The sequence below is a fragment of the Callorhinchus milii genome, unplaced genomic scaffold (assembly GCF_018977255.1).
Source record: "Callorhinchus milii isolate IMCB2004 unplaced genomic scaffold, IMCB_Cmil_1.0 Scaffold12, whole genome shotgun sequence".
NCBI lineage: Eukaryota > Metazoa > Chordata > Chondrichthyes > Chimaeriformes > Callorhinchidae > Callorhinchus > Callorhinchus milii.
This window is the reverse complement of record NW_024704753.1, coordinates 1,641,966-1,763,861: the sequence shown is the minus strand read 5'-3', so window position 1 is coordinate 1,763,861 and position 121,896 is coordinate 1,641,966. Positions and strand designations below refer to the sequence as shown.

The 121,896-nt window shown below is 48.3% G+C and overlaps 5 protein-coding genes across 5 annotated transcripts; 4 read left to right on the top strand and 1 right to left on the bottom strand.

The window, feature by feature from the left end:
* Positions 1-5,721: 5,721 nt before the first annotated feature.
* On the top strand, positions 5,722-66,051 carry LOC103185067 (FYVE, RhoGEF and PH domain-containing protein 3). Its single transcript, XM_042339681.1, has 19 exons — positions 5,722-5,836; positions 40,108-40,260; positions 41,842-42,025; positions 43,689-44,286; positions 49,064-49,153; positions 50,124-50,260; positions 51,253-51,409; positions 54,189-54,327; positions 55,061-55,119; positions 58,030-58,176; positions 58,770-58,862; positions 59,405-59,484; positions 60,315-60,345; positions 60,456-60,560; positions 62,565-62,627; positions 63,251-63,373; positions 64,024-64,176; positions 65,151-65,291; positions 65,785-66,051. The coding sequence occupies exons 1-19, from the start codon at positions 5,722-5,724 to the stop codon at positions 65,995-65,997; spliced, it is 2,781 nt and encodes a 926-aa protein (XP_042195615.1). The 3' UTR covers positions 65,998-66,051.
* Positions 66,052-73,957: 7,906 nt separating this feature from the next.
* Positions 73,958-84,040, top strand: LOC103185042 (sushi domain-containing protein 3). Its single transcript, XM_007903372.2, has 6 exons — positions 73,958-74,224; positions 75,271-75,486; positions 80,947-81,135; positions 81,532-81,676; positions 82,564-82,746; positions 83,302-84,040. Exons 2-6 carry the CDS (start codon positions 75,402-75,404, stop codon positions 83,528-83,530), a joined length of 831 nt encoding a protein of 276 aa, XP_007901563.1. The 5' UTR covers positions 73,958-74,224; positions 75,271-75,401; the 3' UTR covers positions 83,531-84,040.
* A 2,105-nt stretch (positions 84,041-86,145) lies between these two features.
* Positions 86,146-92,449, top strand: LOC103185041 (caspase recruitment domain-containing protein 19). The gene is made up of 6 exons (XM_007903369.2): positions 86,146-86,374; positions 87,359-87,495; positions 88,425-88,581; positions 89,321-89,389; positions 90,002-90,073; positions 91,134-92,449. The coding sequence occupies exons 1-6, from the start codon at positions 86,248-86,250 to the stop codon at positions 91,247-91,249; spliced, it is 678 nt and encodes a 225-aa protein (XP_007901560.2). The 5' UTR covers positions 86,146-86,247; the 3' UTR covers positions 91,250-92,449.
* Positions 91,836-98,567, top strand: LOC103185066. Its single transcript, XM_007903399.2, has 7 exons — positions 91,836-91,861; positions 95,011-95,150; positions 95,819-95,961; positions 96,497-96,650; positions 97,201-97,275; positions 97,465-97,604; positions 98,421-98,567. Exons 2-7 carry the CDS (start codon positions 95,144-95,146, stop codon positions 98,565-98,567), a joined length of 666 nt encoding a protein of 221 aa, XP_007901590.2. The 5' UTR covers positions 91,836-91,861; positions 95,011-95,143.
* A 1,607-nt stretch (positions 98,568-100,174) lies between these two features.
* Positions 100,175-114,293, bottom strand: ninj1 (ninjurin 1). Its single transcript, XM_042339724.1, has 4 exons — positions 113,785-114,293; positions 103,101-103,317; positions 102,119-102,296; positions 100,175-101,664 (listed from the first exon to the last, which is right to left on the bottom strand). The coding sequence occupies exons 1-3, from the start codon at positions 113,848-113,850 to the stop codon at positions 102,136-102,138; spliced, it is 444 nt and encodes a 147-aa protein (XP_042195658.1). The 5' UTR covers positions 113,851-114,293; the 3' UTR covers positions 100,175-101,664; positions 102,119-102,135.
* Positions 114,294-121,896: the final 7,603 nt, after the last annotated feature.

Sequence of the window (121,896 nt, the reverse complement as noted above, 5' to 3'; positions counted from 1 at the left end):
ACACCAACTGGACGGTCACTGAATTCGAGCAAAATTTGCCTTTTCTAATGAGATGTGCTGTGACTTTATCGCAAGCGTGCAGTCATTTTTCTTCCCCACCTTTCATCGACGCCCTCCAGATATTCCAAGGCAAAGACTAGATTGCTGTCACAAGGGCAACCCAAGAAAAAGGGAAATTGTGGGGGGAAGGAGCGGTGGAAAATAGCCATTTAAGTTGACGCAACATCCAAATGACGATTAAATAATTACTCCCTCGCAGCCAAGGGAACGTTTTAAAGGGCAATATCATGAGCCGGGTACACACGTGGACGTGTTTTTCTCGAGTAGTAATAATAAATCCTATCTTTTAATCATTTGTGTGGAATTTAAGGTTATTAATCATCTAACGGCACAGCCATTTCACAAACTGCCCCGAGCCTTTCACCACATTCCTTGCGATTGAGCGCTTCAGGTACATAGCCAATGTCTAAGTAGGTCTGAAGACTTCCTTATATAACCGTGTTATTCGCTACCGATTACCCTCGGAAAAGCTCCGAGGTTAAACCCTGGAATCGCAAGCAAACTTGACACACGGACACAAACGCACGCAAACCACTCCAAAGCTGACCTGAATACATTTCATTTAGAAAGGTCTCGGCAAAGCACAGTGCTTTGGCACGTTCCTAGTTTTGATGGAAACAGTCGTGCAAACCAGAGCAGTGCACGAGTTATACGTTGCGCGAGGAATTACGGTTTATCTACCGAATATTTCACAAGTTTCAAATATTGCCTGCGACTTGCTGCGCTGCAGTGTAATTGTCTGCCGCCTTTCGCCCACAAAATGCACAGTCGATCTGCTTTGCAATATATTCTGATAAGCGCTTTGAGACGTCTGAACGACGCGATAAGGCGCTGTATCGGATGCAAGGATTATTGTTAGTATTAGTTCAGTCTTTTCACCTCCTGTCCAGCTGGAGAAATCGATTGGTAAAGTTCAGCGGGAGACAGGGATTTGGTAGCTTACAAAGGGCAGGTAAATAGAATTAAAAGATCTGTGTTCATTGATTAAGTAGCGGAGCTTGATGTGCTGTTTGGCCTCCTGTGTCATATAACCTTGAAGAGCCATGAGTTTGCAAAGGGATTTTTCTCCATCCCCCCCCCCCGCCCCCCCCCCCACCCAATCGACCAGGTCTATAAACTCGCTGACAATCAGAAAATCTCATCCTTAGGTCTTCTCTAACCTGTACCAGTGCGTCAAGAGTGCAGAGTGAATAAGAGCATTGATTTCACGTCACACCTTAAAAGAATTATATTCGAATGCTATTGCGATTTCTTTTGTTGAAAATAATAGAGCGTGCAAACCAAACCCCGTCCTTATTGGGACAATCTTTGACTCCATTCACGCCGCCACTCCTGTCTATTTGAATGAGTTTTCCCTTTCAAAGACGAGTGATCTTTATCAAAAGCATTAGCTTCTCCCGTGGAGCAGTTGATTACTTTTGACGCACAGAGAAATTGCAAACCTGAGTTGCATTTCTGAGTAGCGTTATCTAAAATCTTTGTTATAAGCCCATCGCTTCCTTTCTCTCCCCCCACCAGCCCCCCAAACTCTGATCTTCGGCTGCGTTCTGCATCACTACACGCTCCAGAAGACGCTCGACAACGACGACAACTTGCATTCATGACCCGCCTTCCACCCAGGTTAGCGACTGGGGACGTGAGCCGAAGATTTGTACATTCCTTTCTGTCTATCCCAAGAAGGCATCGCTTCAGTAAATTGTTTTGAACAATATGTATTAGTTGTTCTCTCTTCTTGAAGAAAAAAATTCACTCCCAAAATTTTGCCTTCAACAATAAAGGTAACTAACTCGCAAGGACAAATCATTGGGCGTCTAATACCGACATGAGGATGGTTCCCAACCCAAGCATTCAACCAAATCGTCAGCATCGGCTCAATTACACAACAGTCTCTTAGACACAAAGTACATTAACACTGTGCGTTACAGAGGCACAGCTCTGCTCGGTTGAATTTGTGCTCCGAGGCCTTATAATGCAAATCAGATATACGTTGCCAAGTTTTCCCATCGCTCCCTGGTGAGCTGTAGAATTATTTATTTTGACGCAGTAGCAGCAAAAAAAAAAAAGACGCAGGACTGGTTACACTGTTAAATGACCCGGGTGGGGGGCGCTGGATTACTACTCCGTGTCTCTGGCCCACTGTCAGGCTCTCTCGTCGGTAGATTTAAAGTGAGGCAGAGAAACCTTGCGGAACCTACGTTTCCCGACGGACAATGGACGATCCAACTGCTAACTCCCCAGGAAGAGGAGGAGGCCATTCAGCCCCTCGAGCCTGTTCCGCCATTCCATTAGAACACGGCCGATCTGTACCTCAACTCCCGTCTTTGCTCCATATCCCTCGATACCTGACCTAACAAATGTCCATCCACCTCGGTCTGGAAAATTGGAGCCCCAGTCATAGGCCTCTGTAACCTCTCCTGCGCGTGAATTCCAGCCTATATACACATGTATTGTGTCTACGAGTCAGAAGGTTGTGGGTTCAAACCCCAACGTAAGGATCTCATCTCACGTAGTCTAAGCTGACGCTCCAGTGCAGCGCTGGGGGGAGTGGGGGGGTGGGGGGGTGTTGCGTTGTCGGAGGTGCCGTCCTTCGGATGAGATGTTAAACCGAGGTCCTGTCTGCCTGTTCAGGTGGGAGTTAAAGATCCCACGACGCTGTTCGAAAAGAGAAAGGAGTTTTTTCTCTCACTGTGTCCCGGCCAACAATCCCCTCAAATAAAATTGGTCACTCGCTCCGTGGCTGTTTGTGGGACACTCCTGTACGCAATTGTGCTGCCGCGTTTCGCCCGTAAAAATACACAGTCACTCCATTTCACAGTGAAGCACTTTGATGCATTCTTCTGACATGTGGGGTGGGGGGTGGGGGGGGGGGGAGTGATGGGCCATGATTGCTGGTGAGTGAGTTTGTGTCTGTGAGTGAATGAGTGAGTTGGGGGTAAGTAAGTCAGAGCGTGAGGGGAGTGTGTGTATCTTTGTGTGTGTGTGTGTCCAAGTGTGCGTCGAGGGGGGTAGAGAGTGAATACGTTTGTGCGTGAGTGTGTGCATCAGTGTGGAGTGAGTGAGTGAGTGTATCAGTGTGGGTGTGTTGGGGGCAGTGTGAGTGTGTATCTCAGTGTGAGTGTGTGTATCAGTGTGAGTGTGTTGGGGCAGTGTGAGTGTGTGTATCAGTGTGAGTGTGTTGGGGCAGTGTGAGTGTGTGTATCAGTGTGAGTGTGTTGGGGGCAGTGTGAGTGTGTATCTCAGTGTGAGTGTGTGTATCAGTGTGAGTGTGTTGGGGGCAGTGTGAGTGTGTGTATCAGTGTGAGTGTGAGTATGTTGGTGTGAATGTTTATAGGGGGCAGTGTGGAGTGAGTGAATCAGTGAGGAGTGTGTTGGGGGCGGTGTGAGTATCTCAGTGTATGTGTGTGTATCAGTGTGAGTGTGTGCAGGGGGCAGTAGGGAGTGAGTGTATCTGTGAGTGTGTGCAGGGGGCAGTAGGGAGTGAGTGTATCAGTGTGAGTGTGTGCAGGGGGCAGTAGGGAGTGAGTGTATCAGTGTGAGTGTGTGCAGGGGGCAGTAGGGAGTGAGTGTATCAGTGTGAGTGTGTGTGTGAGTGTGTGCAGGGAGCAGTGTGTGTGAGTGAGTGTGTGCAGGGGGCAGTGTGGAGTGAGTGAGTGAGTGTGTGCAGGGAGCGGTGTGTTGGTGCGTGAGTGTGTGTGAGTGAGTGAGTGTATCAGTGTATGAGTAAGTGTGTGAGTGAGTGTGTGTGAGTGTGTGAGTGAGTGTGTGGAGGGGGCAGTGTGTGGGTGGGTGAGTGTATCAATGAGTGTGTGTGGGTGAGTGACTGTGTGAGTGAGTGACTGTGTGTGTGAGTGAGTGACTCTGTGAGTGAGTGAGTGAGTGAGTGAGTGAGTGAGTGAGTGAGTGAGTGAGTGAGTGACTGTGTGAGTGAGTGAGTGACTGTGTGAGTGGGGACTGTGTGATTGAGTGAGTGAGTGACTGAGTGAGTGACTGTGTGAGTGAGTGAGTGACTGTGTGAGTGAGTGACTGAGTGAGTGACTGTGTGACTGTGTGAGTGAGTGACTGAGTGAGTGAGTGACTGTGTGAGTGACTGTGTGAGTGAGTGAGTGATTGTGAGTGAGTGAGTGACTGTGTGAGTGACTGACTGTGTGAGTGAGTGAGTGACTGTGTGAGTGAGTGACTGTGTGAGTGACTGAGTGACTGTGTGAGTTAGTGACTGTGTTGTCGGGGAGTGAGAGACGCTGTCGCTGACGCTCACACAGAGTGGCGCTGCTGCTCCCGAGCAGTGAGAGGGGAGTGAGGGGGAGAGTGAGAGGAGGGGGAGAGGGGGAGTGAGGGGGAGAGTGAGAGGAGGGGGAGAGGGGGAGTGAGGGGGAGAGTGAGAGGAGGGGGAGAGGGGGAGTGAGGGGGAGAGTGAGAGGAGGGGGAGAGGGGGAGTGAGGGGGAGAGGGAGAGTGAGAGGAGGGGGAGAGGAGGAGAGAGGGGGAGTGAGGGGAGAGTGAGAGGGGAGAGGGGGAGTGAGGGGGAGGGGGAGAGGAGGGGAGAGGGGGAGTGAGGGGGAGAGTGAGAGGGGGAGTGAGGGGGAGAGGAGGGGAGTGAGGGGGAGGGGGAGAGGAGGGGAGAGTGAGGGGGAGGGGAGAGGGAGGGGAGAGGGGGAGTGAGGGGGAGGGGAGAGGAGGGGAGAGGGGGAGTGAGGGGGAGAGGGGGGGAGAGGGGGAGTGAGGGGAGAGGGGGGAGAGGGGGAGTGAGAGGGGGAGAGGGGGAGTGAGGGGGAGGGGAGAGGAGGGGAGAGGGGGAGTGAGGGGGAGGGGGGGAGGAGGGGAGAGGGGGAGAGGAGGGGAGAGGGGGAGTGAGGGGAGGAGGAGGGAGAGGGGGAGTGAGGGGAGGGGAGGAGGGGAGAGGGGAGAGGAGGGGAGAGGGGGAGTGAGGGGGAGTGAGGAGGAGGGGAGAGGGGGAGAGGAGGAGGGGAGAGGGGGAGGAGGGGAGGGGGAGGAGGGGAGGAGGGGGAGGGGAGAGGAGGGAGAGGGGGAGTGAGGGGGAGGGGGGGAGGAGGGGAGAGGGGGAGTGAGGAGGAGGGGAGAGGGGGGAGTGAGGGGAGGAGGGGAGGGGAGTGAGGGGGAGGGGGAGAGGAAGGGAGAGGGGGGAGTGAGGGGGAGGAGGGGAGAGGGGGAGTGAGGAGGAGGGGAGAGGGGGGAGTGAGGGGGAGGAGGGGAGAGGGGGAGGAGGGGGAGTGAGTGAGGGGAGGGGGAGAGGAGGGGGAGTGAGGGGGAGAGGAGGGGGGAGTGAGGAGGAGGGAGAGGGGGAGTGAGGGGGAGGAGGGGAGAGGGGGAGTGAGGGGAGAGTGAGAGGAGGGGGAGAGGGGGAGTGAGGGGGAGGGGGAGAGGGGGGAGTGAGGGGGGAGGAGGAGGGAGGGGGGGAGGGGGAGTGAGGGGGAGAGTGAGAGGGGAGAGGGGGAGTGAGGGGGAGGGGAGAGGGGGGGAGGGGAGGAGAGGGGAGTGAGGGGGAGGAGGAGGGGAGAGGGGGAGGAGGGGGAGTGAGGGGGAGAGTGAGAGGAGGGGAGAGGGGGAGTGAGGGGAGGGGGAGAGGGGGAGTGAGGGGGGAGGAGGAGGGGAGAGGGGGAGAGCGGCTCTGTCTCTCTCTCTCTCACTCCCACTCCCGGTGCGGATGGCGGTGGACCGCGCGGCTCTGGTGCGCGGCTTCTCCCCCTCTCTCAGTGCGGCCCCGGACAGCCCGGGGGGGGGGGGCACCGGGGGACCACCAGCGGCAGCACCGGGACCCGGTAAGTCTGGGGGGGGGGGGGAGGCACTGCCCCACAGGCACACACACTGCCCCACAGACACACACACACACACACACACACAGAGACGTAAAGAGAAGGGCGATAGAGAGAGGGAGAGGGGGAGAGACAGAGAGACCTAAAGGGAAGAGGGGAGAGACAGAGAGAGAGACATAAAGAGAAGAGAGAGAGAGGGGGAGACAGACACCCACACACAGAGGGTTAGAGACAGAGAGATGGAGACAGACACACACACCCACACACAGAGGGTTAGAGACAGAGAGATGGAGACAGACACCCACACACACAGAGGGTTAGAGACAGAGAGATGGAGACAGACACCCACACACAGAGGGTTAGAGACAGAGAGATGGAGACAGACACACACACAGAGGGTTAGAGACAGAGAGATGGAGACAGACACCCACACACACACACAGAGGGGTACACAGAGCTCCAGAGACACACAGCGAGAGAGGGAGAGAGAGAGACACACACACACACACACACACACAGGGGGAAAAGGGAGAGGGGAGAGACCTAGAGAAAGAGAGATGGAGAGAGAGATCCACACACACAGAGGGGTAGAGACAGAGAGATGGAGAGAGACACACACACACAGAGGGTTAGAGACAGAGAGAAGGAGAGAGAGACACACACACACAGAGGGGTAGAGACAGAGAGATGGAGAGAGACACACACACACAGGGGTAGAGACAGAGAGATGGAGAGAGAGACAACAGACACAGGGATAGAGACATTGATGGAGAGAGTCACACACACACACACACAGGGATAGAGACATTGATGGAGAGAGTCACACACACACACACACACACACACACACAGGGATAGAGACAGAGAGATGAAGAGAGAGAGACACACACACAGAGGGGTAGAGACAGAGAGATGGAGAGAGAGACACACACACACAGGGGGGTAGAGACAGAGAGATGGAGAGAGAGAGACACACACAGGGGGTAGAGACAGAGAGATGGAGAGAGAGAGAGACACACAGGGGGGTAGAGACAGAGAGAAGGAGAGAGAGACACATACACACACACACAGGGATAGAGATGGAGAGAGACACATACACACAGGGGGGTAGAGACAGAGAGATGGAGAGAGAGAGAGACACACACAGAGGGGGGTAGAGACAGAGAGATGGAGAGAGAGAGCGACAGACACAGAGGGGAGAGGGAGAGAGAGAAGCCGGGGAGACAGATAGGGGAGAGATTGAGACGAGGCATCATCCGACCCGTCTTAAGCAGTAACTTCGCAACCACTGCCTTCCGATCCCCGTCCCAGACCTGTGTGTGACCCGTGTTTCTCTTCCACCGCGTCTTCAGCTCCTCTCTCGACCCTCTACCCCCTCCTCGCTCTCCCTCCCCTCACCCTGACCATTCCCCCCCCCACCCCCCCCCCCTCCCCCCCAATGCTCGGGTCCCGACCCAACTGCCCAGCGCCTCGGGACGTCCTCCCGACGTGAAAGGCGCTCCATGAATGCAATCTTGTTGTTGTTGTTGTTGTTGTAGCTGCGGTTGCGTGTGCGCGTCATGCAAAGGGAATGCTGTGTGCTGTTGAGAGCCGAAATAACCCTCACGACAGTGCGCGTAGCTCTCTCTCTCTGCACGTGCGGAGGGAAGCGAAGCACTCCAGAGGGCCCCCCCCCCCCCCTCCTCGGAAAGGTCCAACGTTAGTCCGGGAGGAGCAGCGCAACCTGATTTCCTGTGCGTTTGTGTCTTTTCTCAGCGCGTCAGGTTTTTCTATCACTTACAGCCGGGTTTTGTGCCCCCAAAAAAGGGGGGGACGTGAAATCCCTTTCGCCCCACGTGATAAACACCTTCCCTTTGACCCCCACTTGACTTTTTTTTCCCCCAAAAGGAGCAAAAAAAAACCCTTTAAGGTTTAATTTCCGTCGAGCGTTGTCGAACCGCCGGCCGGCCGGTCGGTCGGTCGGATGGACAGCGGTCAGAACCTCGACCGTGCCCGCGGTCACCACCGCCTTTCCCCCCAGCTCGAGACGCTACCCTGGGTGAGGGGGGGGCCCATGTAAATGCAAGTCGCTGCGGTATTGGGGGCACGAACGTGTCAAGCTGCCAGGATGGATAGTTTTGGTACAGAGCCGGGGGTGTACATCCGCCTGTCCTTAGTGCCCTCCAGCCGCGTCGAGCCTTTTGAGAGATGACCGCCTGACGCCACGGGCAAATATACCTAAATAGTTGTCGTTTTATTCAAAAGTGTCTTTTTTTTCGCCAAAAAACACACGTTTCGCTGATTTTTATTTATTTAGTGACTCGAAGAAACAGTGCTTCTTTACGTTTATGGCATAACCCATAAACCCCCCCTCCCAACAAATATTTATCTGCTTGAATAGAGTTAAACTCTTGCTAACCCGTCACTCTCAGGGAAAAGGGGTTCAGCGACGAGTTATCAGGGAACGTGTATTAAATACATGAATAAACGCGGCCGGGATTTGTGACAACGCAATGACTTCGGTGGCGGTGACACGTTCAGTCGGTGTCGGTGTCGAGATATCGGGAGCTTTCTATAAAATATTTTACATATAAATCATTCAATGTTTACGTACACAATATTTACTTAACTGCATTTTATTTTTACCTCGGAATAATCCTTGCATGTGACACCACGCAATACCAAGTGACACTTGTATAGCGCCTTTCGCGTTGGGAGGACATCCCAAAGGCGCTGAAAGTAGCGCCTTATCACGTGGCTGAGAGGCGTCTCAAAACTCTTCACGGAATATGTACCGTATGTTTGGCCGAAGTTTTTTTTTTATCAGCCAAGTGAGAATTGGGAGCCAGGGGTCAAAATACACCGTTAATCAGTTTCAACTGTGGTACATTTCCTAATCTGCTATGGATTTCCAGCCCTTATTTCAGATTTTCTCTCCCTCTCTCCCCCTCTCTCTCTCTCTCTCTCTCTCTCTCTCTCCGTGTCCGCAGAACAGAAAAGATAAGCACACAGCCTGGCTCTTTGCTGTGCTGTCAGCGCCTTGGGACGTCCTCCCGACTTGAAAGGCGCTGTACAAATGTAATCTTGTTGTTGTTGCTGCTGTTGCCTCAGAAAGCTGTGGGTTCACAAGCTCCAGGTCAGGGCTTTGAGTTCTCGGTCCAGACTAATAATAATCCTTGCATTTAATGTTGCATCTCTTCACTTCGTCGAGGCATCGCAAAGCGCTTCACAGGGTAGACTGCAAAGCGCATTGACTGCGTATTTTGTGGGCGAAACGCGGCAGCCAATTGCGCACAGCAGCGTCCCCACAAACAGCCGCGGAGCGAGTGACCAATTTTATTTTGGGGGACCGTCACCACGAGCTCTTTAACATCCGCCTGAACAAGCAAGACCTCGGTTTAACGTCTCCTCCGAATCAATGTCCAGCAAACAGCGTTGCACGTTCGCAGGGTCCGGGTCGGCTCAGTCACTTACCCTGACGTTCTGGAGTCCTGAGAAGCACTGCTTGAGGTGTGGGACCATACGTTGTTCCAGAGCCAAGGTTTCGCTCCATTCGCTGAAAGGAGCAGTCGGTGTGAAGTGCCCTCTGTTGTTAAATGCTGCGCTTGCAGAGTTCTGATGAAGCTCGAATTCATTTCAAGTCACCCATTTTTTTTCTCTTGGCGATCTCTTGATCTGGGGCCAATTCAAGCGGATAATGAGCATCACCGCATCTGACGTAGGTGCATAAACGGCAAGCACCGGCGGAATCTAAACGAGGGAAACCCAATCCTGGAATTTATCCTTTCCATCCCTTCCACCCACCTCCCCACCCCCCACCCCCCAACACCCCCCCACACATACACAGATATATAAACTGACACTGCAGCCCTCAATTAGAAAGGAGCAACAGACAGTAACATGTTGGCCATAATAATAATAATAATAATCCTTGCATTTGATATAGCACCTTTTCACCTCTTCGCGACGTCTCAAAGCGCTTCGCAGAATGGACTGCAAAGTGAAGTGACTGAGTATTTGTGGGGGAAACACGGCAGCCATTTGTGGTAGTGGGAAAGCCAAGAGAAAGGCATTGAAGTTCACGGGTTTGTGGAAGAACTGCTTTGGATCATCAATCTTTGGCGGTTGTGAAAGTAAAGTGGCATTTTCTCGAGGGAAGGAACTGTACGTTTCTTGCGGTGGGTGTGGGTTAAATAAAGGGAAACTGGGAGGGTCAAAGCACGCAGCAGGTTTGTGCTCGCTGAGTGAAGGTGGGGGGTGCGAGGGGGCAGAGGAGTGGGGTACGAGCAGGTCAGAGAGGCAAGGAACGGGGTTAGGGTGTGAAGGGACATCACAGGTTTAGACCATTCAGAACCAAGTGTAATAATAATGAATAATAATCCTTTTTTTTGGAGAGATTATTACCCCCGGAAAGCGATCCGCCAATCGACTAACAACCGGGTTCCAACTTACTGCTGAGTAACCAGAATAATAAGTGCGTGGAGTAAGGAAACTTACCTAAAGTTTCCCCGTACCAAGGAATTGAACCCAGGTCCTCTCGCTTGCGAGGCGAGTGCTCTAACCACAGGGCTCTTTAAACATATACTGGACATACGGAATAGTGAGGGATGCTGATTCCCTCTCCCCTGCCCCCCCCCCCACCCCTCCCACCACTCCCTCTTTGTCTGCCATCTGCCTTTTAATTTTACTGGAAAGGAAACACTTGTATTTTGATAACCTTATCACGTCTCAAAGTGCTGCACAGTAATTACTGTCAAGTGTGGTTAGCTGATTTTTGTAGGAGAATGCAGCAATCATTTTTCGACGAACTGTGGGTCGCCTCAAGAGCCATGAGGCGAAGGAACCTCAATTTAATGTCCCCACCGAAAGGACGGACAATGCAAACTTCCTCATTCCCCCCCCCCCCACCCACCCTCCCCCACCACCCCCTCGTCCCTTCGCCATCCCATACACTCCAGGAGTGTCAGTCTTGACTATGTGGAGTCCTGGAGCTCAGTGGTTAGAGCGCTCGCCTCACAAGCGAGAGGACCTGGGTTGGATTCCCGGGCAGGGCGAAATACTAGGCAAGTTCCCTTACCCCCACACTGGTTACCCAGCAGTAAGTAGGAACCCGGTGGTTAGGCGATTGGCGGATCGCTTTCCCGAGGGTAATAATCCCTCAAAAAGATAATTGGTTGCTCAATCCACGACCGACTGTTTGGGGGACGCTGCTGTGCGCAATTGACTGTTGTGTTTCGCTCACAAAATGCACAGTCAATCCATTTTGCAGTGTATTCTGCGAAGAGCTTTGAGACGTCTCGAAGATGTAATAAGGCGCTGTATCAAATGCAGGGATCATTATTATTATTATTATTACTCCAGTCATGATGTGACTATGTGGACGAGAGCTTGACCGACCGAGTCGGGTTGAGACCCAATGGGTGTCATTACCACAGGATGTGACTGCAGGAAAGATGCTTTTGGCCCTTGTGGGTTTCTGAGGCTGCAAAGATGTGGCGGGTGGGGGTGGGGGGTTGGGGGGAGGGAGTGGGGGAGGAGAGTGGGATCAAGCCCAGAGCTTTCCCACGACCTGACAGAGCTCTGCTGGCTGGTTGACCAGGCAATGGGTATGTTCGGGTATGTTTTTGGGCACGAAACTGCCAGCAATGGTGGTGGCTCCGAGGGCTTTGGCTCTGGGATTGTGTTTCAGGCGGCAACACGTTGAGGTGTTGTTGCGATGGCTCTCTTGTGGTCTGAGATAAAGGTTCTCTCAGCTCTCACGCTTCTTTTTCGGGTCTTGTGAGCGGCTGATAGCAATGAGGAAGTTCCTGCGAAGAATATCGTCTTCTCACACGTATGACGTGTGTGTCTGTGTGTGTGTGGGCGGGCGCGCGCGCGCGCGAGGTGGGGTGTTGTTGTGAATTTGTATGTCAGAGTGACTTCGAAGGTTGTAGGTTTCAACTCGTATAGTACAGGTTGATGCTCCAGCTCTGTGCTGGTGGATGAGCGCATGTATCGCCGGAGTATTGCCGACCTTTGGCTGAGACGTTAAACCAAAGCACCGACTCTGCCTGTTCAATCGAGCGCACAACATCCCATTCACGGGCAAATGTCCCGTGAAACGGCCACAAAGTTATTGACCAATTTTATTGGGGTGGGGTGGGGTGGGGGGCGGTGGGGGAGTGTCTCTGTCACTGCTGGGATTCCTGTTCTGATGTTAGAGAGAATCTGTCTCCTCCCGTTTCCACGCCCTGAAACTGGGATCTCAGCTCGTCAGTCAGGTTTGCTCCAGAACCAAACCGGATTAACGACAATAATAATAATAATAATAATACTAATAATCCTCGCATTTGATAGAGCGCTTTATCCCACTGACGTGACGTCTCAAAGCGCTTCACAGAATGCACAGTAAAAGTGCGTCGACAGTGCGCTTTGTGGGCGAAATTAAGTCGTAGATTTATTTTGTTTGTTGCGGAGAGACGCAAAGGTACTGTTGACAATGGCGATCACCGATGGGATTAAAAACTCAGGAATTTTAACTAAGAGTAAGTGCTGACAGGTCTGTCAGTGATGGTCTATACTGTGCGAAGCGAGAGCGAGGGTGGAGTGGGGGGGAGAGGGGAGGGTGATTGTGGGCCAAAAGAGTGATGTTCGCTCCTTTGGGGATTTTAACAATAGAACAATTGACCCACACTGTAATTTCAGGAAACACCTTTCCGCAAAGTTTTTTTAAAGAAAAACAAAGGTTGAAAAGGATTTCCACCCCCCACCCCCCACCCTCCTCTCTCTCTCTCTCTCTCTCTCTCACACACAGACACACACACGCACACACACACACACACACACACACAAGGCCGCTCTGTACGGTAGAATTTCACGCGTCTGTCGTGAAGAGTGCGATTTAATGTCAATTTTTATTTTTAATTTCAAAGGCAGAAGGCAGTTGCTTTCGGGAATGAGTTGTGGAAAATTGCAAAACATCCCTAGAATAATAAGAGTCGTGGATCAAGTGACCGCGTTTGTTTTGAGGGATCATTACCCCCTGCTCACCGCAAGAGGTTTGCGGACGAAGGAATCCTGACAAGGTTTCGCCCCACCTGGGAATCAAACCCGGGAGCGGTCTAACCACTCCGCTGTGGGACTCCACAATAATATGTAATCATTTTTAAGAGTTAATTAATCGTTAATTATCTGGATAATAATGAATTATCATTTGATGATTGATTATTGGTTTAATAATTAGCACTAATTATTTCCCCCCTCCTCCTGAACGACTTAAATAAATAATCCTGAATAATAATAATAATAATAATAATAATCCCTGCATTTGATGTCGCGCTTTATCGGTCCCTTGAGACGTCGCAAAGTGCTTCGCAGGATATATGCTGTAAACTGAATTGACTGTATCTTGCGGGCAAAACCCGGCAGCCAATTGTGCACTGTCCCACAAACAGTCGTGGGTGGAGTGACCTTTTTTTTTGGAGGGATTATTACCCCCTTGGAAAGCGATTCACCAATCGACTAACAACTGGGTTCTTACTGACTGCTGCGTAAACAGAGGTGTGTGGAGTAAGGAAACTCGAGGTTCTTTTCGGTGTCGGTCTGGCTTAGTCAGTGGCGTTCTCACCTGCGATTATGGCTCAGACGTCAGGACTTTGAGCTCAACAGTCTTAGATAACACCAAAATCTTAAGCGTTGTTTTCCGCAGAGTAAAAAAAAAACGGGGAGTTTCGCTCCAGTGTCCCGGCAGAAATCGGCCGTTGATTTCGTGGGACGTAAGTAAGCCCGTGCCAAAAAAATTGGCTACTGGGTTGGCCTCGCCTGACAGAAATACACACGGTTACTAGCTTTACAGGAAAAGCTCGTGAAGCGCTTTGGTGTGGTCAGAGTGCAACTCCGTAATTGATTGAAATGGGGAACTTGCAAAGTTGTTTCCCGTCGCTCAGTGTTGTACGAAACGGACACGAAATCTCTTTCCCGGTATCTATAGTGTGGTGTCAAAGTTACACTTTGCTTAACGCTCCGTAGAATTAACACTGTAACTGATGGCAGTGAAACGCGGGTGTTTGTTAAACAATAATCATAACAACCCTTCGCATTTGACACAATGCTTCAAAGCGCTTCGCGGAAGAAGATGCTGTCAGGTGAATCGACTGTATATTTTCTGGGCGAAAGGCGGCAGCCAATTGCGCACGGCAGCGTCCCCACAAACAGCCGTGGGTCGAGTGGTACCCGATTATTATTATCATCATCATTTGTATTTATTACATTTTTGGAGGGATTATCACTCCCGGAAAGCGATCCGCTAATCGACTGACAACTGGGTAAACGGAGGTGTGTGTGTGTGTGTGTGTGGTAAGGAAACTTGACGAGGGTTTCGCCCCGACCTGCCCGGGAATCGAACCCCAGGTCCTGACGCTTTGCCGGTTTCCTTGTGTACGGTTATGTGAAGCACAGGAAACGAGGCTGTGTTGCGCTACGTGTGGGAATGTAAAGGGATGTGAAACCGTGCAGTGTGGTTGTTGTGGGATGCTTAATTCCTGATTTTGTTTCACTTGCTGTAACAGGGGAGGGAGATCTCACACACCCAACAAAAGTGACTGCTTCAGGGAAGGTCGGCTTGGCTGCCTCTGTTCGCCTTGCAAAATACACAGTCACTTCTTTACGCTGGAATCCTGCGAAGCGCTTTGAGGCGGCTCGATGCTGCGAGAGTGTGCGGCACTCCCCCCCCCCCAGCGCAGCACTGGCCCGCCAGCCGAGCCTGGGCGAGCTCAAAGTTCCCCCACCCGGAGCTCGAAACCCACGAGCTTCTGTTTCTCGCGGATATGATTCGTAACCGTACGGGACGTACGAGATGAGTGGCCCGGGCCGCGCTGACGCCTGTTTCTCTGCATCGCTGGGCATCTCCGCACGTGCTTCGGAGCTGCGACGGGTATCGTAGGCAAAGCCGCGGCGCTGCCTCCCTCGATCCCTTCGCCTCGTCCCCTCGCTCCCCATTTTCAGGCCGCCTCCCTCTTTGACCGACTGTGCCTACGGTCATCTTCCGCCGCCCCCCCCCCCCCCCCCTTGGCATCGGGCTCCACCACTGTTAAGCGCTCCAAGAGTGGGAGTGGGAGGGAGGGGTGTTGGTGGTGGGGCGGGGGGGCTAGCAGAGACGGGCCAGCTGTTCTCTGCTTGTAAGCCCCCCCCCCTCCGGCAAGACACACCGGCTTACCCGGGCACCCCTCTCCCACTGCCTTGTCCCGGAAAATCCTTGGAGCACGGAATCCAGTCACAGCGTAACACCGCACGGCACAGCCTGAGGAGCTGCTACACTGCTGCTTCACTGCCTGTGTCTCTGACAAAACCATCACGGTCCCCTGTGTGACATGGCTGACCACACTGTGGTTGCTCACGGGCTTTGCTCTATCCTCGCGCAACTGAACGCACAATAATGTGATTGCATAAGCTCTGTGATCACTCGGGGATAGGTCTCTTGCCCGGAGTGTGCAGTGGAACATAAGAACGTGCTAATTATTGGACGAAAGAAGACCGAGGTCCGTCGAGTTTGCCTTCGAACCATCCTGGCAGTCACTTGGCATGCCGTATCCCGGGAATAGGTGAGGGCGTTGTATGCGAGTGTTGGCAGGCTCGACGGGCTGAACGGCCCCTCCCGCTCCTAACTTCTTATGGAGAACTGAGAAAAAAAAGAAAGTGAATTTCATCACTTTTTTTGTGTGTGTATATTTTCCATTCACTCGAGGAGAGTTTTGTGCACTTTCCACGTCCGTTTTCTCTGCTTGGGCTGTTCCCCCCTCTAAACACAGGCTCGTTCCTGCCTTTTCCATGTGAACAGCCAACTATTTTGAGGCCTTGGAAGTTTGGGTCCCATTCGATGCGTCAAGCTTTCAGCTTCATCTCTTAATAAAGCTCCATTCACTGGAAGACTGAAAGCGCTTGTTCCTGTCAGACAGACAGACAGACAGAGAGACAGAGAGACAGTGAATCAAACATTGTCAACATCTTGCTTTTCTCTTCCTTTCTTTTTCAAAACGAAAGATTTTTCCTCCGAAGCTTTAGTCGTTCATTTTCCTTTGATCCTCTGTGGCTGTTTGGTCTCTGACCGGATTTGTTGCAAACTCTCCCGTCTGAATGTTGGCTGCAGTACCGTATTTCTTTGTTTTTATTGATTTATTTTGCTGCCTCTTAAAGGTTTCAAGGCATCACGCAACAACTTGCATTTATATGGACCCCCTCATGCGTCCCAGAGCGCTTGACAATGGTGGAGCCTGACACTGTCGATGCCTTGTCTTTAAATCCCGCCTTAAAATCTTCGACCGCACCTACGGTCAACCCCTTCGCCCCCACCCATCTCCCTTCATCTTCACGCGGCAAGAAAAATTAACAAGAGAATTTGGTCACTCAATCCCCGACTGTTTGCGGGACAATTGGCTGCCCATAAAAATACACAGTCAATTCGCTTTACAGTATGTTCTATGAAGCGCTTTGAGACGTCTCGACAACGTGATAAGGCGCGATATCAATTGCGAGAATTATTATTATCCAACCCTGCCATTTGCTGTGCTCCGAGACCTTATATAATACATAAATGCAAGTTATTGTGGTTTCCTCTACGCCCCTTAATACACGTAGGCACATTGCACATGACGACAAAGGCCGAATTATCTCAAGTGCATTCTTTTTGCGTGAAACAAATCCGGGGAGATTTTACCCTTCGGCTAAAATTGACTTGTAAAAAAAAAACAACAGCCGAATCGAAGTGGCCGCCGAGACAAATGTGACATGTTTCGGGCGTTTCTCCCCTCATTCGGTGCAGAGTTTTCACTTGATACCCGGCGTCGTTTGAAGCACCCGGTCGCCGGGCGAGGCAGCTGGCAACCTGGTGCTTTGCTTACTCGTACGCTATTCGTATCCGGCCACGGATACGCAGTCAGTTCACTTCGCGGCGTGCCCCGCCAAGCGCTTTTGAGACGTCTCGAGGACGGGATCAGGCGCCGGGATCGAATGCGAGGATTATTACTTGCCTTACGGGCGCAGTGGCTGCTGTGGTCCAGCAGGCGGAGACTGTTGCAGAGGGAACGTTTGGAGCGAGTTCCAAAGGCTGCGGAGAGGGTCGGGAACGTGGGAGCAATCACAGTGAACGCCCCTTTGGAGCGTTAGAAAGACACAGTCACGACGTCTTAGCTTAGAGACGCTCAGACTTCAAAAGGCTCAGCATCGAATGCGGGAATTATTATTGTTAACGTAACTCGAACTTGACGTGGCGCCTTATCACGCCGGCGAGGTGTCTCAAAGCGCTTCTCGGCTATACTGTAAAGCGGAGTGACTGAATATTCTTTGGGTGAAATGCTGTTGTCAGCCAAGTGGGATTTGGGAGCCTGGTCTACACCGGGGGTCAAAATGCACGGTCGATTTCAGCGATTGTACATTTCCTGGTTCCCTCGCGCAAAGAAATGCTTCCTGTACATGCAGTCGCTCTCGCGCGCCCGCGCGCGCGCACACACGAACATGCACACGTACCAGCACCCACTGATACGTACACGCAATCCTCTTGTCGGATAAGACAGGTTAAAAATAATAATCCTTGAATTTGAGACAGCGCCTTATCGCGTCACTGAGACGTCTCAAAGCGCTTCACCGAATATATTGCAAAGTGGAGTGACTGTGTGTTTTGTGGGCGAAACGCAGCAGCCAATTGCGCACGGCAGACAGAGACGCACAGAGAAACACATACACAGTATATACATAAGTACACAGACAACACCTGCATACATACACACACATACATACACACACACACACACACACACACACACATACATACATACATACATACGTCTGACCAGTCAGTGAGCCTGGAGAGCTCAGGGCGGGTGTGTGTGAGCTGGAGCAGGGAGGTGTGAGCTGGAACACGCTGCAGGGAAGCTGCCAGTCAGAGCGAGTTCTTCAGAAGTTCACGCAGGGATAGTCCTTTTGTCCGTTTATTAATGCCTTGTGAATGAATGATCGACTGTTTCTCCGCGAGGATGTGGTGAGTAATCCACTTCAATAAGCCACTGTTCAGGGCTGCCCTATTTTATTGTTGCGAAGTCCAAAATTCAGCCATTTATTTGGTTCCTGCTGCTGAATTGAACGTGGAAGTGTGTATTTTTTTCTCTCTGGACTTTCCCTTGATGGTGGCTCCATCAAGACCTCTCTGTTGTGTTCGACTTTACATATTTCTGCAGGTGAGCGGAATAAAGTGGGTTTCCACCCCAGTCATTGCTGCCCTTCAACGTGGATTTGAGACTGATCATAAATATCGATAACCCTCGCATCTTGATGTGGTGACTCCCGGAATGTAGTGGTTAGACCCCTCGCCTCGCAAGCGAGAGGACCCGGGTTCGATTCCCGGGCGGGACGAAAACCTTAGGCAAGATTCCTTACTCCGCACGCCTCTGTTTACCGAGCAGCAAGCAGGAACCTGGTTGTTAGTCGATTGGTGGATCGCCGGTGGGGGTAATAAGCCCTTTAAATTAAATAAATACAAATAATTTGGTCGCTTCAACCCACGGCTGTCTGTGGGGACGCTGCCGCGGGCAATCGGCTGCCGCGTTTCGCCCACGAAATACAGCAGTCCGTTCACTTCACGGTGCGTCCTGCGAAGCGCTTTGAGAACGTCTCGAAGACGCGATCGGGCGCGATAGCAAACGCGAGGTTGGCTACCGTCGCGTATCAGACAGCGGGTGGCGGTGAAAGGGGTCGGGGTTTGCCAGACGTGGCCGTGAGCGTCGCGACCGACCCGGGCACTCCAGCAGGTGGCGATCACAGGGCATCCGGCGATGCAGCACCGAAGTGATGAAAGGAATCTCAGATCAAGCAGCTCAGAGCTACGGCAGCGTCGTGACTTCCAACCCCGTTAATGCGTCTCAGTCTGTATTTCAGCCTGAAGCCCATGGGGATAAAATAACGTGATGACAGGGGGCGGCGGGGGAGGGGGCGATTTATGCGGACAGACGCTTCCGAGCTGGCGAGGTAAAAACTGTGGAGTCTTGATGATTTAATTTGGAAACTATCGACCGCCCCGAGTTCGCGCCCCAGTGGTCCTTCGTGTTCAGGGCGTGAAATTCGTGCTGTGTTTCCTTCGCCTTTCGCCCACCAAATACGGTCGATTCACTTTGCAGTTTATCTTGTAAACTCGTCCGTCCGTCCGTCCGTCCATCCATCCATCCATCTATTCGGCAAGTCTGGCTTTTCCACTGTAGTTTTCTGGGCACTTTCCAAGCATTAACTGTGCCGCCCGGCTGGCTGCCTGCCCGCAGCGCGTGGGAGCCAAGCGGCGTATGGTTGTAAGATGTGTCATTGCAGTAAACCGCGGTGTCTCTTGTTTGCAATTCCTTTTTTGGTGCAACTGTGTGTCTGTGTGTGTGTGTGTGTGTGTGTGTTGGGTGGGGTGGGGTGGGGTGGGGGAGAGAGGGGCGAAGACTGTTTTTTCAAAGATTCCCGTTTCGACTGTGTGTGAGAGCGCGGGTTTCGACTGAATAAAGCTGGGGAGGTAAGGGAGGGGGAGAGAGAGGAGCTGGTGCAGAGGGAATGGGTGGTTGTAAAGAACCCGGGTACCAGTAAGGAAATGAATAGCTGAGACACTAAGACAGAATCCGCCCCAGATCTGGTTGTGAGCCGTGTTTTGCCCCCTTAGGATACAGTCAATTCACTTTACAGTATATCCTGTGAGGAGCTTTGAGACGTCTCGAAGACGTGATAAGGCGCTACATCAAATGTAAGGGTCGTTATTATTGTAAAANTCCCCCTCCCATTCTTTGATTCATTTGTATGTTAATGACAGCGTCATCGCCTCCCCTGCCTTGCATCCTGCCTCCACAGTGAGGATTATTGGCCACCTGGTGACTCAGATGCCCACCATCACTCCCTCTGGTCCTCAGCTGTTCTATGCAACTTTTTATACATATATATATATAAAGTGACAAAGCGCCTTCCTTCCTCTGTGAGAAAACTGAGTCGCGGGCGGCCTCGAGGCTTAAGCTGTGAGTTTGTGACTAATTTAGTGCGTTATTGACGTTTCAAAGCCACACGCGTTCACCTCTGCCTCCTTTTCTCTCGCTTGCAATTATGTTAAGATTTTGTGTGTGTGTGTGTATGTATACATATATATAGAGTGACCAAAAGGTTGTGATAACTACCCCATTACTTTTAAAAACAAAATAAAAATTATAATTTAAGACGATTTAGACACTGCTATGGCATCGTGACTTTTGATCCCCTGAGCGTGTGTCTGTGTGTGTGTGTGTATATGTATATATATATATATATATATCAATCCAGTTGTGCCTAGAGCTCTGGGTGCTTTGGGCTGAAGGATACTTTTACTTTAGCGCACGCTGTGCACAATTGGCTGCCGCGTTTCGTCCACAAAATACGCAGTCCCTCCACTTTACAGTACGTTCTGTGAAGCGCTTCGAGACGTCTCAACACCATGACGAGGCACTGTGTCAAATGCAAGGATTATTATTGTTGTTGTTCTGCGAAACGGACAGAGTGAAGTGTGTGTGACTGGTTCGCAAAATACAATTGACACCATCGATTGTCTGACTTTGACTGGATGCTCTTATCCCTAAAGAGAAAGGAGTTTCTCTCCCACATCCTCGCTTGCCGGTAGGTACACCTGACAGTAACCCTTTGAGACACTTTGTCATTGTAGGCGCTCTATCCCACTTACCCCCGCTCCCCCCCCACACGCACGCGCGCACACGCACCACATATACACACACGTGTCTGTACGTACGCGTAGAGAAAGACTTACACCACCGGCCTCTGTTGGCCTAGCAGCAAGTAGGAACCCACTTGTTAATCAACTGGCGGATCGCTTTTCAGGGGGAAATGATCCCTTCAGTTTATTTTTTTGTGGTCGCTCGATCCGCGACTGTACGTAGGACGCTGCTGTCTGCGCAGTTGGCTGCCGGGTTTCTCCCCCAAAAATATACAGTCAATTCTCTTTCAATTGATGAGCGAACGAATTAGTCATTTGCTCTTTATTATTGGTTCCCTGCTCCTCTTGCCCTGTGTAAATAAGGAGGTCCATTAGAGTGCTCGCCAAGCTCTCCATGGGTTCCTAACTGTGTGGACCGGTATCCACTCAGCATCTTCAGTGAGGCCGTGGAGGTAATAAAAGAGGAAATGAAGTATAAAGATAGAATATCGTGGCCGCGATGTTATCTTTCGTTATCTGAGTTGTCAGTCTTTCACGGCGTTGTCACTGCCGCCTTTTAACAGTCGCGTCACCGTGTTTGACAGGATTGGTGCTCCATATCTCATTCGACTGACTCTGCGGGTTAGAAATTATTGGAGCAAACGGTAAACCCGTCGCCATCACTGAATCCTTCCAAACGTACACAGTCCCTGCACCTTACAGTGCCTGTGAAGTCCTGAAACGTAGTGGTTAGAGAGCTCGCCTGGCAAGCGTGAGGTCCTGGGTTCGATCCCCTGTCAGGACGAAACCGTAGGCAAGTTTCCTTTACTCCACACGCCTCTGTTTACCCAGCGGTACGTAGGAACCCAGTTGTTAGGCAATTTCGAGATCACTTTCCGGGGGGAATAATCCCTCGAAAATAAATAGTAATAATTTGGTCACTCAATCCACGGCTGTTTGCGGGGACGCTGCTGTGCGCAGTCGGCTGCCGCGTTTCGTCCACAAAATACGCAGTCGATTCACTTTACAGTATATTCTGTGAAGCGCTTTGAGACGTCTTAACGATGTGATAAGGCGCTGTATCAAATGCAAGGATTATTATTATTAATATTACATTTTTGCAATAAACACGTGAAGTGCTTTGAGATGTGCTTCAGTCATAAAAAAGGGCTGAATGAAATGCGTGGATTATTATTATTTATTACCCGCAATGTAATTAATTCCCTGCTTCTCTCCCATCAGAGTCTGGTCCAGAGTTAATTAAACTGTTAATTTTCGCATCTCCTTTGAGGGTTTTTCTTTGGTCAACATTAAACATTAAAGTGGGACTGTGGGAGATTTGCAGACACAGCTGCCATCCTCTATGGGTTGAGAGTAATTGTGTTTATTCTGTGGGCATTTCACACGAGATTTACTCAACGCTACGCAGGAAAATAATCCAACAGCCGTGTGATTTATTAATAATAATAGTAATAATGATCCTTGCATTTGATGCAGCGCCTTATCACGTCGTTGCGGCGTCTCAAAGCGCTTCACCGAACATACTGTAAAGTGCGATGACTGTGTAATTTGTGGACACAATTAATAATGTTAATTGTTAATAATTCTTATTAATAATAATCTCCGTATTTGATATGGCGTATGTCATGTCGGTAGGATGCAGCAAAGCGCTTCGCAGGATTTATCATAGAGTGTAGTGACTGCATTCGACCCACAGACAGCTGTGAGCTTTACCTGGGGATTGTCAGCCAGGACATTGCATTAACATAGGACGTTGAGTTCACTGCAGCAAAGTCTTATTGTTAATCCCCTCAGTGTCTTGGGGAAATCTTGTTCAGTGGCTAAACCTGATGAAATAGTTCATTAACAGATGGTGTCTTGTTGGGACTAGTTCCCGTACTTAAGGTAATGAAGAGATGCGATTTCTTTTGTACCACAATTTTATTTGAAGTAAAAGCCAAAAGCCACGACTTAAGGCACAGACTCTGACGAGATTCTGCGCTCGGATCTTATGCCAAAGGCTTCATCATCTTGGCATCGAGTGCCGTTTTATGAAGCCACGACTAGGTATTATTATTATTATTATTATTGTTGTTATTCGCCGTGTTTCACCCACAAAACACACAGCCAAATCCACTGTAAAGTATATCCCTTTGAGACGAGCGCTTTGAGACGACTCGAAGACATGATGTATCAAATGCAAGGATTATTATGGTTATGATCATTACTCTCGAGCTCGATTATTCTCGATTATTATTAATCAGTTTATACGAACAGTTATATCACAATAATAATCCTTGGATTCGATCTGGCGCTTCTTCACGTCGTTGAGACGTCTCAAGGCGCTTCACAGAATATGCTGGAAAGTGGAGTGACTGTGTATTTGGTGGCGACGTTTTGATTGACAGGACTCGAAGAAAAGATGACGGTCGTTGTCTCAGTTTCCGCTGGTGAATGACGATGTCTCCACACTGCTAACCCATCGTGTGGAAGCCCCATAGAAAGAGACTGTAACAGTCCATTAAATTAGATTTCCAGCACTATCTTGCGCGCTGCATTGGGAGACTCTGTGTTAGCCATTAGCCTCGCCATGAACTGGATTTTAAACTTCTCCGTCGTGAGAGAAGTCACCCTAAGGGGCTCAAACTGACAGGCGTTCTGAGTGTGGTGGTGTTGTAACCTCCAAACCCACCTCACGGCCAAACAGAAGCACCGACAGAAATAAGAGCAGGTCGATGAGGATCCTTGCATCTCGTTTACTTCAGTTTCTTTATAAATCCCGTTTGATGTTTGGCTTTCATGCCCAAAACAGTTCTAGTCGTCAATCGAAATTCTAATTGGCGTGTGTGTGTGTGTGGGGCGCGTGAGTGTGTGTGGTGTGAGCTGAAGCTCGGATGGAGCGGGTTGGGGGGTGGGGGTGCGGAGGAGGAGGAGGTGAAACAAAAATTAATCTTTGTATGAAATGGCCGGAGACTGGGTCCTGGGAGAAGGTTACACTCCACTGGAGTTGATTGTAATCGGTGTTGACTGGTTGCGTAGCCTCGGGCAGAATGCTGGGGCTAGAAATATTTGTCCCGAAATTGAATTTGATTGGGATTGGTACGTTTTCTAATACTTTGGAACAAACTCCGACCGGTTTGACTTGAAAGACAAGATGAACTCACTGGGGTGGAGACAGGAGGTGCATGGGCGGTTTCTCCAGACAGCGGCCTTCTTTCTTTTAGGTTTGGTTGACGTTCTGTGCTCGGGACACCGGATCCCAGTTAAAACGTCGCCAACTTGTCCGCTCCCTCCGCTCGGCGTCCCCCGGCCTGCCCGCTCCACTCTCCGCCTCGCCCCCTCCCTCGCCTCCTTCGAGGCCCGTCTCAAGACCTTCCTTTTCAAACGTTCCTTCAGTCCTCTTCCCCTCTCCACCACCCTCACCCGCCACCCCTCTCTGATCCCAACCCCCAGCTCAGGTGCAAATCCCCCCTCGTCCAGCACCTTGGGATGTCCTCCCGACCTGAAAGGTGCTGTGTAAGTGTCATTTATTGCTGTTGTTGGTTAATACGATGATCTCAGGTACAACCTGCTCTCTCCCCATCGTGTCTGTGCTGGTGCTCACTCCCCCACTGGAGCTCTCGACTCCATCTCTAACATTGGTTCGGTCAGACATTTATAATAGAACATCCCAATGGGCCTCAGTGTGCAAAAAGATTTTAAGAATCTCCTACTCTAACAGCCCCTATTTTGTACCCTTTAATCCTTGATTTTATTCCTCGCCAATAAGTAGGAATAGCTTCCCTTCACTTAAATATCAACCAAAACCATTCAGAACTTTGCGAACCTCTGTCTAATTTCTCCCCCACCCACTTCAACCTGAGGCTGTTCGTCATGAGCGCGAGTGGAGTGAAGGATTTTCTGTAAGTGCTTTATGTCCTTGTGCCGTTGACCTGATTTTCTGATGTACATTTGAGTTGACTTAACCTGGTTGCGATATTTTTTTTTTGTCCTGTGTAGCAAACTCCTGATAACTCGTCACCCCAAGAGAAAAGGGCTCAGCGACAAGTTATCAGGAGTGGCGTGTTAGGCATATATATGTATGAATACACAAACCAAAGGCAGGGATATTGCCAGTTTGATGACTTAAGCGACAGTGACAAGTTAAACCAGGGTTGCGGTATCAGGAGTTTACTGTGTGTATATATTACCACAGAGCACACAAAATGCGCAGACAATTCACTTTCCAGTATATTCTGTGAAGCGCTTTGAGACGTCTCAACAACGTGATATATCAAGTGCAAGGTTATTATTATTATTATTACGTTCCCCCCCCCCCCCCCCCCATTGATAAGCCCCTCACCAGGGAACTCAGATAGATTCCAATGCTCCAAACTGGAAATCATGTGCAGTGATTAATCCTCTGGAGTGTAAATTGTATCCTCCGCTTCCACCCGGGAGGATTGCGTGAGCTTTAGCCTGCTGTTAAATTGACTTGATCTCTCTCCTTCAATCCTGTCCCCCACTTCACCTCCCCCCCCCCGCCCCCCCCACCCCCCCCCACCACCCCACAGCGTACTTGACACCATTGCTCTGAAGCCTAGTGTGTTTGTGCTCACACTAGCATTCAGTGATGTGAAGACCGGGTATTTTCTGTGAACGCAACGAGCCTTCTTTGACCCTACGCGTTTGATAGCACTTCACCGTACAAATCTCATTGTAGATAACCTCACCTCCTCTCTCTCTCTTCTCTTCTCTTCTCTTCTCTCTGCCACCCTTCTCCTCCTCCTCCCCACCCACCACAAACACACACACACACTCAAAAAAAAAAGCTCTGATTCATTGTCTCTGAAAGACGCCTCTAGAAATAGACTCCATCCTGCCAGTTTGCTGCAGGATAGGATGGCAGCGCTGTGAGAGAGTCGTGTTAGATTTCCTGCCGATCACTTCGCGGAGGTGGTTGAAGAAAAAGAAACTTGGATTTCCTCAACCTGAACATTTTGTTCGTTAACTCTCGAGCTCCCGTGAAAACCCTGGTCCAGCGCCCCGGCAATAATAATAATAATTATAAAAATAATCATAATCATAATCCTTGCATTTGATATCACGTCGTTGAGGCGTCTCAAAGCGTTCCTTTGTGTGCATGTGTGTGTTTGTGTACGTGTGCACAGTACGCACGTGTCTGCTGGTGCGTGTGCAAGTGTGTGTGTGCGTGTGCATGTGCACGCATGCATGTGTGTCTGTGCTGGTGTGTGTGTACGTGTGGATGTGTGTGTTTATGCTGGTGTGTGTGTGTGTGTCTAGGCGTATGCGTGTGTGTCTGGGCTGGTGTGTGTGTGTGTCTGGGCTGGTGTGTGTGTGTATGTCTGGGCTGGTGTGCATGTGTGTGTCTGGGCTGGTGTGCGTGTGTGTGTCTGGGCTGGTGTGCGTGTGTGTGTCTGGGCTGGTGTGCGTGTGTGTGTCTGGGCTGGTGTGCGTGTGTGTGTCTGGGCTGGTGTGCGTGTGTGTGTCTGGGCTGGTGTGTGTGTGTGTCTGGGCTGGTGTGTGTGTGTGTGTCTGGGCTGGTGTGTGTGTGTGTGTCTGGGCTGGTGTGTGTGTGTGTGTCTGGGCTGGTGTGCGTGTGTGTGTCTGGGCTGGTGTGCGTGTGTGTGTCTGGGCTGGTGTGCGTGTGTGTGTCTGGGCTGGTGTGTGTGTGTGTCTGGGCTGGTGTGTGTGTGTGTGTCTGGGCTGGTGTGTGTCTGGGCTGGTGTGTGTGTGTCTGGGCTGGTGTGCGTGTGTGTGTCTGGGCTGTGTGTGTGTGTGTGTCTGGGCTGTGTGTGTGTCTGGGGTGTGTGTGTGTCTGGGCTGTGTGTGTGTGTGTCTGGGCTGTGTGTGTGTGTGTGTCTGGTGGTGTGTGTGTGTGTCTGGGCTGGTGTGTGTGTGTGTGTCTGGGCTGGTGTGTGTGTGTGTGTGTGTGTGTGTGCGCAGACGTGTAATTTGAACACAAGCAAAAGTAGGGAAAGATGACAATTTCCTTTTTATTGCTTTAGTATAAAATGAATGTGGTCTCTGCACCTTTCCCTCAGCCCCGGGTCATTGCTGATCGCCTTCTTTTAGAGATCACTGCGGGGTTGACGCAGTGTGTGACAAAGCTGGTCCTTGGCAGCCAAACCTCTCCTGCGCCTCTCTCTCTCTCTCTCTCTCTCTTCTCTCTCTTCTCTCTCTCTCTCGTTAGCATTGCCCCCGGGGTGCACTGACAAGCTGTCCACCTTTATGGGGGTACAGACAACCAGACTGGTTAATAAAGTCTCGAATGCTAGGCGGCAGGCGGTGGTGGGGGGGGATGAAGAAACATAGGAGCCATTTGCGTACATCGTTCTCTGCTGCCTGCACAGTTTGCGTGGAAGCTGCTATACCCACACCCCCCTCCATCTCTCGCTCTCTCTCTCTCTCTCTCTCGCTTTCTCTCCTCTCCTCTCGCTCGTCTCGTCCGTCATTTGTTGCCAAGGCAACCACTGGAAGGCATTATGTAGGCAGAGAGCAACTTTTGGGTTTTTCCAGCAAAGCGAGACAGGCATTGTCAAGGGTTGTCAATAGCCAGCGAGAGCGAGCGAGCGAGCGAGCGAGCGAGAGAGGGAGCGAGGGAGAGAGAGCGAACCTGAGATCAAGGCAGACTGCATTCACAGTGTGTGAGAGAAGCCGCATTCTGCACAGCTACCTGAGCGAGAGAGACCGAGAGAGAGAGATGCCTTCGCTAAATCAAAGGAGCTACACAGCTTGATTCATCATCGAGCCTTGCTCTCTCTCCCTCTCTCTCTCTCCCTCCCTCCCTCCCTCGCTTGCTCGTTCCCCCCACCCCCAACTGGCTTTCAGCTTCACTGTGGTGAGGTTTCGCTCTGGAGAAGAAACAGCCCAAGCAAGGATGAGATGAGATGTGGCAGCTAACTGCTTAGCCTTTTACTGGGTGAGTGTCTGGGCCAGGCACGTTGGTGCGGTGTGTGTATGTGTCTGTCGGTGTGTCTGTGTGTGTGCATGCGATGGGGGGAGAGAGACACAGTGTGTGGGGGTGTGCGCGCGTGTGTGCGTGTTGGGGGCGTACAGAATGAAAGAGAGAAGCTTTCGTGGTAAAAAGGTGGGTGTGATTTCTATCTCAAGCCTTGTGTGTGTGTATAATATTTCTAAGATGGTGTCTTTGTGAATGCCATTTTATCCTCTCCTTCTGATAGCATCTACTACAGGTTGTTAATTCTCCCCCCACCCCCCCTAACCCGAGGAAAGACTAGCTCAGCGGTTTTGTCGGGCGATATAAAAATATTGGTTCATTTTTTCTCCCCCTCTCTCTCTCCCTCTCTCTCTCTCTGCGAACAAATTTCTTCCTTTTCAAAACCTCAAGTAGTCTCGTGTGTGTAGGCTTTGTCTGCGTAAAACGCACGAGGAGAAATAACAATTTAATTTTGTCGTGTTCTTGGAAAGGAGGAGGAGGCGGAGAGGGGGAATAGAATAACAAGCATTGATTCTCATCGGGGAGACTGCGTCCGTGGGTTAAGTCGAGGGTCGGCTGAGGTTTTTGACTTATTTTTTTGCGGGTGCGTGCGCGCACGCGCGCGCCGAAAGCGACGCTGAAATTGTCGCTCGGGATTCTGTTCGCCACATAAACTTATTCAACGATAATCCTTGCGTTTGATGCAGCGTCGTATCACGTCGTTCGGACGTCTCAAAGCGCTTCGCAGGAGACGCTGCAAAGTGAACCCTACTGCCGTATTTCGTGGGCGAGACGCGGCGGCCAGTTGTGCACGGCCGGCAGCGCCTGCGGTCAAAAACCTGTTCAGAAACAACCCACCTCCGTTCAGCAAACCCCCCCCCCCCATCCCCTGTTGACAACCACCCTGGAACAGCCCAGACACACGTTCCGCACAGACCCACAAACCCTTTATGCGAAGGCCACCTTTATACAAAGGCCACTTTGGCTCAGGGCCGCGAGCGGTTGTTGACGCTGGTTTGACTGTACGTACCCGAGCGCTGTGTTTCCATGCCGACAACACCAGCTTTTCGTTGACACATTGCTTTGCATTTGATTTACCGTCTCTTTAATGACTGACCTCCCTCCGGCAGCCGCGAATCATCATATGTGAATGAGCTTTGCTACTCCCCAACCCAACCCCAAAGAGACGTTTCCTTGGGATGGGGGGACGGTGTCTTTCTCCCCTCTTTTCCTCCTATCCTCCACTTCCCCCCCCCCCCCCCCCCACCCCACCCAAAGGCAGGGACATCAATCCAGAAACCGTTGATAACCTTGATATTCGTTTACTTTTGACGAAAAATTAATTCAACATTGGGTTCCAAGAAGTAAAGCTTCTCTGAACAGAACCTTGAAGGGAGTGTTTTGTTTTCTCTTCTCCCCCCCCATTCCCTCCCCCAACCCCCCACATCTCATCACCTCCCCCATTCGGTCCTTGCTCCCTCTCCGAGCCCTGGGATCAGACTGCTTCCTTCCTCCGTCTTCATGGTTCAGTCTTCAGATAAATCTAGTAATAATAATCCTTGCATTTAATACAGCGCCTTATCACGTCGTCGTCGAGACGTCTCGAAGCAGGGTCTACCGTAGAGTGGAGTATTTGGATTCTGCGGGCGAAACATGGCGGCCAATTTGCCCGCAGCGACGTCCCACCATCGGACGTGAGGCGAGGGACTCATTTTACCGTGAAGTGTCGTGACTGTATTTCGTAGTTCCACTGCAAACGCTCGTGAATTGAATAACCGATTTTATCTGGGGGCATTTGTAGGCCGGGATGGTTGATACAGATTTATTTGCGGGGTGGTGTGGGGTGGGCGGGCGGGGGGGGGGTGGTGGAGTGTTGTGGACCGCTAGGACCTGTGACGGTGTCAGGTTTTTCCCTAAGCTTTCTTGGAACGGCTGTGACCGACAGATGGCGGTTTGCTGTGGAATAGAAGGAAAATTGCCCTTGTGGTTTCCAGGCTGTGTGTCGTGGAGCATTTCCAGTGTTGCTCACACACAGAGCCACTTTGCCATTGCCGCCGATATTGCCATCCGATACAAAACCTAATCGCACTGCCCGCTATTCCGAAGCGCTTCCCACATCGTCAACTTGCTGGGGTTGATGCATTCGAAGACGAGCCATTTGGCGCACAGCAAGGTCCACCGAACACCCACAAGGTGAACAACCACTTTGAAACACCAACAACAACGACGACGACTTGCATTTATATAGCGCCCTCCACGCAGGTCAGAGTCACGGAGCGCTTAACAGCGGAGGAGCCTGTCTTGGCCAACAATCCGCCCAATTTACTTTGATGGATTGTTGACCAGGGCATCAGGGAAGAGAGAAATTCCCTTCTCCTGGACAACAGAGTCCGCCCTTTGACGGGTGAGACGTTAAACCGAGGTCCCCGTCTGCCTGTTCGGGTGGAAGTTAAAGAGTTTCTCTCTCTCTCTCCCGGTGTACCGGCCAACGATCCCCCAAAATAACATCGGTCACCGAGTCCATGGCTATTTGTTGGTGGGACATTGCTGTGCACAACTGGCTGGCGAGTGATATTTTTGCCTCGGTATTTGTGAGCGTGATTCCGCTTTGCTCCTTTCACACTCTGTTCCAGTTTAGTCTCCCGCCGTCTCTGCAGTAATCACTCTCATTAGAGAGTATCTCTCCTGTCAGTGGATCCTCGCTTCTCATTCGGATCATTTAGTAACAGCTCCTACTTCTGAGAGGCGACAGAATGCATCGTGAAGTATCTTTGACAGCCAGTCAGTGGGTATTGGGGTGGTGGGGGAAGGAGAAAGGCTCTCCCATTTGATCAAGGATGAGTTTTCCATTGTATTTAATTTATCTCTCTTTACCCTGTGAGCTTGCAACACTAATCCTCGCTATCTCTGGCTGTATTGCGGCAAATATAGCGCGATTATACTGATTTATGGAAATATGCGCTGGTAGCTGGTGCTTTTGAAGGCGTTTTTTGCAGGGAAAGGAGACTGGATTAAGTCGGCTTGTTTGGATTCGAGTCGATTTGCTTTTTTTCCTTTTTCTTTTCCTCGCTGGGTTTCTCTGGCAGGTCAGGTGTCGGGACTGTCTCAGCGTTTACACCCCGGTTTGGCGAAGATTTCCCTGCGACCCCGTCCACTCCCAAAATCCAAGCTCTCGCTTTCCAGTCAAGGTCACTAGACATGTGGCGCAGTGGTAACGCTCTCTCTCTCACTCTCTCTCTCTCGCCTCTGAGTCAGAAGGTTGTGGGTTCAAGCCCCCACACCCGCATACAGTCTAAGCTGACATTCCAATGCAGCGCTGTTCAGGTGGACGTTAAAGATCCCATGGCGCCATTCGAACAGAGATGGGGGTTTCTCTCCTCCAGAGGCCTTCGTAAGAACGGGATTCAACTTAAGAGGCGAGCCAGCGAGGAGTGAAGCGGGAGAGAGCGAAGGGGAGCGGAAGGATGGGTTTAGAAAGAGGAGAGAAAGACAAGAGAGAGGAGCAAAAATAGCCAATGTGTAGAAGGCCAAATTCCACCCGTGGTGTTTCTTGAAATGTAACATTAAATGGAGCTTGGCCTGCCTGTCGTGTGTAATTTTAATGGGTTCTGTGTGAAATAATCCAGTCGGGTTGGTCAGTTGAGCCTTGGTTCATTTTCCTCTGTTGACGACAGAGGCTTTTTCCTGAGCTTGCAACGTGGGCACAAAACGGAGCACAATTCCTTATATGTTCGTGCAGAGAAGGATCCCAATCCCGTATCCTTCCCGTGTCGGTATCCCTCTCTCCTCGGCCCTGAGAGCAGCTGAGAGCTTCCTTTTAGATCGGAATAATGACCGACGTTCATCTGGGGGATTGTCGGCCAAGACACCTGGAGAAACTTCCTCCTCTTCTCAAACAGAGTCGTAGGAGCTTTACAGTTTACACTTACACAGCGCCTTTCATGTCGGGAGGACGTCTCAAAGTGCTTCACACCACTGGCTGAGATGGAGGGGAAGTGGGAGCCAAAGGGAGGGGTGGGGGTGGGGTGGAAAGATGACCGAAAACGTGGTCAAATAGGGACATCTTGAGACAGGCTTTGAATGTGGGGAGGGAGAGAGCAAGTCGGAGGCTTTGAGTTCCAGAGAGCGGGGGCAGAATGGGTGAAAGCCCACTCGACAGTGGGTGGTGGTGGGGGAGGTGGGTAGGTGGGTGGGGGGGGATGCAGATATGTTGGGGGGGACGTGGAGTAGGCTGGCGCTTGCTGAGCTGAATGAAGGAAGTGATCTTTGACGCCCCCTAAACAGACCTCGGTTTTACGTCTGTAGCAAAAGGACGGCATCTCTGAGAACGCGGGGGAAAGTGTATGAAATATTCGAAGCGGGACTCCTTTTCTCCACAGATAATCTTTCCCCTTTTCCCTCCTCCACCCTTGAATCCTTCAAACCCTCTCCCGACCTATCCAGTTTTGAAGGAATTAATCTCAGCGGCAACACTCGTTTTGCACATATCCACTGCTGTGTGTGTGTGTGTTGTGTGTGTGTGTGTGTTGGGGCAGTGGGAGATGGAATATTTTTCTAATCTCCAAACCCATTTAAAAGCATTTTAATTCCAAACCTACCCCCGTCTCCAGTTCCACTACTTAACATTCTCAGCAAAAGGGATTAAGGGGAAGAATTATGTTGAGTGGGTGTTTTGGGATCTTGATATCCGCTGTTTATAAAGAGGGTTTTTGGAGGCTTTCCTTGGCGGACAGACTGTTTTGCATGCGGCCAAATGTTTTACTTTTGATTTCAGTACGTTTTTGCTTGATTTCAATATATTATCTTTCTGCACCTGTTTGTTTCTTGGAGTCCAGAAGAGTAGCGATCAGTGCACTCGCTTCGCAAGCGAGAGGACCCAGGTTCCATTCCCGGGCGGGGCAATTCCTAAGGCAACTTTCCTTGCTCCGCACGCCTAATCAATAATCATAATAATAGCAGTGAGTAGGAACCTAGTTGTTAGTCGATTGGCGGATCACTTTCTGGGGGTAATAATCCCTCCAAAAAAAATGTGGTCACTCATTCCAAGACTGTTTGTGGGACACTGCTGTGCACAATTGTCTGCCTTGTTCCGCCCACAAAATATACAGTCACTCCACTTTACAATATACCGCAATTCTGTAATGCGCTTTGAGTCATCTCAACGACGTGATAAGGCGTAAATAAATAACAAATGTAAGGATTATTATTATTATCTCCATCCATCTGTCTGTATCTCTTGCTCTCTCTCAGCAAGGCACTACATTAAATGCAAGGATTATTGTTATTATTATTATGATTATTGATTAGGTTTATCATCAAAATGACCTCCAGCTAAGCTTGAGCTTTCAGAGGTTTAGTAAACCGTGGAATAACTGGGTTCCTACTTACTCCTAGGTAAACAGAGGCATATTGGAGTAAGGTAATGAACCTGGGTCCTCTCGCTTGCGAGGCGAGCGTGCTAACCACTACGCTACGGGACTTCACGCCTGTATTACACGGCTCCGCGAATCCCAAACAATTTGAAGGCGTTACCTGGTTGGCAGTGCAGCCAATCCTGGAATTATATATATTTTTTAATCTCCCCTTTTACTTGCATCAGCAAAATCTCCATGGCAAGGTGAGGTGTTGGCTTGAGACTAGGCAGATGTGGCAGCGAGTGTCTGTGGCACGGGCTGGGAGTTATTGAGACTGTGGGAAGCTGAGCTTCTTTGCTGACATTGGCTGAATTTGAAATTCCACCCAGATAATGACTTCCTGTAAATGCAGTGAAACGTTTCTCATTGCGCTAAGCAAGGCACCCGCCCTCGAGAGGTTGCACATTGCTTTTGCTGATGTTGCAAGTTCAATAGTAATGCCCGCGTTCCATATAACGCCTGCCGTATAATAATAAACCTTGCATTTGCTATAGCGCCCTATCACGTCTTCGAGACGTCTCTGAAAGGGCTTCACAGGATATACCGTAAAGTGAATCGACTATATTTTGTGGGCCAAATAACAAAATAAAGTTTTATAACGCCGACAAAACGTAGCGAATGACCGAGTTGTCGCCGGAAATGTTTGGAAGGACACCGTGGATGGTGGGTCGGGGGTGTGTGTGTGTATGTGTGTGTGTGGGTATGTGCGTGAGTGCGTGCGTGTTTGTGAAGGAAACTCCCTTCTCTTTTCCCACTGGGAAGATGTCATCTCTTAACAGTACAGGGCACTCCCAGCATTGTGTTGGAGTCTCAGCTTGCACTCTGAAGTCAAAGTATGATGCTTAAACCCACAACCTCCTGACTCATTGAGTCAAGCTAACACTTGTGGATTCAGTTTGGAATTCCCAGCCTAAACACAGGGCCAAGCCTCGTTATCTGATTCCAGTTTCAGTTTGGGTTTTCAAACGCATTTAGTCCACAGCCTGGCTCAGTCGGTAGCAGTCTCATCTCTCGAGTCGGAAGGTTGTGGGTTCAAGCCCCCCCCCCCCAAGTCGGGACTTCAAGCTCGCAGTCTATCCAGGCTGACAGTCCAGTGGAGCAGGGAGAGGGAGCTGCACTGTTGGAGGCGCCGTGCTTCGGAAGTGGTGGCCGTTTAAGATCCCACGACGCTGTCTCGAAAAGAGAAGGGTGTTTCTCCCAGTGCCTTGGCCAACAATCCTCTGGATTAATCAGTCGTTCGCCTCATGGCTGTTTGTGGGACCTCGCTGTTAGCAAACTCGGCTGCTAAGTGCGTCAGCAAAAACCCAGCCATTTCCCTCGAGAACGAAGAGCGAGACGCTGTAAAAAGGCGAGTTTTTCTCTGTAGCTTCTGAGACGGGCAGCTGAATAAATCACATGGAGTGTTGCAAGCGGATGATTTGAGCCACTCTGCATTGCGATACGCAGCGCGATATGCAGGATAATTGTCTACCTTTTTGTTTGCTTTGTGGCTGTCAGCGCCAACGCTGAGTAGTCTAAATATTTTCCCTATTATGTTTCTGATGGCACTGCCCATGTCGAGGCATGGTGGGGACTCCCTGTCAACAGATCAAGTTAGACAGGTCTAATAATCATACTCTGTTTTGTCTCCCGTGGCAACAGCACACCCGACGAGTGCTTGTGGATTGTACGGTTAGGGGTCGGGTTAGCTCCCAGTTCAAGCAGTTGGACAGAGAAGAGGAGGGTTGGAGGATGTAGAAGTTGTACCTGGATGATCCCTCAACCCCTTCTCTCACGGGTCAGGGAACAGCACCCTCTCTGCAATCTGATTTTTGGAATGTAAGTGAACCACATTTTACCAACGCGTCTTCGCGAGCTCTGGCCCCGGGGTTCAGTGACGGCCTGAGTCAAAGCCTTGAAAGGCGATCGAGAGAAGCAGGTTTTGTGAAGGTGTTTAGCGAGAACTGTCGTCCTGTGGTTGGTGCTATCCTCACCTTGAGTGCTGAACAAGTGCGTCTCTGGCAGTGGTGAGCTTTGAGCTCACAGTCTGGCCTGACGTTCCAGTGCGATACTGGGGGGGATTTGCGGGCGGGAGGAATTGGAGGGAGCCCTGCATTTTCGGAGGTACCGTTTATGGTTGAGATGTTCAACTTGTCTCGCGCCTTTCACGTCCTGAGGACGTCCCAAGGCCCTGACATACAATAGGGGCAGGTCTCTGTCTGGGCAGCGTTCAGGTGGTGTTAAAGATCCCACAACTCTATTGGAAAAGAAAAGGGAATTTGTCCTGGTGCGAGTTGTTTATGACTACTTGTTGGCTCACTCCAGCCCTACTAACTAGAGTGACGCAGACAGACGCCCCTCAGCCCTCCCCACACCTTGGCTGAGAGACCATCGCCGGGAATGGAGAAGGGTTTGGGAAAGAGAGAAGGAGGTTGAGTTAGTTATTCCCGTTACTTGCGAGAACTATTATTATTATTAATATTATTATTATGTTACTTGGCAAATTTCTCAATTGCTAGAGATGCGATGAATCACAATCGCCTAAATCCCCATTGGATTACGAAGTCCTGCTGAGAAGAAGCTGCAGTAGATATATATAAAAAAAAGTGTTGTGCACCAGTGAGCTGCGCAATTTAATTTTAATGAGGATTGTTACGAGCACAGTTTGTCCCTCGCCCGAGTGGGCGTCTTGCCTTCGACAATCCAGTGCAGTATTTTAATAATAATAATAAGCCTCGCATTTGATACAGCGCCTGATCACGTCTTCGAGACGTCTCAAAGCGCTTCACGGGATATACTGTGAAATGAATTGACCGTCTATTTTGTCACGGAGGTGATCAAAGTTCCTCTGTCAGTGATCGAGTGCGAGGAAGTCACATAATGATAAGGTTGAACTCTGAAGGTGATAACTCAAATCAATATTAAAGTAATGATAACCCTTGCTTTTGATTTAGCGCCTTATCACATCGTTGAGACATCTCAAAGAGCTTCGCAGAGTATACTGTAAAGTGTAGTGACCGTATATTTTGTGGGTGCAATGTGCGGATCGCTGATCCACGGGCGGGGGCTGGGGGCAGAGTGGGGGCGCGAAAGCACAGTCAAAGGGAGAGGCTTCCAGGAAGGTTTTGTAGACAGAGAAAGCGCAAGACGGTGGGAATTTGGGGGAACAGCGGGGGGTGGGGGACGGGAGGGGAGGGAGTGGTTGGGGTCAAAATGTCTGAAGGCTCAGTCATCGTTAGTGCCACAGAGGGAAAGCTTCTGGACAGCGCTGTATATATTTATGTCAGTTCTATGTAAATTCTTTCGAGATCAAAGCTCATCCGTCGAGCAGGATTTAGCTGTAAAGTTAACCGGATTCCCCATCTTAAATCCACTCGCTCGTGCAGTAGTTTGGGATTTAAAACCCTCCTGGAGGATACAGTTGCAATCAGTGTCGCGCACACTATAGGGCACGAGATAGATTGACACCGGCTAATCCTGCCGCATAATCCCAACACACTTGCCACGCTTTGATTCGATCTGAAAAAAAAATCCCCCCCACCCCGTCTGGAGGCAGAGGTCAGGTTTCTGCGTTGGGGGCTGGGGTGGGGGTGGGCAGCGTGACAGCGTTCATTGGGGGTTGCGTGCGTGGGGGTTATTTGACAGTGTGTGGTGAGGGCGGTGTGACAGAGTAAGGAGGTCTGATGTGCAGTAACCTTGGTATCTGCCTGCGCGAGACGCACTGTGCTGGAGGGTGACATGTTGAGTGATCTCTGGTGATCGAGTGTGTGTAATAAGATGACTCCTGATCCCCAGGTGTGGTGCCCGAGCCAGGCAAGGGAGACGATTACACAGCACTAATGTACTGCCCCTGCCGTTAGAGTAATGTTGAAGTGTTGATCTGTGCTCATTATTGCTCTGTAAATCTTTACAAATGCGCTTATTTGGTCTCGGTCCGATTTTAAGTAGTCTGTTTGCCTCTTTTCAAATTAGATCTCTCCCTTTCTGTCTCTGTCTCTCTCTCTCTCTCTCTCTCACACACACTCTCACACACGCACACACGCTCTCGCCGTGTCTCGTTCACACTCTCTCTCACACACACACACACACACGCGCGCCCGCGCGCGAGTGTGCTCTCTGTCTCTCTCTCTCTCTCTCTCTCGTTCATATTTTTCTTTGCTCTGGCAACTGGGTCAGAAGATGGTGGGTTCACGTCCCACACATCGGGGACTTTGAGCTCCCAGTCTAGGCTGACGCTCCCAAGGCAAGGCTAGAGGGGAGGGGGTGGGGAAGAATGGTATGGTTGGCGGTACATTCCTTCAGGTGAGACGTTCAACCGAGGTGCTGTCTGTGCCTGTTCAGGTGGAGATTCGGGAAGGATGAGATCAGATATGATCTAATTCCTCTCCCCCCGCTGGCAGGGCAGGGTAGGGACAGGTAGAGGAACCTGTCCTGAGTTTACCTGGGCTCTACAGTGTCGATTTCCCCCTAATAAATCACAGTTAGGGAGTCAAAACGGAGACGGTACAAATTAACATTTACACATCATCAGCCGTTCGGGTCAGAAAAACTCTCAACGTGTTTGATAGTACTGACTGAGCTAAAGGTGACCGAAAGCGTGGTCAACGAGGTAGGCAGCCTTTAAGATTGGGGGTTAGTATGACAAGTTGCTTTAAACTACCGGAACGGCTTAGTATCCGTTGTACGCCAGCCTGGATCAGTGCGAGCGCTCTCACCTCTGAGTCAGAAGGTTGTGGGTTCAAGCCTCCAGGTCGGGACTTGAACTCACATAGCCTAAGCAGACACTCGGATGGAGCACTGGGTGGTGGGGGGGTGGGTGTTGCATTGTCGGAGGTTCCGTCCATCAGATGAGACGTTAAGCCTGTTCAGGCGGACGTTTAAAGGTCCCGTGGCGCTGTTCGAAAAGAGAAGGGAGTTTCTCTCTCTCTCTCTCTCTCTCTCGCTCTCTCCCCCGCTGTCCTGGCCAACAATTCCGCCCCAAATAAAACCGGTCCCTCGTTTCATGGCTGTTTGTGTGGGATGTCGCCGTGAGGAATTGTGCTGCCGCATTTGCCTACAAAATACACAGTCACTCCATTTCACTGTAATCCCCGTCAAGCCTTTCAAAACGTCCTGCAGACAAGGCTTATTATTAACATTATTATTATTATTATTCTCACGAACGCCAAGTCAGTGGATAGCCGGGTCTTCTCAATAGGAATGGCCTATTGTGCGTTCGCCATGAGGTGTGAGGTAGTGAGTCACTGAGCTCTGAGCACAGTGACTGTCAGCGGATGCCCAGATGCCCAGACAGTTCACACTCCACTTGACTGATGTGATGTGGGACGACAGCCAGACTGAAGCATCGATCCCCGGGGAGACGACGGGCTGTGCTCGATGTGACGTGCATTGTGTCCTGGATTCCTGCTCGCTGCACATCGCACACGTCTTTGTGGCATTTATTATAATAATAATAATAATAATAATAGTAATAACAATAATATCACAATATTAACCCGCGCGTTTGCCACGGCACCTCTCGTGTGCTGAGGACGACTGGAAGCACTTCACGGGATTTTATTGCAAAGTGTAGTGACTGTGCATTTTGTGGCTGCTGTGCCGCATTTATAAGACAGGTATATAATGGGCCAAATGGCCCCCTACTGTGCCATAAACGTCTACCGTTCTCTTTGCCTTTGACACAGTGTTTGTGATGTCGAACCATCTCAAAGCACTTTGCAGTAATTACTGTCAATTGCAGTGAAACATGGCAGTGATTTTGAGCGCAGCAATGTCCCCACAATCGCTGCTTGAATGGCCAATTTTCTTTGTATCTGGGGGAATGTTGGCCGGAACACCGGGGAAAAACTCCTTTCACTTTTCAGATAGCATCACAAGGTCTTTAACCCGGGCCCGAGCAGGCAGACAGGACCTCGGGTTTTAATGTCTCATCCAAAGATCGAAACACCTCTGTCAACGGGAAGTTCCCAACCCTTCCCACCCCAGCAATGCCCCGGCACATCAGCCCGCGGTGAAAGTGGAGCCCTCTCCAAGCTCAAGAACGCTCAGTTGTTTGTGGTTGAGTTTGGAGGCCGTTGATCTGACTGCTGTAAAGTGATACCTCCTCTGGCTGAAGGTTATTTTCGTTCAAAATTGCAGGGTGGTTAGCTAAGCTGCTGCGTTTATAGGTTTGGATATTGAATTGGCAACTCAATAGCTTTNAAAAAAATTGCTCTCGACTGGGTTCAGGCCGTATCTGGATGGAGTGACTCCTCACCATCATGTGTCCAGGGATAACCTCTGTCGACGGGAGCTGTCACTTTCACAACCCCACCTTTGTGGAGATGCTCATTGAAAGCCAATGGATAAAGGTCTTTTCTATGACGATCCTTGCATTTCTTAAGAGACAGCAAAGGTCAGGAGACACACGAGTGACTATCGAGGATTGATCGATTGAAGAATGGATGGATGGATGGGTGAGGAGAAAAGCCTCCTGATCAATAAAACATTAAGGGATCGAGAGAGAGGGAAAGGGACTGGAAGGTGGGATATTTTTTCAAGGAGAAACGGGGGTTCGGTGGCACAGATAAGGCTGGTCAAACAGTCCTCATCTGTGCCGAAAATTCCTCCGTTTCTTTGTGCTTTCTTACGTGCTGAGCAAGTGAAAAATTAAATGGTCGTGAGAGTACGGGGGACAGTGAAACCCGCAAAAACCCGCTTGCTACACAGCAACTCGCTGCGCAACGCTCCAGGAAACTGGGAATACATTTGTTTTCCTACGCAGTTAAATTCTGTTAAGTTCCTTCGGATGCGAGTTCCCAAGGCACCAAGCCCATCATTACAGCGATTTGGGAATTGAGCAAAATGACTCGATGTGGTTTTCTTGTGATAAACGCTGGGGTCAGTCAGGCTAAAAAAAAAATAATCTACGTTTTGGGACTGAATTTTTGAAAACTTTGCGAAGGCCACTGTGGGGAACCTAATTGAGGGTCGATTTTGAGAAACTTTTTTGTGGGAGACTGCTGTACGCAGCGTTTCACCCACAAATACACAGTCAATTCACTTTACAGGATACCCCACGACGCGCTTTGAGATGTCTCGAAGACGTGATGAGGCTCAATAATGAATGCAAAGAGTGTTGTTGTTATAATCTGTTGAGCTGGAACCAACCACCTTCTTTCTGAACCAGAAGGTGACAGTGTCACTGACCGAGGCCAGGTTGGAAACACATTGGAGGAGAATGGTGAAGCAATGTCTATGGAGGAACATTGCTGGCGTCTGGGAGACATCAGTGGAATTGTTCACCGTTTCTCTCTCGCAGGTTACCCCAGAGGTCCACCACAAGTCCACCGCAAATCTAGCCCAACCTTGGAGTTCAGGGACCTCAGTTCTGGACCATGCATTCAACCAGCAGGAAGAACGCCAGCCCACAACTCAGCAGCTGTGAGGAAAGCTACACCCCAGAAACCACAAGGCAAGTGGGCAACAGTGAGGACGGGGGAAAAAATCACCTGCAAAATACGCAGTCACTACACTCTGCAGTAAAATCCTGTGAAGCGCTTTGAGTCGTTCTTCCTAACGCCGTCCTTTGGTCCATTCCACTCGGGCAAAGGAAACTCTGCGGCAGTCGAGGAGGCCGTTGTAATGACCTTTGCAGTGACCCTGGGCCAGTGTGCAGAAAGATTTTTTTGACACGTCGGGGAATTTCAACTCGCACAGACCAGGTTGTCCGTGCAGGTTGGACACCAGCTGATGCGGACAGTCACTTGAGTCGGCTGTGCCCGTTGCCCCTTTAAGACACAGCTCTGCGTAATGGCGTTCTTTTTTTTTTTCGTGTGCAAGGCTCTCAAGCCAGGCTTGACTTCACACCTCATTCTGTAACCGCGTTGCTGTAGGTTACCGCTTACATAAAGCTGCCGTGGCCGATTGGCCCACGTACAGAGAGAGTCACAGTTTCTCCAAAGGGGCAAATTATTTCTTCTTGCAACACCCCTTCCCCCCCCCCCCAACCCACCACCCTCGCTCTCCCCCTCCCACTTTTCGGCACTCGTTTTGCTTAATAATTGCCCCAGCGCCACCCTGACAATGTCAAACATGTAACCACCAGGTTTTCAGACATTGCACTGCAGTGCCTGAAAGAGGAAGGAAGCTGTGAAGGAAGCTGAATTGGGCTGTGGCCACAGAGACAGAGAGACCTGCTGTGTTTGCCTCCACGCTCAACCAGTTCCTTTGCCGAGGCTACAACAAGTCGCTATGATAAAGCTCCCGCCGTGTGGCTGGTGCAGTCGATTGGCGCACTGCAAGAAATAATGATAATCCTCAGCATTTGATGTAGCGCCTTATCGCGTCCTTGAGACGTCTCAAAGCGCGTCACAGAATATATTGTGAAGTGGAGTGACTGTGTATTTGGTCAGTGATGCAGGCTTCCCTCGGGTGTGTGTGTGTGTGTGTGTGTGCGTGTGTGCGCGCGCGCGCGTGCGTGCGTGCGTGCGTGTGTGTGTTTATAGCATTAACGTCCCTCCCTCACTCCCCTCCTCCGCCACCTTCACCGCAGTCCCATCACACTGCAATACAAAAAAAAAACCCACATTTTTTTCAATATAGACCAGAGTTATCATTACTTCCTGTTTTAGCAATGAGGAAGAGCAAAACTTAAAGCAGTGGAAGATCGCAGGCCAGACCGGGGTGAGGGATGTCTGCCCCAGTGAACGGCTAGGAATGGAGCCCAGGAGTGCTGCACTTTACCAGGGATACAGCTAGAGTTCCACTGGGTTTCTCAGGGGGGGGGCAAGGGCAGGAGCAGAAAAAAAAACCGCTCACCACCAGCCCCCCCTCCCTCCCTCCCTCCCTTCCCCTACTTGCAGAAAGCAATACCGAGCCCTGAGACTTGACTTGCTCGCCCAGGGAGATGCTTGCGAGAACCGAACGGTATTTTTTTCTCTTAACGGCAACAAAGAGACGAAGCAGCCCGCTGTGAGGAGGAACGCTGGGGACGTTGAAAGTAACTGTGTTTTCGTGTTTTGTTGTTGTTGTTGTTGTTTGTCGTCTGGCTCAGTACCTCCTAAGCCCCTCCACCTTCAGAGCCTGTGCCAAGAGGGAGTGTTCCAGCTCATCCCGCCAGCCCCGACCAGGCCCTTACCAGCTGACCCCAGACCTGCCAACTCTGCCAAGACCGAGATCAAAGGAGAGCCAGCCTTGCCCTGTGTCTCCTTGCTCATCGAGAGGTTTGAAAGCGTCAGGTAAAAAAAAAAAAAAAAATCCACCCGCCCACTGCACGTCCTGCGATTGTTATTGTGATCTTGGCGATTTTTTTTGGTGGGGGGTGGGAGGTGAGAAGGGGGAAGAGAGAGGGCTCGGGTTCATTTCGTTACCGCCAGTGAGTTCAAGAGAATTGATTACCCCCGCCCCCACGTACTTCACGAGAAGCCCCGGAAAAAAATAACTTATTCCTGTCGTAAATCTTCGAAGTCCTGTGTCAAAAGCTTAACGATACTTTCTGCAAACTTTTTTTTTTAAAAAAAGTCCGTTTTTTTTTTACCCGTGGACTTTCGTCTCTTTTTATGACAAGTGTTCAACCACAGAATACGCAGTAATTCCTCTTTATTGTGTATCCTGCGAAGCGCTTTGAGATGTCTCGATGACACGATAAGGCGCTGAGTCAAATCCAAGGATTCTTATAAGTGCATTTCACTTACGAAAAGTATTTGAGAATTAAGTTTCTGTCTGAATTCAAGGTCTTGACTGAATGTGAATAAGACATTAGGGAAGTGGATTCATCTGAACTCCCATCTCTTTTGCTGCTGCTGCTTCGTGCATGTTGGCTGTCATGTTTACCTACGAATGCACAGTCACTACGCTTCAAGGTGAAATCCCGTGAAGCGCCTTGAGACGTCTCGATGGCGTGATAAGGTTCGGTGTCAAATGCAAAGGTTATTATTATTATTATCATCATCGTTATATGTTATAACTTCCAACAGTTCGGATGAGAGACAAGTCATCATATTGGTGTATTAGAACGGATTAGTGTTTAGCCGTATAATAGAATCCAACACAGAACTGAGAGCGGCTTAAATGAGTCCAAAAATATTTGCCCCGAGGCATTGGGGGTTAATGTGAGTGACAAGTCCCCCCGCGGATGATCGCTGTATCTGTCTGGGCCTCGGGGGTTATTCATACAGCTGCAAAAAAAAGGCGTGACACAGGGTGTGATAATTATTACACATAGAATTTTTCACACCTTGAGTTAGTTGCTTCTTACACCACACGGCCTTTGCTACTCTGAACTTGTCCGAAGAGCATTTTGGGGGATATATAATACATATATATATCTCAAAATTAATAAACTCGGGAACATAATAATAATAATAATGATAATAATAATAATAATAATAATAATAATAATAATCCTTACATTTGATGTCAGAGATACTTCCGATGCACGTTCTGTGCGCAGGAAGTGACATCGCTCATGACTTGACAACAACAACAACAGCAACAACCGTGTAAATTTCTCCCCCAAAAAGGAGGTTGAAATGTGTGGAAATCGTCTCTTCCTGGATCCCCGTTTAATCCGTTCGCCGATTGACATTGGGAAGAGGGGGACGGAAGGTGTGTGTGTGGGTGAATACAGCATATATATGTGATGTGAGCAGGTGATGATAATAATAATAATAATAATAATAATAATAATAATAATAATAATAATAATAATAATAATAATAATAATAATAATAATAATCCTCACATTTGATACAGCGCCTGATCACGTCTTCGAGACGTCTCAAAGCACTTCACAGGATACGCTGTAAAGTGAAGTGACTGTATATGTTGTGGGCGAAATACAATTAGATTTACTCGCCGCCCGACGCCACTCACCCCGCTCGCTCTCTCTTGTCCCTCCAGGAAGCCGAGCCTCGAGGTTGCGGGCAGAAACCAGTTGAATTTGACGCTGAGAATGGAGCCCTCGGCGCAGGGCTCCTCCGAGTGCGTCCCTCCCGATTCCGAGCCAGAGCCGGAGCCGTCGGAATCTGCGGAGGTTCCCAGCGGTGAGGAGGAGGCGGGCGCCAGCCAGGCCGAGGTCAGCATGGACGTGAGCGAGCACTCCAAGTCCAACCTGGTCACCATGAAGGACCTGCCGGAGAGCGAGCGCAAGGAGAGCCACTGCGTCTCCGTCAGCACGGACGGCGAGACTGGCAACCGGGCCGAGGACGGCGAGTCCAGCCTGGAGCAGAACGGAAAGATCCCAAACCGGGACAGCGGCATCGACAGCCCCTCATGCAGCGGGGACGGAGAGGGCTTCCCCAACGAAGAAGGGGTGGCGGAGGACAAGAAGGGCTCGCGCCCTGGCACCGAGAGCGAGACCGACATGGAGGCGAAGCCGGAGACCCAACCCAAACGCGACTCGACCCAGGAGGAAGACGACAGCGACATGGACGACGGCAGCAGCGAGGAGAACGAGCCGCCCGAACTGCCCAAGGCCGAGCAGCCGGAAGCCACCAAGGTAAGGAGCCTCCTCGAGTTCCGTCCATCTCATTTCCAGGAAGTCCCTGTGGCTCAGCGGTGAGAGCACTCGCCTCGCAAAGCAAGAGGATCCCGGGTTCGATTCCCGACCGGGGCGAAACCTTAGGCAAGTTTTCTCACTCCACACACGCAAGCACACGCGCCTCTCTGTTTACCCAGCAGTAAGTAGGAACCTTTCCAGGGGTAATAATCTCTTTTTTTAAAAAAAAAGTAATGATAATTTGGTCACCCAATCCACGACTGCTTGTGGAGCATCGCTGTGCTGGAGGGCATATTGCTTTGTCAGAGGTGCCGACCTGCGGGTAAGAACTTAAACCGAGGACCCGTCTGTGCCTGTTCAGGTATATATCTCCTGACGCTGTCGGAAAAGAGGATTAGAATTTCTTCCGGCTTCCCGGTCAACGTTCCCCCAAGTAAAATTAGTCAACTCTCTCCATGGCTGTTTGTGTGCACAAAATATTGGCTGCCGGGTTCACCAACAATTACACTGTCACTGTTACTTGAAAGTAAAACCCTATGAAGCAATTTGAGACATCTCGGTGATGTGAGAAGGAGCTGTATCAAAATACAAGGATTATGAGTATCTCTTGTAGCCTTGGGTTGACTAACTCACCAAATACCCAACTAATTGCCTCTTGAGTCTCAATCCGAGACTGTTTGTGGGACACTGCTGTGCGCAATTGGCTGCTGCGTTTCCACCCACAAAATACAGTCACTCCACTTGCCGCTGTATTCTGTGAAGCGCTTCGAGACATCTCATGAGACGTGATAAGACGCTGTAATCAAATGCAAGGATTATTATTGAATCTGCCGACGCGGTGTTCCTCCATGGACCGTCCATTCTCTGCCCGGTGTAGTTTAACCCGAAATTTCTGCTCGTCTTCTCTTCTGAGCCCGAGTGTGTCCTTCACTCCCCCCCCCCACCATCCCCCACCTCCTCCCACCCACTCCCTCGCCCCAGGTTTTCTGACCGTGTTGAAACAGATTCAAATTCATCTTATTATTATACCCTTTGGCAACTTGAACACTTCAATAAAATCTCCCCTGAGGGTTCCTCTCCCATCAGTTCCCGGTTTCCATAATCCTGTGACTCAGGTCTCAGATTCCAGCTGCCATTTCTAATTGCTCTTTGCTGTCCTCTCTCAAGTCAAGATCAGAGCTCTGGAGTCCTTTGATTAGAACGCTCGCCTCGCAAGCGAGAGGACCCAGGTTCGATTCCCGGGGGGTGTGACAACTTGGGTTTCCTCCGCGCACCCACACTTCTGTTTACCGAGCAGTAAGCAGGAACCCAGTTGTTAGACGATTGGCGGATTTCTTTCCGGGGGTAATAATCCTTCAGGGGGGGAAAAAATGGGGTCACTCAATCCATGACTGTTTGCGGGGACGCTTCTATGCGCAATTGGCTGCCGCGTTTCGCCCACAAAATACACAGTCATTTCATTTTGCGGTGTATCCCGCGAAACGCTTTGAGACGCCTCAACGATGTGATGAAGCGCCATATCAAATGCATGGATTATTATTATTATTATCATAACACGACCCGATGTAATTCTGGTTGTCGCGAGAGACGTAAACCATTGTCGGTCCCGCGCACGACAATTTACCGTGTGCAAAATCGAAGAGGGAGGCAGACCGGGTTGAGGAGGGAGGGCGAGCGAGTGGGGGTGGAGGCGGGGGTAGAAACCACCAAGGTACAGAAATAGGATCGAAAAGAATCTTACAATTTGCCGTCAAACTGCCAGCAAACGAAATAGACATCAGTGTAGGCGTGTAATTGCAGCCGAGCGGTGAGCCAGACCTTCACAATAAAACTATTTTAAGAGATAGCGCTTTTACCCCTCTGGCTAAGTACAGAAATCTGAGGCTAATGTAGGTACTTACAACCAGACACAGGAATTAACAGCGTGCAAGAGAGTTGAGTGGCCTCACAGAGGAGTTTTGTTTTTGTTCTGTATTTCTTTCTCGTTTTCCTTCCCGCCCCTGTCCCCAGAAATTGTGATGTCAAAATGTTGCTGAAAGTTCGCCGACAACAACTTGTATTTATATAGAGGGCTTCACGCAGCAGGTTAACCATTGGAGCGCTTTGATGTGACGGCTTCCAAACCAGCGTCCTTCCTCTCGTGTTCTCGTGCGACCTTGTCCAGTTTCCGGGGAGGTTGTAAAGGGTTCTTCCTCCCTTCCCCTCACCCCTCCCTCCTCCCCACTCCTTGCCCAGGGGTACCTAGGCCAGCTCAGTGCACTGGCTGAGATCAGGTTCTCCCCCCAGCACGAAACGAATGGGGTTGAAGTGATGGCTTTCGTGTGCGTGACCCAGTCTCACACCATCCAATGAGCCACCAGGAGAGACTCGCTCCCATCGACATGTAAAGCTATCTGGGAGGCAGTGAGCCCAGACAACACCAACAACTTGCATTTATGTAGCACCCTTCACGCAGCGGTGGAGCCTGACTCCGAGCCGAGGAGGAGGGGGTGGGGGAAGTGACCGTAAGTGCGGTCGAAAAAGGAAAGTTTTCAGGCAGGACTTGAAAAAGGGGAGAGGGGGGCTGCAAGGCAGAGGGATTGAGAGATAGTGTTCCAGAGTTTCGGGTGTAGTGGCTAGAGTCTGACCTTCAGACTCCACATGAAGCACGATTCTTGCTGCGAGTGTGAAGTCATGGGATTTTGTGGTCTTCAGGTTTGAGACTGTTCCAGGTTTCACTAATACCATTTTATGAGCTCTCTGCGGTTGAGCGAGAGGAAAGTTATTGCTGCAACAAACATTTCAGTGTCAGGCTCTTGCTTGGAGGAATTCGGAGAAGAGTCCTCCCACCCCTGGTCCCTTCCTTCAATCACTTTGCTCGCAGGATGATTAGACATCTTGTTAACCCTATCTCCCTGCTCTCACCCCATCGTGTCTGTGCTGGTGCTCCTCATCCAGACATTTAGCACATCTAGGCTCAACTACACCAACTCCCTGTTTGTCGGCCTTCCCAACTCTTCCCTCCACAAACTGCAGATCATCCAGATCTCTGCAGAAAGCATATCTCAAGATCCTCCTGTTGGACCGTGCATTTGGCCACCCTCCTACCCCTACTCTCCCTGCCTCCACCCCTCCTGATCCCAACCCCCTGCTCGGGTCCAAATCCCTGACTGTCCAGCATCTTGGGACGTCCTCCCGAAGTGAAAGGTACTGTGTAAATGTTGTTGTTGTTGCCTGCTCCACTATCAGCCTTTCTGCCCCCTCCCTCTGTAAACTCCATCCGGGAACCCCTCCGCCTCACCCCCTCCCTCGGCTCCTTCAAGGACCATCTCAAGACCTTCCTCCTCGACTGTGCTTTCAGTCATCTTCCTCCTCCACTCCACCTGCCCTCCAACCCTCTCTGATCCCAACCCCAAGCTCAGGTGCAAACCCTTAACTGTTGAGCACCTTGGGACTTCCTCCAGACCTGAAAGGCAAGTTGTTATTACAAATAATAATGCTAGCGTTTTGATATTTCTGTGGGGTCGGGGGAGGAGGGCAGGGGAGGAGAGGATGAGCTTTTATCATCTCGATCAAAGCTGTAAATCCATCAGTCTGCCCTCAATATAATGATGAGGAGCAGAATTTTTTGAATCGAGATAGGATGTGGTGACTGCCACAATGCAGAAGTTAATTGAGAGCGAAACAAAGAGAGGAGTGTTTGTGTTTTTTCCTCTCTCTCTCTCTCTCTGTCTGTCTATCTGTCTGTTATTTTAACCAGGCCTTGGCATTGGGGTCACGCACATCGGGGAGAGAATAGACCGAAATAGGCAGGAGCAGGCGTCAAATTTAGAGCCGGTCACTTAAGCTGCCGAGAAATAATGTCCGCAGCTTTCTCTCTGTTTTAAAATAAGAACCCTCGTGTGTGCGCTGTTCAGAAGCACCTATAAATGCTTGAGCGAGACATCCTGTCAGCGCAGGAAACAAAGATTACTTTTCTGAAACCACAACACAACAAAAAAAAAATGGTTTCAGACTCCAGACACGACGGGCAAACACAGCAAGAGAGACCGTGCCTGTCCGTCCGTCTGTCTGTCCCTCTGTGCGTATTATTATTATATTAATAATAAGGAGGAGACCATTCAGCCCATTGGGCCATTTCCACCAGTTTATTAGATCTCGGCAGATCTTTTGATTCCAACACCCTGCCTTTCCTCCACATCCCTTAACACCTCCGCCGCCTAAGTCTCTTGTGTATTTCTCGTTTAAACGCCCCTATCGACAGCTCTCTGAGCAAGAGAGGGAAGAGCTGATGCTTGGCTTAACGCTGGCCGGGATTCTGATGGAGTGACCAGCTTTCTCCCGACCGATGCCCGGCTTCTCAAATGATAATAAATAATCATACTATAACAATAATAAATCCTTACATTTGATACAGCGCCTTATCACGTCGTTGAGGCGTCTCAACGTGCTTCACAGAATATATTGTAAAGTGGATTGGCAGTGTATTTCGTGGGCGAAACGCGACAGCCAAATGTGTCCTCCCAATTGTGGATTGAGTGATCATTTTTTTTTTTGAAGGGTTTATTACCACCGGAAAGCGATTTCCTCCCCCAATCGACTAACAACCAGATTCCAACTTACTGCTGCGTAAACAGAGGCGTGTGGAGTAAAGAAACTTGTCTAAGGTTTCGCCCCGCCCCAGGGAATCAAACCCCGGTCCTCTCGCTTGCGAGGCGAGAGCTCTAACCACGACGCTCCGGGACTCGGGAAGCACTTGACCCGGAAACGTGAGCTTTTCGCCCTTTTTTCGTTGCAGTGCACAGAACCCCAGAAATTGTTCAACATCGCCAACGAGCTTCTTCACACAGAGGAAGCCTATGTGAAGAGGCTTCACCTCCTGGATCAGGTGAGGGGAAGTTTACACGGTTTAGAGTCTTCTCTGTGAACGAGTGGGAGTTGGATTGAGTTTCACTCTTTTTTAAATGAAAGGAATTGTCACGAGGCAAAGCTGGTGACATGTTTTTTTTTTGGGGTGGGGGGGAGGAGAGGAGGCGGCTGAGTCTTCAACACTGAGATTTGTCAAACTTTCCAACTCGTTCTTCACTCTGCTGAGAAAACATTTGAGGTTTGACAAACTCTGAACTGTTTGCGACGTGGCTTGAGTACATGGGAGCTCTTGTCTCTGGGTTGGAAGGTGCTGGGTTCACATCGGGGGGGGGGGCTTCGAGCTCACAGTGCAGGCATGTTGCACGCAATTGGACTGCTGCGTGCACCTTTGTATACACAGTCACTACACTTTTAAAGCTGTCTGTGGTCTTGCTGCTCCCTACCTCTGCAATTTACCAAAACCATCGCAACCTGCCCGCTCCTTCCGCACTGGCCTGCTCCATGTTCCTGACTCTGCCCGCCCCGTGTCGGTGGTCAGGCCTTCAGTCTTTCTGTCCCTCACTCTCTGGAATGCCATCCTGTAACCCCTCTGCCTCACCCCTTCCCTTTCCTCCTTGAAGGCCCATATCAAGACCTTCCTCTTTGACCGTGCCTTCGGTAGTGGGGTGTATTCAAGAGAGATGGGAAGATGACTGAAAACGCAGTCAAAGAAGAGGGTCTTGAGATGGCCTTAAAACAGGTAAGGAAGGGGTGGAGGCACTCAGGGATACGGTTCCAGAAGGTTTGGAGCAGAAAGGCTGAAGGCTCGAACCTTGATGGTGGACTGGGGAGGTGGAGCAGACCAGTGTCCACCAAGCGGAAGGAGCAGGGACGTTGGCAACGTTTTAGAAGGTCACAGGGCAAAGGTGGGGCAAGACCGTGGAGGGCTTTAAAAGTGACGAAGATTATGATGTTTATTTTATTTATCCTGTCCGTGTCCCGTTGAGCAGGTGTTTTGCACAAAGTTGAACGAAGCTGGCATTCAGCACGATGTCATCACCGGCATCTTCTCCAACATCTCGTCCATCTACCGCTTCCATGACCAGTTCCTGCTGCCGGAGATAAAGACGAGGATCACAGAGGAATGGTGAGCAAGAGCAAAATCCAACTGAGGGCAGATCGTCCCCTGAAAACCTTGAAAGGAAAAAATAAGTTTCACTGACAAAATACACAGTCACTACGCTTTACAGTATATCCTGTGAAGCGCTTTGAGATGCTCAACGACGTGTTAAGGCATTGTATCAAATGCAAGGCTTATACTGATTATTTAACGGCATCCCAGAGTCTCCATTACTGGTCAGTTTCAGGGTCACGGACGGTTGACCGAAGCTTCTGTTGGGTCGGTGGGAGGTGGGTGGGTTTGGGGAATGTGGGTGGGTTTGGGGGTGAGGTCGGGGGGGTGGTGGGGGAGTCATTCACTGGTGGTCACTCTGACATCTGGTGGACGCTGCCACTGGACATCATAAACTCCCATTTCGTAACTCGCGCCGACAATACATGATTTTTTGGCCCATTTCATTTCATTTCTGAGCGAGGCAGCCAGTCCAACACACTGGACCAAGGTCCATGTGTGTGTGCGGGGGGGGGGGGGTGGGGGGGAAAGAGAGTGAGTGACAGAGAGAGTTACCGTTCATAAGCACATAAGAAATAGGAGCAGGAGTAGGCCATTCGTCGCCTCGAGGCTGCCCTGCCATTTAATAAGATCATGGCTGATCTTCTAACCTAATTCCATTTACCCGCCCTATCCCCACATCCCTTAATCCCTTTAGTTTTTAAAAATCTAGCGATCTCGGTTCACACTAGCGTGCGTATCTTGGCAGGTGGAGAATAAATGGCTGGAGGACTTTCTAAGAGATATCTCTCTCTATCTCTCTTGATAATAATAATAATAATAATAACAAGGATTATTAATATTATTCTCTCTCTCTGAGCCAACCCTGTGGTGGGCAGAGTTCTCCTTTACCTTTGCCTTTGCCTCTGCCTCTGCCCGCCCAACATCCTCCTCCCTGAAGCTTTGTGGCCTTCGCAACCCAATCTTGGCCAAAGGATTGAGTGTTCTGTTTTGCGTGTTCCCCACAGGGACAAGAACCCTCGGATCGGCGACATTCTCCAGAAGCTGGCCCCTTTCCTCAAGATGTACGGGGAGTACGTGAAGAACTTTGACCGGGCGATGGACCTGGTCAACTCCTGCACCCAGAGGTCATCGCAGTTCAAATCCGTCATCCAGAGCATTCAGGTCAGCCTCCCCGAGTCCTCTCCCTCCCCACTCCGCTCAGCGAACCCCAACCTGCTCCGTGCCCCCGCACCCAACCCGACCTGACCCACCATCGGCGGGCGAGCTTTCAGCCATTCTGTCCCCACTCACTGAAATTCCACCCTAGAGACCCTCCGCCTCGTCCCCTCCCTCCCCACCTTTAATCCCCACCTTAAGACCGTTCTTTTCACCAGCGCTTTTGCTCCCACCCAAACCCCCACCGAACTCACTGGGGTGAAGCGCTTCGAGACATCCTCCTGACACGTCGTGAATGTAAAATTGTCGTCGTCGTGCTGTTAACACGCCTCCTGTGGGCTGTGACCCTAAATTACTGATCTGTTTTCTCTGCGTGCCGTGGAAACACTTTATTGTGAGCTCCTACCCTCCGCCAGACAGGAAGCCAGCGTGAACCCACTTTCCCACGGTTGTTACTGCTCTGTCTCTGTGCCTGGTTAAAGAGGAAGTCTAGCGCTGAGCATTAACCCTGATATTTCTCCAGTTACTCTGGCGTCCTGTTAGTCAATTGGAGGATCGCTTTCCAGGAAGGGTAATCCCGCCAAAAATAATAATTTGGTCACTCAAACCACGGCTGTTTGTGCGGACGCTGCTGTGCGCAATTGGCTGTCGTGTTTCACCCACAAAATACACAGTCACTACACTTTACAGTACACCCCTCACGCTGCTGAAACTCTGGTCCACGCCTTTATCACCTCAAGGCTGGACTATGGGAACTCTCTCCTCGCCGGCCTTCCCGCCACCTCCCTCCACAAGCTGCAGGTCATTCAGAACTCTGCAGCTCGTGTACTGTCCCGCACCAGACACCGCGACCACATCACTCCCACCCTCACCCTCGCCCTCACCCTCGCCCTCGCCCTCGCTCGCCTCCACTGGCTCCCCATCCCCCAGAGGATCGATTTCAAGATCCTCATCCTCACCTACAAGGCCATTCACGGCCTCGCTCCCTCCTACCTCTCCGACCTGCTATCCTCCTACTTACCTGCCTGTACCCTCCGTTCCTCTGGCTCCGGTCTGCTCCACATCCCCCGCCCCAACCGCCCTACCATCGGTGGCCTTCAGCCTCTCAGCCCCGAGGCTCTGGAACTCCATCCCCAGTGCCTTCGCCTCTTCCTCCCTTTCCTCCTTCAAGGCCGGTCTCAAGGCCTTTCTCTTTGACCGTACCTTCAGCTCCCCTCTCGACTCTCTACCCCCTCCTCGCTCCCTCCCTTCCCTCCCCTCACCCTGACCATTTCCCCCCTCCTCGCTCCCTCCCCTCCCTCCCCTCACCCTGACCATTTCCCCCCAATGCTCGGGTCCTGACCCAACTGTACAGCGCCTTGGGACGTCCTCCCGACGGGAAAGGCGCTCTATAAATGGAATCTTGTTGTTGTTGTTGTTGTATACCCTGTGAAGCGCTTTGAGACATCTCAACGGCGTGATAGAGCGCTGTATCAAATGCAAGGATTATTATTCTTACAGTATAAATAATTTTGTAAATATCTTATATTTAGAAACAGTCGTGTTTTTTTTCCCTTGACCCGGCGAGGGCGTGTGTTAGTGAGACTTTGCACCCGCCACCCCGCCTGCCTTTTTCAGGTGGAATTAAATACCTGTGAGAGGAGACGGGACTTTCTCCCTGTCTCCTGGCCAACAATAGAAAGCAAACATCAGACATCAGATGACTCAGATCAGAGCAGGTCTCTTTGTGACACACCAGAGACACGCCTGTACTCCCTGTGTCAGTCCCTGGCTTCACGTTTCAACTCACGTTAGCCTCATGTCACCAGAATGTTTGGGCTTAAAGTTTAACACGGGGCAGAACTGGGGGCGGAACTCTTCAATTCGCTCTTAAGACGTGTCGAAGTGAAGCCCTTTGAGACGTCTCGTCGGCATGAGAAGGCGTTGTATCGAGAAAAATTATTATTATTATAATTTGACGGCCATGTTGTTCTATGGGGTTCTTCAAAAGGGTTCCAAGTAAACCCGGATTAGAGAATTTCCCACTATCTTACACTTCCAAGACCAAATGATCCCACAGGCTATGATTAGGTGGAATTTCGGGTCTCTGCTGTTACAGTGGGGCACGGGGAGGGGGCGGGTGGGGGGGGGTGAGGTAAAAAATATTTATCAGCTTTGTTCAGTTGGTTGGACTCTCGGTTCTGAGTCAGAAGGTTTTGTGGTTTGGGCTCCCCCATCAGGGATTTTGAGCTCACAGTCCAGGCTGGGAGGAGAGCGGGATCGTTGGGAGACAATGTCCTTCTGAGGAGACGTTAGAACAGGTCCATCTTTGCCCAGTTCAGGTGGACGTCAAACGATCCCGCAGCACTGCTCGAAACGAGAAGGGAGAGATTCTCTCTCCCGGCCGACAATCCCCCCAATTAAAATCGGTCACTCGCTTCGTGCCTGTTTGTGGGACGTTTCTGTTGGCTGTTGCGTTCGCCTACAAAATACACAGGCACTACACTTCGCAGTAAAGTCCTATGAAGCGCCATGAGGTGTCTCAAGGACGCGGGAAAAGCGTTGTGCTTTTTTGGGGGGGGTCGGGGGGGGGTCGGCCAGGTGTCTTGACACAGGCGGAAACCCATCACCATGTTTAAGAGTATCCAAACTAAACAGAGAATTCCACGCATCCCACCCACACGTGGAAGATCCTAGAGATAGATTGTTGGAATGGAGTGAGCGCTGTATCGCATGCAAGGATTACGATGACGAGAATTGGTTAACGCTTGTAATAGGTTCTCGTTTATAACATTTGGTTTAACAGAAGCAAGACGTTTGCGGCAACTTGACTTTGCAACATCACATGTTGGAGCCAGTGCAGAGAATTCCCCGATACGAGCTGCTCCTGAAAGATTACTTGAAGAAATTGCCTGGAGACTCCTTGGACAGGAAGGACGCAGAGAGTGAGACACGACCTCTTGTCTATATGGAAATATATCTTAAAAAAAAGTTCCCCTCTTCTGTTTTGACGGCAACGTGCTCTTTGTGCATTTGTGTCCAAAAATATTTTGAGTTTCCTTCAACGCTGAGCAATTAATAGGGTGGTTTTAATACGTTCCTTTGCCTGCCGTTGCATTACACACTCTGAGGCTGGCGTGTCAACTTGGCTCAGTCGCTCACGCTCTCGCCTCTGGGGCTGGAAAGTTGGTTTGTAGGTTCAAGCCTCACATCAGGACTTTGAGCTCACGGTCTATCCTGATGCACCGACGCAGTGCAGGAAGGGAGGGAGGGAGGGCGTTGTCAGTGGTACTATCCCTGGGATGATTTGTTGGCTATCTGTTCCCTGCAAAGCAATTAGGAAAAAGAAGGGAGTTTCTCCCAATATCCTGGGCAGTAACCCCCACCCAGATAAATCCAGCATTCACATAGGAATTGCTGGACGAAAAAAGACCAAGGTCCATCTAGTTCACCTTCTGCCGTCCTGGTAATCACATGTTACAATAATGGTGATGTTGATAGCAATTAATTCTGTACGGAAAGCTTTGGGAACCTTAGATCCCAAGTTGCCTGGTTCTTCCGAGCCACACTACGTTTACTATATGTCATGCCTCACGTTTCTCATACACTGAATCCCTCATTCACCTGGTGGCTGTTTGTTGTGAAAGCCATCTTTACATTGACTTCTTTTCATTTCAGAGTCGCTGGAGCTCATTTCAACGGCCGCCAACCATTCCAACGTAGCAATTAGAAAGATGGTGAGTGAAGCTGCAGTGCTGTTGAGCAATTATTACACATTGTAATTTACCGACAGAGAAACAGCCCAGTCTGAAGCAGACACGCAAGTTCCTGGAAGCTAAATTTAATGTTGGAGACAACCGCCTCATGTTTAGTTTGAACCGGGTTGTGCATTTCGGAAATGCCCCCAGCTCAGTTCCTTTGGTCGAAACGCCAAAGGTCCAACACAACAACAGCAACAACTTTATATTTATATCGGGTCCCTCACGCAGAGTAACCACCACCCCCCCCCTCCCAGAGCGCTTGACAGTGGTGGAGCCTGACGTCGAGCCGGGCGGCGGGGGAAGGGGTGGGGGGTGGGGAGGAGGAAAGTGACCGTAGGCACGGTCGAAGCGGAAGGTCTTTAGGCGCGACCTGAAGATGGGGAAGGAATGGGGGAAAGACGGAGGGATAGAGGGTTATGGAGTTTCGGGTCGTAGAGCAATGTATTTTAAAGGCAAAACGTCCTGACTAACGGGGGCTAAGATGAGGTGCAGCAGGAGAAGGTGCCTTTGTGTTTCCAAATGCTTCGGGCTAGCTCCCACGCTGGACAGGACAAAGCACAGCACTTTGAGACTTGGTCCCATTAAACCAACCCACCATCCCAGGTCCTTTAATGGTATGGTCCAACCATCCAAAATGGTGTCTCTTTCAGAGATAAGTTACCTGGCCAACGGGAGATTGGGGAGGGGCGGCGTAGAGGGTGTGTGGGTGTGTGTGTGTGTGTGTGTGTGTGTTTCAAAATTTATCGCCAAAGAGCTTCAGAAGGAAACCTGGACAGAGACATTGTCTTCTGTCCTGTGAAGTAAAGGTGAGTCTACCATTGGTAATCTATTTGAAGTGTCACGTGGATCACTGATTCATGGGATTTTTCATATCTACCTTATACCCTAAGGATAAAGATAACCTTTATCTCGAGGTAAGATGAGTGGCGTGTGTGTGTGTGTATGTGTGGGGTAGACCGATGAAGGGAGGGAAGGTTTGGATAAAGAGAAGGTTTGGATAAAGAACAACCTTCACCTCTTTGCCCAGACGCTGTACCCAGCATTGTAACGGGCTACTTTCACAGTTTTTTTTTTAACAAGAGTTACTTCCTTTCCCGGTACAGATAAATGAGTCACTGCAGAAATATCAGCGAAGGAAGTGATTAGTATTTCCTGCAGAATGCGTAGCATTTATTTAGCAGACAGATTTTTTTTCTCTCCTTTGACTGCATCACTCTTGTCCTGTCCCTTGACGTATCTTTTTAAGATCTGCAGATCTGGTAGCTGACCGTCAACAGATTAGTCACTTAGTCACTTAAGCTCACAGTTGGCATTGTTTTTACACACGCGTGACATAAGTAAGAAGATATTTCAAGGCAACGTTCCAGTAAACAATTTGGTTGTCGGTACGTGGAAGGATTTGGAATGTGCAATTTTTATGAATGGATTCCGTGCGAAAAAAGATTATTCGCACTAAACTAGCAGCACTCAGATTTGATCATTCTAACACCTGCACGTACATAGCTCGGTAGTTATATTCATTATCAACCCTATTCAGTTAAAATTCAGAATTCGTAAGAAAACTATTTATTGCAGTCGTATTTCCCTGGTATCTTTTAGTTGACTTGTAACAAGTTTGGCATTAACTCAAAGGCTCAATTTGTTTATCTTTGGGGAGTTTCTTTATAAGGGAGTTTCTCGCTGTGCTCTGTCTAACAATCACCCAAATATAAAAATGGTCACTCACTCCATGGCTGTTTTGTGGGACATTGGTGTGTGCATTTGTACTGCCACGTTTGCCTACAAATACACAGTCATTTCACTTCACAGTAAATCTTGTGAAGCACTTTGAGACATCTTTCTGATGTGATAAGGCGCTATACCAAATGCAAGGATTATTACTATTATTCTGAAATAAACTCAGTTTGGATTTTCATCTCAGTCGCCCCAATAAAGCTGTTCTGCCCCTAAAATACTGCCCACACCCCCACCCCCCCCCCCCCCCCCCCCCACCCACCGAATAACAACGGTCAAGCTGTGTTTTTGTGCCTGTAATAACTAGGTGGTGAAGACCCTTAACTTTGCTTGTGTTTTGCTCACTTAAGGCGACTTTCCTTCCAAAGACTTTCCTTTCAAAGGTTTGAGGTAGGAATTGGAACCGATCCGGTTTGGTTTGGTGTGGTTTGTCTTGTCGGCATTTTGCTCCTCGGCAAACTCCGCCATCTAGCGGCGGACCGAAGTGGTGTGGTTTGAATTATTTGCAGCATTGAGCTGAGTTTCAAAACGGTTCGGAAAAAAACACTCGCGGAGCTCAGGGAAGGTCAGCGCCGCGGGAATCGTCACTCTTCACGTTTCGTGTCTGAGCACAAGTGGGACAGGTGCGACGGGTGTTACCTGTTTACGCTCCATGGCTGTTTGTGGGACATTATGGAGTCCTGTAGCTCGCCCACGAATATATACGGTCAATTCGCTTTACAGTATGTGCTGTGAAGCGCTTTGAGACGTCTCGAAGCCGTGATAAGGCGCTGTATCAAATGCAAGGATTATTATTATTATTATTATTATTATTATTATTATAATTGCCAGCGAACACCAGGAAGGTGAAAGGGGAACTAGATGGACCTTGGACTTTTCTCGTCTTAGCATTTCTCATGCTCTCATGACATTGCTGTGCTGTGTGAAACCGTCTGCCGTATTTGCCCAACAAAATACCTCCACCCAGTCACACCACTTTACGGCAAGGACGTCTCAAAGGGCTTCACAGGAATTACTGTGAAACGGAGTGACAGTGTATTTGTAGGCAAACGCAGCAGCAGCACAATCGACGGAGCGATAGGGCGCTGTATCAAATGCGAGGATTATTATTGATTTGTTCCTGCGTCGAGCGTTGTTCCTTTCCGCCCGCAGGAAAAGATGCACAAACTGCTGGAGGTGTACGAGAGGCTAGGGGGAGAGGCGGACATTGTGAACCCGGCCAACGAACTTATAAAAGAAGGGCAGATCCAAAAACTATCGGCGAAAAATGGTTCTGCACAAGACCGTTATCTCTTCGTGGTAAGTCAGCCCGGCATTCGTACCGCATCTGTTTTCTCCCCATTTTTCTCCTTCCCATCAGAGAGTAGGGCCCCTCTGTGACTGGCTTTCCAGGAGTCTCGGCCCATTGCTAGGCTCCCTTAATACGTGGGATGGTTTGGCCTCTACTGGTTTGGGCTTCTTGTCACTGAGATGGGAACGCCTTGTGTGTTGTGACATAATTACTTCACCCCAAGCCATTGTATCTGGATGTGGACAGCGCGGAGAGGAAGCGGGTGGGGGAGGTGGGCAGTTTCGATGGAGAGCAGAGATTTCGGATGATGTCTCCTTATCTCACATTGACTCACGGAAACTTGGATCAACTTTCAGAGCGTCGCTCCTGAGAGGGGAGATCGCTTGTGTGACGTGCTTTCTGTCACCAGTCGGGAGTCCCCTCTCCGTTCCTCCCTACTCCTCTCTCTCCCCTTCCCCCCTCCTCTCTCTCTTCCCCCCCCCAACCCCCACCCTGTGCTTGAGCTCCCTGATTGTGGGACGAATCCCATTTGAAATCGACGTGTCTCAATCTGAAGCTGAGGAACATCCAATTGAACCACCGACTCTTTTTTTATCTGCAGTTCAACAACATGGTTCTGTACTGCGTGCCGAAACTCCGGCTGATGGGGCAGAAGTTCAGTGTGAGGGAGAGGATTGACATAGCAGGCATGCAGGTCGGTGAGACATCTCTCTTTTGTCCTGAAGTGCTCTTCTCATTTAACACGCTGCAGTTCTCGGGGTGTATGTCCTCCCTCAGAGTTCAGAATTCTCGTCCTCACCTTCAAAGTCCTCTACGCCTTGCTCCTCCCTACCCCTGTGACCTGCCAACTCCATACAGACCCGTCCGCTCCCTCCGCACAGCGAGCTACGGCCTACTCCCACGTCCCCCGCCCGGTCCGCCCCACCATTGGCTGTCAGGCCTTCAGCCTCTCTTCCCCAACCCTTTGGAACGCCATCCAGCAGTCCCTTTGCCTCGCCCCCCCCCCCACCGCCCTCCCTTGCTCCTTCAGGGCACGTCTCAAGACCCTCCTGCCCCCACCCTTCCTGCCCTTCACCCCTCCTGATCCCAATCCCCAGCTCAGGTCCAAATCCTTTGACTGTGTCCAGCGCCTTAGGACGTCTTCCCGACGGGAAGGGCGCTGTGTAAATGTTATTTATGGTTGCTGCTGTTGTGCGGTTTTATGTTGAGTGACGCAGTCGCGATTCTGTTCTCCAGGTGCAAGAAATTGGCAAGCAGAGCGCGACTCACACCTTCACAATAACAGGGAAGCAGAGATCTTTAGAACTTCAGGCCAGGTATGTGAGACACCTGCCGTCACTCTCAAGCAACATCTCCGCAAAAATAGACAACAAGATACACAAATAAATCCCGGTCAACTTTGGGGTGAAAAGATCAATGTTTCGGCACGTGTTCCAAATCTGGAATGGAATTAATCAATTTATCTCTGGAATGTCAATTTATGCCGTGTGCAACCGATTGCCGCATTTCGCAGATTGCACGGAGTATACAGTGAACTCACTTTACGGTGTATTCTTGTGAAGCCCTTTTCGAGACGTCTCGAAGATGTGATAAGGCGTTGCATCAATGCAAGGATTATTATTATTATGATTATTATTATTTAATGAATTCATTATTTAAATAAATTCCAGCAAGCTATCTCTGGGATTTCCATGTATAGATGGGATCTCAGTTTGGCTTGGATACTCTTGAACACGGTGATGGGCAAATTAAAAGTCACATTTTGACCCCTGTGTTTGAGGTTTATGATATCCATCCCAATCTTCAGCCTTCTAGTCCACATTTCTTACAATGCTTCGCATGAAGACAATGTAAATTTATCTTGTGTTTATGCAAGTCATGTATATCATACCGTGCGTTCGTGTAATAAGTCTAATAATAATCTTTGCATTTGATATAGTACCTTATCACGTCAGTGAGACGTCACAAAGCGCTTCACAGAATATACCCTAAAGTGGTTTGAATGCGTATTTGTGGGCAAAACATTCGCAAATGCAAAGACTTTTTTTTTTAACATTTAGACTGTGTTTATTTTAATTGGCATTTAGCTTCACCGGATAACAATTCCTGCAAAAAAAAAACAATTATCTTATCAAATCTTTTGTAGGACTGAGGAGGAAAAGAAAGGTTGGATTCAGGTAAGCAAATGCAAGTTACTGTTTTCAAAAAAAGAGAGAATTTTTCTCTCTACGTTTTTTTTTGCTGTTGCCTTAAGCCTGTCCTGAAAGTTTCCGGCGACTGTCACCAGGTTATCCAAGGTACCATTGAGAAGCACAAACAGAACAGCGAGACGTTCAACAAGGCGTTCAACAGCTCTTTCTCCAGAGACGAGGAGAACCCTCCAGATTCCCCTGTAAGTCAACATTATTATTTTTTACCCCCAACTAGCAAGAATAGGGAGAGATGGAGGCCATTCAGCCCACCAAGCCTGCCCATCATTGTCAGCCTGGCTGACACTCTCGCCTCCCTGAGTCAGAAGATTGTGGCTTCAAGCCACCAATTGGGACTTTGAACTCATATCATCTTGGCTGATGCTCCATCCTGAATTGAGACTTTAATCCGAGGTCCTGTCTGCCAATCCACATTCTGAAGGTGTGCCTTCTCCTGTGCTGTAAATTTCCGTGGTTCTCCTGGGCTAAGTGGATGTTAAAGATCCCATGGCACTATCCAAAGTAAGTCGCGAGCATGGAATTTGGGATAGAGTAGATCACTCCAAGTAGAAGGAACCATCACCAACACAGGCTCTGTGAGTTGAGTGGCCTCTGTGGTGTCTGTAATGTTTAGGATTCAAAGATGTCCAGCCATTTGCGATCAAAGTGCAGTAACTCTTCATCCATCGAACATGAATGAGTAGATAGGGAGAAACTGTTTGCTCTGGTAGGTGGGTCGGTAACCAGAGGACACGGATGGAAGATAATCGGCAAAAGATCCAGAGGGGAGACGAGGAGAATTATTTTTTTTACACGGAGAGTTGTTACGATCCGGAATACACTGCCTGAAAAGGTGGTGGAAACAGACTCGATTGCAGCTTTCAAAAGGGAATTAGACAGGTACTTGAAAAGGAAAAAAATTGCAAGGGCTATGGTGTAACAGTGGGGGAGCGGGACTAGTTGGATAGCTCTTCCAAAGAGCCGGCCCAGGCACAATGGGCCGAATGGCCGCCTTCTGTGCTGTAAGGTTCTGTGAAATATCTACCCGGTTTCACAAAGTGGTGCTCGTTGCAAGTCACTTTGGGGAAACAGTGGTGCCAATACAACTGGACCCAATAGCATAAATCCACACCCAATAGCATAAATCCACACCCAGTCTCTGGAGAGCTTCCAAGTTAATTAACCTACAAACCGCTTATGCGTGCACACAGCGAAAGGATAAATGAAAAATCAATGTTACAAATCCGGCCTGATAACCTTTTAAGTCGTCGAGACTCCGGACGAACTCCCAGCAGAAGTTAATCCTGTCTTGATTGCTTCTGAAAATGAGTAGGATAAATATCTAGTGAGGAGTAGAAGTGAGGATTATGGAGTCTAGCCTAGACCAAGATTATTAAGCGATTTCTGTGAGGCAAGATTACTCCTTTCATGTTGTGAAATGGGTAATTCTGTAGTGAGCAACCAGGAAATGTAACACTACGTCAAGCAATGAGAGTAATAGAGGCACAAGGTTATGGGTTCAGGCTTTGAGCTCACAGTCCAGGCTGACGTTACAGCGCAGTACTGAGAGGGCGAGTGCTGCATCGTCAAAGATAAACTGAGGTTCCCAACACGTGTGCCTGTTCAGGTGGGCATTAAAGTTGCTACTATCCAAAAAGAGAAGGGAGTTTCTCTCTCCGGATGGCCGACAATTACCCAAATAAAATTCTTCATTCACTTACTTCATGGCTGTTTGTAAGCCCGTGTTGTGCACAAATCCCTGTGAAGCACTTTGAGAGGTTTTGACGTTGTAGGCTCTATATCAAAAGCAAGGATAATAAAAGCGTTATTAATGATAATGATGTATAAAAGGGCTGAATTGAATATGTCGTAAATCCAGCATTCAATCAAATTGAGGTCGATATCTTTGGCAATTTCGAATTTGTGGAGTTTCGTAACAAATTTCTTCCTCAGAAATGTATAATTAGGGAATTTCCGAAGCATTAAATGGATGTGTTTTTGTTATTTAACAAAAAAGGGAACTTTACGAAAAAATGTAACCGTCGGAAAAAATCAGTAGTTACACATTTCTAATCTCTTGAGAAATATCACAAATTAGACCATGTTGTGCATTTGCAATCTGTACGTAAGTCTGAAGAGTTTAGATTTTTTTTGTTCTGCTAATCTGTCATCCAGATCTTTAGCGACTTCCCTCTTTGGCGTTACAGGGCCCAGGAGCCACCTGTTCTGGTGAATCTACAGCAGGAGGAGACTTCTCCAGTCAATCATTGGTGAGTAACATTGGGTGTTACTCAGAACTGCACGCGGACAGCTGACCAGACTGAGTCTGCTTTTAGTTGGTGTCAGGCTAGTTCAGTCAGTGTCACCCTGGTGCCTCATCAGGTGCCCCTAAGTGTGGAATCATGATTCTGCACTGCCCCCAAGGAAAGACATTTGAGGGAATAGATTGGAAGATACAAGATGCATCAGTCCCTTTTGTTGGTTTCGCCCACAAAATATACAATCAATTCACTTTACAGTGTGTCCTGTGAAGCGCTTTGAGATGTCTCGAAGATGCGATAAGGCGCTGTATCAACCGCAAGGATTATTATTATTATTATCGGTATCTCAAGGTCGTGGTGGACACCCAACTTCAGCCTGGACACTGTCAGCCAATCGACTAACAACCGGGTTCCTACTTACTGCTGGGTAAACAGAGGTGTGTGCAGTGAGGAAACGTTCCAAACATGTTGCCCTGCCCGGGTATCGAACCCAGGGAAGATCCCTATATAAATGACAGTTGTTGGCGTTGGATGTTGGGCGTCATTTATCAGGAGAGCAAACTGCTCGGGGTGTCGGGTGGATTTCGTTGTACTAATATTTTTGCGATTGCTTTTTATTTACACTTCCTCAGATGGATTCAGGCAAAAGAGCTTCAAAAGTGAAACGGGACAAGGAGAAGCAATCGTGCAAGAGCTGCAGTGAGACGTTCAATTCAATCACCAAACGTCGCCATCACTGCAAGCAGTGTAACGCTGTGAGTGTCCGAGAGAGTGACAGACGAGAGATAGACCCCTGGGGGATTGAGGGGTGTTGGAACGGGAGGAGGTTCCTTCATTCACCATGTCAATCTACTCTCTCTATTGAGCCAGCCCCTCCCCAACCCCACACCCTCCTACAAATCGAGTCATTCTTCCCCACCCAGCCCGCGCCCACCCCCACTCCGCAGAATGGATGAAAGCCCGCACGCCATTGGGGGGAACGTGGGAACAGCCGTAGGCCATTCAGTCCCTCGAGCCTGTTCCACCATTCTATTAGATCACGGCTGATCTGTACCTCAACACCATTTACCCGCCTTTGCCCCGTAATCCCTTGATACCCTGACCTAACAAACATCCATCCACCTCAGTCTTGAACTCTTAGAAGTAGGAAAGAGTGGAGTCAAAAAGCAGGAGGGTGGGGCGGGGGTAAGGTGAGACCATGGAGGGATTTGCAGGTGAGGACAGGGATATTGAACTCAATCCGCTGGGGGTGGTGGGAGGAGCCAGAAGAACCATCAAGGCATCTCGTCCTACCAGGCAATGAACGTTTGCCTCTCTCCTGTTTGGTGAAGGAAATGCTGTGTTGGGAGGGAGGAGAGGAAAGGGTTTTTAATGGCGTGTGTGATGTGTGGTTGGGTTTTTCCAGGTTATTTGCGGTAAATGTTCAGAATTCAAGCCTCTGGCAGACAACAGTCGGCATAACCGGGTGTGTAAGGAGTGCTTTGGGTTACCACCCCTGGCCCCTCCGACCTCAGGAGCCGAGAACACAACAGACCAGAAGAAAAAATCCACGATGGAGGTCAGTGTTAGTGACCGGGGAGCGGGGTGAGTAGGTGGGTGGGGGTTGGTTGAACGCTAACATTTTATCCATTCGCTGCTCATTTTCACTTCATTATAACAAAAATTAAAAAAATAATAATAATCCTCGCATTTGATACAGCGCCTTATCACGTCTTCGAGACGTCTCAAAGCGCTTCACAGAAGATACTGTAAAGGGAATTGACGGTGTATTTTCTAAGGTAAATGCAAGTAGGGGAAAACAGGCTACGCCACTCGCTCTTGATGAAGCGCTGCTTGGCTTAAAAGTTCCAGGAACTTTTTGTTTCCCCCCCGTTGATGAGTTTGGCTCCCTAATAATCCAGAGGTTTACAGCGCAGAAGGAAGCCATTCAGCCTATCGCAGGCTCTCAGAGCAATCTCACTTCCCCTGCCCTATCCCCTTATCCTTGACCAGACGTCTGAGTTCGGTTGCAGTGAGCACATCGCTGTGAGATTTCCCGACGCAGTTGCCTAATGTGATGTGACTGCACGCGGAGAGGAGAGCGGAGGTCAGACTTCCAGCTCCACGAGCTCAGCAACATTTTGTTGTGTTGGTCAATGTTGATCTGCTGATGAGGAACTAAGCGTCTGTTTTTGGACAGACTCGGAGATTGAGTAATGCCTCTGTATACGTGTAACTGACAGAGAGCGTCTTGCACATAGGGAGACGTCTCAAAGCGTTTCCCAGAAACTGAGTGGCAGCCCCTGGTGGGTGGGCGGTGTGCGGTGGCTGCCGTGTTTCGCCCCCCAAAATACACAGTCACTACACTTTACAGTATATCCTGTGAAGCGCTTTGAGACGTCTCGAAGACGTGATAAGGCGCTGTATCAAATGCAAGGATTATTATTATTATTATTATTGTAGTACTTCCTCACTATGGGGTGAGGAGGGGAAGAGGGGACAGAAACATGGACCAAAAAAATAGATAACATTTACTCTTCTCTTGTCCTCCAGAGGCCAGACTCGTTGATCAGTGACAACAGTGTTTTATGCAACCACTTAAGTTTTATGGAAAAGGGGAAAACCTGGAGCAAGGCGTGGGTAGCCATTCCCAAAAGTGATCCCTTGGTATTGTATTTGCACATAGGAAGTCAGGTAAGAGCCACAGACGCTCAGCTGCTCACCCAGTCGCCGTAAACATCGCCCAAACTACTGTTCAGCACGTTCCTGTCGGTTATAAACAGGAGGGAGGGGATGCGGGGTGGGAGGGGGCGTGTAAGAACAAGGTTCGACTGTCTGGTCAGGTGCGATAATACAGACAAAGCTCGAAATCAATAAATAAATAAGAATCATTTGGTCACTCAATCTGGGGCTGCCGTGAGCAATTGGCTGCCGCGTTTCGCCCACAAAAACACACAGTCACTCCACTTGACAATATATTCTGTGAAGCGCTTGGAGACGTCTCAAACCATGTGGTAAGGCGCTACGTTCAAATGCAAGGATCGCGGTGATGGTGATGATGAGAGGCGCTAATCATCATAAGATCAAATGAAAGAGGAAAATTATTAGGATTATGAACGAACATGTTGTTTTTTTACTCTTTTCTCCTCTTCCCCCTCTCCCCCCAAACACACACAAACACCCACAGACCCAGGAGGGAAAGAACGTACGCACCATCCCTCTGCCAGGCTATGAGGTTCACCCGGTCAACGCTGGAGACGCAATGGACAAGAAACATGCTTTCAAACTCAGTCAATCCCAGCAAACCTTTTATTTCGCTGCCGAGGATGAGGAGCTTCAGAGGAAGTGGATAGATGTGGCCTCCAAAGCTGCCAAGGGAGAAGATTCGATCGAGAACTGAGTATAAAACAAAAAACACTGAATAGCCGCAATTTTTTGGGGGGGAGCAGACAGGACACAAACCTCCCCCCCCCCCCAACCCCCAAAAAATATATATATATCATCATCGAAAACAAAAAGACGAGGCTGAAGAAAAATATGTCCCCCACCCCCCACCAGCCCCCGAAAAACCCCCAAACTCACCCCAAACCCGACTCCTGAATAGGACATTTAACTGCGCGATGGACGCAGAACCTGAATTGAACCATTCGAGAGCAAATATAAGGGCACTTTGGTTTTAAGAAGATGTTATATAAGATTTTGAGATATTTCTACATATTATCGGGTTCGATATCACATGTGAGTGAGCGTGTTTCTGTGAAGTCTGTCGGTGATACTTCCTCCTCTTGCAACGGATGGGGCGCAGGTGAAGGTTGCCAAGTGGGATTGGGGGGTGCAATCCCCAGGGAAGAGGGGAGAGTGTGCGCGTGTGGGGCTGGGAACGGTCCCTGAACCAAACGAACCAACAAACGAGGGAGTGAAAATAGCGAGGGTGGTCGTTTCGGGGGCTTAACCATGTGTTTGCTGCACAGAGCATCAGTTTGCTTCTCTTGTCCATCTCAGTGCAGTACGGTTTTTCTGTGTGAATGTGGACTTGTCGTCTCTCTGAGCGCAAGGTGTAAAGTAATTCATTAGATAAGGAAAATGTTGCCTTTGTTTTTTTTATTATTAAGTTAAAAAGAAAATCGTGAGACCGTGTGGCTGGCCACTTATATACTCTTGTCAGTCGTGTGTATTCTATTCCCTAACTTCGCCGTTGCTCATGTCATCCCCTTCCTGGCATTTGGTTGATGTAATTAATATCTTTATATATATATAATATATTATATATATAGTATATATATATAAAAAGTTGAATGGACTTTATTTCTCTCTCTCTCTCTCTGCTCCCGTCCTATTTTTTGTGTGCTGTCAAACAGGTCGGGATCCGCTGTACAAATCGCATTACTGTTTTTAATTGTTTATTCGCTCCATGTGCTGAAAGGAAGGGAGGATGACAAAGGTTTCCCGAGTCTGTCGATTGTTGTCCATTTTACTTAATTTATGTAACTGTGCTTGAAATAAACGTTCCTGATTTTCAACTCTGCCGCACTCCTCCTACGTGGGAAATAAGCTCGTTGTGTTATTTCTACGATCTTCGTCGTCAACACAGGAGCCAGCAATAGGTGGGTAGGTAACTCTTCCAACAACTGAAGAAAAAATAGTTCCCATTCTTTCCGGAGTCATTTTCTTTGAAAAAAACACAGGAACTTGCGCAAGGGCCAAGGTTCCTGAGTCAGCTTGTCATTGTCATTGTGCAATGGCCCAAACCTCGTCATTCCCTTCTTGGAGGTAAGTAACCAGAGTCAGAAACTCATCCAAACTCCCCAAAGTGTGTCCCTGATGCCCGTAAATATACAAGCCAAACCCCCTCAAATAGCAACTGTAGTGCTTTGATCTATATTGCGAGAGAGATTTGGGTGAAGAAGATTATTTGTTCCATTTATAGTCTCATCGCAGGTCCATATTTTACACCCATTCAATCCAACAACAACAACAACAATTTGCATTTACACAGTACCCCTCACGCAGGGCAGTATCCCAGAGCGCTTGACAGTGGTGGACCCCGATGCCCAGCTGGGGAGAGAGAGGAGATGACCAGAAACTATCGAAGAGGAAGTAGGAGCCAAGGCAGAGGGTTAGAGGAAGAGTGTTCTAGAGAATCCCTCCTTTATCATCAACAGGGTCTTAATAGGTATTTCTTTCATATGAAGGTGTATTACACACAAACAACCATTGTGTCTTAAAACTGAAGGTGACACGGAATTGTGGAATAATTTCATCAACGTATAGGAGGAAACTTGATGCGGGCGTGAGGGAGAAGGGAATAGAGCGGTGTCGTTGAGGGGAGTAGGTGAGGATTTCGTGCAATGTAAACACTGGCGCGGACTAGTTTGGGATGAATGGCCTGTTTCCGTGCCACGTTTCCGCATTTTAAGTATCATTGAAAATCCAAATGTAACCAAACGGAGGACTGAACTTAAGAGGTTTTATGCAATCCTTTGCGATCCTAAATTTTGGAGCAAAATAATCTCACAGGCTAAGACCGGTGGGAATTTCAGGGCTAACTGAGGGCAGCAGAGATATCAAAGCAGCTGCTGGAATTAGCTGGTAACAACCACTGTTTCTGCACTAAGCTGGATACCAGCAACTGGATTCATCCTACTGTAGCCTATTATTCATGTGACACTCTGAGGTGTCCTGTTATTGATGTGAGCGTCTGATGAAACTCGTGTCCCTTGCGCAAGTCCTCGAGATAAATCAAGCCCCAAGAAAAAGGGGAAGCAGACCAGGTGGAGTTTGAGGTTTGTGAGTGAAATGACATTTTACCAACTGTCTTTTTACGCTTGAACAGCTCCCATGTATTTTTGCAGAGAGAAAACTGTCTCTATGCCTTGGCTGACAATCACCCAGACACGAGAACTAGTCATTTTGCAGAGAGAGTCGTGTGTTCAGGTCTAAATCACAGGCATTTGTCTCCCAAAAGATGTGTAACTGGAATCCCAGATGTGCTGTACAATAATAATCCTTCAGTTGATACAGCGCCTTATCACGTCTTTGTGACGTCTCAAATCACTTCACAGAATATATTCTTATTCACTGCTATATTCACTGCTGTGTGCAAATTGGCTGCCACATTTCGCCCGCAAAATACGAAGTCAACCCACTTTACATTGTATCCTGAGAAGCTTTTTCAGACATCTTGACGACGTGATAAAGTCCTATATCAAATGCAAGGATCGTTATTGTTATCTCGCAGTCACTGGAATGCCACGTGGTTGGCAGTCAGAATATTGACTTCCCAAAAGTTGGGAGATGACTCGATATTCTTGTTGAAAATCTAACCTGTCTAGCTTCCCTCGTGCATGGCCTCTGCCTCTCACCACCTTGCTTGGCAGAACATTTCCGCATCCCATTACTTGGGAGCAAGCTATCGAATGGAGCCTTCTTCATCTGAACCTCACTTGGTTTGTGAAAAAAGTGCAGAGTCCCATAGCGTACTGGGTAAACGTGCACTCGCTTCACAAGCGAGAGGGTTTGATTCCCGGGCAGGGCGAAAACCTTAGGCAAGTTTCTTTACTCCACACGTCTCTGTTTACCTGGCAGTATGTAGATATCCTGTTGTTAGTTGAAAAACAAATGTGGTCATTCAATCCACGACTGTTTGTGGAGACGCTGCTGTACGCAATTGGCTGCCACGGTTCGCCCACAAAATACACAGTCAGTTCACTTTACAGTATATTCCATGCATGACGTGACAAGGCTCTATATCAAATGCTAAGGATTATTATTAATATTATATGATAAAGCTCTGTAAACGTCTGCCAGCTGCCAAGTGCTCAGCGGGAGAGAAGTGGAACACAGCGGCCCTGGAGATTTGAGCACTGCTCTGCATTCTTTATTTATAGAGCGAAAACTACGAATGAGGTTTGTTTACAGACCTCCCAGCATTTGTGTGCAATGTGCTGCAGTTTCTGAGAAATACATAGCCCCATTGCTGCAGTGATAAGGTACGCATGTGGTTAGTCAGAGAGGAACAGCTCTTGAGCGACACATCCTTCCTGACTCAAACCAGCCCTAAAGTTTCGATCTGCCTCTTCTTTCCAGCGCCTCAATCCTGCCCATCACACTCTCCCGTCTGTCTGTTTCTCTGTCACTCTCTGTACCTGAGTCGAAATACATTTCCATTTGCTCCAAGAGATGTTCTAAAGCTTCTCCGATATCTGGATCTCATCCATTTCAGATTAAACATTGCTCCCTGGGGGCAGGGACGAAGGAGGGTGCTGGGCGAATGGCGGTGAGATCCAGACCATTGCGGTCACGCCCTCCCCTGTTCACTCTGCGCTGCCCACTCCCCCACCCCCACCCCCAACCCGGGGCCTTGTTTGTTTGCTTGGAGCTGTGACCTACTTTGGAGGGCACACGTTAAGAACCACGTCGTTGAACTGACTAATTAAGACAGGGGTTCTCGCTTTGTGGGATCTCTTTTTTCTTTAATTACAAAATATGAACTAGTTCAAATTTACCGCTCCTCCAAAATTATGTTTTTTTTCTCAAACGTTTCTCCCAACTGACACATTGCCCCTGATCTGGCCTTCTCTTCCTGGGGTACTAGATTGCTCTCAATTACCCTCCCTTGCCCCCCCCCACCCCCCACGCCAATTGTGCATCCCAATTCCCTCACCCAAGCGGCCATTGTCCAGGTGTGAGTCCTGGCGGTGAGTATCGGCAGGTCACTCGGTTGTAGAGGGTGTCGTATGTCAGCCTGACCTCTCTTCACCCGGCTGCCACGCTCGTGCGCACACACAACCAATAGAGGGTTGCTCTAGAGCAATAAATCATAGAATTATACAGCACAATAGGAGGCCATTTGGCCATCGTGTTCGTGATTGCCCTTTGAAAGAACTGTCCAAATTAGTCCCACTCCCCGTAGCCCTGCAAATTTGTCCTCTCCAAATACTATCGGCAACAACAACAACTTGTACTTGTATTGCACCCTCCGCGCAGGGTGGCATCTCAGAGTGCTCGTCTCTTGCAACTTGTCTATCTACTTATCCAATTGTGGAATTTGGATAAGGACTTGAAAAGGAAGACTGTGCAGGGCTAAGGGGTAAGAGCGGGGGAGTGGGACTAATTGGGTAACTCTTTTAAAGAACTGGCACAGGGCACGATGGGCCGAATGGCCTCCTTCTGTGCTGTAAGATTCTGTGATTCTGAAATAGAACGGAATTCAAACCAATAAGTTCCCGGGGCTGCACCTTTGTGGGATTTCTGAACATTTTGCTGAATAAGAGAATGGTGTCTGGCATTTTATGAAGCGTGACTTTCAGGTATGAGGTGAGAGAGTTGTGGGCAATGGAATTAATGCATCATTTACACATAGAATCCATTACAATGAATATTTTTTCACAGTGTAGGAGTAAATCAAGATTTATACTCCAGATAAGATTTGAAGGCGTGGGGTGGGATGGGGGGGGGGAGATGGTGAAAGGGAAACTAAAGGATTTTTTTTCAAACGAGCAACTTTCAATCATTGAGAAGAGGCGTTTTAGGGTTCCATGTAACTAATGACTAAAGTGACTAGAATTATAATAAGCATCGCATTTAATTTAGCGCCTTATTATGTCATTGAGACGTCTCAAAAGGCTTCACAGAATATGTTGTAAAGTGGATTGACCGTGTAGTTTTGAGGGCAAAACACGGCAGCCAATCGCACACAGCAGTGTCACACAAACAGCCGTGGAGTGAGCGACCAATTGTATTTGGGGGAGTGTTGGCCAGGACACCGGGAACTTTAATGTCCACCTGAACAGGCAGACACGACCTCGGTGTAATGTCTCATCCAAAGGACAGCACCTCCGACAATGCAACACCCCCAACCCCGAGAGCTGCAGTGGAGCATCAGCTTAGACTATGTGATTCCAAGTCCTGATGTGGGGCTCAAACCCGCAACCTTCTGACTCGAATACTCAAGTGCTACCCACTGGGCCAGGCTGACACACATAATGCCCGCGAGCCAAGTTTTAATGCATTGAAGAACAATTGCCAGTGACTTTTGAGTGGCTGAAATTGAATTGTGAGAGTAAAATCAATCATTTTCGTTCTTGGTGTGACTCAAAAAGGCGGAGGAGCAATGAGATCGATGTCTTTTTGCTGTCGGCATATTGCACTTTCTGCAGCAGAATAGTTCCGGGAGATTTTCCGCTAAGGGTAGCATTTGTTTCAAATGTACTTAACAGTCTGTGTAAGGGTTTCCATCCCTACATGGGCTCCGACAAGCTTTCTGCTGTTTGTCCACCTAGGATCTCTCTCCCCATTATGTTTGGAGGGTTAACAGAGACTGTGTGGGAAGAGTTTCAGCTTCCAATGCTGCAGTTAATGGGGAAGCCGTGTAATTCGATTTTGCTTTTGACAGATTCATATTAAAGTCATTGACAGTTTTATTGCATTGATTACAATACCGTTGAGCCCCTCTCCAAGACTTGACGGCATTATATAAGGCATAACAAAAGCTGTTGGGAGTTCTCCAGAGTTACTGCCCTTGGAATGACTGATGTTGTTAAAGATTCCATTACATTACGCCTAAGAAGAGCAGAGAATTTTTTCCTGGCTAATATTTCCCCCTCTTGGTCAAAATTTAGCAAAACATAAATTTATCTCAACCATTGGAATCTTAGCAGACAGTCAAAAATAATAATAATAATCCTTGCATTTCATATAGTGCCTTAAATCACATTGTTGAGGCATCTCAAAGCGCTGTCACAGAATACGCTGTAAAGTGAATTGACTGCATATTTTGTGGACGAAATGCGGCAGCCAATCGCGCACAGCAGCGTCCCCACAAACAGGCGTGGATTATGAATTATGAATTAGGGTTAAGGGGTTCCAACCGGGTTCCTACTTACTGCTCGGTAGACCTTCAGGAGAGAAGAGAAGTGATATTGGAGGAGAGGCAAAAAGCAGAGAAACAGCAATATCAGTCAATCAGTCACTGCCGGAACAGCACAGTTGACTGAGTAGCGCTGTAATAGCCTTGTTGGCAAACAGTCCAATTCTCCAATATCTCAAAGTGGAATAAAGCAATTTCACATCATCGTTGTGAAGAACACCAATTGATTCCCGTCTCGTAGTGTAGTGGTTAGAGCACTCGCTTCAGCCAGCGAGGGGACCCGGGTTCAATTCCCAAGCGGGACAAAACCTGAGGCAAGTTTCCTTACTCCATACACACGCTTCTGTTTATACAGCAGTAAGTTGAAACCAAGTTGTTAGTTGATCGGTGGATCGCTTTCCGAGGGCAATAGTCCCTCCAAAATAATAATTATTTGGTCACTCAATCCACGACTGTTTGTGGGACACTGCTGTGTGCAATTGGCTGCCGCGTTTCGACCACAAAAATGCCCAGTCCATCCACTTTACAATATATTCTGGGAAGCGCTTTGGGATATCTCAACGACGTGATCAAATGCAAGGATTATTATTATTATATGATTCTTATTATTATCCCGCGGAACAAATGTGACTTCAAAAAAGAACTCTGCTCCTGTGATATATTTTTCATCAGGAAGAGAGAGAGAGAGAGAGAGAGAGAGGGTATGAGATATACAGCGTTTCTGAGGTCATGCAGGTTTTCATCCTTAACCCGGAATCCATCGTGATTAACAGAGTGACCACTGATCACAGAGAGCTGTTGGTTATCTACAGGAACCAACAGAAGTCTTGAATAAAAATTTCAACAGCATTCACCTACTGATGCCTAGCAATTGAATCTTGCCATTTCTGGCTCACCTGTGAGTCACCTGTAAAATGACAAATCCGGACTATTCCACAAAAAACGTAGCCTATTGCTCGACTGCAAATTTCCAGAGTTATAATAATAATAATCCTTGCCTTTGATATAGCGCCTTATCGCGTCTTCGAGACGTCTCAAAGCGCTTCGCAGGACACGCTGTACAGCGTAGCGCCGGCGTATGGCGGGCGAAAAATCTCTGCGCGTGTACCCACGTACCCACGTGCGTCCGAGACACGGTCCGGCGCGGAGGGCGCTATATAAATCCAAGTTGTCGTTGTTGTTGCTCTCGACCAAATACACATCAAGTAGAAGAAATACCTACACCTTTTTCCTTTGGCTAAAAAAATTAAAAGAAACTTGCAGGGGTGCAAAAGGATTTTGAAGGTGTCTTGGGTGGAAAGGGAGATGCAGAATCCACAGGGAGATCTGGTACCCTGGTGCCTGCCCCCTGGGAATGAGGGAATTGTTTGGGAATGTGGCAGCAATCCCAGGTTTGTGGAGCTCAGACGCTGGGGTTTAGCTGCAGGTTTTACACAGTCAGCACCAGCGCCTACTGTGTTAACGCGCAATTCGCAATACGTTCCGTTAATAGCCTTGTGCAACATTACGCATGGGATTGACGCCATTTCCTCGTTATTATTTGCCCGGATGATATTGATGGGGAAATAAGCGCAGTTTTGTGTGTGTGTGTGTGTGGTTTTTTAATGAAAAAAAATAGATATAAATAGATATGTATATAAAAAAAATATTTTATTGTGTTTTTTTTGAATAAAAATGCGTCTTGGGCGAAAGGAGAGATGGTGAATACAGAGCAAGATCTGGAGCCCTGGATTCACACTGAACAGCTGTGATCCACAAGGTATTTAATGTCAATTTCACCCTTACACACACACATATAAAAACACACACATACACACACACACATACACAGTACAGACATAACACACACCACACACATATATATACACATAACGCACACTTATACACACAGAACACACACACACACACACACACACACACACAGACTGACTTGGGGGAGTTTCCTGCAAAAAAAATATCCTTAATATTGCATTCAAAATATCCAAACCCTAACCCCATCCCCTGTGTCTGACCAGATGTCTGTTTATCAGTCTGCAAATTGTTGGTTGGAACCTGTGTTCACAGCAAATGAGCATTTTCAGCTGAATATCTGCAAATAGAAAATCTTTTAAGAAACTTCTCTCCCCCCCCCCCTCCCTTCTCTTCCTCCCATTTTCTTCCCCCCTCTCCTCGCCTTACTCACTCTCTCCATCCTTATCTCTCTCCCATCACATCCTGTAGAATTTTGTTAATCTCCCCAAAAAGACAACAGATGACAGTGATGTGATCTGTTTTTTCTCTCTCTCTTCTCTTCTCTCTCTCTGTGTGTGTGTAATCAACACAAATCCTCATCACAAAAAAAGGATTTGTTTTAAAATCCTGTAAACCTACAAACACACACAGGGGATTGGAATGAGGTTCCTTGTGCCACAGAGAGAGAGAGAGAGAGAGAGATGGAGAAATGGATGAATAGATAGATAGAGAGAGAGAGAGAGGAGAGAGAGTGAGTAAGAGAGACAGGAAGAGAAACTTGGAACTAACAAGGAAGTATTTTATATGTGTGTGGTTTAACGACAGATTGGTTCAGTCACGCAACTTTCAACATATTTTTTCTTATCCTCCCTCCCTCCCTCCCTCTCTCCCTCTCTTCTCTCTCTCTCTCTCATTAACTCTTGTACCAATCGACTGGGTGAGAGCAGGTTGGAAGAGCAGGTCTTCCCAAGAGGGAATGCAGTCACTGGGTTTGGAGCTTGGTTTCCTGACATGATTGATAGATTTGATTGATTGATTGATTGATTGATTGATTGATTGAAATACCTCTGACAGCAAAGTACCTCTCCAACATACGCTCTGGGCTGCGAAGAAAGCGAATGCCCGATTCCTAACAAGCTCCACAGCAGCGAGGAGAAGCTGAGAGGGAGAGAGAGTGACAGAGAGAGAGTGACAGAGAAAGAGACATGCAACCCTCCACCGAGCCGATGGTCAACAACTCAGAGAGTAGCGTCTACTCCAGGGATGATAACACCGGTCCCAAAGGCAAGGGTAAGAGAGCAGTGATGGGGTTCGGGTTGTGTTGGGAGTGTAAGTGGGGTTGGGGGGGTGTTTAGATGGGTTGGGGTTGATTTGGGGCTGGATCCAGTTGGGATGTGATTGAGTTGAGGTTGAGTTGGGATAGGATGAAATAGGAAACGCCACATTAGGCGCTAGTGGTGATGGGACTAGCGCTTTGGGACACGTTCCCGACATGAAAGGCGCTCTATAAATGCGAGTTGTTGTTCTTGTTGTTGTTGTTGTTGACTGGGTTCCCTGTCCTGGAGGCTGGCGCTGACACAAGCAGGAGCCCAGTCAATCAGTTGCTGAGCGGGGGTGGTGGTGGGGGGGGGTCACACAGCGCCCAGGAGCCTGGTCAGTATCACACACAGGAACCGCTGACCGCTCCCTCATCTTCCTGTCCTCCATTGAGGACCAGGTGGTGGGATGTCTCTGCAGTGTCGCAGAGTGTCGAGACACTTGCCACGATTGTGTTACGAATAATAATTTTTTGCGTTAACTTAAAGTGTAACTTTCCAACGAGAGATAAAATAATCCGTAACACTTGTTTTTATATGTGCACCGTATCGTATACTATTTTTGCATTGCCGTGTAATTATAGATCTACAAGTTTGTAAAAAAAAAAAATACTGTTAAATAATGAAAGAGGAAGTAAGTCAGCCAGAGTGTAGTTCTGATAACGTTTCTCTAAAACAAGGGAGGGACTCAGCTCCTGTTAACTCTGCAAGCCGAGGCCCTATCGAGTAGGGGGGTCCTCGCTGGACAAGCGGTGGGAAAGCTTGCCACGTAGCACTCTCAATGGCAAGCCGTGCAGTTTTAGCTGGTTAGACTCCAGCAGTTACCCCACTCTGGGTTCCCCCGCCCACCCCCCCCCCCCGCAATCCTTGGTTCTTGCCGACCTACGCCTCATACTTTCCGGAATTAGGTAAGCAGGATGGGTCAGTCCAGGGAGAGAGTGTGCATTCCATTCCAACAAACTATCTCTGCGCGTGTAGGTGGTAAGCGTGGAACTCTCAGTTGGGTTTGAATATGCTTAAGCGCGGTGACACCTGGCTGACCCAAAAAAGGGAAGGAACCGGATTAAGGAAGTTACTTGATTGAGAATTGGGGTATGAGCTGTCACCTGGTGCTCGGGGGGAAGGGAGAGAGAATACCGGTAGGTCTCATCTGCTGAGAAAGTGAAACTTCAGAAACTTGGCCTTGGGTAGAGTGACGACGATTTACATTTATGCGGCGCATTTCATGTTGGTGGTGGTGGGGGGGGGGGCGAACATCTCAAAGAGATGTCACACAACTGGTCAGCTGGGTGTCCTGGCTGGTGCAGAGTGAGTGTGGTACAAGGTGACCGAGAAAGCACAGGCAAAAAGATAGGTTTTAAGGCAGGCTGGAAGGGAGGCGCATTGGGGATAACCAGAGCATATTGACCACACACGTCCATTTGCTGTCTGACTTAATAATAATCCTTGCAATTTGGCAAGGAGCCTTACCATTAGATGTCTCAAAGCTCTTCATAGCATATACTATAAACTGGATTGACTGTGTATGTTGCGGGCAAAATGTGACAGCCATTTGCGCACAGCAGTGTCTCACAAACAACCACAGAGTAAGTGACCTATTTTATTTGGGTATTGTTGGCCAGGACGCTGGGAGGAACTCGCTTCTCTTTTCGAATAGTGCCATGGGATCATTTAACGTCCACCTGAACAGACAGACAGGCAGTTTAGTGTCTCGTCAAAGGACAGCATCTCCGACAACACAGTACCTTCACTGGAGCATCAACTTAGACTATGTGATTCCAAGTCCCAATGTGGGGCTTGAACCCACCGACTTCTGACTCAGAGACGAGAGTGCTTCCCACTGCCCCAGGCTGACGCACTACATCATTAGTAATCTTTTGAAACCAATACAGCTGGAGGCCAGCCCAGCAGTTTGCAAATAAGGTTACTTTTTTCAACAATTGTTTGACCAGCTTGATTTTTGCACCCGGTCCGTCCGGTCTGTAAAGTGTTTTGTTCCTTCCCAAAGCGCAGACTTTGATGAAGAGCGCGGTGACTGGCACGGTACCCAAATAGTGCCCACATCGACATAAACTGAAAACCATCAATTAGAAACATGCCCAGTGTAATGTGCTTACACCGTTAAACAAGAGCAAAGTGCTTTAGTTTCTCTTGTACAGCCAAGCTCGCTGCGTTTTTTTTCCCCCCCTGCATGGGTTTGGTCAGTCGAGATCGAGGGGGACACTGTTAAGAAAGGAACGTTGCTCCAGTTGAATAAATATTCATACAGAGAAAACCAGGCCAGCAAAAGGGAATTGGCTTAATCTTTGAGATCGGTGAAAGTTACACTTCAAAGTTCAAAGCTGCAATTATCTGCCCCGTTCGACCACAGCTTAGACAATAACTGTGGGTAATACAGGCACTAAATTACTGCATTGAATAACTGGAATAAGTTTGAAGCCACGGCTGTCATTGTTTATTTTTGGCACAGGGGCAGGAAAATGCACGAAAGTTTTTTTGTGTGTGTAGGCGGTTTAGGTAGAGCTCTGTCATCCAGTCTATCACCCAGCGATTTCCGTTTCTCTGTGTTTTTTTAAAATTAATTGTTCTGTAAAGCGCTGTTGTTCAGGGTTAAGGGAGAACAATTGAAAGTTCGCCACATCTGGTGTGTAAGGTTCACCCGGATATGGTACAGTCCAAACCCTTTCAGGTTTGAGATGTCTCTTCTACCTTGTAATGAAATGGTTAAGGTTTTTTTATAGACACTCACGCAGGCACACACACACACACACCCACCCACACAGAATGTAGCTGCTGACAGCGCTGACCAAACTTATTGGCAATAACTCACAATGCACTGAGGTTTCGCATCGCGGAGCGGCTTTGTGGCTTAACGAGTGATGTTGGTGCATGGCGAGGAAACCTTAGAGGCAAAGCTGGCTGCTCTTCTGTGCAACGTTCAGCCCACGAAGCTAGATCGGGGCAACACCCATTGTGTAACGGTTCGCACTTTGGGGTTTGAAGCCCAGATGTGTGTGAGGTGTGTGCAGTGCAATTGATGGGGGTTGAGAGGTGAGATAAACTGGTGAGATTAAACAGTGCCTGTTATTGAGTTTCTCTTTCCTCGTGACACATGCCTTCTCTGCAGTTCCCAGTACTACGGTGGGGGTGGGGGAGGAATGGATGGGAGCAATACATCATCTGAACTGTTCCCATAAATCTTTGCCACAGAGACATCACTTAAAATATTTTTGGCACTGGTGCACCGTGTCAACCTCGCTCTTAACGTGTGACCGGGTTGTCTCAGTTGCAGATTGCTTCCATAAATTAAGTCTCTTCACAAACACTACTCCAGGCGATGCACACACCTATCTGATCATGGAAACTGCAGCATAAAGAGAGCCCTTAGAGCGACACTGGTGTGAGCTCATCTACTGGAGGTGTCTACTCCATTCCTGACTCCCCGCCCTTTCCTTTTGCCCTTTTACGTTTCGCCCACAAAATACACAGTCAATCCACTTTACAATATATCCTGTGACGTGCTTTGAGACGTCTCAATGACGTTATATCAAATGCAAGGATTATTAGGCAGGAGGAGGCTCATGTGGAGCATAAATGCCGGCATGTGCCAATTGGGCCAAATGGCCTGTTTCCGTGCTGTATATTCCACGTAGCTCTAATATTTTATTATTACCTGTTCTGGTGGGAGTTAAAGATATCATGGCATTATTCAAAATAAGAGTAGGGTCTCCCTCCCGGTGTCCTGGCCAACAATAATAATCCTTGCATTTGATGTAGCGCCTAATCACGTCTTTGAGACAACCTCCCATTCGATTAATGGCTGCGTGTGGGACGTTGCTTTGCGCAAAATTGCCTGACACGTTCTCCTGCAAAACAGACTGTTCAGTCAATTAAGCAAGCACTGTGCAGTTTAATTGCATAATTGCTTTGGATATTCAAATCTCTCAGAAATTGGCCCCAGCGTCAGCTCAACATAAAAGGACGCGGAGAGGAATATTACAGTATGTAATGTGATACCCTGGGAATAGAGCTGGCAGGATTAAAGTGGAAATGAGCGTACACGGGAATATTCATCACGTTTTGCTAGAATTCTCTTAAAGCGGTCCACAGAGATATGAGCTCCCAGGTGGATGCAAGGACAAGGAATATCTTGTCCTATATCTTGTCTAAGGGACGATGGGGCCAATTTTCAGTCAGACTATATCACGGGAAAGGGCCCCCGAAAGACTCGAGTTGCGTATGAAGAAACAGAAATCAAATTAAATGAATTCCGTCGCTGCTTAATTGCCTTGCACATCTTCCAGATGTGTTTCATTAGACTCTAACATTACATTATCATACAAACCTAATGCGTTTCGTTGAACATGGCTATTAGGTTGGTTCGCGGTTTCCACCTGTTCCTTTGCATTTACGTTATTGTTCGGTTCCCACATCCAGTCGAGCTCTTTGCTCTAGCACATAGCACGTCTGTATTGAGCAGTGCCAGGTCACTCGGACACCTGAGTGTCAGACGTGGAACCAGGTAGGTTATGGGTTTGACCTCAGAGTGTTCGCTCAGTCCTTCGTTCTTCAAGGTCGATTATAATTAGCACCGCGGCTAAGAATATCCTGTTGCAGGTAGATAAGCGGGATCTCCCGAGCAGAGATGAGAGGAGTCTCCCAAGGAGATATAAAACCGTACAACTTCGCAGTAATACAAGGCACAACTTGGGGGTGCATTCACGTCCTCAGCCCCGCGAGCCAAAGCCGCGGTTGGCGACGGGCAAAATACTGGGCTACACAGGCACTTGTCTTTCATTACTGCTTTGTATTTCCTTGGGAGGTCTCTATTTGTCTGATAGATTCACCAAAAGCACTCAAGCTTCTTCGAGAAAAATATTGCTTTTGAAATAAACATGTATTTAAACGTGTAACAGCTTCATTTGCGGAACTTTGACTTTAACCTTAATTTACGTGTGCGAGTGAATGGAACACAATTTTGTGCTTATAATACTGTAATAATAATCCTTGCATTTGATATAGTGCTTTATCACGTTGGTGAGACGTCTCATAGCGCTTCACAGAATATATTGGCTGCCGCGTTTCACCCACAAGATACACAGTCACTCCACTATACAACATATTCTGTGAAGCCCGGAATATAATTGAGACTTGAGGTGCATATAAGCCACGATCTTACAGAATGGCGGAACAGGCTCAAGGGGCTGAATGGCTTATTCCTGTTCCTATGTTTCTGAGAGCTTTGAGGCATCTGAGCTTTGAGGATTATTATTATTATTATTATAGTGTAAAATGGATTGGCTGTGTATTTCGTGGGCAAAACACAGCAGCCAATTGCGCTTTTGTACGAGTAGATCTTGGCGGTGGACAGTAGAAGTTATTTCTGTGGCGTTTGCTGTGACTCCGTCTGACTCTCCTCTCTTCTGATTGCCAGGCCAGTGTCGCCCGGTCGCCTCTCCCCGTTTCGGTAGCCACAGCTTGCAAGGGGGCAACGGCACCAACCAGGGCACCAAGATCTCCTTTCGCTGCTTGCCCGCCTACCAGCTGGTCGGAAACGAAAAGATTTTGTGCGTGGCAAAGGGCAACAGCACGGACTGGACTGGAACGTTCCCAGAATGTCAAGGTAAGAGTTGCCGCTCACATTATCGTCTTGTAACTCGATGGAGATTTCTCAATTGATGGGTGTAGGTCAGGCCCCTTTCTCACGAGGTTTGGTTGGATGAAGAAGAGCCTTCGGCCCATTTGATCTCCTCCTTCCAGAAAATCCTGCCTCCCAGGAAAATATCAAACTGCTTTCTATTGTCATCCAAATAGGGCAATAGCCAACAAATGCTACATTACCTCAAGTCCCTGCTCCCAATCGGCCCCCGGATGTATGCCTTTGTTTAATGATAACGATGATAATAATAATAATTTATAATAATAAAAATCCAGTGTTTTTCCCTCCCTCCCATCCCCCCCCCCCCAACCCAAAAAAAAGTCTTAAACTATGCAACTAAAATACATCTTTTTCCTTCAGCTGTTCCAGTGCGCAACGAATTTGGCTTCAAAGTTGCCGTGATCGCCTCCATCATCAGCAGCGCCATAATCCTGCTGCTCAGCACAGCGTTCCTAACCTGCTGCCTCGTCAAGTGTGTCAAGAAGAATGAGAGACGGAAGCAGAGGTAAGAAAGGGGTCGACCTAATCCTGAGGACAAATCACACTCTTCCGTGGTTGAGTTGGGGGGAATGATCAGAATTGGCTTTGTGTTTCTGACAACCCCGAGTCGTGTCTTTCCATCGGCCTGGGAGGTGTTGAAAGGAACACAAGGAACTACCGCGCTGGGTGGGGCCATGATGAATCACAACATTTCCAAACTCCAGGACTTAAATAATAAAAATAATAATAATTCTTGCATTTGGTGCAGTGTCGTAGCACATCGGAAGGACGTGCTTAATTAAGCACTTCACAGGAATGACTGTGAAATGGGAGTTACTGTGTATTTGTAGGGCATTCGCTGGAGCACAATTGCACACATTACTGTCCCACAAACAGCCACGGAGTGAGTGACCCATTTTATTTGGGAGATTGATAGCCAGGACATCCGGGAGAGAGAGAGACTCTCTTTTCGAAAAGCGCCACGGGATCTTTAACATCCACCTGAACAAACAGGCAGGACCTCGGGGTAACATCACGTCCAAAGGACGGCACCTCTGACAAAGCAACACTTCCCCCCACCCCCCAGCGCTGCATTGGAGCATCAGCTTAGACTGGGTGAGATCAAGAACTGGATTTGAATCCACGGATTGAGCCAAGAACTTAGGAGACAGAACATTGCGCAAAGTATCACAGCCGTCAGTCATTTCACTCTTGAAACCCCGAGGTGTTCAAACTGATGAGGTGGGGAGGGCGGAGGGTCTGCCTTTTCTCCATATTCCTCACGTGCCTTATTTCTCAATAACACATCTATCTATCTATCAAGTTATTTTTATATATATTATTGTATGTATATATATATATTAAAGAAATGAAGTTTATTTTAATGAAGTCCTGCCAATGTGTTTTTTTCAGGGGAGTTCAGACCTGGTTTCAGATTGAATGCGATGTGGGGGAAGACCCGAGGGCTCCTTACTATGGCAACAAAAGCAGATACAACCACAACAACAACAACAGCAGCGGCTGCTGTGACAAATTCAGGGACACGAGGCTGGTGGCCGATGTGGAGCGTGGCCTGGAAAACCGAGGTTTCTGCAGGTATAAAAACCTCCGGACCACAAGCGGGCTCGCTGAAGTCTGAATAGAATCATAGAATCTTACAGCACAAAAGGAGGCCATTCGGCCCATCGTAACTGTGCTGGCTCTTTGAAAGAGCCACGCAACTCGTCCCACTAATTAGCACATCGAAACCGTTAGGAAACAACATTGGAACCTGGGAACAGGATTGACTGTATTTTGCGGGCGAAACGTGCACTTTTGCACACAAACAGCCGTGTCCCACAGACAGTCGTGGATTGAGTGACCACATTTATTTATTTATTTATTTATCGGAGGGATTATTACCCCCGGAAAGCGATCCACCAATCGGGTTCCTACTTACAGCGAGTTAGACAGAGGCGTGGGCGTGGAGTAAGGAAAACTTACCTAAGGTCAGTTAAGGTTAGTTGCGAGCGCACTCCACTTCAATTTCTGATTTCCTTTTTTTTAAAAAAGTTGCTTCGGTTGTTCGTTCGTTCCGTTGTTGGCCGTGAATACTGGTGAAAAACAGCTGACGAGGTGTGTGTGTGTCTGGTGTCCCGGTTGTATCCGTAGGTGCCAGGAGCAGATTTTGGAGGATTTCCGGGTCACCGTGTGCTGCGCGGAAAACGAGCAGTGGAGGATTTTGCAGCAGCAGAACGCTCACGTCTCCAAAACGTCCGGGCTCGTCGAGTCTGAGATGGGACAGGAATCGGTACCTGCCAAGCACATGGTGTTAACACACGCGGCTGTTCACCAGCCCAGGAGCAAAGAGGGGAATCATATACCCAGTCACCCACCTTGACACTTGGAGCTGTCGTACACCAATGTAGGGGTATTTGCATTCCAATGGACCTCAAAGGGCAGCACAGCTGAATAAGACCATGGCCTCAGAGACGTGCCTTATGACTGTGAATGTTTCCACAGACCTTGTTTTCTAATGAGGGAATCTTTATATGTACTCCCAGGAACAGAATTACCATTTACCATCGATGACTGGAGGTTTCAAGGGGACCTAAAGCTTTATTTTAATATACGTATCTATATATATATATAAAAATACATATAATCGATGCAAAGGGCGATGGCTCATTACCGTAATCATTTGCATTTTCAATGCACCGCTACCGGTATTGGAGTCTAATGCTTTGTTTGTATTTAAAGCATGAAACTGTATACTGCCCCGGAAACCCACCTGTTGTGTCTCTGTGTCATCGCTGTTTGGCACACTCGATTTTAAGGGATTTTCTGCTAATATAATATAAAGACGATTTGAATCTCGAGACGGTGGGAATTAAAGCCTCATTGCACAAACCCTCAGATGTGTTGTCGTTGGTGCTTTTGGATCACATGGGGTTACTGTTTTCACAAGGGAACGCCAGGAGGAGGTCATTCAGCTCACTGCAGCTATAATAATAGTAGTAGCATTTGATATAGTGCCTTATCACGTCGTCGTGATATCTCAAAGCGCTTCACAGAATATACTGTAAAGTGACTGTATTTTGCGGGCAAAACACAGCAGTGTCTCACAGACAGTCGCGGATGGATTTTTTTGGAGGGATTATTACTCCTGGAAAGCAATCCACCAATCGACTAACAACCGGGTTCTGACTTACACTGCTCGGTAAACAGCGTCAAGTAAGGAAACTTGTCTAAGATTTTGCCCCTCCTGAGAATCGAACCCAAGTCCTCTCTCTTAAAAGGCATGTGTGCTAACCACTGCTCTACAGGACTCTGTTCAGTTTAAACCCCTCACCCTGAGTGACGTGCTATTGACTTTACGCTGTACCTTTTCTGCTTCTTTCATATCCTTCCCAACAAATGATTCACCAGAGCCGGCTGTTTACTGCAGATGAGATGGTCAGATAGGCAGCGTTGACTCACAGAATTAATACTGTGTGACCTTGACTCGGATCAAGGCTAGGGCGGCAAGGTGACTAGCTATGTCGAGTAATGCCTGATTAATACAGTTGCGGAAAGTTACTATAAATATGGAGCAGAGATTAGCATCGAGCAGAAGTCGCTTTCTGTACAGTAACACGTTATCGTGCTGTGAGTCATTAGCATAATCCACCTCATTAGAGTGGAGTAGGAATACACTGAAATATACAAAATAAGAGCTGATTTGTAAATTAGGATATTTAACAGCTTCCCTGCAGTAAATCCCGTGAAGCGCTTCGAAACGTCCTCAGGATATTAAAAAAAGTGCCATATCAAATGCGAGGATTATTATTAATTATTATTATTCTAACTCATTACCTCTGGAAGCTACTTATTCTCTCCCGTGCATCCAATTTACCCAAACCCAAGGTTACTCTGTAATCAGACTGTGTCAAAGGATTTGTATAGGAGAGGATGAAGTGTAAAGAGCTTACCATTAGCTGGTACCGACAGGTGTCTGACAGCCCAGTTGGCGAGTAACTTAATTAATTAACACTCCTGCTCCTAAACTCGTTAGTGTTTTACAGTTGGGATCCACAGTTATTTCGACCTGGGATGTAATCGTTCTATTTTGCAAGTTAATAAAAGATTTCTGAATGTTATTTTATCACAGATTGCTTGAATTAAATGTTACTCCTATTTTTTTTCCTATTTTCCTCTCCCTGCCCCCCCCAATAAATTAAATATCCCGGCTCCTTTGACGTCTCGAAGCATTTCACAGGATATACCGTAAAGTGAATTGACTGTATATTTTGTGGGCGAAACGCGGCAGTCAATTTGCCCGCAGCAGTGTCCCACAAACAGCCGTGGGGTGAGTGACCAAATTTTATTTGGTGGATTGTTGGCCGGGACACCGGGAGAGAGAGACAGAGAAAAAAACTCCCTTCTCTTTTCGAATAGTGCCGCAGGATCTTTAACGTCCACCTGAACAGGCAGACGGGGACCTCGGTTTAACATCTCCTCCGAAGGACGGCACCTCCAACAGTGCAACGCTCCTCCAGTGCTGTATTGGAGCGTCAGCTTAGATTACGTGATTCCAAGTCCCGATGTGGGGCTTGAACCCACAACCTTCTGACTCCGAGGCGAGAGAGAGAGAGAGAGAGTGCTACCACTGAACCAAGCAGATAATAATAATAATAATAATAATAATAATATTGCTCGCATTGGTATAGCGCCTTATCACAGCAGAAGGAGATCTCAAAGTGCTTCACAGGATTTGATGTGAAATGGAAGTGACCGGGTTTTTGTAGGTAAACAATGTCGGGAGAAAGATGCTTTAGAGGCAATGCGAAAGGCTGTGTTTTTTTAAAAGAATGGAGCAAAATCCTGGGGGCCCTGAAAATGCAATATAAATGGGGTAAATGCAGACCCCCTCCCCCCCCCCCACCTCCTGCCACCCCACCTCTCTCCACCTCCCCACTCCTAGGGGTGCAATGGCTCTCCCACAAGCTTTGCCAGGCTCTGTACTGTACTGGGCTGGGCTGGGCTGGGTTGGGTTGGGTTGAGCTGGGCTGCCCTGCCAATGCGTGCGTGGCTGTAACATGAGGACACTGTTGGGAGGTGGAGTTTTTTTTTGAGCAAATGCAGGAAAGGCAACACGGAAAAAGAGAGCTGGGAGGAGTCCGAGAGAAAGCGAGAAACACGGAGAGAAAGAGAGCCAGAGGTCAAAACGGATGGGAGTGTGGACAGAGCGTGGACACCATGGCAGGTGAGTGAGTGCGTGAGTGAGTGGCTTCACCCCCCACACCAAGACCAAGTGAGACACAAAGCATTCAGAGCTTTTGCAGTGTGAAGCCTGGAGTCCCTGCCTGACTGATTGCTCTCACTGTGCGTTGCTCTGGTTCTGGCTCTGCTCTGCATGGCTCTGTGCCCTCCTCCTCTTGTGTGCAGTGTCAGAGGCTGGGAAGCTGTCACTCTCTCTCTCTCTCTCGCTCACACACACACACCACACACACACAAGGAAACGTTCTGCAGATCAGAAGCTCAAAGGGAAATGGCCACAGTCACTCCAGGCACCGCCCTGCGCATTTGCATTGAGTGTTCCTGCAGCCAGTGCAACTAATGGACTCGCACACTAAATTGCTTTGGGGTCATCTGTCACACCCAATGTTTGGAAACCCTTCTCAGAGGAGGCAGGGAGTGTTAATGATTTCCGCTTCCAAACCTTACCCACATTCACACACGCACACACACACACACACCCTGGCCAGCCACCACATCAGGAGTTGTAACTCAACAACAACTTGCATTTACACAGCGCCACTCAAGCAGGGTGATGTCCCAGAGCGCTTGACAGTGGCGGAGGAAGGGGGTTGGAGGAGGGAGTTGGGAGGTGACCGTAGGCATGGTCGAAGAAGAGGGTCTTCAGGCGTCTTGTGTGCATGTATGAGTATTTGAGTGTGTGTGTCTGTGTGTGTGTTGAAGTGCAGGTTAGTGAGTGTTTGAGTGTGTCCGTGTTTGTACGTGAATGAGTTTAATCGCGTTGGTGTGCTCTGGGACCCTGCCCCACGTGAAGCACTCTATGTGAATGCAAGTTGTTGTTGTGTTTGTGCGAGTGTGCGTTTGTGTGCGAGCGCGTGTTGAGTTTGTGTGTGTGTTTGTGTGTGTTTCTTTGTAAACCTGTGAGCCAGTATCTGTGTGTTGTGTAAAGGGTTGGCCGGAGGCTTGATTGATGTCTCGGTTGCTGTTATAGATCACTGCAGACGGCTGAAAAGGGACTCTGCCTTTCTCACCGGCAAAGGCAATCTAGACCCCAATCTCGTAGACAAAATTGTTCTGCACCTGTACAGGATTTACCCCCAGATCCTGAACGAGACGGAGGCTGAAAAGGTAGGACAGGGAGTGTTGGAATTACTGCTTCCTCACACTGGGGTGGGTGGGGTGGATAGGGGACTATGACTGCGGGAAGTATTTCTGGGGTTGTCCCGGAGAGGATGAACGCTGGGACTCAGTGCTGCGCTGGAACGACAGCCTAGACTGTGTCTCCGGCCTCCTGCTCATCCCTCATCCCCTCCGCTCTACCATCGGCGGCCATGCTTTCAGCCACTATGCCCCGAAACTGTGTAAATCTGCCTCAGTCCCTCCCCTTCATCCTCTCTTTAACCATCTTCAAATCACACCTGAAGATCTTCCTCTTCGACTATGTCTGCGGTCATCTGCCCTCTCCCCCCACTGCTCAGCGTTAAGCCCCGCCACTGTGAAGCACTCTGAGATGCTATCTCATGTCCTGAGCTATCGGAGTCCTGTAGCTCAGTGGTTAGAGCACTCGCTTTGCGAGTGAGAGACCTGAGTTCAATTCCAGGTAGAGGGCGAAACCTTGGGCAAGTTTCCTTACTCCACACAGAGCCTAATAATAAAACCAAAAACAATAATAAATCGGTCATTTTCAATCCACGACTGTTTGTGGGACATTGCTGTGCGCAATTGGCTGCCGCGTTCGCCCACAAATATACAGACAATTCACTTTACAGTGTGTTCTGTGAAGCGCTTTGGGACGTCCTCCCGACGTGAAAAGCGCTATATCAAATGCAAGGATTATTATTATTATTATTATTATTATTATTATTATTATGTGAAGGGCATTGTGTAAATACAAATTGTTGTTGTTGTACAGATCAACCATGATCTAATAGGATGGTGGAACAGGCTCGAGAGTCTGAATGGCCTCCTCCTGTTCCTACGTTCCTATGTTGTTGACGGTCTCGACTGTGAGCTCCAAATCCCACAACCTTTAATCGTTACTTTAATCCCGGGATCAGTTCAGGAATTTACAGACTCCGCTGGGAACCAGGATCTCGGAGCTCCTGGATCACCTCCCCACGAAGAACAACCGAGCGTGTAAGGAATTCTACAACGCTCTGGAGTTGAACAACGCCCAGGTCTACGCCAGTCTGCCCAGCAGAAAGTCCCCCGAAGGCAAGTCTCCCCATTAATTCTTACTCCCTCGACAGGGAAAGAGGACCCCAGGCCGACTTCCCTCAACGTGATCCTGGTTGTTGAAAGGCTGCCCTGTGGTGAGGTGATACAATTAAAAAGGGGGAGAAATTAATTTAAGTATTTGTGGAGACAAATGGCACAAAAAGTGAATTGGGACAAGAGCAGGGGATTGGGATTCTGCAGTCTGCAGTCTACACTGTACCAGTATAGACATGGTGGGCAAATGTTGCCCCACCCCCTCGCGCCCCCCTACTCATAGGCAGTGTTTGAAAATGTTCTTTGGGGTGGGTGGGCTCAGATGAGCTGTGTTCTCCACGTGTGTGTGTGTGTGTGTGTGTATCTCTCCTCTCTTTCTCGCTGTCTCTCCTTCAATCGGTACTGGAGCCAACTCCCACTCACTCAACCCACTGACCTCCACACTCGCTTTCCAGCACCATCCCATTAACCTAAACTGGAGAAAAGATTATTATTATTTTTATTATAAAAATTGGTGAACGATAGATGGGGGTAGGGTGGGGGTGGGGGCGTTGAGCCCTCTCTAGCCCTAGCCCCCAACGCCCCCTATGCCCTCAGTCCCCTTTCTGTTCTGTCATTTCTATGATTGCGTGATACGAGCTTGTGTTCAGTTAATTGGTAGCTGCCCTCTGAGTATCCAGCCCAGTCTCGAGAGACGGGGACAATTTCCCTGGTAACTGTAGATCGCTTTTGTTCCCTCCAGAATCAACGAGAACACCAGCAATATACTCGGATGGGCCCAAAAGAGAAAAATACGTTCTGAATAACAGGGGTAACTTGTTTATTTTTTTCTTTAGAATCATAGAATCTTACAGAACGGAAGGAGGCCATTCGGCCCATCGTGCCCGTGCTGGCTCTTTGAAAGAGCCGCCCAACTAGTCACACTCACCCGCTCTTACCCCAAAGCCCTGCACATTTTTCCTTAAATCTCTCACAATTCGTCACGACCTAGGAATGGCTTCCAGGGACCAGCGTTTTTGCGGCATTTGTTCCGGCGTTTGGGAAATGCATCCACGCTGCAGCGTGGGAATATTAATAATAATAATAATAATCCTTATCGTGTCATTGCGACGTCTCAAAGCGCTTCACGTGAAGATATTGTAAAGTGAATTGCCTGCGTGCTTTGCGGGTATGTATCGAAACACGGCGGTCAATTGCACGCAGCAGCGTCCCACAACCAGTCGTGGGTTGAATTATATAACGTAAATTGTACTGTGTACTGTTGTATGTTATATACGTATAGTATATATGCTCTATACGCTCGGTAAAATCACTTTGAGATGTCGGAACGATGTGATAAAGCGCCGTATCCAATGCGGGGATTGTTATCATCATCTGGTGATAACAAGCTCTGCGTCTCACTGACTGTTACCTTTGCTTTCAGACCCCATGTTCTTCCTGGCCTGCTTCAGTGTGGCAGCAGGATTGGCGCTCTTCATGTATTACTGTAAGGAAGGTAAGACCCTGTTTGGAAGACCCTTTGGAACTCCATCCCACAATCCCTTCTCCTCGCTCCTTCACTCGCCTCCTTCGAGGCACGTGTCAAGATCCTCTTCTTCGACTCCGCCTTTGGCCGCCCTCCTGCCCCTACCTTCCCTGCACTCCACCCATCCTGATCCCAACCTCCTGCTCGGATCCAAATCCCTGACTGGCCAACACCTTGGGACGTCCTCTTGACGTGAATGTAATTTGTTGTTGTTGTTTGTGAGCTGGGATAGGAAAGGGGATGAACTCAATTCAGTCACATCTGCTTCCCTTTCGACCTCCCCTCTCCCCCACCCCCACCCCACAGCGGACAGGCGAAAATGTTTACTTGTCCAGTTCTGCGGGAGCATTGGTTTGTCCGAGGACGAGGCGTTAAACCAGAGGTCCACTCTCCTTGTTCAGGCAGATTTGTTAAGGATCCCCTGACTCTATTGGAAAAGAGAAGGGAATTCAATGGGTTGAATGGCCTCTTCCTGTTTTCCTACGTTCTTGAAGCCAATAGTTGGCTTCTACATTCACCTACAAGATGCATAGTCGCTGCCCTTTGAAGTTAAATCCTAACGTAAAAGGCACTTTGTCAAATGCGAGGATTGTTGTTAGGTCAACGAGTCCATAGCTTAGGGGTTAGAGCACTCACCTCGCAATCGAGAGGACCTGGGGTTGATTCCCAGGCAGCGTGATACCCTAATCAAGTTTCCTTCTTCCACACGCCTCTGTTTACCCAGCACTATGTAGTAAGTACCCAGTTGTTTATCGATTGGCAGATCGCTTTCCGGGGTAATAATAATAACCCTCCCACCCCCCAAAAAAAATTGGTCACTCAATCCACGGCTGTTTGTGGGAGGGACACTGCTGTGAGCAATTGGCTGCCACATCTCGCCCACAAAGTACACAGTCAATCCCCATTACAGTATATCCTGTGAAGCGCTTTGAGACGTCTCGACAACGTGATAAGGCGCTGTATCAAATCCGAGGAATATTGTTGTTATGAAGCAAATTACCTTATGATCCACTCCTGCCTGTGTTCACAGACACTAAGTTTGAAGGCACAGCGAAGAAGATCTTGGGCTTCTCAACCCTGGGAGTGGGGAGGCAAGCGAGGAGATACCTGCTGGCGTATTTGGAAGATCAAACCAAGGGGAGCTAATAGCTAAAGCCTAATTACCTCCGCACCCAGGGAGGCTCTACACTACGCAGTGCTGCTCTTCCAACTGTACCAAAGAGAACTATTTTCGTGCACTTATATTTGAAGTAGAAGATGCCGCCCATTATTATCATATCGCTATCTTTTCAGGGCTGGTGCCTGGGACTCTACCAAAAACCCAACCATGTTGCAAGCAAAGCATAAGCCGTCCTTATTAACTAAGCCATTACCTCTGGTGCCCACGCACTGCTGGCAGCTAACCCATACCAAAGAGCAATTATATTCCAATGTCCTTCCCCTTTCTCTGTTAATGGGAGTGAACCCGATGATGGTTTAAGCCTTCAGCGTTTTGAGTATTGCACAGATGTTTTTTGTCTCTCTCGTCACCCGGGTGTCTGACACATTCGGAAACCCATCACCGTGCTTAAGAGTCACCAAACCGGGAATGGGAGTTCCATATGTGTATGCCACCTCCATGTGGAAATTTCTCTGTGTCTGGAATGGAAAGCGCTCTCTCTCTCTCTCTTCCCAGAGGAACGCTTACCTTATCAAGGAGAGTGTTTGGCGCAGATCAGCAAGAGCCAAGGCTTGGGGATCTTGGGAGTATGTGTTGAGGTAGCTACTGGAGTCGAACCAGCTAAAACTACGTGAACATATGAGGTCTGACCGTTCTGTGAATTGGGGAAAGGGAGTGGGGGCTGGAGGGGAGGTGAATCATCAGCCTGGAGAGTGCGGTGCAGATTCCGGCTGAGCTCCAAGCAGGGGTGAGTCCACTTGTTCCACCCGCAGTGAGACAAGACGCGGAAAAGTCAGACTTTACCTTGACTCGACGAAGCTGACGTGAAGCTGTCTCTCAGGATTAAACTGCACAATGGCCCAGCCAACAATTTGGTCCATGTAATTTGGTCGTTCACCTCCTGGTTGGTTTGTGTGTCAGTGTGTGTGTGTGTGTGTGTGTGTGGGTATGGGTGGGGGGGAACCTTGATACAAATGATCTTGTCATGTTTTGCCTACAAAATACACAGTCACTGCACTTGACAGCGACTGCATTGCAGTGTCAAACATGCAAGGATTATTGCTGTTATTTTACCATTGAAGCCAAGATTGAGGAGAATGAAGGACATCTCGGGGCTGATGTGGATCAGACACTTCTTTGCTTAGCTGCTCCCAAATGACGACTGTCTGTGGGACGCTGCTGTGCGCAATTGGCTGCCGCGTTTCGGCCACAAAATATGCGGTCAATTCACAGTATATTCTGTGAAGCGCTTCGATGCATGAGGCGTCTCGATGATGGGACAAGGCGCTATATCAAATGCAAAGATTATTATCATTATCCGGCCGCAGGCAGTGTTTTGACAGCGATCGGTGTAAAATTTGCGGCATTTCGCAAGGCGTTCCTTGTGGTAATCGTTGCAAGGAACACTCCACAAGACGGAACAGATTTCACCCGGGGTTTGAAACGTTGCGGCTACAAAAAGCTCCAGATGTGGAAGTTTTTTTTGTATATAATTCTGCAGAAAATATTATATAAATATTTAGAAAAACAGCTGAAAAGAACACTCTTTGCTCCTGAAACGACATTAACGGTGACTGTTTTCCAGACTTGTCCGTTTGCAAACTGATCTGCGGAGCGACCGACCGCAAGCAGTGTGCCTCTTCAGGTCGCAACACTTTGTCCTCTGACGATTTAGCCAAGTCTGTTTTTTTTTATTAATAGATGAGAAGCTTTTAATAATATTTCCCTTGCTCTGTAGTTCCGTGTGAGTACGGTGACGGGACTGGGAGAGGTTGTAAAGTGTTTCTGTGGGGTTTTATTTTGTTCGTGTGTATTTCTTTTTCTTTTGAGTTGCGAACTGTCAAAGTTAACGGTACTTACTGAAGTATAAAAGAGTTGTTTTGTTGCTGCCCTCTCCCCAAGCGCTGGGTTTGCTGTCGGCCTTCGTTGTATCAGGGATTTTGCAACGAGACTTGAGAGTTTTGAGACCAGAGTTGGTTTCTAAGAAAGCGCAGCTCACACTTTGATCTCCCTTGACTTTTCTTTTCTCCTGTGAGTCAGAAGGTCACAGAATCTCAGAATCGAGCGCTAGTCTGGTTTCTGAACCAGGCCACAGTATTCCAGGCCACAGCTGATGACAGGATAGCCCAGGCTGATTCATTGGCAGGACTTGGAAGTCCAGTCACTAGGGGGGTGGGGGGGGGGGGGGGTGGGGAGCAGGGAATCATCCTACTCAGCTCCCGTTCACCCTGCAAGCCAAAGCTCTAATGGGTAAGGGTGGGTGGTCCTAGCTGGATAAGCAGCGAAAGAATCGGGATGCTTTGGCTTCTGGCTATAATTAATGAAGGAATGCCATCACAACTGTATTCAATTGAAAGCTCCCTGCTGTACATTCATTAAGGTTCCCAACAGTATCGGGGGGGAAAAAAGGGAGTCTGTCTCTCCTGGTATCCTCGCCGGCAATCAGTCACCCTGATAAATTGGTCGTTTACTTCATGGCTGTATGCGGGACTTAGCTGTATGCAAATTGGCCTTTGAGTTTGCCTAATTATCGTAAACCACCGTGCCACACTTGAGCAAAAATAGGTGCTGTAAAACTTTCCACAGGAAATGGCAAAACATTGAACCATTGAAGGGTATGAGCTACAGATCCGTAGGCGTTTTGTGTACCCAAACAGAGTCACTACATGTTGCAGTAAATGCTGCAAAGCACTTTTGAGATGTTCTGATGCAGGCACAAGGCTCTATATCAAAATGCAAAGATTATTATTATTATCATCGCTCTATCATTGTGTATATTTTCACTGTACAATATGTGCTGATGGCCTTGTCCCCTTTAAAGTTTTTTTAAAAAAATAAAATTGATTATTTCTTGTTGGCAATGTCCAGCCGTGTCATGTCCTTTGGAGGAGAGACACTTGTTACAATGCTAAGACTCAAAACCTTGTAGATCTCTATCATTGGGGGAGAGGGGGAGTGGGGGTGGCACTTTGGCAAGGCATTCCTTTACATGCCAAGATTTGGGACGGAGAGCGTGGGTGGGATAGGAGTGTCTGGCGGAGTTGTGGAGCGCAGGATTTAATGCCTCTTGGAAGATGAATGGTGAATTCATGTCTGAGCCGTTGAACGGAAGACAAGAAGACAACTTCCTGTGGTGTGTACCCTAAACCAAGAGACATCAGAGCAGAAACCATTCCGCACATCCTCTTGAGGGTAATTCCATCTCAGTGTAGTCTATTGTTAATGTTCCCTCAACACATACATACATCATTGATGGGCTCGTCAAAGAGAAACTGGCAAGTCAAATAGATCTTTCAACACCAACGTTAATTATTGGTCTCTCGTGAAGTGGGAATGTGTAAGGGTCTAACTTGCGGTGTTTCTTAATGGGTTTCTTGATAAGAAGTGTGTGATAATTGAATTTCTGAAACATTGAAAGTGCCAATTCTTGCGTGTATCAAATAACAAATATTGTTATCATTATTGACAACAGGGTAGGGGATTTCTAAGCAAGATGGGTTATAATAATAATCCTTGCATTTGATATAGCACTTTTCACGTCTTCTAGACGTCTCAAAGCGCTTCACAGAATATATTGTAAAGTGAATTGATTGTATATTTCTGGGCGAAAATATACTGCGTATTTGAAAAAGATCAGGAGGTGAGCGGAGGGAGTGCATTCACTCTGCAACTTGACTGTAACTTCTCTCTGATTGCAAGTCCTTTTCTCTTTACTGTTGTTTCGCTCCACCTCTGTCTGTCTTGCCAGGAGCAAACTAATCCGCTTGCAGAGAGCGCAGCGCGAGTGTTAGCAGGAGAAAGAGAGGGAAAAAAGAGAGAGCGAGAGAAAGAAAGCAGAAGAGTGAAGTTGGTGTGAGCTTGTCGCAGAATCTACAGCCAGGATGGACGGTACGTGGCTGCGATTCTGTGTCGTGTAGGGTTTGTGTCGGAGAGTTCAGGAGGTTAGTTGAGAGGAAAGGAGACTGTCGCTATTCAGAATCAGGTTGCTTAGAAATTGGCAGTGATCCAAGATGTTGCAGTTCGTGAAGCGGGTGAATATATTTTGCCCAGCCGGGTGTCCGACACACGCGGAAACAACCTTATCAGTCTGGATGTTGAGACGCCCGCGAAGTTTGGAGTCCAGAGTTTCCTGCTCGTTAATGTTATTCCGATTTGCCAGAGGCTGAAGAGATTGCATTGGGTTCTCTGCGCTCCACTCTTCCCTCGTCCATCCCCCAACCATTGCACTTGAAAGCAATTACCTGTGAAATGCTTTCAGATGTTTGGACGTGATAAGACACAAGATCAAATGCAGGGTGTATTATCCAGATGATTATTATTGTTCTTGTTTTGCCCACAAAGTACACAGTCAACTCACTTTATTGTATATCCTGTGAAGCCCTTTGAGATGTCAAAACAATGTGATAAGGCACTATACTAAATGCAAGGATTATTATTATTATTATTGATCAGCGTGGAGTTCAGTGTTGGGCACGTGGCACTGAGTAAAACTACGTTAGGTACCGAGAGATTTTTCTGGGTCGTGAAATCAAGACATTTGTCAATTTCTCCCGCAGGGAAACGGTTGAAAGATTCTCTGAGACAGGACAGACTGTTCCTAACAAACCAGGGAAGTCTTCACGAAACCTTGTTGGACCAGATCATTATTTATTTGGGGACCTTGGATCCTCCTGTCCTCAACAGCATGGAAACCGACCAGGTGACAGCAAGGCTCTTATGTTTATTAATAATAATAATAATCCTTGCATTTGATACAGGGCCTTATCACGTCATTGAGATGTCTCAAAGCGCTTCACAGAATACACTGTAAAAATGCGTTGACTGTGTATTTTGTGGGCGACACAGCAGTGTCCCACAGACAGTCGTGGATTGAGTGACTGGATTTTGTGTCGTGGATTTTGGAGGGGTTATCAACCCCGGAAAGCTTTCCGCCAATGGACTAATCGTCCTCCCGACGTGAAAAGCGCTATATCAAATGCAAGGATTATTATTATTATTATTATTATTAACAACCGGGTTCCCACTTACTGCAAGGTAAACAGAGGCGCGTGTGTGTGGAGTAAGGAAACTTGCCTTAGGTTTCGTCCAGCCCGGGAATCGAACCTGGGTCCTCTCGTTTGCGAGGCGAGCGCTCTAACCACTACACTACGGGATTCCTCTTCTGTTTAAGATACGAGTGCGGAATGCTACCGAGCGGAATGATATTATGGGGATGTTGTCTGTTGCTTTCACAGCTGAGGAACTACAGAATGGAGAGGCACGAACGTGCGGCCATCCTTCTTACTAACCTGCAGTGCAAAGGTGAAGAAAGCTGCAGACATTTCTACACCGCGTTAGAAAAGTTTGATTGCTCCGTGTACCAAGAGCTTCCGAGCCGCAGGGAGAGAGGTATAAAGACCGATGTCTCTTCACACGGAAGGCGGTGAGAGGGAGCGGGTGGGTGGGTGGGTGGGTTGGGTGAGTGGACCTTTCTGCTCCAGAGGACAGTAGAGACAGAATCAGTTTGGGATGTTCTCAAAGGGAGATGGGTGGGTGGGTGGACAGTTGGAGGGCTTGATTGTCCGACGTGAAGTAAATCCAAGTTATTAACAGTATTATTATTGTTGTTATTATTATTTGGGGGTAGATATCAGCCTGGCTCTGACGATAGCCTCCTGAGTCAGAAGGTTGTCGGTTGAAGTCCCCACGTCAGGGACTTTGAGCTCGCAGTGCAGACAGTGAGGGTGTTGAGATGTCCTGGCAAAAGCCAGGGAAATGGGATTAAAATATGTGCCGTGATAATGAATTAGCGGAACAGGCTCTTCCTGTTCCTATCTCTACCCAGCGAAGCAAGGGAGGGAATCTACTATTGGCTTATGCTTAAAGAGCTCGGGTTGATGTGAAAAGTTTCAAAATGCAACTCAATCAACGCAGAACTGTGGGTTCTGTGCCATTTCAGGTGAGGAGGTCGATCTTGTTAATAAAATCCCTGCCTCCAAAAGGAAACTGTCCCCGCTCTGCCAACAAGGTGAAGGTAACTGGTTTTGTGCAGCCTTTTGTACCCGTGGGTGGTGGGGCACATTTAAGGAACGGCTCAGTGTAGCGACGGGCAATGGGAAAGTGATAGTTGGATGGTTGTGGGGAGACATGCCGGGTAAAGCACCACTGTAACCCTCAGTGCTGCCCACTTGTTACTCTCTGTAAATCCCTGTCTCTCGTTCAGACATCTACATAAGGAAGCTGAAGGCTGATCGTTTGCACTTCATAACTAGTGGCTGCATCAACGAGGACATCCTGACCCAAGTGGTGAACGCACTCCGAGACCCCAGACCTCCCGTGTTCAACAGAGTCGAGGCTGAACAGGTAGTGCCAGCATTCCACTGACGGCCAAAGGTGTAACCTATCGGTGGTTTGCTGTTCAAATCGTTGGGCTACGATAATTGTTTGCCAGTTTCAGTCGGTAAATATCAGTATTGATCAGGATTTTCAATTTTCTCGCCCATCGTTACCCCAGGGGGAAAGGGGAGGGGGGGGAAGGGTGGAGGGGGGAGCAGTTACAGGTTTTCTATTTGTTTCGAACTGCAAAAATGACCGACTTCCAGGCAATAGGGTCACCACGGATGTCGCTTCCTGTATCCTGTGCATGAGCAAACAGGACCTCCGATGTCACCTTAACTCCAAACTCCTCTTGTGATCTCAGACCCAGGTGTTGAGGTGATGCTTTTTATTGACGGCAACAAAGGCAACCAGAAGCCATGATATCTCGGAGTTAACCCTTGAGATTCTTTTCCGGGATGGGGTGGCGGGGGGGGTAGCCTGACAGCTTCCCAGTCCATCCAACCGAGTGTGATAAATATCACACGCATCAAAAATTGGGTGTTGCAATTGTTTGTTTCCCCAAAATATCTACTTCGAAAGCTGCTTTCGATAACAATAATAATCATAATCCTTGCGTTTGATAAAGCGCCCTATCGTGTCGTTGAGACGTCTCAAAGCGCTTCACAGTTTTTACGGCAAAGTGAATTTACTGCGTATTTTACGGGGCGAAAATTGGTAAGTTAAAGAGTTCCGCACACACAATAAAGAGGGTGGTTCCTGATAAAATCAACCTTCTTTTTTTTGCCTGAGCTGTTTACTTGTGCTTGTTCTGATGGCTTCCTCTTGCCTTTGACCTCGCAGTTATTAAACGACGCCAATGCCCTGTACGGGCGGGTCACTGAGCTGGTGAACGCTTTGCTGAAGAAGGGAGAGAAAGCTTGTCAGCTCTTCTACACTGTCTACGAGAAACTGGATCCCGTGGTCTACAGAGAGCTGCCGAGTTCCTGACTCCGCACACCTCTGATTACCCAGAGGTAATCCGGTTGTTAGTCGATTGGCACATCGCTTTCCGGGTATAAATAATCCTTCCCAAAATAAATGTGGTCATTCAATCCAAGACTGTTTGTGTGACAATGCTATGCGCAATTGGCTGCCGTGTATCGCCCACAAAATGCACATTTCTCGACGACGTGATCAGGCGCTACATCAAATGCAAGGATTATTATTATTGTTGTTCCACGCTTTATGTGACTCACCGTCCATCTCACGCAACGGATCGATCGTAAGGGCTGTTCCCTTTTGCTCCACTGGGTGGAGAAATTTAGCTTCTGCGGCAATTGCTCCGGACTGTGCCGCATTGCTTCTGAGGAAATTTGCACAGTGCTGTGCTTGCACGTCGGGAGTCAGACTGGCCTCAAGATATAGCTGGCTTTTACTACATCACAACTGTCTTAACAGGCAATCCGAGATGGGGGTGGCGGGGGGGGGGGCGGGGGGCGGAATTGCTTCCGGTAAACAGGAAATACATCAGGCTGACCTGCTGGAGCTGCTCTGAGCTCCGCGAGCAAGTTATAACAACAATAATCTTGCATTTGACACAGCGCCTTATCACACGGTTGAGACGTCCCAAAGCACTTCACGGGATATAAGTTGGAAGTCTCACGGCCTTACGCCAAGTTGAAGCACTCCGGGACGCTACCCCGCGTGATGGGCGCTCTATAAATGCAAGTTGTTGTTTTTGCCGTCGTCGTTGCGAAGAGAAAACCCAAGGAGGGGGGAAAAAAATCATCCAGGATAGACGTATATTTTATTTACACACTTTTACACACATTTATTTTTAAGTATTTCATTTGTCAAGTGCAAATATTTCGTAAAAAACACAGTAAAGTTCAAAACAGTAGTCACAGAGAATAACTTTACCAAAACATTTTTGCAGTTTCTGTGTACCATACCGTTATAATCGCACACCGAGTCCTTCAGTCACTAAATCATTGAATCGCAGGCTATGTAACTGAAGTGGTCCTGCAGAGAGATTCACAGGCAAGGCACAGCGTTGGGTCTATCCAGTCTTTTCTGCTGTCCAGGGCTACTTTGAGCCGCAGAAAACTTAGGTATTGAGGAATGTAACGTAGAGATTTGTGTGTGTCTGTCTGTGTGTCCGTGCATGCGTGTGAGTGTTTCACGTCTGTGTGTGTGTGTGTGTATATAAAATTCTTGTTTATATTGCTTAACGGGACCCGCAATTTACCCATTAGTTTTTGCAAAGTGCAGTTCAAAGTGGAAGCACTGCACCAGGTAATAATGTAATAAGTAATGTGATAAGAACATTCTATTAACACACCGAGTGTGAAACTTTAGTCTACGTATTGGAACGATTTATAAGCATTTATAAGCATTAGTTTGCACTAATCAACGAGGACTTCTTACACTGAAAGCAGTTGGTGTGTTTGTCTATTCCTTTCGTCACAAGGAACTGAGCAAAGCTACCTACAAGCTGATTACAAGCCGATGTTTCTTAGAAAATAGCACCTTCAGATTACTGTTTATTATTATTATTCCTCTTATTAACAATACTTGCATTTCACACAGCGCCTTTCAAGTCAGGAGAACATTTCTTGAAAGAGACTCACAAGATTTATTTGTGGAGTGCCGGCAACTTAAATTTTAAAGGTGCTGTGGTCTTAAGGCTAGGAGTACATTGAATTGGGGGTTCATCCTTAAGAGCACAGTAAATTTCACATAAGCCATATCAGTTGGGAATATGACTTATGCAAAGTATGAGTTATGTCAAACTTGCATAGAACATAAATTCTTGAATGAGACGTGGGCAGATGTACTACTCAGCTGATTATATGATTTATACAGAATCAGACTTATGCAAGTATTACAAAGTCACATTATAAATATTGCCATTACAGTTGTATATTCTCCGTGTTAATGGGAACAGTAAAGCTCAGTTTCGCACATTCCAGATATATTGAGGGTTCGGATGAAAGGGCAGTGCATGTAAAGGTCTGTCGAGATCTAATAGACTGGGTGGAACAGGGTTCATAGCCTCCATCTGTTCACTGGGTGGATGGATGCTGAACAGTATTTAACGACTTTAAAATTGGAAACCGATTGGAGAGGTTGAGGGGTGATCTGAATCAGGTGTTTAAAATGTTTTTAAAGGGGATTCGATAGGGTAGCTACAGAGAAACTATTTCCCCTTGTGGGTGGGGGGATGTCATCTTAGAGCGAGGCCATTTAGAAGCGAAATCAGGAAGCAGTTTTTCACCCAAGGGAGAGTGGGAATCTGGAACTCTCTCCCTCCCCCCAAAAGGCTGTGGATATTAGATCCATTCAAATTCTCGAAACTGAGGCGGATCGATTTTGGTTAGGTCAGGGTATCAAGGGATACGGAGAAAAGGCAGATACATGGAGATGAGGCACAGATCAGCCGTGATCTAATAGAATGGCGGAACAGGCTCGAGGGGCTGAATAACCTACTCCGACGTTCCCGCGCTCACACAAACCAGCTCGCTCGCTTGCTCACTCACTGAGTCGACTATCCCACATTCTCAGTCTCAGAACCAGGAGAGGCGGTGCCTTGTGATCAATCACCTGATGGATCGATAGCCCAGAAATCCAGTGCGTTCCAAGTGCTGCTGCAGTATTGAAGCTGAGGCCGTTGTTCGGATAGACTTTGAAAAGGCAACACTCTTTATTGGTCAGAGTGACTTCTAAGCATCTTGTTCTGATCTGCCTGCACCAGCTGATGTTTTAATGGGTGAGCCCTTCACTTTCTGGAAGAATCTTGCTAATGTGCTATAGGTTCTACGAGGAATAAGATAACTCGGGTTAATGGAGAGAGACAGATGGCTTTTCTGCGTGTTAGTGATCCCAGCAAACGCCTTGGCAGAAGAGAAAGATGCTGTTATAAATACTGATATGTGGCTCTTGAGTCATTGGTAGAGAGAGTAAATGGTAAGGTTTCTAGCTGAGGAACCTCTACAGTTCCAGTATTTCTGAGGTCTTCTCATGTGCAGGAACCCTCTTCGTCCTAATCCCAAAGTTGTGCCAGAGAAGTCCCTGGACACTGAGTTTCAGGAAGTTTCACTGTGAGCTGGAAAGATAGGGAATGGAGATGTGCATTAAGGATTATAATAGTATTCCTGGCATTTGATACAGTGGCTTATTACGTCGTTGAGATGTCTCAAAGCGCTTCACAGAATATATTGTAAAGTGGAGTAACTGTGTATTTTGTGGGCGAAATGCGGCAGCCAATTGAGCACAGCAGTGACCCACAACCAATTGTGGATTGAGTGACCCAATATTTTTATTTGAGGGATTATTACCCCCCGGAAAGTGACCCACCAATCGACTAACAACCGAATTCCTACTTACAGCGAGGTAAACAGAGGCGTGTGGCGTAAGGAAGGTTGGGTAAGGTGTTGTCTTTACTGGGAATCAAACCCGGGTCCTCTCGGAGGTGAGTGCGCTGAGCTACAAGGCTCCACTTAATTATCGTGTGCGGGTTTTTCTTTCTTTCTTTCTCTCTCTCTCTTTCTCTGTCCTACCTGAACCCAATCTGCCGCTAACGTGACTGTGACGCGGTTGACGGCAACGGTGGTCGCTGCACCCCGAACGCAGTGATGAAGATGTTGACGATGACGATAACGAAGACGAGGCCGGTGGTGATGTTGTTGACGGTGTCGAGTTTGGCTTGTTTACTCACATCGTTCAGATTGGTTTTCACTGTGCGTGAGACAGAGAGACAGAGAGCAAAGGTCAGAAAGGGACGGGAAAAAGTCAAACCCAAAACAATACTTTCAGCCGCAGCGAGACAGCAGAACAAGAGGGCACGGATTTCGAGTTTGCAAACGGGGCGATTTCATAACAGACACCAGGAAGTTTTTCCTTACCCAGCGGGTAATTAATGACTGGAATATGACTGGAAAAGGAGTAGACAATTTAGCCCCTCGAGCCCGTTCCACCATTCTGTTAGATCCCGGCTGATCTGTACCTCAACTCCAATTACCCGCCTTTGCCCCATATCCCTTGATGCCCTGACAAACAAATCTAACAAACATCCAGCAACCTCAGGCTTGAAAATACGAATGGATCCAGCATCCACAGCCTTTTGAGGGAGAGGGCGAGGTCCAGATTTCCACTACCGTTTGCGTGAAAAACTTCTTCCTGGTTCCACACCAGGGTTGCGCCAGGGAGAGTGGTTTACGAAGCCCGTTTAAGGACGCCTGAACTGTGATATTTCTTAACGGGTTTGCTCCGTACGAAATCTTGGTTATAGCTCCTGTCAACCCGTAACCAGGTCAGAGCGGAGTTCCTGCCCAGAGGTTACAGGAAGGAGGTTGCGCCACATATTCACCTGCCCCCACACTTGGCCCTACCCAGCCCCTCCGACAAACTCCCACCGCCTCATTCACGCAAGTCAGGAACAAGGTTAAGAACCAACTCAAGTTAAGACCCAAATGAGAAACGGTATCATTGGTGAGGGAGGATTTTCCTTACGTCACAGTAGAAGCCAAGAGGGGAGCTTACCGGTGAAGATTAACAAGATGCCCACGATGATCTGGAAGATGAGGGAGATGCTGATGAGGATGATGAGGATCACGTAGAAGTTGAAGTTGGAGCCTTGCTCGATGACGGCCTTAAGCTGCGAGGCGTTGGCCATGAGCAGGGCCACGTCCAGCATGCTCTCCGCCGCGCTCTTCTTGTTGGCGTAATGGTTCACATTGATCGTCCTGCCTTGTCGAACCTGGGGCGGCCCACAACACGAGAGGAGAACATCAACAACAACAGCAGCAACAACCACAAATAGCATTTAAACGGCGCCTTTCACGTCGGGAGGACGGTTAGAGCACTCGACTCGCAAGCAAGGGGACCCGGCTTCGATTCCCGGGCGGGGCGAAACCTTAGGCAAGTTTCCTCACTCCACAGGCGCGCCTCTGTTTACCCAGCAGTAAGTAGGAACCCGGTTGTTAGTCAATTGGTGAAACGTTTTCCTGGGGTAATTATCACCCCCACCCACCACAAAAAAAATCGTTACTCAATCCACGACTGTTTGTGGGACGCTGCTATTGTACAATCGGCTGCCGCGTTTCACCCACATATTCCCCTGTACAGTATATTCTGTGAAGGGCCTCGAGACGTCTCAATGGAATGATAAGGCGCTATATCAAACGCAACGATTATTATTATTAACACGAGTCCAAAGCATTTCAGAGGCAGGCAACGGCTGTAAAACGTAGCGAGTGTGAATTTGTAGGCCACCCCGAAGGAGCCAAACAGCCCTGGGCTTCTCTGACGCTCACACACAGCAACATTAAGGCTGCTGCCCAAATCTGCCCACACCGAGACACGCTACCACATAAACAGACAAAAGTCTGCAAGAGCCAGAAACCCAGACCACAGGGCAGTGATTCATCCAAAGTTATCCGCCCAATGTCCCCTGGTCTGACCAACACATCCCAATGAGGTAACAAGCTGAGAGTCACCGCCCGTAGCCTCGAAGAGACCCTGTGTTGAGAGGACAGGAACTCGTACTCTGGCTTTCAGTGTGGGGGTGTGTGTTACTCTTCCCTGCTCTAGGGAGAAAGAGGGGAAGTTTGGAAAGCTGCTGTTTCTCTCTCTCTCTCTCTCTCTCTCGGCAAGTTACTCTCTGCTGTTTCAGTGCCAAGGGCTGGGCTACTCACTGTGCTGACCGAGAAGGGGAAAGTAGGATTGTAACCAAACACAGTGCACAGACTGGAGGAGAGAATAATAATAAACCTTGTGTTTAATACATGGCCTTATCACATCGCTGAGACGTCTCAAAGCCCTTCACAGAATACACTGTAAAGTAAATTGACTGTGTATTTTGTGGGCGAAACGCAGCAGCCAATTAATTGCCCACAACAGTGAGTGTTCCCACAAACAGTCGTGGATTGAGTGACTCGATTTTTTTTTGAGGGATTATTACCCCCGGAAAACGATCGCCAATCGACTAACAACCGGGTTCCGAATTACTGCTGGGTAAACAGGTATGTGGAGTAAGGAAACCTGCCTGTGGGTTTGCCCTGCTCGGGTCCTCTCGCTTGCGAGTCGAGCCAACAAAATATCACCGAAACAACAGAGTAGCATAGACTTAGGCCATGAATGAAGAAATATCCGATAGAGAAGCATTTATTTTGTTGGGACAACCGGAAAGGTAAATGGGATACATAAGACGGTCTCTTCACGGCTATGTGTGGGACATGGCCATGGACAAACTGACTGCCTACGAACACACAGTCACTACACTTGGCCGCCATTGCCTGTTGAGGCGTTCTGACATCTCGTTCGGACGGGGCTGTAATGCAAGCGTTCTTAAAGGTGAAAGAAGGGGGTTGATTCTTGGCTCCTTCAAAGGGAAGCAAGTCCTGTCTCTCTCCAGCGCAAGAGACTGGAAACTTGTCCAAAGTCTCCTCTCTGAACCCTTTACCGGGGCGACTAAATACAGGTCGGTGTTGTTGCCGCAGTAAGTGGCAAGCTCTCTCCCCCGATGCTTGAGGTCATTGAATCCGGCCACAGGGTAAACACAGCCCTTACACAAGTTGTTTGTTGAAAATGTATGTAGTGAGCCTTTGCCCGGCTGGGGTTAACCCTTCGTTTCCATCGAAACTGAAACGTCTCGCTGTTTGTCGGCATTGCAGACAGACGGGTCCGTTCATCCCGGGTAGCGGGTCTCACTCACTGGCGGCTTAATATATCACACGCTGGAGTTTGGAATGTCTGGAATTGGGATCTGCTTGGATTAAACTATCCTTCGGAAAGTCTCTCTCTCTCTCTGTCTCACACAACTGGATTACTGTAGCTCAGTGGTTAGAGCACGCGCTTTGCAAGTGAGAGACCTGAGTTCAATTCCAGGCAGAGGGCGAAACCTCGGGCAAGTTTCCTTACTCCACACAGAGCCTAATAATAACCCTCCAAAACCAAAAACAATAATAAATTGGTCATTTTCAATCTACGACACTTTGTGGGACATTGCTGTGCGCCATTGGCTGCCGCGTTCGCCCACAAATATACAGTCAATTCACTTTACAGTGTGTTCTGTGAAGCGCTTTGGGACGTCCTCCCGACGTGAAAAGCGCTATATCAAATGCTGGGATTATTATTATTATTATTACAACAGCACCAAAAATAATTCTCAAGAGTTCCATAGTTTAGTGGTTAGACAGCTCCCCTCGCAAACGAGGGGACCCGGGTTGGGTGAAACCTCAGGCAAATTTCCTTACTCCACACGCCTCTGTTACCTTGCAGTCAGTCGATTGGTGGATCCCTTTCCGGCGATAATAATCCTTTAAAAAGTGTGTGTGTGTGTGTCTGCATGTCGATGTCTATGGATGAATTTAACATAGAATCGTAGATGTTTACAGCACAGAATGACCTATTGTGCCTCTGCCATCTCTTTGAAAGAGATCGCCTGCTCCCCTGACCTTTTCCACACTCCCGTGATATTTCCTTTCCAAATATTTGTCCAATACCCTTTTAAAAGCTATGGCACATTCTACTTCCACCATCGCTTTTGGTCTCTTGCTTTTTCATACCCTAAACACCCACCGTGTAAGTAAGATCCTCCCAAACTCCCTCACTTATTGTATTTTTCTTTGCTGCTGATCGCAAGTTTCACTTGTACACTCGAGTTTCACTCTGACTCCCGAGCAATGTACAGTCTGGAAGCTTCCTTGAATTCTAAAGGCAGTTGCCTTGAATTCTAAACTTAAGACTACATTTAAGACGCATTTAGTCAATTGCACGTGAATTGAAATAAAGGGAACGAAAGTGTTCTTCAGGAAGCTGGATTTTTTAGATGCGGATGTTTCAGGGGGGAACTTTATCTTTCAGCATTTTAGCTCACCCGTGCTCCCCTCCTCCATCATCCCTCCCCCACCCACACACACTTGACGCATCATGTGGAGCCCAAGAGTGTTGTGGTTAGCATGTTCGCCTCACAAGCCAGAGGATCTGGGTTTGATTCCCAGGCGGGGAGAAACCTTAGGCTAGTTTCCTTACGCTGAACGCACGCCTCTGCTTACTAGCATTAACTAGGAATCTGGTTGTTTGGCGATTGGTGGATTGCTTTCTGGGGGTAACTCCCCCTCCCATGCCCCCCAACCCCCCAAAAAAAAATTGGATCACTCAATCCATCACTGTTTGTGGGACACTGCTGTACAATATTGGCTGCCACGTTTCACCCACAAAAGATGTAGTCACTGCACTTCACAATATATTATGTGACGTGTTTTAAGATGTCCCGACAAAGTGATACGGCTTTATAATCAAACGCAAGGATTATTATTAGCATCATCATCACTGGTATAAAAGGATTTGCTGCCTTATCAGCACCAATGCCATTCTGGTAGCCTTGTGCCGGTTGTCAATGAGGATTAAAGATGATACCCGTGTGAAGGGACCTACAAAAAGGCCTGTTGGTCTTGTTCTGGTGTTGTTATTGTCGTCATTGTTGTTGTGAGGCCACAACTTGCGAATGCAGACTCTTATTATGATAATAATCCTTACATTTGATATAGCGCCTTATCATGGCTGATAGACGTCTCAAGGCACTTCACAGTAAAGTGAATTGACTATATTTTGTGGGTGAAACGCGGCAGCCAATTGCACACAGCAGTCCCACAAACAGTCGTGGAATGAAGTGACCAAATTATTTGTTTTTTTAATGGGATTATTAAATGGGAAAAGCGATCCGCCAATCGACTAATAACCGGGTTCCTAATAATAATAAAAATAATCCTCGCATTTGATATAGTGCTTTTCACGTCTTCTCGACGTCTCAAAGCGCTTCACGGAATATGCTGTAAAGTGAATTGACCGTATATTTGTGGGCGAAACGCTGCAGCCAATTGCGCACAGCAGCGTCCCACAAACAGTCGTGGATTGAAAATGACCCATTTATTATTGTTTTGTTTTGGAGGGATTATTATTAGGCTCTGTGTGGAGTAAGGAAACTTGCCCAAGGTTTCGCCCTCTGCCTGGAATTGAACTCAGGTCTCTCGCTTGCAAAGTGAGTGCTCTAACCACTGAGCTACAGGATTCTAAAATTACCCTCCACGATTACCCTCTTCCTCTGCTGCCTTGGCGTATCTGAGGGCATCTTTCGTTGCTCAATTTTCCACTTCAATTGGAATCTGATACCCCTCCTTCTTTTGCGTCTCTCTATCAAAACCTATCGATTTCATCAGTTAATCTTCCACAGGAAATGAGGCATTGTGAACTGTAATTCACAATTGTCTCGTACCTGGCTTTGTAAACAGTGTTATAGTGGAGAGGAGACTAATCAGGTTCGCGCAGCAAGGATTTGCCCGGGCATTAGATCAGTGGCTTTGGCAAGGGACACATTCATTCAGCTCACATGTAACATCACAAATGTAGCCAGAATCTACGCGGCTTCAGCTGGTTAGACTCCAACGGCTACGCCGACACATCTGGGCCCCTCCAAGCCTTGGCTCTTGCCAACCTGCGCCTAATACTTTCCGAGATTAGGTAAACAGGATGCTGAGAGGTTCTAGGGAGAGAGTGTGCATTCCCTTCCAACAATGACCTGCTAACTCCATCCCGATCTGTGCGTTCCCTCCGCTTGGCAGACCTTTGGCCTGCTTGATGTTCCCAGCCCGCATCACCATCAGCATTTGGGACTTCAGCCTCTCTGCCCCCACCCTCTGGAACTCCATCCCAGAGCCTGTCCGCCACACGCACACCCTTGCCTCCTTCAAAACCTATCTCAACTCTCTCCTGTTCGACTGCGCATTCGGTCATCCCCCTCCAACCTCCCTGCTCTCCATCCCTCCTGATCCCAACCCACAGTTTGGGTGGAAATCCTTGACTGTCCAGCGCCTTTGCCCCAAACTGGTCAACAGGAGTGTTAGCCTGGGCCGGGGGTAGGTTGTGTCTGTGGATGCTCTGCGACCCCCAGCCCCACTCAGCTGAGCACTTCTGCTCTAAACTGCAGCTGTGTGCAAAACGCTGACCGCTGAAAGGTTCCCAAGCAAAACAGATCTTTGATGATGCAAGAAGAACTAATTAGCATGCACTGATGAAATATATCGACTGGGAGGTTCTTCAAGGGGACTTTCACTTCTGCTGCTTCACAGAGATAATGGCAACTTACCAGTGCACAACACTGGAAAGCAACAATGCACCAGACCAGATAGGACTACCCACCCCTCCCGGGCCTGATAATAATAATCATCCTTAGCACATCATCGATATAGCGCCTTATCACGTCATCCAGACGTCTCAAAGTGCTTTGCAAGACAAACTGTAAAGTTGTTGTGACTGTGTGTTTTGTGAGCGAAACCCAGCAGCCAGTTTGCGCACAGCAATGTCCCGCAAACAGCTCGGGAGTTGAGTGACCGATTTTATTTGGGGGATTGTAGGCCAGGACGGCGGGAGAGAGAGAAACTCCCTTCAACGCCCGCTCGAACAGGCAGACGGGGACCTCGGTTTAACGTCTCATCTTGGTACGGCACCTTTCAGGCCGTGGCTCAGAATCTGTGTCTTCTTGTTTTACTGGGTGGCCCAGCATTCTGTTTATCTCTTGCGTGACACCGTTTTCACCCAGTGAGCAATGAATCACCCTGGAACTCTCTCAGCTTCCCCCTTTGTAAGTTCCTTCTCATCATGGAGTTGCATGCGTTTGCTGCTCCTACTTCCTATATTCATATGAGTTACCACAGGGCAAATAGTAATAGAGTATCTCCGCTGATCGTCAGTGGGCATAGATTTAAGGTGATCACAGAAAGAATTAAGGAGGTTAGAAAACAACAACTTGCATTTGTGTAGCATCCTTCACGCTTGAGATTTCAGTGTCCGGGAGAGTGATATTATAATGTAATCAAAAATAATACCTGCATTTGGTGCCGCGCCTTATCACGTCATTGAGACGTCTCAAAGCGCTTCACAGAATATATTGTAAAGTGGATTGACTGTATATTTTGTGGGCGAAACGCGGCAGCCAATTATTTTTGTGGGGGAGGGTTTATTACCCCCGGAAAGCGCTGCCCCAATCAACTAACAACCAGGTCCTTACTCACTTCGAGGTAAACAGAGGTGCGTGGAGTAAGGAAACTGACCTAAGGTTTCTCCCTGACCAGGAATCGAACCCGGGTCCTCTCGCTTGTGAGGCGAGCGCTCTAACCACTACGCTACGGGACTCCAATCGAGATGAGACCGGGCGGCTGATGTGGATTAACAGTCTGAGTGAGGTTCTGTGTATGAGAGAGTCACGACAGGTTCTCCCTGCTGCCAGGCCAGGCCAGGCCAGGCCAAGCCAGGCCAGGCCAGGCCAGAGACAGACAAACAGAAACATGTGTGGAGAAATTTTGGGAAATTTTGAAACTTCCCTCAGGTCTATTTCTGGATGCAATTTCCTTGGCGGTGGAGGAAGTGATCGACGTGGAGTGGGTTTTACCGCTGCCCAGTGCTTGAGAGATTTGTCAGATGCCGTGACCTGTTCCTGACTGAGAAATGAGCAGTTTGTAAGCCAGAGAAAGGTCACCACCAGAAAATAGTCACTACCCTTTGTTTTACAGAGCTAACCAGGGGGTTTTTACTATTGATGGGGTTTTATTTGTGAGCTTTTCGCTGTCAATTCACTTTACAGTATAATATGTGAAGGGCTTTGAGACGTCTCAACAGTGTGATAAGGCGACCTGAGGGCATAAACTCGAGATCACTATTAAAGGGAGAAGTTCGGAAGAGATTTATTTTTTTTGTACCCACGGAGAGGTTTTCAGGAACTTGGACCCAAAACGCTGGTTGAAATACTATCGCTAACCACTACAACAACAACAAGATTCCATTTATAACCACTAGTAAAGTGAATGAGATAAATATTTGAAACCGGGAAACTAGAGAAGAGCAGGGCATCAGGACAGAGGATTAAAAAAAAATTCTCCCTTGCATGCAAGGGAGAATATCCCCTCAAAGTTTTGAATATTTTTTACGTTCTCTGTCTGAGTAAAAGAGGAATAACATGGGGGTGGTGTGGGAGTGATAGATGGTTTGGGTGTGGGCAAGCCACTTTCCATTAATGAATCAGCTTATTGATCAATGCTTACAGTTCGGAGAGTTCAATCAGGAAGGATTGAGTTTTTTCCTGTAACAAATGTCTCTCGCCCCCCCCCCCCCCCATTCTCTCACTGACTCAACAGAAATACGGAGTCGCCGTAATGTAGTTAGCACGCTCGCCTCGCAAGCGAGAGGACCTTGGTTCGATTCCCTCGGCAAGGTGATACCTTAGGCAAGTGTCCTTACTCCACACACAGGCCTTTGTTTACCGAGCGCTAAGCAGGAATCTGGTTGTTAGTCGATTGGCGGCTTGCTTTCCGGGCATAATAATCCCTCCAAAATAACCAACCAAACAAAAAACATGTGGTCATTCAATCCACGACTGTTTGTGGGACACTGCTGTGCGCAATTGGCCGCATGTTTCTTTGAGACGTCTCAACCACGTGATAAAGCGCTTTATCAAATACATTATTATTATTAGGATTATTATTATTATAACTTCCCCTGCAGATCAGTGGGTTAGGACTAGCCATGGACTTCACAAGTGGTTTCTCTCTCAACCCAGGCACGTTAGCCTCAATTGCCACATTTCAAGCTAGAAAAGCAATGATTTAAACTTCCTCAATTTATAATCATTCACACAATGCCATTCACTCTGGACAGATTTGACTCAATAAGCCTTTTTAAAAGGGTGGGTGGGGGGGGGGGTTAAACGCTGGCAGAACAAAGGTGCGATCTGTAGTCTCAGCAACGACCAGGAGACCATGGAGAAGATGAGTTTGCGATGTTTCTTAACAAAGGGATTTGTTAACAATGAAAGCAGGAGTCTGATTCTGGGAAGCAGAAGTCTGTCCTACTAACCCACACACAGATCCTCTGCTCCAGCAAACCAAAACCAATTCAAAGGATGTATTGGGTTGGGCACTGTCCTGTCTTGTCCAACAGCCTGAGATTTCTCTCCCCACTCTCCCCCGCCCCCCCCCCCCCCAAAAAAAAATAGTCAGTGTCACATTAAAACAACACTGAGCCAGCAAACATACAGTTTTAATTTCCTCCATTTTCCTACAGATAACCCCCTCTCCCCCTCCCCCACCCCAGTGATGCATCTGTTCGGATTAATAACATTCCTGGAAACTACAGCTGAGCAGTGAGTGAGCGAGCACTCATTCTGTTATAACTGGTTTGAAAGGATTTACGTAGGTTTGTTAACCGTTTGCATGCAATTGACTAAGAATCCATCCTTAGAATCCAGTCCATTAAAAAGGCCCAACTAGTTCAGAAGAGCCTCCACCTCTCCTAATCCCCTCACCCTGACCTCTTATTTCAAACACGACTGCTGTGCCCATAAAATCCACAGTCAATCCACATTACAATATATTCTGTGAAGGGCTTCGAGACGTCTCAACGACGTGATAAGGCACTGTATCAAATGCAAGGATTATTATTATTATCTTGGGGTGTCCAAAGGATGTATTTAGTGCCACTGTCAGTCACTGTTGGCTTGTCAGTGAACATAAAGCCTGTTCAGATAGTTTCTCCGCCTGCTCGTGAAGCTGTTGTCACTTGACTGTGGATTTTCTCACCGCTATCTCACCGAACTCTCATTTGGGAGTTCCCACAAAGCCATCGGATGTGCCCGAAGCCGGCTCCTAGTTCTCAACTTTAATTTGTTTTTGCTGGAGTCCGCAACAAGCACAAAAAAACAGGTTTCACCAAAGTTTGGTTTGGAAATTCCAGAGTTTGACACTAACTCTGAGGGCTTGTGGATCCACAGAGCGCTGAAATAATAATCCATTCCCAAGCGTTGCGCCCACAAAATACACAGTCACTCCACTTTACAGTATATTAATAATAATCCTGGCATTTGATACAGCGCCTCGTCACGTCATCCAGACGTCTCAAAGCGCTTCACGGGATACACTGTAAAGTGAATTGACTGTACGTTTCGTGGGCAAAACTGTGAAGCGCTTTGAGACGTCTCAACGACGTGATAAGGCGCTGTATCAAATGCCAGGATTATTATTATTAAAACTAAGGAAAGGAAAACAGGAAAGGAAATACGACGTTCAAAATAACTGTCCGAGGCTCTGATCTTATCCCGGACCCGGTAATGCAAACATGTACTTGAACTTGCGCCTGAATGACCCTTACGTAGGACCCTACGTAAGATGGGCTCGAGGAGGAGAAATGTGCGGTGATGTCTTAGAGGTAAACAAGGGAGCAGTGAGTGAATGAGTGAGTGTGTCAGTGAGTGAATGAGCGTGTGAGTGAGTGTGAGTGAGTATGAGAGTGTGTGTGTGTCAGTGAGTGAATGTGAGTGAGTGAGTGTGTGTGTGTCAGTGAGTGAGTGAATGTGAGTGAGTGAGTGTGTGTGTGTCAGTGAGTGAGTGAGTGTGTGAATGTGAGTGAGTGAGTGTGTGTGTGTCAGTGAGTGAATGTGAGTGAGTGAGTGTGTGTGTGTGTGTCAGTGAGTGAGTGAATGTGAGTGAGTGAGTGTGTGTGTGTCAGTGAGTGAGTGAGTGAATGTGAGTGAGTGAGTGTGTGTGTGTCAGTGAGTGAATGTGAGTGAGTGAGTGAGTGAGTGTGTGTGTGTGTGTCAGTGAGTGAGTGAATGTGAGTGAGTGAGTGAATGTGAGTGAGTGAGTGTGTGTGTGTCAGTGAGTGAGTGAGTGAATGAGTCAATGATACAATGTAACGGAGAGTCGGTAATTGGTTACAGTAACGGAGGGTTTCACAGTCTGTGATCGGTGTCAATCGCTACATTGTGTCCATTTTGGCGACAAATGGTTACAATCGTCACCCCCCACACACACCCCATCCACACACCCCCACACCCCCCCACACACCCCAAACACCCCCCACACACACACCCCAACACCCCACACACCCCCACACCCCCCACACACCCCAAACACCCCCCACACACCCCATCCACACACCCCCCCACACACCCCCACACCCCCCCACACACCCCCACACCCCCCCCCACACCCCAACACCCCCCACACACCCCATCCACACCCTCTCCAACAGCCCCCACACAACCCAACCCCATCCACCCCCCCCTAACACACCCCACACCCCCCAACCCCATCCACATCCCCCCCAACACACCCCACACCCCATCCCCCCCCCCAAAACCCCCCCCCCCGGCTCTCCCCCCAGAGGCAGCTCTTACCTCCCTGGAATTCAGACGTCCACCGCTCAAGTATTCGCTGTTCAGCTCCATGCTCTCCGATGCCATGAAGGAGGTCCGCAATCGAGTGACCTCTGAGCTTCAGGAGAGGGAGAGGGGGACAGAGGGAGAGAGGGAGTGTGGGTGGAGATTGAGAGAAAGGGAGGAGTGAGTGTGTTGGGTGTTTGTGGAGGAAATCCCCAAACGCTCTGCGTGGATGTGTGTGTGTGTGTGTTGTGAGGTCAGAGACAAAAAGGACCTGAACATCCACACAGATCTCAAATGTGGCCCCAAACTCCTCCTGGTGGTGCTATTCCAGTCCAGAAATGGAACAGGAGAAATGAAAGCGATCTGAAAAGCCCAGTCCGCGCCTGGCTCCAAGGTCCGTTGACCTAAAGGGCCGGAGCCCGGTGGTCTCGAGCGCTCGCCTCGCGAGCCTAGAGGGACCGGGGTTCGATTTCCCAAACCTTAGACGAGTTTCCTCACTCCACGCAATCGGCTGCCGCCTTTTGCCCACAAAATACGCAGTCAATTCACCTGTACAGTGTGTTCTCCGAAGCGCTTGGAGATGTCGCAACAACGTGATAAGGCGCGGCACCGAAACCGGGGGCCGTCACTGCAAAATAGTCACAAATAGATCAAATTCGAAGAAATGACTTCACACAGTGAGTAGCGGGAATGTGGAACAAGGCCCCACAATTTGTTGTTGCGGCAAATAGCACAGATGTATTTAAGGGGAAGCTCGATAGTTACGTCAGGGAGACAGGAATAGAAGGTTGTGCTTGAAGGCCTTAGTTGAGGAAGGGCAGGAGAAGGCTCATGTGGAGCATAAGCACCGCCGCAGACCAGTTGGGCCGAATGGCCTGTTTCTGTGCCGTGTATTCTAATGCGCTCTAATGTAATGGATCAAATTCAAGGATGAGTATTATTATAAAATTGTTTAGCTTAATTAGTAAGGCTGGCCAGTGGCGCTCGGACGAGACTTGAAAATCTCCATGGTCTTAACCGTAAGATCGTGATGACTCTGCAAATCTCAAAATATAACTCTGAAGGTTTTTTTTTTAAGAATTGCGAAATTCTGGCTTAAAAATATTCAGGACTGAATTGAGGAGATGGGGGGTGGGGGGTGGGAGTCAAAATCTTTTAAGTCCGTGCGATTTCTGAGTCCGTGAAGCACTTTGAGATGACGTGGTGAGGCCCTGTATCAAACACAAATTATGATTATTATTATACTCCCACCACAATGTCTCTGTGAAGTGTGTCAATTAATATCCTTCACGACAGGCAGTGTAAGCGCACAATCCTGTCGGCTGTTCTGTGTTCTGTTCCACGGCCTCTGCCCATATTACGCCGAGCCTTGGCTCTCTCGCCAACCTGTCTGTGCCTAATACTCTGCGGAATTGGGTAAACAGTGGGCGTCCCTCTGGGGAGAGAGTGCGCGTCTCTTAAGCCCAGCGATAGATTTCCTCATGTGTCAGACGTAACTGGCTGACAAAAAAAAAAGCTCATTGTCAGGACATCATTTTATTTCCCGGACGAACACGAAAGACGGTGCTACATTTATTCCAAACGTAACTTTTTTTTTTAAAAAAACTCTTTTTGATTAATATCTGCTCCAAATTGGGCCCCAACTAGGTTTAAAAAACACAGCAGTGTTCCCAGGCATGATGATTTATTCCTTTAATAAGCTTCCTTGCACACACACACACACACACACACGCGCGCGCGGCCATGAATTGTAGACTTGTGGGTAGGAGGAAAGCCTTAAAAAATGATGCCTGCAACATGAAGATGTTTCAGAATATATCTTGATTAGAAATGAATAATGCATAGAAATTCGGAGGACAAATCTCGAAAGCGAAAAAGAAATACTGCCTCAAAGAGTCACTGCGCACGACATCTCAAGGGTGTGAGGGAAGTAAAGATGGTTCCTGGAAACAATATTTTTCTCTTGAGTGCCATAAAACTTTATTTTACTTTTGAGGTTCTGACTGCAAATTTATATGCAATAACAACAACGGCTGTTGTTGTAAATTTATATGCGTGCTTCAGTCTTCATCAATGTCTCATAATTTATTTTTCCGGGGTAATAATCCCATAAAAAAACATTTTTATCACTCAATCCATGACTGTTTGTGGGGCACTGCTGTATGCAATTGGCTACTGTGTTTTGCCCACAAAATATACAGTCAATTGACTTTATGGTATATCCTGTGAAGCGCTTTGAGACGTCTCGAAGATGTGATAAGGCACTGTATCAAATGCCAGGATTATTATTATTACTCTTAGACTCCTTCGTTCTGCAGATTTTACCACATTTTTAAGTGCTTCCCCCCCCCCCGTCCTCAGTTCATCAGTTGCGTTGCCAGTTGCACTGAACCGACAGCCTCTGATGCTCCAGACATCATGTGGCCCAAAATAGTGAACGCCAGAGGGTATCGGTGTCTGTGTGGAAGCCCTCATCATTCAGGCTGTTTCTGTCCTCACTTGACCTTAGCAGTGTCAGTCTGGCTCATGAATCACCTCAGCATCAGAAGGTTGTGGGTTCAAGCCAAACAGCAAAACCTGAGCTAAAGACCTAAGCTCAGTTTCCGATACAGCAATGAGATTAATAATAACAATCCTCCTTGCATTTGCTATGGCGCCTCATCACGTCTTCGAGACGTCTCAAAGCGCTTCACAAGATGTAAAGTGTAAAGTGGGTTGACTGTATTTTGCGGGCGAAAAGCCGCAGCCGGTTTGCGCAAAGCAATGTCCCACAAACAGCAATGCAGTGAGGAGTGACAAATTTTATTTGGGGGGATGGGGGGAATTGTTGGCCAGGACACACCAGGGGAAACTCGTTTCACTTTTCAAATAGTGCCATGCGATCTTCAATGTCCACCTGAACAGGCGGATGAGACGTTAAGCAGATGCCGTGTCTCGTGGATACTGAACGCCCTGTGGCACAACAGTCAACAGTACGGGGAACAGAGGGAACAAAGCCACACAAAAAAAAGCTATTGTGCGAACTTCCACGTTAGCTTCCAATTTCTTCCAGGGCTTGTTTCCATCAGGGCTGCAGTACCGCACTGGTGGTGCGACCGAGACGGTGATATCCAAATGGTTCCTCAGCGTCCCCCACAGGAGCAGATGCACTACTGCAACTACTGCAATGACCACCTCCCAAAGTGATGGTTTTGTGAAACATGACTGTGAAGAAACCCTTTGAGTTTTCGCAGCAATGCCTGTGAAGGTGAAGGTCTTACACGAGTGTCTGTTCCACGTGCCACTCGATGAATGAAAAGTCCTTTGCAAAATGTAATTCAAGTTCATCCAGATTTGGTGAGAGTCCCAGCGTGTACTGTACCAGTTAGTGGTCAAATGTTAGAACATTTTTCAAGCTTTCTCTTCGGCTGATTGTATTGGGTTGTTGGATCATTTATGCGGTGCTGACGCTCCTCAGGCAAGCACAGCGCCGTTGGTGTCCTTAACTGTCACTGGTAAAACGTTACAAGCCTTTCAATGATCCTAAACTTTATTGACCTGGGGACATTGAAGTTCCAGAGCTACATTCCAGATTATTTCTCCCAATTTACATCTCTTTCCTGACTGCCTGCAATCTTCTGATACAAGAGAATTATCTTGCAGATTCAAGTGTCAGGGAGCATCAACTTAGCATATTCTGTGTATGCACCTTCATCACGACCTCTCCCCTAAGGTTGCCAAGACCATAATCTATGCTTTCGTAATATCCAGGCTTGACTGTGCCACCTCCCTGCTCACTGGTCTTCCCATCTCTTCTCTTTGCAACCTGCAGATTATTCAGAACTCTGCAGTTCCTGTCCTCTGCTGCTCCAAGATCCGTGAGCCGATCACCCCCATCATCGCCCGGCTTCACAGGCTCACCATCCCCCAGAGGATTGAGTTCAAGATCCTTGTACTCACCTTTAAAAACTGCCACGGTCCTTTTTCCTCCCTACCTCCGCAACCTACTAAAACATTGCTAGCCTGTCCTCTCTTTCTGCTCGGCGGACACTGGCTTGTTCCGTGTCCCCCACCCTGCTCGCTCCACCATTGGCAGTCGGGCCTTCAATCTTTTTGCCCCCACCCTCTGGAACTCCATCCTGGAGTCCCCTCCGCCTTGGGTGCAAATCCTTTACGTTAAGACGTCCTCCCGACATGAAGGTGCTGTATCAATGCAATGTGCTGGTGGTGGTGGTGGTGTTGTTCTGGAGCTAAAATTCAATTACCTTTAGCAGATCTTTCGATGCTGGTAAATTCATTGCAAAACAATGGGCTAAAAGTGCCGATGACTATAATTCCTGGAACGTGCCTTTCTGCCCAATCCCACGTTAATAAATAACCATGATGCTGAAATGTGCAAACAAGGCTATAATTACAGGATCCAGCAAATCCACGTAAACGTTCAGACTTTGCCTCCTTTAAAAAGCGAGCCTTTTCTTTCCCCCCCCTCAAATGGCTTGAGTATGACCAATCTCTCTGTGCTCAATCAACTTGGAATATGTTTGTGCATAAAATCCTGACAGCTTCACAGTGTGAATTGTTGCATCAAAGGTGTGGATTTCCTCAAGTGCCTGGATTATAATAACTGCAGAAGATATAGCTGTGGTGTTGCGTTGAGCACAGTTTGCTTCAACCAAGCTGTGGCAATGATCGAGCTGTATGTACCCAGCTTAAAATAAACTAATAGCAGCTCCAGCCTGGAGTGTTTTGTTTTCCAATAATGACTCATCCACCCAGCCAGCCCCTCTCCCACAGACCCAGAATGTAATTTAATGTGAGTCAGCCTTTATTTTTCAAACATGCTGTTAAAGTGGGTATTCCCCCCACCCCCCCCCCCCCCCCACCATTTGGTTTAAATGGTTTAAAGTTGCTTCTGCCCTGATGACCTTCCTCAAGGCTCTGTCCTTGATCCTCTCCTCTTCAACGTCTACATGCTCCCTCTTGGTGCCATCGTCTGTAGACATGGCGGTCAACTTCATCCCGCAGTCCCTTCGCCTCGCTCACTCCCTTGCCTCCTTCATGGCACGTCGCAAGCCATACCCTCACTGCCCTCCACCCCCTCCCCGATCCCAAGCCCCAGCTCAGGTTCAAATCCCTGACTGTCCAGCACCTTGGAACGTCCTCCCGATGTGAAAGGTGCTGTGTAAATGCTGTTGTTGTTTGGCAGGGGGTAGATTAACGCACAGGTGTAGGGGCCCATGTCTAGGGACCCCACCCAAACGCAGCTCAGATAATAATTCAGACATTAAACGTAGTCAGCAACAAACCTCCAGCAGTATGATGCGTGAGAGAAATGGGTGAATGCAGTGGCTGTCAATGAGATGGAGTTATTGAGAATTATCTTTATTCCCTTGAAAAGTCCTCCTAGATGAAAGGCTCTGCATAAGTGTAAGTTGCTGTTATTCTTGCAATGAATAGTGCTGTGGCCTGCCTGCTCACCTCACTCACCAATTGGGAAAACAAGGAAGGTAGTCCAGAGTCCAAACTCAAGTTTGTTCCCTGGTTTTTCATAGTTGGCAAAAGAGCCAGAGAGGGGAGACAAGGAGAAATGTTTTTACGCAGTGAGATACGATCTGGAATGCACTGCCTGAAATGGTGGTGGAAACAGATTCAATAATAACTTTCAAAAGGGAATTGGGTATATACTTGACAAGGAAACATTTGCAAGGCTATGGGGAAAGAGCGGGGTGGGACTAGTTGGTTAGCTCTTTCAAAGAGCCGGCACAGACACAATTTTGCCGAATGGCCTCCTTCTGTGCTGTACGATTTTCCCTATTCAACGCAGTTAGTTGACTATCAGTACTGTAATAGCTGGAAGTAAATCGATCAGACAGTCTTTAATTACGAGCATGAGCCACAGACATGTCGGACTCTTTCAGAAGAAATATTTCTTATTTATTCCCCCTCCCCCCGCCATCACCACCCACCAAAAAAACATAGGAGTTTCTTCTGAAAGAGTGATCGACCTACAATAACGTGTGCAGCCACAGTAGGAAAATTATATTGCCTGCTATTCCAAGCCAAAGTCTCTAGAGTCCCTATTATTATATGCTGGAACTCATCGCCCACATCCATTGTTTGTGGGAAACTGATTGTGCCTATTTGCTCGGGGAAGCAGTTCTGATGAAAAGGCACAGGTGTTAAGCAAACAAATTTAAATGATCCCAACTCAGGTCAACTTGTAAATCATATTATGATTATCCCCCCGAATTCTGTGAGCTATTCTCTCCTATTTGCTGCATAATGAATTCATGTCCTGAAGCGCAGACATTAATAAACATTGTGATTACAGCCCAGCTAAAGGCAAAGCAAATCCTCGGAGAGTGAGGCTTCTTTCACGCACCTGGCTCATTCAGGTAAACGGAACCCATGGGGGACATGTACTGCATATGAATTAAATGAAATAAAGTTAATCAACACCCCTGAAAGCTATGGTCAAATCAGCTATTGTTCCGACACATGGTTTAAATATGCTAATAAGGGCTTTGTTGGATCTCTAAGTTATTATTAGCCCACACTTGCCAATTCAGTTAATGCAATTAAACAGTGATAACTGTCGGTGAAGCGTGAGGTGTTGCTAACTTGAAGCGATGCTAACGTGAAGCGACAACAAAATAGCCGTGCATTATTGAAGCGCCGTGTACTTGCAAACGAGGCGATGCTTTTAAAAGAGAAAGTGTTGACTTTATCGCAGTAAACACCGGAGGGGGGTTTGTGCTGAAGGGGAGGTTTGTCCTTAAACAGTAAATCTAAAGTAACGCAGAAAAAAACACGCTGATAATTTTGCCGACTAGCTCACCGGGAGAAACTAACTTCTCTTTTCGAATAGTGCAATGGGAACTTTAGCATCCACCTGAACAGGTTTTTAATGTCTCCTCTGTAGGGTGGCATCTCCGATAGCGCAACACCCCCCCAGCAGTGCATTGGAGTGTCAGCTTAGACTATATGGGGTTTGAACCCACAACCTTCTGAGCACGGCTTTAACACGTAGCCCTATAAAGAAGGTAAAATGAGAATTGTTCAGATAGCGAATTAATTCCATTTGTTATAATTACATTTTCCCATTTAATTACAGTGCTGTGATTTTATTGTCAGTTATTTCTGATGTTATCTTTTTTCTCTTCTCTCGAGTTGCCGTCTGGCACAGTGATGAGCAACTACTGTCCTGTCACGGGTTTTAGCTCCTGAGTGAAATTCACATAAGGTACAAGGTAGAATTATATTGGAATGAATATAGAATTAATTGGAATTCATGGTTGAGGTAGAGCAAAAGGGAGCTCCACAGTGACTTTCTTCTCCAGGACTACAATCCACTCGGAGAATTAAACTTAAGGCAATTTCTTCTCCTCCGACCCCCACCCCTCCCACCCCTCGCCTCGCCTTCAACTTTTTTTCCTGAAAACCCTTTACAATCTCAACACTATAAAGTGGATTCCTCCATCCTCTTCAGTCCTAAGATGAGAGAGCAGTCAACACTGATTTTCGCAGCGTGGATAACAGAGAATATTGCCTCTAAGCACAGAGGATGATAATTACTGCTATGCTCCACTTCAAAGAAATATCACATAGGATGAAAGTGGACTGTGAAAGATAGGTGGAAATTTCAGGGAGGAATCCTTTTACATCTGCACTGCTAATAATAATATTAATAATAATATTCCTTGCATTTCATATAGCGCCTTACCACGTCTTCGAGACGTCTCAAAACGCTTTACAGAATATACTCTAAAGTGAATTGACTGTATATTTTCTGGGTGAAACAGGGCAGCCAATTGTACACAGCGGTGTCGCACAAACCGTTGTGGATTGAGCGACAACATTTTTTATTTTTTTTACCAGATTATTAAAACCTGAAAAGCGATCCACCAATCGACTAACAACCAGGATCCTAATTACTGATGGGTAAACAGAGGCGTGTGGAGTATGGAAACTTGAAAAGAAAACTTAAGGAAATGCCCAATATTTCGCCCGGCTGGAAATTAAAACCCGGGTCGCTTGCTAGGCGAGTGCTGTAATCACTATGCTACAGGACTCCGCAATGTGTTCTGTAGAACCACCTTGGTTGCCATAAACACTGACGTGACTCATTGGCACATTGTTCCATTTCAT

Bases quoted from the DNA above. Each gene is read 5' to 3' on its own strand.
- LOC103185067 (XM_042339681.1), top strand. From the start codon at position 5,722: ATGGCGGTGGACCGCGCGGCTCTGGTGCGCGGCTTCTCCCCCTCTCTC. The intron at 42,026-43,688 runs GTAAAAAAAAAA...TTGTCCCTCCAG, and splicing joins GAGAGGTTTGAAAGCGTCAG to GAAGCCGAGCCTCGAGGTTG. The intron at 54,328-55,060 runs GTGAGACACGAC...TTTTCATTTCAG, and splicing joins GGACAGGAAGGACGCAGAGA to AGTCGCTGGAGCTCATTTCA.
- LOC103185042 (XM_007903372.2), top strand. From the start codon at position 75,402: ATGCAACCCTCCACCGAGCCGATGGTCAACAACTCAGAGAGTAGCGTC. The intron at 75,487-80,946 runs GTAAGAGAGCAG...TCTGATTGCCAG, and splicing joins CACCGGTCCCAAAGGCAAGG to GCCAGTGTCGCCCGGTCGCC. The intron at 82,747-83,301 runs GTATAAAAACCT...TTGTATCCGTAG, and splicing joins GAAAACCGAGGTTTCTGCAG to GTGCCAGGAGCAGATTTTGG.
- LOC103185041 (XM_007903369.2), top strand. From the start codon at position 86,248: ATGCAGGAAAGGCAACACGGAAAAAGAGAGCTGGGAGGAGTCCGAGAG. The intron at 86,375-87,358 runs GTGAGTGAGTGC...TTGCTGTTATAG, and splicing joins GAGCGTGGACACCATGGCAG to ATCACTGCAGACGGCTGAAA. The intron at 87,496-88,424 runs GTAGGACAGGGA...TCCCGGGATCAG, and splicing joins ACGAGACGGAGGCTGAAAAG to TTCAGGAATTTACAGACTCC.
- LOC103185066 (XM_007903399.2), top strand. The intron at 95,962-96,496 runs GTGACAGCAAGG...TTGCTTTCACAG, and splicing joins ACAGCATGGAAACCGACCAG to CTGAGGAACTACAGAATGGA. The intron at 96,651-97,200 runs GTATAAAGACCG...GTGCCATTTCAG, and splicing joins TCCGAGCCGCAGGGAGAGAG to GTGAGGAGGTCGATCTTGTT.
- ninj1 (XM_042339724.1), bottom strand. From the start codon at position 113,850: ATGGCATCGGAGAGCATGGAGCTGAACAGCGAATACTTGAGCGGTGGA. The intron at 103,318-113,784 runs GTAAGAGCTGCC...GGGCCGCCCCAG, and splicing joins GACGTCTGAATTCCAGGGAG to GTTCGACAAGGCAGGACGAT. The intron at 102,297-103,100 runs GTAAGCTCCCCT...TCTCACGCACAG, and splicing joins CATCTTGTTAATCTTCACCG to TGAAAACCAATCTGAACGAT.